General features: G+C 38.8%; 1 protein-coding gene and 1 pseudogene across 1 annotated transcript in view; both read right to left on the reverse strand.

The window, feature by feature from the left end:
- LOC109094047 (cytochrome P450 26B1) overlaps positions 1-9,992 on the reverse strand; it is a 14,555-nt gene extending 4,563 nt beyond the window's left edge. The window contains 2 exon segments of the mRNA XM_019107719.2: positions 1,723-1,947; positions 9,778-9,992. Coding sequence (XP_018963264.2) covers positions 1,723-1,947; positions 9,778-9,981 — 429 coding nt within the window. The 5' untranslated portion in view covers positions 9,982-9,992.
- Positions 9,993-26,853: 16,861 nt separating this feature from the next.
- Positions 26,854-121,512, reverse strand: LOC109054069 (annotated as a pseudogene).
- Between the last annotated feature and the right edge of the window lie 13,592 nt (positions 121,513-135,104).

Consider the following 135,104-nt stretch of genomic DNA (forward strand, 5'->3'; position numbering starts at 1 on the left):
TGTCTGACTTTCTCTCTCCAAGACCTATTTCTTTGTGTCTCCTTTCCGTGCTGTTCTTCTCAGACACACTTCATCTCTAACTCTAAACTAACCCTAAACTAAAACCTTATTTCACACCTATTTACACTTGGTTTTCAGTGTCCTTCTCCATGTATAAAAAAAAACAGTAGATATCTGTCCATTCAACAACATAACTAACATCGGATCCTTTTATGGCACATCCCTTAGCTACTATCCATAATTTAATATATGCAATGCAACACCATATTTATGCTGCTTATTAGTTTGGGATTTTTTTTGAAGGATACTATTTCCTTTTGCGAGTCTTTGCGTACTAGACAGATGTCAGTCAAGCACCACTAATGCCAGTCCCCATTATACAGGATTTGAATACTACTGGAAAAAAAAAACAGCCGCCTGTCTTCATTACAAAACGTGACTTCTTTTACTGCACTTTCCACACACATACACACAGCCTTTTAAAACTCCCCCACCCTAATAATTTCCATATGTCTTAAATTATATAAAACTGCTCAAAGCTGCTGGTTTGACCAGAATGTAAAGACCTCTTTATTCTCTCCCCCAAACCATTCACTTTCTTTACACTTCTCTCTACTTTTCCCAATCGCTCTCTCTCTCTTCTCTCTCTCCCCCGCTGACTAAAACAAAATCCCTCATTCACAGCCAGAACACTTTGTGTAGGCAGGTGAGTGCAGAATTAAGATCCTGTGCCCTCTACTGGCCAACCTAATAAATTCAACACCTCACCAAATGCACAGTTTGATAGGCCCTTCTGCTCTATAGCTACATGAACAAGTGTGATGTAGTTGCTTTTAATATTACTCTGTGAGCTGTTGTGCATCCTGTTAGTGACCAGCACACAGATAAAGATAAAAATTGCATAATTTATATAGCTACATCCCAAGCTCACATCGCCATTTGGATCTAATGCTTGCATTCAGCGTCTCTCCAGTACATATATATATATGTAGTAATTGTCTTCGAAGAGACATTTACAGGGAATTCTTTTCTTTCCCAAATGTCGTCCCAGAGAGCTTAGAGGCTCTAACAGGTCCTGTTGACGAACATACATTTCCAGTATGTATGCCTCCAGAGAGGTTGAAGAACAAATGAAAATATATTTATGAAATTTGTGCGCAGAGCAGGACATTGAAACCTGGCTGAAGGGGGTCCATAAGGCGGTCTTTGTCCGTCTGAGGCTGGCTGACTAATTAGCAGTCATTAGGGGGTTTGCGTGAGGCCCTGGACCTGGAGGATTAACCAGACTGATTACACCCCGCTGACCCCTCAATGGAACAGGTGTGTGGGGTGAAACTCAAGCCTCCAAGGGACTGAAGAACCAGAGAAAAGCTATTTTGTCCCCGAACAATGGGTTGGATTTTTGGAGAATCTAGTTATGAGCATAATCCTCCATTGTGAGCAGACTGTTATGTGGAACAATAGTGAGCAGGGGAGCAAGGCATTGTGGGTATCTGTCTCCAAATCTGGACCTGCACAGCCTTTTCCATTTGACCTACTATCTTGCTTCTTTCACTGCATCTCTCGTTCTTACTCTATTTTGTCCTTTCACAAATTCAAAAAATTTTTCATTGGCAAGGCAGGGAAATGGTGCACACAAAAACCATCCATTAGGAGATAAGGATGGTTCCCACACATAACAAGACTACATTTGAGTGTTAAACAACCGTATATGGACCTTACCTTTCTCCTTTTGCGGTGGATGACTCCTATAGAGTTGGCCAGACTGTTGGGACCCAGTAGAGTGCTGGTGCTTTGGGGCCAGTCCACAGTGACCAGACTGTGCTCTCCCATCAGAACCTTTCGCACATTCTCTGCCCCTGTGACCCGGATGAGCGGCCGTCCCAGCAGGTGTGTCTTGAATACGTTCCCATACTTCTGCCTCCTTGATGCATGGAAACCTGCACCCTGAAAAAGAGAAGTGGATGCAAGAAGAAGAAAATACATTAGTTGCAGATTAAACAGTGGAATAGATTAATAAATCAAATAAGTATATGCATTTGACGTTACACTGTAAAAAAATGGCAAACTGCTACAGTAAATAAAAATTTATTGATTGACTGTGAGAAAAAAAATATATATTATATTATTAATCTTAAAATTATATATTTTTAAAATTACATATATTATAAAGTATAAATTACCTTTTAATTTATTTTAGGATATTTTATTTTCACAAAGCCATTGCACCGCGCTCTTTTGTCACTTAATATTTTATTTTACATTAATCACCAGCATGACAAAACACAAAGGTTTCAGCTCAAGGCCTTTATCAGTGCAATATTTTATTTTAAAATAATACTGTACAGTATTGTTAATATTATGATTTTAATAAGTCACCAACTTGCCTGAAACATGGTCACTGTGCTTTTTTTATGAAAATTTTTTGCCAACAACAACATTTTTGTTGGTTTCAAACCTTAAATTAAACAGAATTATTACCTTTGTAGTTTCAGTGACATTATTAGCCTTTAGCCTAGCAATAACCCATTAAATTGTGTGTGTTGGGGGGGCCTCTGCAGGTGTGTCCCCCTCAGTAGAAAAATTGTGTTCACAGCATTCTTTATGCAATTGGGTTAGCTTTAGCTAGAAGGGGCTCAGGCTTAGCCTTCAGGATCATGCTGAGAGAAGTGATCTAATGAGTATGAGCACAGCAATTAGCTCTAAGAAGTCGGTGTGTTGTGTGAAAGATTGGCTGAAAGTGCTAATCAGCAAGGAATCCAGTACATCCTGCAAATTTTCACCTTTGACCCCTTAACCTCTACAATTTAAGAACAAGCAGAATGATTACCCCAAACATCTAAAAGGGACGTTTAAGGGTTACAGAAACACATTTCAGGCTTTCTCAGGCCAGGAGACATGAACCTGATTCTGCCTGACTGTGTTAAAACTGTATGTATTTTGAGCATAAAGAAATACATTGTAAATAAATGCATTATTTTGCACAATACTAAAGTAAAACTAATTTTTAGTCATCATGCACATCCAAGTCTAGTTGAGTAACATTATGAACATGAAAAAAGACTCTTAGCTCTGGAGTGAGTTGCCCTGTATAACACATAGTAATTGCCTCTGGCCCTTGAGACCTCTGCTGAGCACATAAAGACAGCCTGTAACCTCTCAGCCTCACACACACATACTGACCCCATGGCAGGAAGTGGTATTAGAGCTGTTTGCTCCCCTTGCCACCCTCCCCCCTCCCTTACCAAAAAAATTGTGACCAGTTTCATCGAGCACACTCCAACACTCACACTCTTATTTGCAAGGATAAATTTAGCAGCATGCAAGGTTTTTTTTTCCTGTTTGGCTGAGAGAAACTAGTCTGAATACACTTCAGCATGCATGCTTCAGCTCAGCATGCTATATGCTTGGTTCTGTGTGTTAATGTCAAGCAAAATTGTTTTTGCAAGTAACATAAATCATGAATTAAAGTATTTTATTATATTATAGATTGTTTTACCCTTGACAGATTTCTTTTTGGAGTGCTTTTATGGCATTTATGGCTTAGGTAACTGGCTTAATATCACTTATGTTCAGAATTGAGAACCCACAAGCAAAGGTGGCAGAATTCAAACTGCATACTTCTGGAACATTTTATAGTCTCTTCAAAATATGTGTATGGACAAAGTAGCTCTTGTCACATTCACTTTCACACCATCTCCTGGTCTCAAATATGAGGGACAGATCCTGAGCATATTGTTGCTTTAACTATGATGGCAAGTACTTCCCAGCGCCCTTCCTGTCTGCCCTTAGTCCAGCAACCAGTCTCTTTGGAGATGGGCAAATAAGCGTTCCACCTCTCTTTTTTGTACTTGTGGCCAAAAGCTGGGTATCTCACCTCTATATATAAACAAGTGAACGGATTAGTTAATGAATGATGTCTTGCCGTTGAAATTTTATAACATACAGTACGTCGGCCAACATTAAAGAGCGTAAACGTATGGGCATAATCTGAAGTGCATCGCATTTTAATTTTTGACATAAAACTGTCTGTCAGTGAAATCTTAACTTCACTTTGTTTTTTTGTTTTTTTGTTGTTTTTTTGATCTTACTCATGCTTCCTCTGACCTTTTCCCTTCTCTCTTCTGACCTTTGTCCTTGGCTGACTGACATATCCAACACCTCAATGATATCAGAGACAATAAATGCCAATCTTAGCTCATGACTGGCTGAGATTTCTGAAGACTTAGCAAATGTCTTATGACCCGCATGGCACCTTGGCCCCTAAAATCCTATAACAAATTATCGGCTTAATTAAATTGTGAGATTATAAGATCAAACTAACGAGATATATGCACACCGAGGGTAGACAAGGTCAGACAAAAGGGGATTACGTCTCACTTTCACAACAGCCAAAGTTTAACCAGAACTAGCTGAACATGTGGGAGAAAGTATGGCTGTAAAATCTGCAGTGGTGGACAATTTAAACCATATTTCACACTTTCACACTTTTCTTTCTCAGTTTTCACAACTTTTCCAGCAAAAGCCTGTTTTGGGTTTTATAGTTTTGGGGGGATTATGTCATATTCAAACATTTATGGTTCTTTGTGGGAAGCTGGAATCAGAACTCCTGATTCTAGAATCATAACCGACCAGTTTCTACTTCAGAAAACAAGGTTAATCAGTAAGAAACACTTTTAGACATTGTTCTAAAACAGTATGACCGAAGATTCCCCCAGAGGAACACTGTCCATGGCCAAACAGACACATGACGTCCCAGGACCTCGCCAGGTGTTAGACAGGGGGCACAGCCACTGCATGGACAGTGTGTGGGGTGAGAGAAATGTTCACTGGCCAACTCACAGCCAGTCTATCCTTAAAGACACTGAGGATTTCACATATCAGGTGAGTGTGAGGGCAAGAGGTAATGCTGACATGAACAACCACATGCACACACACACACATCCAAAAGCAATGCAGGGGAAGCGGGGGAAAATAAATGTAGTATCTTTCACCACATGGTGAGAACTGAGTGTGTGTGATGATGGATGATTTTGTGTGTGCATGCTCACCTCCCAGCAGTGGGACCAGTCAGTATGAGAGAGAAAGGAGCTGTTTTCAACCTGACAGACCCAGAACAAGGCCGTCTTTCACACATGCCCGACATAAGGACACTCTCTAACTTTCTCTCTGTTGATTTCAATGTATAAACACATTTACACAAAAGTGAACTTGTAATTTGTATTATATTATGTTTGTTTATGGTCTTTGATCTGTCATATTTCCCCTTCAGATGTTTCTATTTTGACGTCAAGTGTAACCTGCGTGAACTTGGTGTGTTTGATAATTATGGGAACAAGGACATCCATTTTAAATACCACATGCTGTCATCCTTACAAGGCCGGGGCCTTTTTTCCACCCCTCCATGAGTACTGAAAGTATGCAATGTATGGTCACACACTACATCACCAAAAACACATATACATTTCTCACATCTACATGTGTGTATTTACACATGTAGGGGCCAGTCCCTCTGAAACAAGTGTACACAGAAGGGCAGCCAGAGAGGATCCATTTGTGTAGTACAAAGGGGAAAAAAGTGCAAAATGTGTGCTGGAAGATGGTTTTCCTGCTTGGAAGTGACTGACAGTGAGGTGAGCATAAGAAAATGTGATTAGGATGGTTTAATGATCAGTCTGCTTCGTAGAAAAGTGACTCGGCGTGCTGGAAATAGCAGAACAGGTTGTGAGGCAAAATGGGGAGACAAACGCGCTGGGCTTGGCCACGCAGATGTTATTTGGCTAGAAGGTGAGAAATGTCCTTCCTTATTTCACAAGGCCACAGAAGCTCAGACGTGCAGAGAACCAAATAAAACAAAAAACCCAAAAGGGTCACTGACGCACAAAAGCTCCACACACTGGAAAAGCTATGAGGTAATAATCTGCAGCTTACTCGCACTGTCAAACAAACACACATGTATGCGGCCGGTGCGTCCGTTCACTTTTGCATGCATGTATGGTCATGGTGACTTTGTTGCTCCAAGCGCGTTTTCTTAAAAAAACCAAGTGAAATCGGCTGTCACTCAAATAACAGCCTGTTTATTTTGAGCGAAGGCAGACTGGGTTCAAGAACTCCGTTAGAGGTTGAGGTTAGATGATCTTCAGCGATAAGACGAAAAAGCTTTCCACATTCATTTGGACCGCAAAACACATGTCAGACGTTGCTTGAAGACAATAAACTGCACAGGGCTCTCGGGAGAAGAACGTCTGTGTCAGAAGCTCGTGCAGCTGCATAGTTTTTGTCACTTTTCTCCTTGACGTATTTAAAGCCTTAGAATCAGAAGAAAATAGATATGACGATAAATAGGCAAAATGAATAATAGATTCTTGTATTTTAAAACAGCTTAACAGGTCAGATGTATTTTACATTCCGTGTGTGTTCAGTTTTATGCTCTCCGACCTCACACAAAACATGCCTGTTCTCTGCCTCTGGAGGTGAAAGGGTTAACTCGCCACATTCAATAGTTTCTTTTATTTTAAAAAAGAATTTATCAGATATTTTACAAGGGGGCGCAAAAAAGAGGACCACTTTTTTTTCCACTGGCCCATTCCACACAGAGTGCACAGGACTAAAAATACAAATTTCTGTGTAAATTGGACACCAGGCGAGCCTCCCACTACATAAATGTAGCCTTTGTGTGCCAGTGGAAATGTTATACAAATGACCCCTTTATTAAGATCACAAAAAAACCCTTTAATTATATTTATTCAGATCAGCTACAGTTGACCTGAACACAGGGGTGCTACGTGAGGGACTGGGGGGGGTGCAATTTCATATGCAATTTCAATCACTTCAATGTGTTTCTTCAGTATACGAGTGCCATGAAGAAAGGCGAGAAGAAAAGAAAAATGGATGGAGTGGCGGGAATTGAAAAGTGTACAGCAAGTTTTCCTTGGCACATCGTTCTGCTCCGTGCTCTTTATTTGTATCACTCATTATTCTGACCCTTGTCCTCAGGTCCTTCTGTATATATCCATGTGTGTGTACAGTATGTGTCTGCATGGCTTAGTCTGGGGGCTGCTGTGTTTATTGGTTCAGAGTGGCAGGTAATGGCACGGGAGGAGCTCTCCGTATGCTGACCCACAGTCTCAGCGTAAATAAAGATAATATGTCCATTTACTGAAATAGCCCGTTGGAATCTCTCAGGATGTGTGCGTTGGCCCGTCTCCATTGGGGTATAGACAGAATTTCTGCAAAGAGAGAGGGGGAAAGCAAGAAGAGGCAGTGGGACTTGAGGTCCCAATTATTTGGCCATCAGTCACCCTTGGGTGTACCCGCCAAAGAGGGTGTTCTTGGAGGCACATGGCTCTGCATAAATGAAAGGAGATATGGGAATTTCGGACAACACAGTATCAGCAATAATAGAATCAGCAATCGCCATCAGAGAGAAATGGTTTCGATTAATACTGAGCAAACACCAAAGCCCACGAGACAAGCGGAAAGAACCTTAATGTGGACGAGCTGAGAGAATAGGCTCCCCTTTGACCTGGAAACACTTTGTGGAGAGAGATTATGGTTGTTCAGTGCAGTGTGAGCGCTCACCCCCGGGGACCCCCTTTCTTCTCTTTTCTATCCCCCTACCTTTCTCCTCCTCCCACTACTGCTGCCAAGCCCCCTTCGCTTTCACCCCCCCGTCCCCTGTTCCTAAAGACAAGAGGCTGTTTGAGGGGTTGGTGGTGCGTTCCAGAGGTGAAAAAGGGGCCACACCGCACTGGTGCCAGTCATGTCCGTTTCATGCTCACTAATCCCGACAAGCTCCAGGAGAAAGCCAGAAAGCAAGAGAGAGGGGTTGCAGGAAGACTGTTCCTAAATCCCCCAGGTCTCTACAGGCCATGCTCTCTGGAATTCTGATCAGAGCCCCAAGCCATTTAGTCTTTGTCCCAGGGTGTGGGTGTGTTTGTTTTGACCCCCTGGTGGGCAACTTTATTGCCACCCAGACTGGAGTGATTTAGGTCAAGGTGGAGACGTGGGGAAGAGGTAAGGGAGAGTTGCCCACTGGGTGAACTGCAAAGGAATTTGTGCTTATATAAGGATCATTATTAATGTTAAGTCTGAACTGACCATAAATGATCAGCACACAATTAAAAAGTAATGGCCCTGGCATAGTCACTGTTAATTTTATGCTCCATATATGGTTATTTCAGCAAAATTTGGAGCACCCGTTGAGAAGAGGACAAAAAAAAAAGTTCTGACCAGATATTTTTTTGTGGTCTGTTGAAAATTCATACACAGACAAAATATAAAATCATTTCATAATTCAAGACAACAGACACCGCAAGAGAGCAAAAAATAAATAAAAAAATTACACTCCTCTGAGTCCATAAATTTTTGTCAATCATAGATTCGACCCACTTTTGGATTCAACTGCTGCTCTGCTGAGGCTTACAGACAGAGATGTGGACCACAAAAGGGGCTAACCAACTAATATAAGGGATTGTCTTAAATGTATCGGAATACACAGACTGTTAAAAAGCAATGCACGTTTTCAGAAGCACAAGAAGGAGAGAGATCAACATTTGAGAGATCAACATTTCAAACTGCATGTTTTGCACAGTAGCTCTCAGTCACCTTGCAGTCATGCCTTGCGCTATAGAAATGACACAAGTTTGGCACAAATGAACCGGACCAAATCCTATTGATTTTAAATATATAACTCTGCAGACAAGCCTGTTTGTTTTTGTAGAGAGTCTGCCAGCTGCATGGAAATTCTCTCCTGGATTTCCAGAATCTTTGGAGAATCTATTCCTGACCAGAGAATTTGATCTGTACACCACTCAGACCAGGACATTCCTCCTTACTGAATCTCAGCAAATCTCAGTTAAAAGCAACCCACTCCAGCTGCTGTAAGCCAATGTCCAGGTACATCCTAATGCGCACCATGGATTTAATATGGAAAGAATTCCTAAGGCATTTATTCACGATTTTTACTCTATGGAATGTTTTTTTTTTTTTTTTTTTTTTTTTACATCTTAGGTTCGTGTAATAACCTACTTTTAATTTTTTTAACCACATTATGGCCGCTGTGCTGATTTTTATTCGTTTCATGTACTACCTTATTTTCTATGTTCTAATACCAGCCGTGTGAGCGTTCACAAACTTCCCTGATGTATTAAGGAACATGTCACAGAGACTCCCTGAAAGTACTCTATGCGCACCATGCGCGATCGTCTAAAGTACCCGACGCGCGTAATTACACAGAAGCTCAATGAGAGCGCGAAACACTACCTGCCCTAGCGATCAAGCCCAGCCCGCGCGCCAAGAGTAGTTTATGCGCGCTTTGACAAGCAGTGCTCAGTGGCTGTGTTCTAGCGCGCATCGGAAGCCAAAGACTACAATATTTCTGGAACGGAGCGCGCCTTTCTTGGCAGACGCAAACAGGTTGTTCCACGTGGATTGAGAACTGGCTGTATGAAGAACAAAAACTGTTGGCTATCTAAAACAGACAGCTTATTAACACCATGGAAATATGGCACGGATGATATTGCACACGTGGGAACAACTAACCTGCAGGCAGTTCACTTTTTAAAGCGCAATATTGCGTTTCGAGCGCACACTTGCGAAAAACATTAGTGGACGTTATCCTACTCTTGATGTGTCTTTAACAACCCAGTTACCTACAGGGAGACTATACACTTGTGAGCGCACGAATCCGCGGTGCCTGGCGCGCACCGGAGCGGTGTGCGTCCGACAGCAAGGCGAATGGAAATTTGGAAAGACACACGGAGATGGAGCACTTACCTGAAAGAACCAGTGGCATGTTTCTCCAATGATGGGGAACCCCATGGAGCCCTTGGGCATAGGCAGCTTGCAGCTCTTGTCCCGTGTTGCGGTCCATCTCAGCTGCCAGAGTTGCTGGGACACGGCCAGAAGAAGTGCCATGGACACTAAACACGCAGCCAGCGTCGCCAGCGCCGAGACAAGGTCAAAACTCTCGAAGAGCATGGCTGTGAACGTCCGGGACTTGTATCAAATATATGGAGTGATGAGCACTACAGTGGTTAAAGCCTTCTCGGGAGTATTTGAGTGACTTATTGTGTTTATATATGATTTGCTGCTACAATTATTCTGAAAAGCAAAAATAGCTTAGAAGAATCTCTCACCAAAAGGCAGCGCAAAGTTTTCTAATGAAGAGTAAATGAATAAATTGAAGTGTTTAATTAACACAATGCTGGATATTACAAATCGATCTTAAATGTTTGTATATCATTTTAAATTTCTGCAAATCGTTTTCAAATATTCCCGTGACTTTTAAGTTGATTTTTCTTTTTTCTTTTTTTTTTTTTTTTTTTTTTGTCAATTTGGCGTGAACCTGTCAAACTTTAAACTTCATTTAGAAATTTTGTTCTAAATTCCAAACTTGTTTCAAAGTTAGCTTTGAGTTACTTTTTGAAAAAAAAAAAGGTTTTACTTATTGTTTTTAAAAATATCTTACAGGAAAGCTCGATATAATCTCTTTAAATGCACTGAAATCATAAGTAATGGTCATAAGGAAGACGCAGAAATAAATGAAAGAAATAATCCTCCGAAGTTTGATGCCTATGGAGCAGTAAAAATCTTCAGATGACTGTAGTGCGTCTCGCTAGCCCGTTTTCTGATGCGGTTTTCACTCTCTACCTCTCTCTTGCGCTCTAGCTCTCTCTCTCTTCACATACAGTTTCTCATGTGAGTTCAAGTCGCACAGCGAGCTTCCAATGTGTGTTTATATAGCGGAGGCAGTGAGGCGGCATTCGGCCAGGGTGCAAGCGGCTCCCCCCTTACCCCCACCCCACCGAACTGAGGCGGGGTGAAAGTGAACGGGCCGGGCGCTGGAGCGTGCGGGACCTGGAGATGAGCCCAAAGAGAGGGGGGGGGGGACTTTCAGTACTTTAAATCTCATAAGTTGGAGAACTTATCACCTGCCACTCGCAGAATATGCATATGGTTAAATCATATGGGCTTAATGACGCTGTCACACTGAGCTACCTTGATTACTCAGCATGAATTTAAACCCTTGGTTAAAAAAAAAACACAAGAAAAAAGGAGACGTGATGTTATAACAGTGTTACATTGTCTTATACGGACTCAGTAACACACCATAGACAGCTGGTCAGTATCAGTTTAAAATTTAATCAAATGCCATGACTGTTCAGATGCGCATCTGTTTGCCACACAGTAGTGCGCGCCGTTAGTCCTCTGAATATTCACTGTCACACTGATTAATTCATTGACTCATTCATTCGTTTTTTGTTTTATTTTGGTTTCTGTCTATCCATAATTTTCAGGGGTCAACATTTTTAAAAGAATTTCAATAAAAACTCGGGGCGCAAAATCTGTTAAAATGTGTCTTGCGCAACCCTAGCGACCACAGGTTACTTAAACATTTGAAAAAACTATTAAAACATCCACCTGACTATTACAATATCTCAATAACTATTAAAAATCTATATATCTATCTATCTATCTATCTATCTATCGTGTAAAAGGAGTCCTCTTGTGTTGAGCAGACACTGCTGAGAGTGTCGATGAGAGTGACTGATTCGTGCTGGTGTCATCTGTTACAGATGGCACGTGGTTTCAATTACGATCACCTTATGATCACAATTACTCAACGACAGTTATGTAATAGTTCTCAGCATACGAGACGACCACTGCAGACCAGAACTCCAGAACTCCAGCTGTTTCGTTTCGCCCACTCTCTTCACGCCTGCTACCCGAGGCGTAGGATGCGCAGGATGAGAGAGGCGTAGAGAGGAGAGGTAGTGATGCGCGTCATTTTCTGTTTACTTGTTTGAAACTCAACAATTCTCATAATATTAGAAAGAACACATTTATTTTCTCTTTTCGCTTAAAAATGATGATGCGAAGAGCTCTCGAGCGCGTGCCTATAAGTTAAAATCCTCCATTCATTTCTTCAATCTGTTTGAAATAGTGCAACTTCTGCAAGCTTACGCATTCTCTCCCTATTAATGTTGCTTTTCTATCTGTTATAAGCCAAAGTAAACCTGTCCTGAGTTTTTTGCACTGTGAAATGCAAGGAATTCTGTATTTTTATGATATTTTCCTAAGACATTCTTTCGCTCACGCAGTCTGTCCCTGGCTCTCTGGCCGCTGTCAACCTGGATGCGTCCCTCAACGTCATACTGCCGCCTAGCGGAGACCGAGGGACCTTCTCAATCTCTCATTCCAGCGCACGCATCCGGTCATGCATCTAGCATATGTACATATTATTTAACGTTTTCCAACGTGGGATAGAAAAAATATAAGACTGAAATAATAATTTATTGAATAGCGCATTAACACATTAAATAATTATTTTCCCGTTACTGTAAAAATAAAAAGAAGAAGAAGTTTTTCTTCACACAAGTTTAAGCAATTTAATTTAGAAACGAGGTGTAGTTGTTCTGTACAAAAATTATTTGGATATAAAACATAAATCTAATGCTTAATTAATCTTTTCTTATTATTTTTGTTTTCTCTCTCTCATAACGCTGTTTCCCCCCCCGCAAATGCACAGACTTACAGCTTAGAGAGTAAGCAAGTTCACATTTTAATGAAGTCTTGTTTGATGTGAGAGAATTAGCAGTGACTCAAGTCCTGAGGGGCCTGGAATTACCATATTTATTACAGAACCTATTAAAGTGGATGGGTTGAAGGTGGCTGGTTGATTCATGAAATGTTGCAATGGGATTTGTGCACTGCATACATTTTACACAACGCACACAGCATCCAAATTCTGAACTGTTACTGAAAAGTAATTTCATAATGAAGAGCAAGTTACTACATTTTTATTAAACCTTACAAAAACAACCTATTTGTTCCTGTGGAATAACATCTACCAATGAATCCTAATAAGTTTAAAATAAGATCAGGATGGGCTTTAACAAAGCAAATACAGAAAATGTTGGACTTCAAAGGCATAGCTCAGCAAAAAATGGAAATTTGCTGAAAATCACGTTGCTAACCAGTGGGTCCTCTGCAGTGAATGGGTGCCGTCAGAATAAGAGTTCAAACACGCTAGAAAAAAAACAGCACAGTAATCCACAAGTAATCCAAGACTCAAATTCACCATTAACACCTTGTGTGTAAGAAACAACCCTTTATTAAGGCATTTTAACTTTAAGCCACCAATTCTAGACAAAGTCTAATCCATAATGCTTTCCCTCTAGTGAAAAAGTCCATCAACTGTTGTCCCCCCTCACATCAAAATCTACCAACATATTTCTTTATAACTGTTTTGGATTGTTTCCACTTATAAACAGTGCTCAATCTATGCATATTTCTCTCCTGATTCAGATGATAAACGATTTTTTACTGAAGAAGTCAAGTCACATTTATTTATATAGCGCTTTATAGAATACAGATCATGTCAAAGCAGCTTTACAGTATTCAAGTTGACATGGTCTCCCGCTGACATTCAGGGCTGTAGAGCTCATCTCTAAGTGCTGATACACCATCTGTACTGGATTCGGAATAGATCTTGGTGATTGCAGTGACCATCTGATCTGGATACAGACCGGATCTGGGTGGCTATGGTGACCTCAGAATAAGAATGAAACAGACTAATATTAGCATAGATTGCTATTCTTCTTACGATGTAATAAGTACATCAGGGTTATGGGTGTTCCCAGTTCCGGTTGCCTTAATTAATTAATACCTCCTGGTTCTAGGTAAGAACTCTAGCTGCTGCATTTTGGACTAGCTGGAGTTTTGTTTATTATGCGCACAGAACAACCACCCAATAAAGCATTACAATAATCTAATCTTAAAGTCATGAATGGCATGAATTAATATTTCTGCATTTGATATTGAGAGCCATAGGTTGTAATTTTAGAGATATTTTTAAGATGGAAATGTACAGTTTTACAAATGCTAAAAACATGGCTTTCCAAGAAAAGATTGCTATCCAGTAGCACACCTACTGTAGGTTTCCTAACTGATGAAGAAGAATGAATTGAGCAGCCATCAAGTGTTAGACAGTGTTCCAGATTATTACATGTGAGGTTTTTGGTCCGATAATTATACCTTTTTTTTTTTTTTTTTTTTGTTTTCCAGAATTTAGCAGTAGGAAATTACTAGTCATCCAGTTTTTTATATCAACTATGCATTCCATTAGTTTTGCAAAATGATATGCTTCTTCTAGCTGTGAAGAAATATAGAGCTGAGTATCATCAGCATAACAGTGAAAGCTAAAATCAATCATGTTTCCTGATGGTATCTCCCAAGGGTAACACGTAAAGTGTGAAAAGCAATGGTCCTTGTACTAAAACTTGTGTAATTATGATCGATATGATACCTCATCATTCACTGCTATGAACTGATTTATGGTCAGATAAGAAATTGGCTTGAACCATGCCAATGCAATTCCACTATTGCCAACTAAATTTTTCTAGAAAACAATGTTATGGACAAAGGACTCATTTTTTAGCTGGAAGTAACTGTTTGAAGTTAAAACACTTTTTTTAATTTCACAAGTTGTTAATTGATGGACTGGAGTCATGTGGATTACTTGTGGATTTGTTGTGATGCTTTTATCATGGCACCCATTAACTGCAGAGAAATCCATTGATGGGCAAGTGATGTTAAGCTTCAATTCTCCAATCTGTTCTGGATGAAGAAACAAATTCACCTAAATCTTGGATGGCCTGAGGCTGAGTACATTTTCAGCACAATTTTCACTTTTGGCTAAACAGATTCTTTAAGTTCGAAACTAAACTTTCACAGTTGAGATGTGAAGGCACACCTATAAACTAATTGCTGTGTTTTTTGGGGGGGGTTTTGGCTTACAATTTAAACACCAGCTTTATAAACATGAATCGAGATATGCAGTGACCCTGAGACCTTGTGACACAGCCGTTTATGCCCTTGTATAAGCATTACATAATTCAAAGTAGGCTTACATACAGACATACACACCATCGCTAATGTTGGACCAAAGCTCTTAATAAGACAATCAACGCTAACAACCTTTTCAAAACTGATGTCAATGGGAAAAGAACGAGGGCTGAGACTGCAATTAATATACACATATGGTATTATAAGTGTCTCACACACACACACCTGTACTTACTAGAGATTCAATATTATACAACTTTCACATCCTGTTGAGGACACACTAAGGAGCACGTTCTGTGAGTGTAACATCACTCACCAGTGATAGTCATACACAAATGAATCCATTCTACGTTGGATCACAGTAATAAAGCTGAAGGAAAATGACAGTGGAAAAAAGGTACAGTGACTATCACCATTAGGGAACACCACACAATTAAGGATAAATCAAACCCACATGTTTTCAAATCATATATAAATAAACCGTTAAAGGAAATGTTTTGCGCAGACACATAACCCAGAAATAATCACTAATGATCCACCTTTTTTCCATAAAATTATTATACATTGCTCACATATTTACCATACATAAACAAGACTTTCAGTTCCTGAGAAAACAAGCTCTGATGAATCATTTGCTGTTGGTTTCTTTTGGACAAATCTAACTTTAGACGCTGAGAGACACAGCATTATCAGCTTGTCATACTGTGGTGCTCATGCATCCTCAAATTGAGTTATATATGACCGATTACTAAATGGTAGGTAGTTGTTATCTTAAAATCATCAGCATATCCCAATTCACTTTGGTTACACAGAACACGCCAGAATCATAAGGGTCATCGGGAGGGTCTGATGGTTTGTCATCTGCTAATCTGGTTTTGCATTACAGCTAGTGTTACGTAGTTTAGCCACAACAGTTTACAGTACATTACCTAACAATAGAGCCTGAATCATTGTGTTTTTGCCTAAAAAAAAAATCAAGCCAGGTCATTTCCAGTGTTTCCAAAACCCATTTTAAGACCTTGCAGTATGTATAAATGGTAACCAAGCTTCATCAAACTGTTCACCCTGGAGCCATAGAACATTAGCACTGGCTTATAAAGAGACCAGGTGAATCAGAGTGTAAGAGCACCCATCAAGCTTCCCTGGTGTTGTCACTCAGTGAAGTGTTTTTAATTCCTGTTCTTTCCCTTCCCATTACGTAAAAATAGACACATGGCATCTCTCCTTTATGGACCGAGAGGTCCTCATCAATGACAAATATGCAAAATAATATTTGCAATACTGAATTGCAAATTTAGTTTTTCTGATTTCTGGACTTCTGCTTATGATTTATGACCGGAATCATTATTTACTGTCCACTAGCAGTGGCCCTATCAGAAGTAACTAGGGTTGGTGATAACACCCTACATGAATTTTGGGAAAAATTTGTACTACTCCAGTGCAACTGCCCATATGTAAGAAGTTGGAAATATGGTGCATCACATGTATGACACTTGTCTTTAAAATATCCTGCGGTGTGTAGCCTGTGTAGAGCCTGTCACAATCTATCAGTGAATTCAGTACAGAGGTTAATGATTTATTTCAGTGTCTCCTGGTGTCAAACTTGAATCAAAACAATTAGTCACAAATGCCACGACATGACAGACCCATACAGACCCAGAATTATTACGCTGACATAACAGGAACTACACATAAATATCTTAAAAAATCAAAACTCGCCTGGGACAAAAAAAATAAAATTTTAATATATTGGAACATGTTTGCAACACAATACTGCCAGCCTCACAAAGTCACAAGCACGTTCAACAGGACCATGTGTGTGTCCACACTAACTCAAAAAACCAGGGTTGCCTTCTAGGTCCATCCTGGGGGTCTATTCAACAACAAAATGCAGCACATGTGTGTTCACATGAACACTGTCAAGTTGTTTCTCATGTCCTCCTGTCACCCTGAGCCTGTTTTGTGGATATTGAAGGAATTTGTTCATTCGCCTCTTGAAAAGGACAATTTTAATGTATAATTAAAAAATGTATAATTTGAGCTAGCGCTTGTTTGGTTACGTTTGCTTTGGGGAGTACCTGGTAAAATAAAAACCTAAAATAAAAACATGACAAGTAAATCTTAAGTGCGGTGGTGGGATTTGTGACTGAGGCTCAAATAAAGAATTGGGAAAAAAATTGTTTGGTAAATATGTTAATTATATTGTCAAACACAAAAAAAAAGATTCCAAAATAGGATTTGGGGTCAGGGTGAAATCTGAGCAATAAGCTCTATGTTAATCTTATTTATATCTTTATTTTATTTATTTATTTTGTTTATTTTGTTCTCTTATATGAGATCAAATCTAAAAGCAGAATACTGCATTATTTTCAGTGTAGGATGGGCTCTTGTCGGCATGACTGTTTCCAGGCAGAAACCGAAAATATCCAGCGTAGTAGATGTGTAGATGCTGCAATGAGTTCATGGAGAAAGCAGTGGAAAAAAGCTGAGGTCAAACAGAGGTGGGAGAGACAGACAATCGAAATCAGGTGAGTATGCCGTAGGCATACATGAGAAAGAGAAATTTGACCAGAAATTCACTGTAAAAAAAATACTGTGACAATGTGTCTGGTATTAGAAGACGTCATAGTGGTACATTTTAAAACTTATAACTATATTATATAGTGGTAACATCCCAAGCTACTTGGATATACTATATATATATATATATATATATATATATATATATATATATATATATATATATATTTTTTTTTTTAATACTTTAAATATATTGCTAACCATCATAATAATACAGGGGGCAACACAGAAAAATTAAATGATGACTCAGAGTTTCATAAAACAATTCAAACAAAAAAAAAAAAAAAAAAAAAAAAAAAAAAAAAAAAAAAAAAAACCAATTACTGATATATAGACGTTACCGGTCCTACACCAACTGACAAAATGGCATCAGTGAAACACACCACACATCACTAAAATAATGCCTAAATATCAACTAAAATAACAGAAAAATGTAAAACCAAAACACCCTAATGTACATTACTGATAACAAAATATATTAATTTCATATGTGCTGTGTCCCATGCAGGGTCTTCTTGAATGTCCTTTAAAACTGTGTTTTCTCTCTGTATTATATGTAATTCATAGTTTTATGTTGCAAAACAAAAAAAACAGTATTTAGAATTACATGCAAGCCACATTAAAATATTGTACAGTTTTTTTCACTGTATGTGGTATAAGATAAATTTGAAGTTAACCAATGGTAAAAACAATTGTTACAGTGGTTTTTTCTGGGATAGAGTGGATGATAAATTTGACAAAAGTAAAAACGAAAAATAAAGCAATGAACTTTCACAATTGAGAGACTGCTAACTAACACATTTTACAGTAGTTCACAATTCATTTCCATAAAGAAAATGAGAGAAGATATCAACTCTCAACTGGGTGATTTGATAAAAGACCCAACAGACCTACAAGTTGTTATTGAAAATTGTTTGACTGTTGATCAACAGCACCGCGACCGATTTCAACCATGTGTAAACTTCACATTTTTGTGACAGTGTGAAATCCAACATACCCTGCTAAACTGGAAAACGTTCTCTTGAGAACTCTATCGAAAAATGCGATAGTTTATAATTTACTTATAAAAACTCAGCGAATCAGGTGAGATCATTTACAGTATTTCTGGGAAAACCCTGCTCCAGACTGTTTATATACGTCGGTTCCTGCTGAAGGCACACGTATCGGCTTGTGTCATGGTAAATGAGAATTACGCATTGATATATTTTATATTTTTTTTATTGTGGTGAAATCCATAAATTCGACACTCGCCTCAACTTTGGCGAAACCAAGAACATTTGCGACATGCAAAATGAATGACAGACACATTCCTGTAGATTCCAAACCAGATTGAGGAGCGAAGAAAAGAAGATGAGGAAGATGACTATATTCTTGTGGATCCCTGTAAGACTGAGATATTCAGTAGTAAGATATCTAAGACAGGAACAAATGAACTAAAATCCTTCTCAGGGTTTATGCTAATCAAATTAGTATTAGCATTTTAGTATCATAGAAATAATTACTTATTATAACTACTTTTATAATTTATCATATAAATATACATTATTAGAAAATAATTATAATAAATGTCCCAAACTCTACTGTCCAATAATAAAAGACCTCCAACAATAAAATAATATCTAATAGCTGAGTAACAACACAAGTAAATATTTAATATTGTCAGGATGCCAGAACACAACATGTTTGAAACATGTATCATCATTGTTTGCTTCTCTTAATTTAGCCAGCATATGCTCTTGTTTTGTTCCCTGCCTTACAACATCTGTTGAGTGAAATCGAAAGGCGTAACTGAAGTGACTCTGAAGTGGGCAAGCATAAGGAGAGCACAATTTCCACAGAAGAGTCAATGCCTCAGAACACTCTAAAACACACTCAGTGACTCAAAATCTCACAGCTATTTTGAGACGAACAACGCAAAACCTAATGTCCCTCTAAAAATCAGAGAGAATTGTTGCTGAAATGATGTTCCAGGAATCAACAAAGATACTGATCCAGGAACAATGCCTATTTGGGCAAATAAGTTTTTAAATGTTGTGTCTACACACAGCACTGAGGCCATATTGTTAACCAAAGAGAACAATTCTCTTCTCAAACGGTATATCTTGTGCCAGACATTCTCCTGGTAGGGCCACTTTTCTGCAGACTTTCCGCTCTAACCCTAATTTAACACATCTGAACCTGAGCTATTCAAGGTTTTTCAGACTCACTAGAAAACATTCTCCAGGACGTTTTGGCACTTTAGGAGGAACACCTTGGTCTGAGAACTTCAACTTGAGGTCAAAAAAATTCAACCTTGATAAACTTGATACACCTGTTTTTTTTGCAATAAATTGTTTATTTATGATTGAATTAAACAGCTTTTCTATTTTGAATACATTTTAAAATGTACTTTCTTCCCTGTGATGTTAAAAAGCTGAAACATTCAAGATGTTTTACTATGATCGGTGTTGAAAACTTTTTTTTTTTTTAGGATTTTTTGTATGAACATGAGTAATTTTGGTATAAATAAGCAGTTTAAAGAGGAAACAAAGAACCCTTTTTTTTTGACATAATCTTCAGCTTTGCAATGAAATCTCTGAATCAAAATTGCTATTGAAACCCTAAATCACATTATTTTTTAAGAGGAGAGGTTTAGATTTTCAGGTCAAGCATCTAAAAATAGAGATATCAGCATTTGGACAGTAACAGGAACCAAAAGAATCTGACAACGTAAGAGGAGTTCCAAATCTAATCTAACCTAAATTCTAGCAACTTACATTCCAACGCAGTCATTCAATCCAATTTTGTCTAAAAGAGGGAGGTAATCAAAATGCCAGGTCCTTTGTCTCTAGTATGAGACTGGTTCAACTGTAATGGATAATAATGCGGTTTAGGTTTTGCAGTACATTTTTATTATATGTTTCAGAACTAAACAGGTTGCTATTTAGCCCCTGCTTTAAGTCCTAAAAGTAAATCAACCTAGGTAAACTGTTAAACATGACAAGAGAAGTCTGTGAAGGAAATGAGCATCCCCTGAACAAAATACGGCAGCACAAGCATTTGGATCCCTGGAGCCCTGGCCATATGTGAAGATGCTGGAGAACAGACCTTGTGTGAGAGCCTCAATATAATAGTCGTCTTTTGATTCTCAGAATCTTAAACAAAATGGGTATGGTCCAATACAAGTTGATGCTAAAGCAATTCAGAGTAGACAAGTATTATTTATGACCATATTGTCGAAGACTGGTGGAGATTTACACACAACACAGTGTTAACTAAGAGTTAACTTGTGGAGTGACGTGAGCGGACTAAGTGGAGATGATGGATCAATGATAACCCCCACTGCCCACTTGCTTGTGGGGGCCAGTGCTATTAACCCATGTCCATGTAAACAATAAACTTGCCAATCCCACACACGCACACCCTCAGTGCTTCACAAGCAATGATAGATGGGCCCCTTCAGGCCTGTGTTGGAACCTTGGTGTGTGTCGTTGTCAGTGTTCAATTACAAACCCGAGCCCCTCCCAAACACCTTGACTGAAGGGAGGACACACAGAGCGCACACAGTGAGAAGCCAGTTTTGTTTCTGTAACCTTTGCTCCCGGAGCCCATCAATACCCTTCCAGCAGCACTGAGAGAGGGGAGGGTGGGCTGCCATCCATCTTCATTGGCGGAGAGGAGAACATTGTGCGCTCGCTGTCTCTCCTCTCTTTGTTTCCCTTATCACTCTATCTTCTCCACACTCGTACTTCACTTGCACTCACAACCTTTCGCCTTTGGTCAGTTCTCTCTCTTTTAACAATCGGGGGTTGTCTCCTGTGACTCTCGATGTTGATTACAGGAAATCAAATATACAAATTGTCAGGTTGAGATTTTTCCCCTCAACTAAAATTAACGCGAAGCACTGAGTGCATCCAAGTTTCAGCAGCCATTATTCCAGATTTCATTCATATATGGCGAGTGTACTTCATTAAAATCTGATACTCAAGAAACATTTTTAGTGTTAAAAACAGACTATGGCATTTTTCCAGGATTCTTTAATGAAAAGAAGGTTCAAAAGAACAGCCGTTTCGAAATTGAAATCTTTTGTAGCATTTTAAAAACATCTTTAGAATGTCAGTTTTTTGGTTTTAAACCGCATCGCTTGCTGAATTAAAGTATTAAATTCTTTAAAAAAAATTATGATAATAAGTTCTTATTGACCCAAAACCTTTTGACTGTGTGTATATACAATGTTACATCGCAATTATATTATATCTAGTATAAAGATGTTTTTCCTCCAATCTTGGTGTCATTACACCCAAACCATGGGACATGGGCAACAAAGGGGGGGGTTTTTGTTTTTGATGTACATAAACCCACTTTACAATCTCCCCTAATTAAAAAGTGTTGCTGTTTCGATGACACAATGCTTATTTCTTACACATAATGATTGGCCTGCTTTTTTACACTGTAAGGTTCAGCAATCCGACTGCAAAACGATCGGTCCACCATCCAATACGGCTTTGAATCAATTTGCCCAGGGAGTGTTTGGTCACTGTTTCTGTTATCCGAACAGATACACTGTGGCATAAATTAGAAAGATACAGTACTGAGATTAGTTCACAGATCACCAGATTTCCATAATCAGTCGGATATGACGCCGTGGGCAGACCACTATGCAAACATCCCACCACTGTTCTTTCTTTTCCCTCGTCTTCTTTTTCATCTGACCCATTTGCAACACAACACAACACAGATTTAACAATACCCTCCATAAAGGCATATAAACAATGCAGGTTATTTTTAACTATCTTCCATAAGAGACAAAGATACGAGATGGGTGCCAATAGTGCGGGATATCGGCTGTGTCTTCTACCGTCATCGCTGAGAACGCGGTAGCAGTTTTTAGCATAAATCGGTTTTCAGTGTCTCCTTATTTATGTCTGTTTCGCTGGGCAAATGTTAGTTCTATCTGTCCTCTGCACATGGCAGTTATGTTGGCTTTCTGATTATTGAGGACAGGAGGAAGAAAAGAGGGGTGAACGCGAGTCGCTCGTCTACTGTGACGGCAGGTGAACCCGGCAACTATTGAATAGATACCTATAGCTGTCGTCTTTGGGCGAGTGGAGGCTTTAGTAAACAGCATATTTTACAAATGCGTGCAAAGCGGAGCATCTGTTCCTAGAAGTGAATTCACTATCACATCGCACAAATGCTGAACCGTCTTTCCCTCGTGGGTTGATATCAGAGTTGTGTAACATTTGTGACCACAGTCTAAGGAGCGATACTGGAGGTGGGGCAGCGTGGTAGTTGTTAAACACTCAGTCGGCCTCTAAATGTTTGATCCTAAGCGAGACCCGCATATACAGGATGATATGCCCACAGTTTCTGAAGAGAAATATCTACTGATCTCGTACACGTCCGGACAAAGAAATATATACTAAATGGGGGACTAATTGTTGTATGGGGGAAACAAAATTATGTGCAACAAGGACGTTAGGAGTGTCTATTTTACATCAAACAAGCAAAAAGCAAACATATGTAAAAACCTGGACCTCTCAGCATCTGAATATACTAGTTATATAGTTATACAGCACTAACAACATTCCATGTTATAATTAGTAAAGTAACATTTGTAGTTCATTACTTGTTTCCCAGTACTTGCATAAAAATTAAAAAATGTGATTAAAAAAACTATTTCTAATAATTATTTTAATAATTTGACTGTACACTGCCAATTATTCCTTAATTGTGCATGCAGAAGAGCATGATCTGTAATGAAGACGTTTTCTCAGTGTCGGTTTCATCCTGATGTGTTTTTGTAGCACTACAGGGGGATCACAACATCTGTTTCTGGCAGATCATCCGTCGTCTTCTTTGTAATAGCCCATTAGAGGACACAGGACAATCTTTTTATTCTGCTAAAAACAGCATGCAAATGTGAAGCCTGATCTTGATCTCTGTCGTCTCTTTCCTTTTCTCTAACACGTGCACAAAACTCAAATCTTCAACCAAACATAAGTGGATGAACATGCACTGTAATAAGTGATGCATACCTGTTTTGGGAAAAAATCTTACGGTCCCTCAATTTTGAGAGGTGAGGGCTGTATTTTGTACATAAAGCATGTTAGTTTCTTTTGTCAGGCTTAAAATGCTATACTCACTTTATAAAAGATGGAGTCCCATTCCTTTCTGTTTCCTTTGAGTGGCCCCGACTGGGAAGGGTGTAAATAACAGTAATCACCAGTGAAAGTGTGACTTTGCACCTTGAATCGGTGGAACGTCTAGCATAAAATTAAAGCCGATAGTGTTACGAAACTTTCAAGAGACTGCTCACCAATTCCCGCCCATGGTGTTATGAGCAAAGTATCGTGCAGCAGGCCTTTGTGAAATCGTGGGCCAGTTAGAAGAAACAATTAATCTTTAGTTTTACATGTGGCTCAACAGGGCGTTAACGGCCAGAAACTTCCCGAACTTCGCCATCGATTCCCAGGGCGTGGGGGAGGGAGACCGGCAATGAGATGGTCAGTAGGAGGGCCAGGCTTAATCATACGGTTATAAGCTGGCACTTGCTCCGGTTCCTGAACCCCAACAAAAAGCCGGTGTCGCGCGTCCAATGTTAGGCCCCAAAAGATTTGTTGGCCCTGACTCTCCCCAAAACATGTGGGAGACCCAACATATCACCGAGTGCCACGGTGTCTCGTCTGAGAGAATGAAGAAGCGGAAAGGAAAACGTGTTGTGGTGTGGTCCAGCTCATAACGTTCTCCACACACAGACATAAATGGTGGTTGGTAGGGGGCATCTCTCAATGCATGTAGGGGACAGTGATGCACAAAATGGAAAAGGCAGGTTTTGTGTCACAATGGAACAGGCGGAAGATGGAGTAAGACAGAGTGGAGGAAAGAGGAGATGTGTTACATCAATGGTCTAGGTCATCTAAGGTCTCCTCAAAAAGTAATTGATGCCATTAATGCCTCCACCGCACTGCTTCTATTTCATATAAAAGCCACACTATGTATTATTTGACTGAAGAATGATTTCATTCAATAACTGAAAAAATGGTAAGAGGTAAGTACAAATAATAGTCCAAAGTATCTACAAAATGGTTTATATTCATTACTGTACTTGACTGCAAACAGTTGCCATCTCATGTTAAGTCAAAAATAACTGACTCAAGGACAGGTTTTATAAACGGTTTTTAGGGCCATCAGAGTCACTTACCGGTGGTTGGTGGCAATCTGGACAAGTGTACATTCTTGTTAACTAACACCACACACAAAACAAAGTTAGACTTAGAAATAGTCATAGCTGTGACAGAGAGCGGTCAACACATTAAAATATTACCTCAAAGCTGCCCTTGGCAACTAACCTTAAACAACAAATTAAGTTGAAGTTAAAGTTCCTAATAATCACTAAAAGTGTGTAATCGACGCGATATGAATATTAAAGCTTAAACAGGAAATATATATATAAAAATAAAAAAATACCTAAAAATTGAAAATGGGACAACATTAAAAAAAAAGAATAAAATTAAAATGGTTAAAACTATTAATGTATGACTGGGATATAGCATCCCCAAAGCAATACCTAAAAAGAAAATAAAAGAAAATCTCATAATGACACGAGTTCCCAAAAGACTGAAAGTCATAAATGCTAGTTGAAAATTACAGATTGACAAAAAAAAATAGACACATTCTTGATTGATTACTTATTTGTTGGCATTTGCTGAATTTAGGTGGAGGGTATTGGTAATATTCATTAGTGGTTTAATATACACAATACATGTACGCAGAATGTTGATTCCGACTCTCCGAGTTATTATGTTTCTACCATTGGAGCAGTATGGGACAAGTTCTCATTCGCGCTCGCTTTGTACACGCTAACCTCTGATCATATTCCTGATCATATGTCCAAGAAACAGGTGCTGGCAGGGGGGACAAAAAAATGTTAAGTATTGCATGAAAAAGTAAAGGCAGCAGAACAGAAAGAGCTGAATCAGGGAAAACAGCTCGAAATAATTGGACATGGCACTGGTTCATGCCCTAAAAATTATGATTCCCTTTATAGTTTTAATGGTTTTGTATCCATTGTAAGGACAGGCTTCAAACAGTACATCTTTTGTGCCAGTAAAAATAGAAATGAAAAAATGAAAAACTCCCTTTAAAACAACAATCTCTGTTCCTTAACTCTCAAAAAAGAAAAATAAAAAAACGTAATATTGAACCATCATTCCAATCAGGAGAAAATATCAAAGGTTATGGGAGAAGACAACACTGCTTAAATACTCTAAAAGGATGTGTACAGTCGTGTACATAAATCCAACATGACTGTATAAATGTGCTGACATTAGCCCGCTCTTGTAATTCGCTTTATACTCTCATGCCATTATAATAGCTAGGTTCCCTTCCTAACAAATCCTAACGTCAGTTTTGGCATTGAATGCTGGCTGATATATTTGCAATTAATGAATACAAGAGACACAAAAAAGCCTCTATTTTGCATATGTTGAATTCCAATCAAAAAAAACACGAGAAAAACAAAAAAAAAAAAAACACACCTTAATCTTAACCTGGTCCATTCTGTCATGACAAATAGTTAAAATAATCTTCTCCAACAAAACAGCCCACCACAGCTGTTGTTCTTTAAGATATTAAGCATATGATCTAGGTCTTGGCTGTTAAACAGACTAAAGCTGAAATATGTCTACGTATGAGAATTACTACACATAAAAGATTTTTAACATGAGCAGTATACTAGAATTCCCTGTATTGAGAACTCTGTAAAAACTTCACACAAATTATTCGAATCAGCACTTCAAATGAACCCTTGACACATCTGTGAGAATTTTTTAAAGTTTTTTTTTTCCCATAGTATATTCTCAAGACACATATTAAAGAGATAGTTCATCATAATCATCATTCTGTCATTATTTATCCACATGTTGCTGCAAACCTGTATGAACGTTTTTCTTTCTGTAGAACACAAAAGAAAAATACTATAAAAAAAGAAAAATGTTTCTTGATTCCATTGTTATGGACAAAAAGAACATACAGAGAATTTTCTTCAAATATCAATGAGTTTGTGTTCCACAGAAGAAATAAAGTCATACAGGTTTGGAATGAAAGGTGGGGAAGGGGGGTGAGTAAAATTATGATTTAAGGGGGAACTATCCCTTAAAAATTTGATATAGTAGCAAGTATGACCAGCAATATTTTCAAGGTCTAGTTAGTGTTCCAATTTCCTTAACTTTGACGGCAATTGAAGTATAAGCCAACATTACAGTGTTAAATGTAAGTTGTAAATTCAAGAAAGTGCAAGAAATAATACTTTTGAATTAGTTGTAAAGGCCATTCAAAAAAAGGATAACAGTCTTTTTACACTCAATACAAGCCAAAATAAAAGGCCAACCCGACACTTGTTTGTAAAGAGAAATTAGTCGATGTGTGTGTCCCTTTAATGTGTTACATAGGAAGACCTGGATTACCATAATCACACAGGCACGGGTGGTTTAGCAGGTGCTGTCCCCTTTCAGAGATGTTGGTCCAGATCTGGATCTGATAGTGCAAAGTGTTTCTCATGTGTGAGAAAGAACAATTACGTCTCCAAATAATGGAGGGGTGCAAGCGAAGTTCCCGGCATGTGGCAAACTCATCCGGGCCCGTGGGGCCGTGTGCTGATGCGATGGCTTTCCTACGGCACTGGTTAGGTGCCGATGAGAATTTCTCAGCTGCCTTGACGACAGTGTCTGATGAGGGCTTTTGCTTGTCCCGTTCATTGTTTTACGGAGAACTGAAGCAAACATGTTGTTCTGCGGCTGGTTGTACTTCATACCTGCACACAAGGAATGAGAGCAGATGAGATCATTAGATTACAAAAAACAGAAAAAAAATGGATGGTTTCTTCCCCACATGTACAGTCTAGAACTTTCATGTATCCTCAGAATGAAAATGCTTGTAACAGGAACGCAGAAAAAAAAGAGACCAAACAGAATAGATTTGCTTCACTAACGCCTAACCAATCCAAAACTCAGTCATTTTAAAGACTTAAACACAATATGAAAACAATTATGAGGGGGCACTTAACCTAATGTCATGACGGTCCACAGGGTGCTGCACTCACTAAAGAAGCTTGGAGGAAGAGCACAGACTTTAACTGAGACTACAACTGTGTGGTTAAGAAAGGTGCGCTCCATATGGTGTGCAATGCAGGGGGGGAGCCTTGGAGCGGTCCCGCATGGAGGTTCTAATGAACTTGCTCACTTTCCTGCCACTTGTGCCAAATGCTTCTTTCTCAGTAGCCTGGAGATCACTGAGCCAATGCCTGCACATTCCTCTCATTCACAACCAGACAAAATCGTGGCCAAGCTCTCGGAGTCTGACAAAATACTGAAGTGACCCCATCATCAAGGCAACACACACACACAACACACACACACACACATTAGATGCTGCAGTCCTCAGCCTGAAAATTGAAAGGGGCATATAATGGAAAAATAGTATTTTCCTTGCTCTTTTCAAACTCTGAAAAAGTTTTAATCGTGAGATTTTAAGCTAATTGTCAAGAAAACACTAACTATCGTTTGAAAGTATGGGTTTTTTATTTTTTTTTTTTGTTTTTTTTTTAAACGATCCGAAAGAAAGTGTCTTATACTTACTAATGCTTCCTTTATTTGTTATCACTGCAAAATGGTAATATTGCCAAAATACTTATTCTTTAATATTGCTCAAAATAAAATCGTTAAAAGTGTAACTAATCTTTCATAATTACTAAATCTTATGTACATTTAAAATTGGTGTACGGCCCTGTACCATAACTTTGGTGATCAAAAATTAAATGTTGTTCTTTAGGAAATAAAAGTTATTAATTTCACCTTTTTTAAAAAAATACCTTCCTGATCCTAAGACTGGACCATACTATAATTTTTTAAAGGATACAATAGCAAAATAAACAACCGGCTGTGAGGAAGACCGGAGGGTGGCAAAAAACTAAACTTTGTTGCCAAGAAACCATTTAATTAAAATATCAACAAATTCAGGGACAACCATAAAGGATATTCGAATATGAGTCCTTATGAATCACAATTCAATTGTTACAAATTATTGTAAAAAAGAGAGAGTTAATTCTGTTACGGAAGCAATTTCATTATCACCACAAGGGGACCAATCCACTCTCACTAGATTTAATGTTCAAACTCTTCCTAGTGATGTCTTAGTCGCTAGAACCGTATATAGACAAAGAATGTAAGCATCGCTCCAACGGATGACATGACCTGTTACGTGATATAAGTGATATGCATTACTGCTATATTACAGAGAAAGCGCACTTGTGATTACCCTGGTGATAAGAACCACCACCACATAGTGCGGAAATTTTGGCTATTGTTTGGTCGAAAGAGCAGGGAAGCATAGAAGCGTTTGTGACTGACACCTACAGTAGGACGAAGGACGCATCAACAAACACAGACGGGGAGCGGAGATTGCGGTGGGACAGAGAGTAGTATTAGAACGTTGAGATTGCTCACCTGGTTCTCGCTGATCAGGCAAAGAGATTTTCATACGCGAGATTGGAAAAGGAGCCTCAAGAACCGCGGTGAACAACCGGAACACAAGACAACAGAAGCAAACGGTTTTACTGTAAAACTCAAGTTATGAAACACAACCCACGACCTGTCTTGTATAGTTATAGTGTTATGGGTTAGAAATGTTTTTGAACCTTATTGATGAGATATGTAAAACAGGTGCATACACATTGGGTTGGCGATAATTCGTTGCACAGACAAGAAACATACTGTGGTCGGCACCAAACCATGTTTATTCTCGCTGCAAGTGGATTTTTCGATTTTGGCTTACGCGTGTGTAGATGAGGACACAGGCCTAAAAGTGATGGCCAGATGAACAGGGAACTGCGGGAGTGCCATTAAAAATAAACAACGCGCACAAACAATTATCAGGTATATTAATGTAATGTAATCACTTTTTTTGAAATTTGACAAATAAATTGACACTCACACCAGTCATTAAGTTTGTTGTAAACAATAATAAAAGTTATTAAACAAACAATGATTTCAATTAATTAAAATGCAACAGTTTAATTGTATTGTTTATGAAAGCCCATTTAGGCAATAAACTATAATCCAAAGATAACAAATTCGGTGTTCCCCTCACAACCGAAATCAAACATGCATTTGTTGTTAAAACATCTTAGCATTTTCTCACCCGGCAACATGTATTTACATCTTGAAACTGAATTAAAAGGTTTGTTATGACAGGTCAGGAGTATTGGTGCATTTCTTATACCAATATACTTTTTCTTACTCTACATTTTTTCTTGCTTCTGAATGTTAGAAAAATTGGATATGCAACAGTACCCTTGAAAGATATTGGATATCCTGCAATGAGGTGATACACAATCACATCACTGCTGGTCCGACCGTTAACAATCCTCAGTTTGGATGCTTACTCCACTTAGAAACAATCAAGATTTTACTGGATGAGTTTTTTGTAAAACAAACTAAAACTCATGTTCTTACATTTAATCTTCCTTTCCCCCCTCTAAGCAACTAAAAATCCCCCTGTCTTTTCAAGTACACTCCAATAAACGGAAAGCTTTTCTCCTCACTCGAGCCAGTCGTGCTCTGATTCCAGACACACACCAACACACCACATACATAGTATTCATGTTAAGTGGCTGTGCTAACCCTTGCCAGGCTAAATACTACAGATAATTTTCACCGAGACGAGGGGCAAGAGGGTAAGGCTGAAGTAAGTGCAGCTCTAAAGGGATCAGACGGGTGTGTGTGTGTGTGTGTGTGTGTGTGTGTGTGTGGTTGTCTAATGCCAATCCTCTGCTGCTTTATATCACAGATTCAAGAGGACAGCCAGGGAATGGAAGGGAGGGAGGGAAAGAAAAAGAGAGTGACAGAAGAAAGCAGAAGTGATCGAAGGGTCCAACAAATGCACACATACCAACACTGAGGAATGCATACATTCTGCAAACATGTAAGGAGTTTGAATGGCAGCAATGCAAAATCACTGACATTAACACTCACTCTTGTATATAATGTACAGCAGAAGTCATAATGTGAACCAAACCCCTTACACACTTAACAGCACACTAAACATGTGAGTGAATATAAAAAAAAATGTTAAGAAAGGTCCTGGTTGTATTTCACTCCAAAAAACCTAAGTAATATATTATTATTATTTGTCGGTGTGTGTGTGTGTGTGTGTGTGTATTATGTATTTATACATACACACACAAACAATGGATTGATAAATATGTTATCATTTAATATACACTGGACAAATATAGATTTTTTTTTTAAATGCAAAAGTACATTAGTAAAGAACATTGTAATTGTAATTATCAGTATTGTCATTTTATCATCATGGTGGCATTATTGTACTTAATCTTGTAGTATTAAAAATGACTACGATTTTATATTTCATTTACAAAAATTAGATTTGAATTCTAGAAGAATATGATAATTGAAATCTGGACGGAATGTTTTCATTACTGTATTACAAGAGTGAGATTTTTTTAGTTATAATAATGAAAATTTAGGTATATGCTGCCATAAACTGCCATAAAAATAATGTCACAATACTAAACCATAAAAGGGTTAAACTTTCCTCTAATTAAAATATTGTTTCTTATCCATCATTTCAGGTGTGAAATACTACTTGGACATTTAATGAAAATTACCCATGTAAAGAGCAGTGCTCATCACATAAAAACCAAATGCAGAGTACTTACGACCGAGAAATCCTGCTCATGAGTAACAGATGAGAGATGAGAGAAAACAAAAAATGGTTTGCATCTATTATTGATGTCTTAATGTAAGTGCATGTGGTTTGCATGAGTGAGGAGAAGAGCGAAAGGAACCAGTGGGAGACTCACTTCTCTAGGAGGGCAAGAGCAGAGCAACGTGTGAGGATTGACTCTCAGGTACTTGCAGGTGGGTCGGGTCCCGTAGTCAGCCAGATACGTGGACCAATCCCACTGAGTGAAGAGGATCCAGTAACTAAAACAGAGGACAGTGGTGGTGCAGGGAAGAAAAGACAAAGAGATGATCATAAAGTTCACTAAAACACCATCACTGGCCCTTGTTAGATCAGGCCAGTTTCACTTCTCCCAATGTTACATAAGTGAGCAGGGCCCCTTAAATGAGATTATAGAGGAGACACAGGGGAATATGCAACATGACAAAGCAGGGGATTAGAGGAGAATGGAGGGAGGTTAAAGAGAGAACAGCCATTTACACTCTTTCACCCCGGACCTGACCTGATAATGGGCCGTAATGACCCGTGATTGGCTTTGCTCCCGGCCAGACTACTGACTGCTTGCTGGAGCCTGGCCAAAAAATGCAACCTCAGCACAGGCTCAATAAATACAACAGAACACATTCCTCCCTCCCAAACAAAAACCTACTTGCACAAACACCATCACATTGTTAGACGCATATCCAGTGCTGGGAATGCAAACAAACACAATCAAACATGTCATCAAACTTTCAAACAGAAAATTGGAAAAATACTTCACAAAAGTCAAAAGTCATAAAGGCACATCAAGGGATGCAAAAAAAAAAAAAAAAAAAAAAACATGCCAATGTGTGCATGAGTAAAATACATCCATGCCAACAAGACATGGTTATAAATATGTGAAATTCACTGTTATATTTGAGCTACAGCAGTTTTTTTGTGTAGTCAAACAGTCTTCAGCTGTCTTTCCAAATACATACTGAAAATTCTAGGAATAAATACATATCGCCTCTGTCTTTCAGCAAAACCACACAAAGCTGAGGACAACTGAAGTTTGTACTTGAATTTTATACATCCAAGACGAAGCCAAGCTCAAAATTGTATTATCTAGGTCTGTTAAGTGAAATAGCAAAATTTCAAGGCCTGCTAAACTGCGATCACAAAATGGTCCATTACCAATACTGTATCAATGTATGAAGCACAGCTCATACAAAAGTCACTTCCAAACTAAGGAGCTTTCTGTTGGTCATTATGAAATCTGTGGGAAATGCTTTCGCTTTAATGGGAAATTCCAGATCGTGTGGATTCCTATTGAAATGCCCGGATTTCGCCCCCATGAAAACAATTGTAAATTTGACCAAATAACCATTAAGTGAACTCAACTTCAGTTAATAATAAAAAATAATGGACTGGTAACAATTTCAGACTAAAGCATTTAAATAAGTACTTATTATTTAGGTCCATCTGAAATAAAACTTTTATCTAAACAAGTTTAACCACCTGCTGTTCAAACCATGTGCACACACCCTGTGCGATGGCAGATAAGCACCTGCGTAAGATAAGTGATTTTTGGATTTGCATTCATATCTTGTTTGTTCCTTTCTTCTCTCTTCTTCTATCCTACTGGCAAGGTCTATACAGACCCACCAAGGGAGGAAGGCTGAGGAGGACAGAAAGAAAGAAACTCATTTGCGTCTGTCATTTTGTAATATGAATGTACTTGAATTCCACATAGCGCAAGCTAGTGTGTCAAACTCGTCCATGACCCAGGTTTCACCTTTCCGCCCTCTGCCTCTCCCACCCCGCCTTCACCTCCCAATGAACTTCCACTCGGTCTCTCTCTTTGACCTCAGCGTGACCCCCGATAGTGTTATCGGACCCTCTCTGAACAAACAGAGGGCCATGCTAGAGAGGAGCCGGGGCATGGGGGCAGGCGGGCGCTGGATTATCACTTCCTCTCATTCTTCTCAAAGAAAAATGATGGAGAGAAAGGGAGGGAGAAAAGAAAACATGATGTTGCACATTGATGTGTTTGCTCTGGGTTCCCTCACAGCCTCAGTTGTCACTGCTGGTTCTCAGTCCGCTTTGGGTGGCCATTTGGATAAGGGTTTATAACAGTTATTCTGACGGGTCGTACTTGTTTGTTTGGAACGCGGCAGGAATAGCCCATTCTCGTTAATAGCCTTGGGGTGTTGGGAATTGACTGCAGTGTTATTCTTTTTTCCCCTTAGGCTTGTTTGCTCTTTCTGGCAGTGTTCTGGAAAAACAAGGTTTGATTTGCAATTTTACTGGTGCAATAATCTAAAAATGCTCCGGTGGGGAGCTTGTTATGTAATGATCACCTATGCCCGATAACCTAGTAGCCACCTACAACGGCTTGTGAATAACCAGCAGATGAAGTACATTATTCATTACGACTTAATGAGGTCAATGGAATGAGGTGCTATTAAAAGAGGGAAACTAAGATGAGAGGATAACATTATTAACCTCAAAGTCAATTAGTTTTTGTGTTCTGTAGTCAACTAATGCTAGTGTTTTGTTCTCTTTGTGCCATGACTGCCACTTATCACTTCATCAATGCCTTCTCCCTCTCACTCCTTTTCCTCGTTAGTTCTCCTCTCACCTCTGGGCTGCCCTCTGGCTCCCTGCATTGTTTAGTGCATTCTAGAACTGGGCCGACAGCCCCAAAGGCTCACACAAGCCAAAGTCAGTTGAGCTTGAGCACTTCACTTCCTGTTTTGTTGCTGCCATGTGTTTTGAGTTTGAGCTCTGTCCATGTTAATTCTTTATCGCCTATTTTTTTATCTTAAAAATAATCATTTTAGTAAACCATAATTTTTGTTTCTATAACATGTGAATATATCCTCTATCATATTCTACAACAAAGAACAATCAGAGCACCTTATCACTAATTTTATTTTGATTTCCCTTCCCGAGTCCACTATTAGCTTATAGCACATTAGCGTCGCCAGCGTGGTTGGCCGCTAATCTCGCGTGACATTGCTAATACTCTATTCACACACATTACCATTGTTTTACTCTCGCTGTTACTTGCTTTAAATGGCAGATGTATGTCTACCTTTGAGTGCAGGTGAGGACACGTTCGAGCTGCATTTGGTGCAGGCTTGACCTGGGAGGCCATGGAGAAGGAGATTTGTCCTCCTGGAGGACTCCATTGTCCGACACATCCTTGCTACGTTAGCCGAAGGTAAAAGTGCACACTCGCTGTTTCCCTGGTGCTCGTGTTCTCGATGTTTTCTGCGCAGATACCCGCGATCCTGAAGGGCGACGAGAGCCCCCAGCTGTCGTGCTTTACACCAGGGTAACGACACCACGCTGCGACAGACGGAGACACTGAAGAGGGACTTCAGGAGCCTGATCGAGACGGTGCGCAGCACATCACCCGTGGCGACGATCATCGTGTCAGGACCGCTTCCCACGTATCGACGAGAACAAGAAAGGTTCAGTAGACTTTTTGCTTTACAAGAATGGTTATTGTTGTGATGTAAAGAACAGAAATTGCTCTGTTAATAATCTTTTCTGGGAGCGTCCTAGGCTTTTTCACGCTGATGGCCTGCACCCCCAGCAGAGTCGAAGCAAAACTCCTGTCGGCCACAACATCTCCAGGACGCTACGCTCCATAAGACTAGTAATCTAATTCTCAAATAACTTGCTATTTTTTCTTATGGCTTTTTGTTCTACCCGCTTAAATGATAGACGTACATGTGCTGTCCAATCTATTAAGACGGTGTCTGTTCCCCTTTAAAAAAAAAAAAATCTGATCGTGATTAAACCAGAAAAATGTCAAATAAATGAACAAAAAACATTTTTTAAAGTTTGGGCTCATAAACATTAGATCACGTACACACACCAAAAGCATTTATTGTAAATGAAATGTTCACACCAAGATAAATACGTTTTGATGTTCTCTGCTTGACTGAAACCTGGCTCAAACCAAATGATTTATTGGTCTAAATAATGTCTATATCCACCAAACTAACTGTTATAAGCATGAATCCCCGTCAGACTGGTCGTGGGGGAGGTGTTGCAACGATATATAGTGATATTCCAAATGTTACCCAGAAAACTGGATACAGGTTTAACTCATTCAAAATACTTCTGCTTAATGTTACACTGTTGTAGGGTTAGTACAATCTATTGTATCTCTTTCTCTGGCTACTGTGTATAGACCACCAGGGCCATATACAGAATTCCTAAAAGTATTTGCAGATTTCCCTCTCAGACCTATTGGTTCCATTGATAAAGCTCTAATTGTCTGGAGATTTTAACATTCACATTTATAACACAAATGATGCATTAGGACCTTGCGTTTACTGACCTAATAACTCTTTTGGTTCAAGCAAAATGTCACCGGACCCACTCATCGTTTTAAACATCATACGCTAGATTTAATTATATCGCATGGAATTGATCTTACTGATATAAGATATCGTACCTCAAAGTGATGATGTTACTGACAACTTCCTTGTATCGTGCATTATGCGTATTACTGATATTAACTATACGGCTCCGTGTTATCGTCCGGAGCAGAACTATTGTTCCAGCCACCAAAGACAGATTCACAAATAACCTGCCTGATTTATCTCAACTGCTCTGTGTAAATTTTTTGTGAAAAATAAAAAGGGATTTTAAAGTTAAAAAAGCTATTCAATCAAGAGCAGTGAGTGATTTCTTTGTTGTTGCTGTTTGATTAATATTAAGAAAGTGCTGTACACTTTAAGAGAATGCACTGTTCCAGTGCACTGATCCAGTACATTCATGCCGTGGGGTCTTCTCACTGCATGCACGAGCACTGTTTAAACTGGTTTAACATGATTTAGCTTAAACACAGATATCAACATGTGCAGTTCAGGTCTCACCTATGCGTGGACTATCAGCACCTGGGTGATGACGGAATAAATGACTGCTCATATTCCACCATACGGCATTCACATTGAACAAGAGTGTTTGTTTTACGTGTCATTTATAGCAAACCATATTACAGATGCATTGTCAGATTGAAGCTAAACTGAGGTCCCAGCGCGTGCCGAACCGTGTATGAAGAACCGTACAGTTTGATTATTTTCCGCGAACCGTTCCATCCCTATCCCTATATCTCAACGAAACCAGATAAAACTTCTAAATTGTCTAAGCTAACAGAGTGTGATAGAAAAAAAACTGTAAAAGATTGGATGACCAATAATTTTCTCCTATTAATTTCGGATAACACATAAAAACAACAAACAGAATCTCGCAGATTACAATTGCAACTATACGGATGTACTGTTACTTCCTCTACAGTCAAAAATCTGGGTGTTATATTATACAGCAACTTGTCTTTTGAAAAACCCATATTTCCCATGTTACAAAAAAACCATTCTTCCCATCTTAGAAAAACTGCCAAAGCAACGAAACGTTTACCTGTTTCTGATGCAGAAAAGCTAGTTCATGCATTTATGACCTTAAAACTGGACTATTGTAATGCACTGCAAGGTGGTTGTCCTGGATCTTCAATAAACAAGCTACAGGTAGTCCAAAATGCAGCGGCTAGAGTCCTTACCAGGTCAAGAAAATATGATCATATTACCCCAATTTTACAGTCAGGCTCTTTTTCACTGGCTACCTATTAAGTTCCGTATGAGTAACAAAATATTACTACTTTCCTATAAGGCCCCTTAATGGTTTAGCTCCTCCTGCGTACCTAACTAGTCTTCTACCATGCTACAATACATCATGCTCCCAAAGGTCACAAAACTATGGACTTTGGTAGTACCTAGGATAGCAAAATCCCCTAAAGGAGGTAGAGTTTTTTTCGCATTTGGCTCCCAGACTCTGGAATAGCCTTCCTGATAATGTTTGGGGTTTCAGACACACTATCTCTGTTTAATCTAGATTAAAAAACACATCTCTTTGGAAAAGCATTCAAATAATGCATCCTCATCTTGGACTGCAGTTCAAACTGATCAAATGAACATTATTATTCTTTAGCTTGGGTAAACAAATTAATTTTAACTTGGTTGGAACAAGCAGCTACGCTAATATAGGACTCTCATTTGTTTCTCTGTTTTTGCCCCGGGTAACTAGGATTTACAACAAGCTTTAGTCCTGGATCCAGAACACCTGAGAAGAGATGATGCCCACTCCTCCTCAGAGGACCTTCAGAATGATTGCCAACCCTGAAAAACAACATACAGAAACTACTAAATTTTTGCTATAAGGTTTGATTAGCATCATAGAATAATTGCTGTATATAGTGTTATCGTCTGTTTGATTATGTCTTTAATTGATTTGTCTGTACACTTTCTGCCATATGTACATAAAATGACAGTCACCACTGATAAGCTACTACTAAATATGGTAGAAACTTATTTTTCCTGTAAAGTTGATGTGCAACGATTTGTATCATAAAAAGCGCTACACAACTAAACTTGAATTAAATTAATTTGAAATAATGATAACATTGAATAATATCCAGCACAGAAAGAGATATCAGCTTTAGTAAGAGAAAGCAATAACAAATACCCTCACCTCAAAACACCCAGAAAAAAAGGGCCAAAGTAAACTTGTCCTAGCAGTATGATTCAGAAGGACCTACTCAGTTATCTGTCAGAGGAAGCTTTCAGAATATGTCTTAATAAAATTGTCTTTTAAAAATGACTACTAAACCATGGGCTGAGTCCCAATGGGCTGAGTATGCAAGTTGTGATTTTGAACCACAGCAAATGGAGCTGAAGTGCATGGTCATAAATGTGATGACAAGCAAAAATCCCATACGATACAGCAGCAGTAGAATGTCCTGCTGGGAAGCAAAATATAAGCATATGAGATCCGAGAGAAAATGCTGCCAGCCAAAAAAAAAAAAAAAAAACTGAAATCAAGAGGATAATCAAAGAGGATAGCAAGTATCTTTGTTGGCCACTTCAAATTACAGTGTAAAGTTTTTCTCTGATGGTAAATCAGCAAAAAGAATAAGAATTCTCCTAGTTTAAAAGGCCTAGCTCACCCAAAATGAAAATTCTGTTCATCAAAGAATACTGTGTGTCATTTTCCTCCTAACCCATAAAACTTTCATTCATCTTGAAGCGCAAATGAAGATATTTTGAATGAAACCTGCTGAGAGATTTTGTCCTCTATTGAAGTCAATTCCTCCAAAACTTTGATGCTTAAAAAACAAATTTTGATCAATGCACATACAGAGAGCAAAGGAAATGGAAGTGAAAAATGGAACAGTACATGCTTAATTCACAATAACAAACTTCATTGGTGTTCTTGCGGAAAGCTCAAAGTGCTTATGTAGCAGACAAGAACAAACCTAATTGGTTCTCGCATGTCAAACCTGTTTGAGATTCCTTTAATCACATTTGATGTTCCTCCATGTATGTGCATTAAACAATTTTATAGGTGACTAAAGGCATAAATATGTTTCATCATATAAAGCAATATTTTCCTTTTTTTGGGGGAACTATCCCTTTTATGTGTTCAATTTATACGTCGCTAACATTTATCACTGATTCCCTGTCAAAGTGTTTCAATACCTAATTTTCTTCCAAATCAACATTGTGTTGCAGCATTTTTCAACAGGAGTAAAAAAAGAGATGCAAGAAAGCGTTGCAAAAAAGTTTGTTGACGAGCCAAATTTGTTGGGTCTATGGCTAATAAAACATGGTGGAAAAAAGGGGGCTAATCATCCTGTCCCCCCCCGAGTCAATTAACTAGGGGGTTTCAAACTCACAACTTTTAAGGTGCCTAGTTAACATCCATGCATTCTGATACGATCAGCGCTTATGGTAATTTCTTTCTAGAGGTTTCCGTGGGAAATCTGCTAACGTTACTGACAGCAAAAGGTCAGGAAAAGTGTCTTATCTTAAAATTGACCTGCACAGATAATGCACAGAGAAGTCTGAAAATCAAAAACACTTCGCGCTCAGCTATCTATGGTTCCTGGGATCATGTGTGAAAGCAGAGAGAGCAGTGGAAGAAAAAAAAACGGTTTGGGGGAAGGAGCAACAACTAAAAGCATCATTCAACATCAGTCAAAGTCCACTCGGGAGGAAAATTTAATAAGCGGTAATCTGGGTACTGGGGAGAAAAAAAAAAAAAAAAAAGGAAAAAAAAAGGTGATCCTGTTTTCCAAAAAACCATATTGTTTCAGTCCGCACAGTAGTAGCACACAGAGGTCAGAGGTTTTATCCAAAGAGGTTATCTTGGCTTTAGGCTCCATCTACGCTAAAGCATCCAGCAAACAGCAAGCATAGAGACACTCAAACACAAATCTCTCGTCTATTGCAAACATACTTGCTCTTAACTGCTGGGAGAAGGATCCTCATGTCAATCATCAAGGATTAACAATGTTGAACATGTGCTTTCTTTCTGTTTCTGTCAAAAACACTTTCAAATGACAAAGTCCTAGTGCTGGAGATAACAAGCAACTGTCAATCAAACAGAAGGAAAGAGGATAGAGAGAGGAATATAGAGACAAAACAAAAAATAAAAATCTTGCCAACAATCTTAAAGGCAAATGGTGTTATCGCTCATATTCAAAAATGAAAAATTCTGTTATCATGTACTTATCCTCATGTCACTCCAAATTTATGAAGGAATAATTCCCTCTGTCGAAAGCAAATAAGATATTTTGGAAACATATTTTCCTTTTTTTTTTTTAGCTTTCGTTTGTCTGCAGAAGGCCAGCAAGGTCCCTATAAAAATAACACAAAGTTGAGTTAAACCATGGACAGAATTTTCATTTTTGGATTAGCTAAACTCTGATAGGATCGCTGGTAGCGCTGTGCCACAACTGAGTGTATCATAATTAATTAGTGAGAAGCTAGCAATTGACAGGGGGGGGGGGGGGGGAATGGGGCACCCAACATGGACCTCAGGACTCATTACTACCACTCCATGCCGCAGGGTGTTCCACCTCGTGTCCCTACTCCACTACCTGCCCTCAGCCCGTCACATGTACGAACGACCACGAAGTCGCAAAGAGGGCTTCGAAGATGATTCAGAACCCAGAGCAGAAGCTCCAGGCCGACTTAGTCTTTTGACAGCCAGTACATCAACGTCTAGATTAAAACAAACCCAGACAGCAAGATTACCCAAAGAGTTCATGAGATTAAAGGTTAGAGGCACTTTCAAATATTGTGACAATCCTGAATTGATAAAGAGTTCTTCTATGGTGTGTTGTGTCGAGAACACGTCAATCCACAAGACACCTCGATAGATCTTTTTTGTCTATATGCCCAGTGAACTTTTGCTGATGGAACGCCCCTAAGGCAATGATCGCAAAAAGAATGATGGAAGGCTGGGGTCAGTTGGTATGGTCAAGGATGGCGAATGGTTGCAGTGGCAACTACGACTATGGCCTATAAGCTGACACTCCACTCGGGTCATTGTTCTGTTATCAGTCCTTTTGCTCGTGTTAGCAAGCCACATCCGGGGACCAGTGAAAACAAGCCCTATCCTGAAGGGCTAGCAACGTCCTGAGGAAGCCATAGTCTTGGGAAGACGTTGGCCTCAAATTTACCTTCCTGTCTTTTTCAGACAAGGAGAGTTTAGCTCTTGGGTTAATCTGGTAGTGGTTGAAGCGTCATAGAGACCTGAGGAAAGTAGCTAAAATCACACAGATTACAAAAAAAACTCTGACAGAAGTCTTACATAAAAAAGTTAAGCTCAAAAAAATTCAAACCTTAAATAAAAATAATATATAATACATTTCATAAGGAACTATATAACACACTATAAATAAATATACAAGAACACATAGAATAAATAATATACCTTATTATTAATGAATTATGCTATATATAAAGTCATTTTTTACATAAAATACATATATAAGCCTGTTTCTTTGGTCACAGAACCACTTGATATGGCACGTCCCTCTGTATACTGCTCTGTGGACCTTCTAGTTGGACTTGTTTTGACATTTATTTAATAGAGTTGCAAAACTGTAATTCATGGACATTTGACAGCGTTTACGTTAGCCTCGGGGAAGAGGTGCGCACTTCACTTTCAACTTCCTGTCCATTCAGAAAACTGGGAGTTCATATGCTCAGGTCAAAGTGACAACAAAACAGTCACAAAGCCTCTTTCGCGGTCCAATGCAGGGACAGATCAACCTAAGCAACGAGTGTTAATAAATGAAATGAGCAATATTTATAGGACAAACAATAACATCTTTGCAGGTGGATATGATGAGCTTAATCCACACAAACCGTTTCAAGAGGTGAAAAACCGTTGAAAAAGAGTTCGGTGGTATAATAAACTGTTAGACTGAAAAACTTTGCAACTGGCCCCTGGGGAAAGACCGTGGACCTCCACCTTTTACCTTCCTGTGGATTCCGACAGGTAAAAGTAATTGAGGGGGACAACAGTGTGACAGAAACGAGGCAGAGTAGTAGCAAAACAAAGGAAAGGTCTGCAAACAGTCTGCAATGTGCAAGGAGCGCTGAGAGGAACAAAGAACAGAACAATAAAGAATGAGGCTGAACTAATTTACTGTAGAGTTTTAAAACATTCTTAAATACATCCAGTCCAAATAATATCTACTGTGTCCTGGACCTATTAACATTTAATGTCATCTTAAATGTACTCACACTGACAAAACTTACAGTTAGTCATGAGGTAAATATATATAAGTAAAAGGAATCTTAAGATGTATACAAAAAGATTTGTGCCTTCACACGTTACCAGGAAGAAAAATCAAATAATGGACCACATGATCAAAAGGTGACAGTAAAGACTTTTTTACATTGATTCCAAAGATTTAAATTTTAAAATGCTTCTTTGGAACAAGCCTATGAAATATAGGATCAATGAATCTTCAGTACACAGTATTAAGATTACAACCTTTTTTTTCAACACTTTGTTCCGCTTTGATGATAAGAAACTGTGAAGCACCAACTAAGCATTGGTTTACGCTATGTTACTTAGGTTTTGAATAAAATAACTGCAGACTTAGTGTCACAGGAAACTTTTTACCGAGACCAAAGAACCATTTAAACTTAAACAAGATCGTGTATATGCATACACCACCACAACACACAAACACCCACCCCACACACACACACACACCAACCACAAACACACACACACACACACACCACCCATATTAGTTGAAATAACTATTTTAAAGGTTCTGTCTTCAATAGAGTTTTGTTTAAGTCATTGTCAAGAAACTCACTTTTGCATATGGAGAAAACCTTGGATTTTTACTAACTTCGGAACTTGAATATTGTGCTCTATTCCAAAATGCGCTAAAATGGGTTGGATTCTGTGGACTATTCAAAGAAGGAAATGAGACGATTCAAAACAGCTTTATTACCAAGTATGACACAACTAGTCTGTCTGACGGGCGGTTTTCCAGCCAATCATATTTGTCTCAAGGGGTGTCTCACCGTCATAAAGAGGGGGGGGGGGGGGGGGAGGGGGGGGGAAGGGGGTGGGGTGGGGGGGGGGGTGGTGGGGGGGGGGGCTTTTGAGGGGGGGGGGGGGCGGGGGAGAGATCCTTTATGAAGCAACTTTCAGGAAATGGACAAAGCAATCACAAAAGGGCTCGCTTTAGGAAAATGGAAGTGGAATGTGGATACTTCGAGTGTTTGTGAGTGGGTGTCTGGTGACAGACAAGTCAACCAGATTAAAGTAACTCCTAAACCCGTTCACAGGGCACATGAATAACGCATACCACAAAATCTGATACAAGGTCTTTTTTGTGATGGAGCTGGGGATGTCTCTATGGACGTGAACTACCTGCAGCCCTATGATAGGGTCAACACAAGAGGATTACAGATGGATACTGCTTACTCATGACCACCACAGCATGAAAGGGGCCTATGACACATTGAAGCTCTCGGGTGAAGGTGATAAGGGTTGAGATGGAGGTTATTAAAGAGGCAAGACCGGTAAACGCCATCTCCACAAGCCTTAAGTAGAAATTCACAGAAGGAGGAGGAAAACGGTACTAAGGAAAGAAAAATAGAGGAGGGGGGGGGCCTTCATAAATGCAAAACACACCAGGCTCTTTTTTCTGTACCACCTTGCCTCCCCCAGAGGCATAGCCTTCTGGCGTGGAATTGATCTGAATAGAAGGTGAAGTGGCACGTGGGGGTGAGGGGGCCCAGACTTTAGATCCTGCCTCGGGACTCCCCTGACTGGACCAAAGCCAAGGTTACTGGAGGGCTCAGCTCTCCCCTTCTCTCTCTCTCCCAGCTCCCTTCCAGCATGAATAACATACGGGCACACACATACAGACCCTACTGCTTTACTCACATACAAAACCTCCCCTCAGCCAGCCACAGCCACGAACTGAGCCTGTGGAGAGATCGGACAGGAGGAAAAGAGCGAGATGGATAGCACGCCTGCTTACTATCGGGTCATTGGCTCTGAGAGGGAATGAAAGCAGGGTCGGCCGAGGCCACTGGGACTCGGCTCACTTTCCTCGCTTTACTCTCTCCCTTGGACGGAAAGATTGGCGGAAGTTGGCTGAGAGAAAGTGATTACAACTGGCCCTGGCTCCCAATGTTAATCAGAGGAAGGTCAGCCAGCCGCATACCAGGGCCAGGATGAGTTCCACTGTCCAAAAACATCACATCTATGTATCTTCCCATTTCAGCTTCCCCCTGCTCTCTTTCCTCATCACTTAGAGTTGTTGGCTACGTGCTCTGAATAATACAGCACATTGAGTGTAGCTCTGTAGATTAGCTATCTGTGCACATTAAAAAGATGAATATGCACAACAATAAGCTGCTATGTGCATGAAAGTAGTGTTAAAAAAAAGGAAGATTCCAAGTGCATCTAAGAAAAGAAAAAGATGATTTGGCTTTTTTTTTTTCCAGAAATGTTTTCTCTAAAAGTTTAAGAAAGTACGTTCTATTGATCTGTGATATGTAGAAGCGATCCATCATGGACTGCTGTATTTCTCTTAAGATGTTCCTAAATGTGCGTAAGTTGTAATTCCATTCCATCTATTGGAAACACAACCTCCAAATAGCTGCACTGTATCATACCAATTACTTAACATTTACTTTAACCTGGGTGATGTATCAGTACAATAAATAAAAATAATAATAATCATTAAAAAAAAAATAATTATCACTAAAAACAAAAATCTACTTTGTTCCCCACTCTGCAGCTAATAATTAAAAACTTAGTATGGCATTTGTTCTCCAACTATTGTCTCCCTTTACAAAGCCACAGATGTTCCAAGCACAGTGGTACACACAAAATGGTGGAACAGGACAAGCAATCCAACTCAAACAGACTAAAACAGGGTTCCCAGAGGGCAAGTTACCAGAACCAAGGGTCAGAACTGAGGGAAACCACAGATATGTGGGTCCCACAAATGACCCCTGTATCCACACACACAAATACATTCTATTCTATGCACATGAAAAGTGCTGGAGCTCCAGTCCAGCTGCTGGACAACAGTAGTCTGTTTTGATCTGGAGTCAAGCATAAGTATTTTTAAAGCAGTGTTTTAGCGGATAGTCATTTACTCTCACACTCATGCCATTCCAAACTGGTATGACTTTCCATGGAACACAATGGAATAGATATTTTGAAGAATTAAAACTTTGAATACCGCTACAACCTGGGAAGTCACTGTTTACTCATGTTCATATAAAAGCATTGATAAACACATGCATCACAATCAAATATGGCAACACAAACCTTAACCAGCCAACTATTATTGTCAAATCTCGCTTATTACCGTATATCAAGTTCACCCCTTCACAGTTGTCATGAAGGGCAAACAAATAGACTATATCCTGCTTATATATCAAATCCACATCTTTTGGTGTACCAGGCTGCAAAAAAAAAAAAATATTACAAATGCTGCAAAGTTGGGCATTTTAATATGGGGGTGTCTATGGGATTGACTCCATTTTGGACCCAGTATCTAGCTTAATTAGTCGATGAATTGCAGTTTAAGTCACTTCCATGTTGGTTTCAAGAGAGAGACTGAAAGGTTGCTTGGATCCGGTCAACTTTCCTAATATACTGAAACACTCTTCAAAATTATCTTCTGTGTTCCGCAGGAGAAAGTAAGTCATACAGGTTTAAACGCCCATGAGGGGAGAGTGGTAGAATGAAGGGTGAACTATACTTTTAAGATTCCTTGATCTTCACTCATCACATCCACTGTGTTTTTTATATACAAGAGAGAATTCCAGAAAAGGGTAAGTGCTTCTATGGAAGCAGGAATCAGTTGACAGTTCGGGTGTTCATCGCTGGAGCGAGAGAGAAATCAGTACACATCAGCGTCATCCATCATAGGGCTGAATAGGACACTGCTGCAAAGAGAGAAGATGTCAACAACCCCTGCTCAGAGAATATGTAGTTCCCTCACTGACTCCCATTAGTTAAGCGGGGCAGCTCATCCTGTCTCACAGCCCCTGGAGACCAGTAGAAAGAGCCCCAAACAGGCCTACACTGACACACACCAGCATGCCGGGCTGAGAGGGAGCATGGGGAGTGGATTTGGGCGTGAAGGCACACTCACCGGGCATTGAGAGGAAGAAAAACGTGGGGACGATTAGGCACGACACCTGTCACTGGCTTGACTTAGACCCAGACTATGGAGAAATGGTCACAGGAGAGAGCACTGCCTGTATCATTTCCTTTTTTCTTTCTCCCTTCCTACATTTCCACTCCTCCTCATTTCGTTTTTTACTTATTTTCCATAAGCAAAGACAGGAACATCTAGGAGAGTTGGTTTTGCTTGTACCATGTGAAGTTCTGTGGCAGTCTTCGTTCTTTCAAACTTTCTAGCTCTCCCTGAAGGGAACCAGCCACAAAGAGCTGATCTGTGGGAGGCTGTAGCTGAACTCGGCGGGTGAGGAGAAGAACATGGCCCCACATTCGTTTCCATCACTCCATCTCTCTTTCCTGCGCACCTTCACTGCCGTCTTTCTGACCTTACTTACTGAACCAGGCAGATGAGGGTTCAGAGAGAACCCGCGACTGACCGAAGGCTCCATTAAACACACAACACACCCCTCAGGCTCTGGTTCATCTACTGCTAGATGCATCACTTAAAGAGAATGTGGGACAGAGGTGGTCTTAAAATCTACCCCCACCCCATGAAGGTGGAAAAAAAACCTTTGCAGAATCAGTTCTATGTTTCAACACATCTTAGTAGATAACAGAAATTTTGAGGTGAAATCTTATAACGTGAATGGAAAGTCTTCACTGATCAAATGATTTTACTTCTTATCTTAATTGGGCCTTTCTGTCTCTGTTTATGTGGAAAGAGGTACGGAATTGGATTTGCAATCAGCTACAATGAGCACCAGATCCTAATTGTTTGATCACGTCACAAAATATGTCAGAAGCTCCACAATTTACGGCAACGTTTAAAAGGGACAGTTCCCGACAATAAATGAAATGTCTGTCATCATTTATTCCCCCACAATGTTTTGTTCTAAACTTGAATGAACTTACTTTCCTCTTTGGATTAGAAGATTTGTTTAAAATGCTTGTTTTTGTTTTTTCTTTCTTTCCATCAAATGAAAGTCAGTGTGGTCCAAACAGTGGTTTGAATTCTTCATCTTTAACCTACATAAACATTAGCACAAACACAACCAGTGTTTGACTGCATTAATATTATGTTTGTACAGTTGCAATCACACAGAGAGCAGCCTGACACTTTACTGCAGTGATTCACTCTCACAAACGCACATGCTTGACAGGGAAATACCAAACAGCAATTTTGGAAACAGCTGGAAATCCCAACATCTAGCTAGATTTCAGTTTTCATTTTCCAAAGCAACTGTGTTTGCTCCGCAAGCTCACTCATCTCTTAGCCAGTATTTCCACTTCTTCAATAATGTTCACATTATGCCTTGACATTAATCAGTGTTCAGTAGTGTTTAGTATTTTGTTTTGACTTTTCAAGCTGCAGGGTCACAACCTTTCGCTTTTACTTAACTAGAAACTGTTAGTTGAAAATCATGTCCATGTATAGATCAATTTTTCCCCCAAAGCCTGCATGTTGGTACATGCTGAGCAGCAACTGCCTGAAACTAAATGACATATGATGACATATTGATACTGTAAGTGTAAATGTTCCTTGAATGGGACACTCCCATTAATAATTTCTCTGAACCTGCTCTGAACTTCCTCCAATACCCCCCAAAAAAATGAGGATTAATTAGTTACAAAATCAGAAAGAAAAAAAAATGATGAGAATTTACAAAAACTTATATTACAAACTACAACAGGGAAGATACATTACAAAAATCTGGGGTCAGTATGTTTTTTCTTTTTTTTTAAAGAAATTAATACTTTTATTCAGCAAGTTTGCTTTACATTAATCAAAAGTGACAGCAAATACTTTCACATTGTTATAACAGATTTCTATTTTTTTTTTTAAAAAAGCTGTTTTTAAACTTTCTATTCATCAAAGAATTCTGAGGAAATTTATCACTTTCAACAATATTAAGAAACACAACTGCTTTAAATATTTGTAATAATAACTTGTTTCAAGAGCAGCAAATCAGCTTATAACAATGATTTTCAAAGGATAATGTGACACTGAAGACTGGAGTAATGACTGCTTTGCCATCACAGGAATAAATTACATTTTAAAATACATTAAAAGAAGAAACAGTTATTTTGAATTGAACTGATTTAGATTTTTTTTTTTATCTTTCCGACTCCAAACTTTTGAAGTGTATGTACTTAACACACACACACTCTGGACAATATTCAAACCTCAACAGTACTTTAGACCCTGCAATATTTAAATTTATATTATATATATTTTTATGTTCTTAAGAAAACTGGCTATCAGCTACATGAATAAGGGCTTCATCTTGAGGTTTGGAAAGGAGAACAAAATTGCTCATTTTGTTAAGAGAAGTCTTTATTACTGAGGGGAAATTCTCCAGATTCCCTGACTCTCCAGAGGAGGATGCTGACTGAGAACTGGGAGCAAGCAACAAATTTCCTTAAACCGCAGTGAACTCCTTTCAGAGGGTGCCTTTAACTTTCTGGCCCGCCAACATGTCCCCGCGCCTTGCACCCTGCTGCCGGAACAAACATATTTTCACTATGGGTCACGATCGGACTCTGAGTTTGTTTAGCGATTACCAAACACACACACACACACAAATGAAGAAATATAAAAAGACTCCAAAATCATCCTGAGAGTATTAAATCATTGGATGGTTGCCAGAAACATTATAAGGATCACATTTCAATCATTCGTTTCTGTAAAACAATCAAACCACGCTTAAACCAACATAACCAACCCTGACAGCAAAATTTCACCTCAGAGCAAAGAGTTATCACAATCACTAGAGAACAGTGATGACAGAAAAAGAGAGGAAATAAAGATTAAAAACAATATAAGACTGAGAGGTGAGGAAATCAGACACAGCTGCAGTTGGACATCTAGTTAGAATCATATGGTCCCTAAGAAGTTGCCCAGAGAATTCAGAAGGACGCAAGCATAAGCCTCTAGTGGTGTCACTGGTGTTATGCTTTTACCGCCAAAAACTAAGAGAAAGGAATGGAAGGGGTTAGAGAGGGGAAAAGCATTTTACATTGAATCCTTTTAACAACGTTCCAGGAATTCTAGGATAATGCCTGTGGACAGGCCACAGGAATGCATAGCAGCCTCATGGTTCCCAAATTCACGGGACTAGGAAAATGCTCCCCCACCCCCTGCCCCTCTGCTCTTCTATGCAGTGCCCCAGAATGGGACATGAAGGGTGGGGAGGAGAGATACCACCGTAAGGGATGTAAATAAATGTCTCTCATTCCTTCAACCAAACAAGGGTATAACCATCTTAACTTCAGAAATGTCCTGTGGCTTTTATGCACCTGTACCAGAGCACAAAATTACAATGAACCCTGCAGGGTCACGAACCAATCAGAACTGACATGAGAATGCCTTTAAAGATTCCAATTCAATAAAAGAATTTATAATGAATATGAATGCAATTGCAATTTGAATTTGAATCTAAGACAGCACAATTAGAATTAATCTAAATTTATATAACTAATTTAAACATCCTTTAAGTTAGAAGGTTCTACAGATGGAATGCGATAGATAGACAGACAGATAGATAGATAACCGAACCATAGATAGAACAATAGAATGATAAAAATGATTTAAAAAAATAGATAGATCCATCAAAACTATCAAATCTAACAAAACTCTATTTAAATCACCTCTTCATAACAAATAACACTTCTTTGAGTCCATGAGGGCCTCTGCATCAACCGAGGTCTGGCTGCTGGTTCTTTCCACCCTCATCCCTTGAAACTGAGAGGAATTTGGGAAAGCAGAATATCCAGAGCAAGAGTTGAGGCATGCGGCAGCCCCGAGAACGTGCACTGCTGGGGGGCAAGCCTCACCACAGAGGCCAGCAGGCCTCCCACACCAAGGCCAGCCAAGGGTTCCCATCACCACAAACCTTCCTAATATAATCTACTAATATAAGACTCCTAAATTTATAACTGCAGCATGCCATTTTCCAACTTCTGATTCCTCAGTCTATTTATCATCTGTTGTTTTTTTCTTGTAAATTCACTCTTCGTATCTTTCTAAAATAAACTTTGTCCTCCACATTCTTCACATTTTGAAATTGCATGGTTTGGGAATGACACTCAATTATGTCTTTAAGGATGTCTTTTATATTCTATAGTGCTTCAAGCAACTCCTGCTGATTTCACGTTTCTCAAGTCCAGTTCTTATGTCATACTTTTTCCTGTATGACATCTTGCTTCCTGACTACAAAATACACCTACTTCCATTTGTATAATAATATGTATGAAGGTAGCCAGGCATTCTTCATGTGCTTATACTACACATATGTTAATTTCGCTATGACAGATGAACCCACTCTTTCAAACCCCAGCCATGACATCTGAAAATTTCAAGTAGGCATTTTGGTTGAAGAATCAACTCTACTTGATAACCAAACTCAAACGTATTTAGCACTCTAAACAACAGTATCCCCCTGCTGTGTGAACATGGCTCACAAATTAAGTCGTTCATCACGTCAGTCCTCCATCCATCCTTTTACACTTCACCATGTAAAGAGCTTTGAAGCGGAGTCTGGACGTTCTTCTTTTCTTTTTGTATTCTTGTCTTTTCAGATAGGAGAGTGAATCCAGGTTCCAGCCTCTCACCATATCCCCTCCCAGAGCTTCCGGATCTTTTCGTTGTCTATCTCCATAAGGATTGACCCGCAGCCCCATCCCAGGACCTGGGAGACCGGGACACAAACGGGCCCTTCAGGTTGATTTATCGGGCGTATTCAGGGCCAGGCACGCAGGGCGACAGAACGGTTCTGACGTCTCTGATCACCAGAACAACTCCTTGAAAAAGCCACCTCTTGAGAGAAGACTGCACCTCTACCGACTTCCATCGGATGCTATTGAAATTATAATAACAATAACAGTATTAATAATGAAAGATATCTTTGTAGAAAGTCATGCATCATGACATCTCAAAAGCAAAACGTGACATTAAAAAAAGCAAAATGGCTATTTTGTTCAGCATCCTCTTTTTCTCTTCTCTTTAAAAAAAAAAATACACAACAAAGCAAAACCACACAAGCGCCTTCATGGTGAAGTAATGCAAAAAAAAAAAACTAAATGGAAAACAAGTGGCACTGCATCATGATGGCAGGCGGGACAAAACAGAATTGTTTTAGTGGAAGAAAGAGCTATCCGTCACTGTCTGTCAGCTCATTCATCCAGTACTCCCTGAGCATCCAGTCCATCCGTCATCCCCTCTCAGTCTCTGACACCCGCCCAGGTTGGCCACTTCGGCAACGAGGGAGGGGGTCCCAAATATGGACCCTTATAACCCCTCTATTATTGTTTCCCATTCTCTCTAGATCTCAGAATTCACAAACACACACTGCAGTCTTCTTACCGGCCTTTTTTCAGATTTTCATTTGATGAAACACATTCCACCGGAAGAAAATATTAAGCAAACAGTGTGAGAAGTGGGATCGTAATCAAACTTGCATCTCCCACACGTGCATCACTGCTTTTCTAGAACTGGGGAACAAACTGATATATCAATGTATTGCAATAGTTTCTTTAACAATTCTGAATTGATTCACCAAATTTAAGAACTGATTTAGATAAGTTCAGTGAGATGCAAAAACACTAACTCGATCACTTAGCTGTTTTTTGGAGTATGCGAGACGTGAGCAGCCAAGCAGGACTGTACATGAAAGCCACAATGTCGCAAAAGAACAACTGTTCAGTATAAAGAATATTCTAAGATTTTGTTTGAAACTCATTCATTCTGAAGTTAAAGGGCCAAATAATATGTTATTAAAATAAAACCAATGGGATAAAGTTTCCAATTTTTTATGATGACAATACTGCCCTACAAAGGCAAAAGCAATAACTAAACCAAACCAAAAAAAAATGGTTTTAAGTGTAGGTTTTGTAGTTGCTGTTGTCTCTAAATCAGAGCATGGTTGATCCAAACCTAGGAGATCTGTGTTACCAAGATAAGTGCTGACAAAATGTCCTCTAAACATAAATAATGGGATGAGAGAATAATGTCTTGGGCCTTTCTGGTTGCAACATCACCTTAATGTTCTTCTCAGTGTGTTTCAATTTGTGTTTTTCAAGCCAGAGCACAGGCCAACATTTCCTATAAAGGCTCCAACTCTGCAGTGTTCAAGAGTGCAGAGGTGCAAATGGGATATGATGACCCATTTAGAACCATTTAAAAAAATTCTTACCTTAAACAGAACAGGAGGAGGTCTTGAGGCCACCTCCGCACCACAATGGTAAATACAAAACCACTAAGGTGAGTATCAGGCCAGGCCTTGGGACCACAGATATGAATACAAACACACACAGGCTCACACATTGAGGAAAGAAACCTTGAAACAAAACTAAGGCTAGCGTGGAGGTTTAGGGGGTTGGGTTTGGCGGTAGAGGGGAAAATAAGAGAAAGAAGGGGGGGATGTTAAGGGGTAAACAGGGGAAAACAGAAGAAAGGGGAAAGAAGAATGAAAGAAAAAAAAAGGAGTGGAAAAAAAACAAAGACCTACTTGTCTCAAGTCGATGAAGGCGAGCAGCAGAGTGTCCCCCTGGAAGCCAGGCACCGGGCCGGCCCTGGCAAACCCTGTGAAAGAGAGAGGGATAAAGAGAGCATGGAATTCGCCATGGAGCGGGAGATTGGCAGACGGATGACAGCCGGGACAAGGGGAGGACAGGGGGAGGTTCAGTGGGGGCGGGGGAGGTAAAATGGAAGGGGGCTTTGAAGGTTTTGAGGGTACTGGCAGAGGGGGTGGAGGGTTAGTTGGGTGGTTCAGGGCAGAGTCATGTCTCTTGGTCTGCCACCGGCTTTGTGTGGCCCATTCGAAAAAAATCATCATCAAACTCTCATTAATTCTCCCCCAACATTGATCTGACAAGCCAGATAGAGGGGATGTGTGGAGACGAGGGGGCTGCCTTTACCCCATAACCCAAAACCTGACGCCGTTTCCCATGAGGCCGCTCTCCCAGACCAGTGGCATGGTTCTGAGCAAAGGGGCCGACAAAATTGTGAAAAGCCAATGGGCTGGGGGTGTGTGGGGAGCGCATGAGTTGTAGAGGTTTCTGATGGCCATTGGACCTTTCTGTCCCTTTGGACAGGAACCCGTAAACAAGCGGCTTCGCCATTCTGAAAAACGGAACATTTGACACGCGGGGACAAAACAAGCCGGGGCCAGGAGAAATCCCTTTCACCTCGTGATGCTGCTTGCCTTTCTTGCCTCTCACGCAAATTACACGCCTGCCATCTTTATTTCTGACCCCCGCAAATGCTGAGCCAGCGACTACTTACCCTTGCGCTTTTGTTGCCACGACTCGGTCAGAGACTGTGTCGATATTGCAAACCACCCCACTCGCCTTTTTACAGGAGAGAGACCTGCAGCAATAGCAGCATGGTTCACGTGACGCGTGTCAGAGCACATCTCATCAAGATTCAAGAACAGGGACCTCTAGGCTTTCACCTAACTGCCACATATCAGCATAAAGCCCTGTTAGTGACTACGCTAAGAAACCTCTCGAGGGATAAGCAGGAACAAGCTGTCAAGACCTTTATGCTCCCGAAACCAGCTGAACTGAACAGGAAGCAACTCATGATGCTCTCTCCCTTTGAATGTTCCATCGCCCGCTTGTGGTACCATACAGGTCAAAGAGGCACAGCAGACATGTGAGAGGCCAATCTCAGTTTAACAGAGCCTCTTATGGGCTCTAGATAAAACTGCAGCGGTAAGATGACTGACAACATTACTGATAGTCCATTTTAAACAAAGAGATTATGAATTGCGGTAACACTTTACGATAAAGTCCACTTCCTTAGTTGATGCACTGGGTATAATTAACAAAATCATAAACAATAGTTTAATTAAACCCTACTAAGACTGAAGTAATGCTTGCTGAACCACAAACTCTTTATATTCTTGTTAGACTCCTTGAGGGGTACAACAGCTTGTGGCAGTACCCTCAAAGGGACATCTTTGTACTTATTCAGCCCCAAAAGATTCATAATTAATGTGCACCTTTTAGGGGTACAAAGTTGGGTACTGTCCCAGTAACAAACTGTTGCACCCCTAAATATACAATTTTTGCACATTTATTTCCAGACATTGCTACCATCAAGATGATTGTCCACACCTTCAACTTTACACATGTAGACTGTTTATGCCCTTCTTTCTTCTAAAACAGTTTTTAGACTTCAATACATTCAAAATGCAGAAATCAGAATACCTGCACTTCATGGTTTTACCCATATTCAAGATAAGTTGGGCCTGCTTATGATCAAGCTTTATACAAAGATCCTAATCGTTTCTTGACTTCATTGGGTCTGCATATCCCCCCTTCCCCCAACAGCACAGACACGTCCAACTGTTGATAGATTTAACCCCAGACATATCATCTGTGCATTCAAGTGGTTATGTTATTTTAGTTCTGTATTATTTTCTAAGACCCAACCCTGAAACCGTTAACACAGTGACCTCATTCATTAAGACTGTGAATACTGAGTATGAAGGGAGGGGCCTTTCTTTTTACTTGAGTGGCATTTTGATTAAAGCTCAGTTTTGTGGTTTGAGGCATACAAATACAAGTGGGACATCCAAATCAACAGGACATGGGTCTCTAAAAATTAAAGCAATCACTGATATGGTACTTATCAGGCTGCTTGGTAAATGAAAAAAAAAAAACACACCAAAAGGTGGCATACGGTGTGACTGACATAACATTCTCTCTCTGTCTGTGACCTCATGGTAAATCTATTATCCAGCTGGTGTAAGGCAGTTTTAGCTGTGGTCACATGCAAAACTGTGAGGAGACATAATCCAAGCAGGGTTACCAGGTTTTCACAACAAAACCTGCCCAATTGTTACTTACAACTAGCCCAAAAATAGCCCAATCGTGTATTAGGGGGTTCCACCGGTACAAAGGCTGTTCCAGGGGGTAAATATCATGTTATTGGGGTCACTTCATCCCGCGGAAATAAAAAACAACCCGCGGCAACAGTGTTAAAGTAGCCCAATTCCACTGGAAAACAGCGGACCTGACAAAACTGGATACAAGCAAAAAATCTCAAGCTCTAGCTAAAAATGCATACTCACCTTTTTCTCTAACTTTCACCTCAATCTCTAAGAAAGCGGTGTCAAATGAAAGGTGGTTACAGCAGACACAGCATTGTGGTGTAATTAGTCTCCAGTACAAATTAGGATTTTTTTAACTGGGCCACAACAGAATGAAACACAATCATGCAGTCAGGTTTAAGGAGGCTTATGAATGGTCATTCAGCTTTTGCTCCAGGTCAAACTTACTCTCGCACTCTTTGACATCCACGTTGAACTGCTGCAGGGCTCCCATAGACACTTGCCTGACATCAGCCTCCAACAGCAGCTGCAGCAGGGAGGTTGAAAGGTGTTTACAAGCTGACATACATGCTGTCTGAGCCACCTTCCCCTACAGAGAAAGAAGGAAAGGGGAGGGAGAAAACAAAGATATGTGAGGTTCACATATGGGGTATCTTTCACATACAGCATGACCCTATACAGCAAGTGGTAAAACTTTGGACATTAATTTGAATTAAGTTTCTCCCCTCATTTTTATCTGTCAAACTGAAACTTGTGTGATACTCCTTTCTTTCAATCAATAGGCAGAATCTGCTGCATTCTGGTCTCTTATGTAGTCTCCATAAGCACACACACACACATACACACACACGATACTGTATTTACAACCAAACAAATCCATGAATACATGCAATTTCACAAACATAAAAAGTGGAGCTTAGCAGCACTCTGGTGGACATTTAACCGGGAGAACTGCAGTGCTGTTTAAACATCAACACACATTCACCATCACACATGCAGATACACACACAAATTAAGATCCAAGCCGAAAACCTCAAATATGCCCTAGGAGAAATAAAAGGGAGAAATATGCCATCCAGCGCCTTCCTGACAATCAGGGTAACACTTTAGGGGAGATCCAAAGCTATTAATATGACACTAAACCAGGAAGAAAACAGCAGACTGGAGGGCCAAGAGTCTATGCGGGATTTTTATCTTATGGAGGTCAAAAAATAAAAACAAAAGACCATTATACAAGAGGACTTCCTGCACACTGAAAACACTTGGGCAATAAATCTAGTGAAAGGAGGGATGAATACACAGTAAATCCATAAGAGAGAGAGGGTCAGGTCTTTTTTTATCCCTTTTTGTCTATGTTAGATGGGTAGAGAATGGAAGGAAAAACAGAAATCAAGACAATGCCCTCTTTGCTCCGAAGTCATCTCATCCTTTCCTCCTCTTCCTCTGTCTCTCTCCATCTACCATGGAAAATCCACTGTAGTCATTTCTTAAATGGAAGCCACTAGCATTGAACTAACTAACCAATGCTCAGATAAAATAAAATAAAATAAAAAATAAAAAATAAAATAAAATAATAAAATAAAATAAAATAAAATAAAATAAAATAAAATAAAATAAAATAAAATAAAATAAAATAAAATAAAATAAATAAAGATAAAAAAAAATAAAAATTTCACTGCATTTGAAAACAAAATATCAAACCAGGTGGCATCAGAAACACAAGTGATGTGTGAGACCGATTCTCAACTAACTTTTCTTTTCTGAGCCAAATCTAACCAGCTACTCCAAAGTTTTTCACCACATTCACTACGGACATGGTTTGCACTCGCAGCCATCTTTACAATTAATTCCACTTGGCTATATATAAAGATATCTAATGCAATGAACCTCATTCGGTTTTAAAAATGTTTACAAATACTTTTCAGGGTCACTTCACATTGTGAGCACATGTTGAAGCACAGCCACAAAATAAGGTTGTTCTTACAGAATCAGAGGGTGAGAACTGGGGAGGATCATCAGTTGGCCATATGGCTTTGAACTTCACGTAGCCAAAAGGTTTTTTGTACACAGTCGTATAAAGTACACCGTACACACACCTGACCGACAAAGACCTGAAAGGAGGTCAGATGGGGTTGAAAGGAAAAGCTCTCCCTTCCTCTCTCACTCCAAAAAGAGGAGGATGGAGGAGTGTGATTGTGTCCTGTGTGGGGTCAGGTCCCATGTGTAACTGCTCTAATCCATCTCCAGCAGCTTCTGATAAACCTACGGCCTGTGTTAATCTACAGATGACATGGATCTAATGAGTAGAAAACGGTTTAGCGTGTTGGACATGAACGGAGCATAACATAGCTTAACAAATACCACAGAACAGTCAGCACAGCTACGCATATGTACACACATTGCAGTAGTATTCAGCCAGCCACTAATCAGGATGAAGCACTAACTAGGCGATTATAGATGATTAAGAGTGCATGCTATGCGCTGCAGTGATTAAAAAATAAACACACTTGTTTTCCGGTCTACCGTCTGTTTATGTGTAATAGCCGTAATAAATCACAGAGGCCAAAGTAGTAAGGGGTTTGTTGTTTCTGGTCCTCATGGTGGAATGAAGACACACACGGATACCTGTCTCCTACTGGGGACATTCTAATCACTCATGAGTCATTTGGTCTGATTGGAGGCGTTTGTAAACTCAATGTGGTAAGCTTTGATTTTTTGAAACAAATAAGAGTCATTAATGATGATTGCACATCTTGGAGGGGGTGAACAGATATTCAATTTCCTTGTATTGATCTTTAATTTATATGTGCATTTATGTGTGCATTAATATTTTCTGCTGTCCAATTAATTTAGAAACGAAAACATTTCAAGCCCTAAATTCTTACTGAACAAAAGGAAGGAAAATTACATGAGCGCAACTGAGACTAATTCATTTACATTTGTAATTTATTCTATATCCGAAGCAAGTTGTTTTTAAATGAGTTCTAATGACTACAGTAATTCAAAATGTGGAAAACTAGATGTGTCTAAACTCTTGAAGTGCAGTGCATGTATCACACTGTATCAGAATGTAAAGAAGTTTGATATGAACTGAAAACTTGGTAAAGAACCTAGATAGCATTTCGCACATCACAGGCGAATCAACTAGGGATTAATCTCAGGTGCATCCATTTACCGGCTTCAACCAGCCATGTTTAAATCGGATCAGATTAGCTACTGTCAACACTAACACAGGAGCCTTCGTTCAAAGATATGTGTGTTTAGGGTCTGATTTAAACAGTTCTGCTTCATATGGCACACCCCTCTCACAGTAGCACATTTGTTTTACAGTTCAGGGCAGGGGGATGTTAACAATTAGCTCAGGGGCTCGAAAGAGGGAGTGAAATTAAAAAAAAAAAAAAAAAAAGAAAGTAGGAAAGGGTGAAATGAGTGAACAGTTAGAGGAGGCTTGCACTCCTCCTCTCCAGCCCCTTAATTGAACAAAGGCTCATCAAAGCCCTCATTAAAAACTACTCAACAGCAATTGGCTGTCAAAATAAACAGAACACACAGTACAGTGAGACAGAAAGAGAAACAATAATAAAGTAAGAAAGAGGGATAAAGAGGAGGAGGAATACTAGAACAAAAGGTTCTGAACAGTGGGCCAATGGTAGACTTCTTAATAATAATAATAATAATAATATGTTTGAAAAATTACAACAATTCTACAAACAACCCCAACACACACCACACGTCAGCCCTGGAAAAAACTCAGCAGAGAGGCTCTCTCAACGGACTCATATTTCAAACACTTCCGCTTATTTATGCAACACACACCGATCCCTGTTTGTAAAAACAATGTATGTACACTCACGACATCCCTAATGAGAAGCAGAGACTATTGCTCGAGGATAACCGATGCCTGTCTGTGCTGATTACGCTCTGGTCAGAGGAAGGGAGATAATATGTGTTGAACTTCCCGACACCATGCTGAACCGTTCCAGCATTTCACAAACACAAAGGGAAAACAGAGACGGCAGCCAATGAGTTTGGAGCTCAAATCAGATTTGAAGTAAATAATGACAAATAGTGTTCCTCTTACAAGGTGCTTGATGATATTGATATGGAAGGCCTCTCTGTTACCTCTGGGTTTCCACAGCTACAGTACAGTAGGCCAAGAAGCAAATCAGAAATCCAACACACATTTTGACACCTTGCTTTGGAAATGAATAAAAGAGCTGTTTTAAAGGTTTTAACAAAAAAAAATTGTGAAGCGGAAAGGCTGCTTAATTGTTTTTGCAATGTTTTAAATTCAATTCAATTCAGAATCAAACTTGGATGGATAAATAACTAATGAAAGTTATTTACAGCAACAAAGCAATCATATTCTACTGTTAAAAAGTTTGGGATCGGTAAGATATTTTTATGCTTTTGAAAGAAAAAAAAGTCTCTTATTCTCACCAATGCTGCATTTACTTGATCAATACATTAAAACAGTAATATTGTGAAATATTACAATTTAAAATAACTTTTAATTTAATATTGGTGTATTTATTTCTTTAAAAAATAAATCTTACTGACCACAAACATTTGAACGGCAGTGTAAGTTGCTGACATTAAATGTTTATGATTTAGGCAACACCAGAAATGACAACCATTGGTGATGCAATGAAGCTGAGCAGAGTTCAACTTCAGGCAAATGTACAGTGTGACGTAAATGCCAACTACAAATGGGAGAGCAGACAGGGGAGCTCACGTGATCCACCTCATAAATTTAATAAGTAACAATCAAGATTTTGAAACAAACCACTTTCAAATTAAATAAGAAACACAAAGCTGAAAACATTCTTCTAGCAGACAGAGTGGACATCTATTTTGTGTCTGCGTAAGACACTACAATATAAAGCTCCCCATATAAGCCGCCACATTTTCAGAGCATCTTGCCAGCATCAGCTCAGTAATGACAAGAAACACTGCATGTTGAGATTGCACACAAAAGGTTTTATGGATCAGACAGCAAAAACACTCACAAAATGTTTGCTGAAGCATATCAGTCTATGAACAGACCACCACGTAGAAACAGCATGTTATGGCACAAAAAAGGCTCCCCAACCCTAAGTGCCCTGCCAATCATTCAGTTCCATCAAGAAAAATACTGTTTTTCCAAAAAATGTCAGGAAAAGGAGTTGACAACCTGAGAATTTTTTTCTCTCAAACCACAGTGTACAGCCACAAATTTAAATCCTGACTGTTACCTGTCGTTCTCTCTATTCTTGAGCATACATGAGTGGGCCTTGTGTGTTTATGTTTAATACAGGCCTTAACACACTTTCCACAGTAAAATCACCATCATATGATGCTTTATGTTGTCAGTAGTACATGGATTTAAGCAAAAATCCATTTTCACATTGTTTACTCTGCATATAAGCCTATGCAAAGTAACATTATTGGTGCAGGGCACACAAAAATCCACACCATTAGCTGAATTTTACAGTAAAGATCTACAAACAAATTCTAGAAACCAAAGGCACAAAGCAGCACTACTGTCACCTCATTTGTGTTCCATAACCAGCATTAAAAATGCATTTCAAAATCTATGAATGGGTCAGATGAAACACCAGGCAGCATGCGGAAGTACTGTGACGAGAAAATGGCCAAGGTTATGCCTGAAGTTAGACCACAACTGTAACCATACTCACCGGTAGCGTGGCGTGCTCTATAGCATTGCCCTACAGAAGATAGACAGAGACAAAAATGTAGGTCAAAAGGACACATTTATGACTCCCCCTGGGTTCAAATGAAGTCGGTCAACCGCACTGTCCCATATCAATTTGGCCAAACTGTTTACGATCGATACAGAAAGTCCCTCTGAGTGTCAAAGATGGTTTGTGGTCAGGTGGGAGAGGCCGAGCAGGGGAGCGTGACTGATGGACCTGTGGCTTTGGAGTCATTATCAGAGTTTTTGGCTGTGAACTTGACTGCAGGGTCACTTTCACACACACAAACAGACAGTTCTTGACCTTTCCTGAAAACCATCAGGAGTGTGAACTGGGGACATGGATGGGGCTGACTGAAACAGGATGCACTATGTTCACATGCAGAGCTGGAATGTGCAAACACAATAATATAAGCAGCGTATCTGGAAGAGTACATGATCGTTTGACCGTACGTGTGTGGTTTGGTGTTTTGTGTGGGTTTGCGTCGACGGAGAATGTGGAGACATTCAGCCTGACTTTCAACCCAACCTGGGGTCGTACAAACATTGCCCCCTGTTGGTCAAATCCAGCCAAGAACGTGAGGGGCTGTTTTGCAGTGGGCTGAAAGGGTCGTATTTCTCTGTTACTGAAAGCTTAGAAAAAGGGCAGTTCAGGATTTAAGAGATTACAGGAGCGCAGCAAGCAGCATTACTGCCACCAACCCTGGATCAGAGACAATTCCAGCCAGTCATGCAAACCACGGGAAGGTGTTTGGTTAAGGCCCGTAGGAAGGAAAACTCTTAAATTCTTTAATTATCAGAACTCCCTCATGACAGGGGTCAGGGCCGGGCTGTGAAAAGCTGAAACCTAAGGTCACACAACATGGATCTTTTTAACTCCATATCAGCTGAGCCACACTGGGGCTTGCAAGCCCAGAACACTGCAATACTCTTACTTGCTATGACCATACTTAGCTTTCCATCAAAGTTCAAGTGTACTGTGAGTAAAATTTTCTTTAAAGCAATGTGGTCAAATAGAAGAGACCACAGTTTCAGGCAGAGCATGTTGAGCCTGTGCAGCAGGAACCACGAGGTGAAAGACAAATAGCATGACAAAAATAATAAAAAAAAATAATAATTTAAAATTTGTATGGAAATAATTAATTACCTGTATTATTGTTATTATTATTAGTAATTATAATAATAATATAATAATTTATTAACATACACAAACTAATTAAAATTTGGAGTCAGTATGATTTTTTTTTAAATAAATTAAATTAAATATTTTATTCAGCTAGGATGCATACAATTGATCAAAAGTGACAGTACATACACAAATTTACAATTTTGCAAAATATTTCTTTCAAATAAACGCTGTTCTTTTGAACCTCATAAAAGAATCACCAAAGAATCCTGGAAAAAATGTATCACTGCTTCCAAAAAACAGTTTTTAATAATGATATTAATGTAAATGTTTCCTGAGCAGTGAAATCAGCATATAAGAATGATTTCATGAAGGATCATGTGACACTGAAGACTGGAGAAATAATGCTGAAAATGTAGTTTATCAGTCATCACATTGATAAATTACATTTTTAAATACATTAAAAAATTATTTTAAATTGTAATACCATTTCACAATATTGCTGTTTTTTGATCAAATAAATTCAGCTTTAGTAAAGCATTGGACATCTTACCAGTCCCAAACTTTTGAACGGTAGTGTGTATAAAACTGATGTAAATGAGCAAAAGAGAAGCAAAGTGTGTGCCACCCTAGACGGTTGCCTCTGTCGCCACTGCAAAATATCTTACTTTAGTCCAACCTCAGTTCTATTTTTAAGGAGCAAATTTTGTTTTTGCAAAATATAAAAGGCACTATGCAATATCAGGAAGGATAGAAAGTCAAAAATTCAGACTAAAGTGAAATTTGGAGGTGCAAAGGAACATAACCTTTTCTTGGCTGTGTCCAAAAACTGTAATTATTTTAAGTAATCACATAGTCAGAGTGCAAAAATGGCTTTTACACAAAAGGAGCAAAATCTTCATGCGTGTGTGGATGAAATACTCACAGGCAGGTGAGTGAACACTGCAAAAGTGCTACAGAGGAAAGCGATGAGGTCACCAGGTAGTCACTGGCCTGCGCACCTCCCTGTGCTGCCGTCCAATCATAATCAGCCAGCTGCAGAAACTGGTCAATCTTTTGATTCAGGTTAGTGTAGATCTCCTCTTCAGCGGCATGCCTTGCATCCTATACAGAAAAGAAAGAGAAGAGAATCCTAAAACAGGCACAAAATGTATTGTAAAAATACTGAATAGTAATCCACACAATCCGTGTGTGTGTGTGGGGTGGATGGGTAGGTGGGTGGGTTGTATATTGACATCTTAGCTGCAGGCTCCTACCTTGAAGGTGGAGGTTCCATAGAGTTTGGTAGCATTAATGGTGTCAGGAGGCACGTTGGTTATATTGGAGATGAACTCTTCTAGGTAGTGACAGGACTGCTCCAGGTGAGTGGTGTTGATGATGATCTGAACCAACTTTGGGAATCAAAAGTGATTTCAAATTATGACTGATCCATTTTTTGTCCAAATCAGTTTTTACTGACAAAGCGCAATTACAGTACATAAATGAAAAGGTGTAGAAATGTAGGTTTGTGACACTGAAGACTGGGGTAATGGCTGCTTCAGCTTTGCCATTACAGGAATAAATTAAATTTTACAATATATTGGAATAGGAAACAATTATTTACAATTGTAATAATTTCACAATATTACTGTTTTTACTGTATTTTTGTTAAAAAAAAATACTGTCTTGGTGAGCATAAAACTTCTTTACATAAAAAAATTACCAACCACAAACTTTTAAAGGGGTCATAGGATGTTGCTAAAAAGAACATTATTTTGTGTATTTGGTGTAATGAAATGTGAAAATGCGTTTTAAGGTTAAAAACACAAATTATTTTCCACATATTGTACATTATTTGTTTGTCATCTATGCCCAGCCTTTCTGAAACGCATCGATTTTTACAAAGCTCATCGTTCTGAAAAGCGAGGTGTGCTCTGATTGGCCAGCTATCCAGTGAGTTGTGATTGGCCGAATACCTCAAGCGTGTGACGGAAATGTTACGCCCCTTACCATACTGTGATGCCGTGTCTGCACTGCACATGCCTGAGTATTTGTGTTGATTTCTAGTTGTGTCCTCTTTTGGAAGGCCAAACAAAGTAGTCGTTTAAAACGAGGCGTTTTAGGAGGGTGTGGACGAGTCTTAATTTTTATAAAGAATATCTCTTTGGGTTTGAGACTTTAGTCTTTGCAACTTCAAGGATCTTATCTATTCACGAACAGCTTGTAACACTCCAAATAGAAAGGAAAACTTGAAATCGCATCATATGACCCCTTTATGTAGTAGTGCATATTACTTTGCTAAACTTAATTTACACAGTTATGTTGCTGGATCAGCATAGTTTACTGGTACAGGTACACATCTAATAGAGCTTGTCTTTCAATAGTAATGCATCACATTTTCAACCAACTTTAGTAAAACTGCATAGGTAGTACAGGGCATCACAGAGAGAAAAGCAGTGCTTTGGGGAAAAGATTCTGGAGGTATGCGTAATAACAACCAGCAAAAGCCCCAAGTGGGAGTAATTCCAAAGGGGGAAAGGGCATAGAGAGGAAGTCAAGGGTTACATTTAAAGGGACAGAGAGAATCTGTCTGTGGGAAAACAGACAGGAGCTGCTCTAGGTTCAGTTTTAGCTGTTCTGTGGTGTAGAGTTTGAGGTCCACAGGCAGGGCAGGCTGTCAGCAGCAAGGCGCTGAGGCACATTGGTGCTAATTGAGGCCAGACGACATTTAACTTGGACCCGTTTTTCCCTCCCTCTCGCTCTCCAGTCATGGTGGCACCATGCAGCGGAGGGAAGCCCGATGCAGAGCCAGGGTCACACTTCCGCACCTCTGCCAGATCCGGGGCAAGACAGGGGGAGGAAGGAGCTTGATATCTGATCTGGTGTGTGTCAGTGTGTGTGTGTGTGTGTGTGTGAGTGTGAAGGTAGTAGTAAGACTAGACTTTGCTGTGCAAACTACCTGAAACCAACAATAAAGCTTTTGCTTTTTTAAAATACAATACTGAATGTCTTTCTTTCTTTCTCTGCTATTCTTTCATCATTTTCTCACTCAGCGGCACCCGACTGAACCAAACACATCTGGATTCGAGGGGTTATAAACAGGCCAGACTGCAAGCAGAAATCAGCAGAGCGGAGAAGAAAAGACTAACCACATTTGAGTGAGAAAAAACACGGGCAGAGTAAAGCAGGGATGGAGTGAGAGCAGGGTGGGAAAAATTACACGTCACCAGCCAGTGGCAGGTCAACTTGCCATATCTGCCTGCCACTGTTGTGGACAGTCCATTTCAGATTGGCCTTTGACATTAAATGCTGTTGTTTAGATACAGCAATGCACTTTTTTTGAAGTAACACATTTTGAAGAGTCTGATCATTATTTGTCAAGATCAAAAGTCTTATTTGATCAAATGTCTAAAGGCTGATTTACTACTTCTCTGTCAGTTTTCATTTATAATTCTGCATTGTTGTCCTCATCGACATGCAAATACACATGCAGACCTCTAGTATGAAGTGTCCACGAGCATGTTGATGGTGTAACCCACAGCATCAAGGCAAAAGCCAAAGAAGAATTGATTGCAGCAAATAGAAAGCGACTTCTTTTGCAGCTTGAGTTGTTAAATATGAACAGATAATTTGTTCATATTTGTTCATAAAGAAGAACATATAATTTATTTAAAACGAAAAAAACAGGAGATGCCTATGAGGAAATGCACCGCTATGGCAGATTTTTGTAGGGGTTGTAGCTAGAGGTCTGCAAGCCCATCGGGTGCCAAGTCAAGGAAATCTAATCATGTAATCAAAATCATGAATCAAATCTAATCAAATCATGAGTTGAGTGAATCGTTACATCTCTAGTTGACCAATCACAGACCAGCAGACCAATCACAGCACTTGTGGTCTGTGTAGAATTGACACGTTGTTACATTTCTGTGCCATAGGCTATACGTGCTACGCCCAACCTATGGCGTAGTTTCGACGCAGAAGTATAAATCAGCTTTTATTTGTGAGCACTTCAAAAGAACTCGCTTAAAAGAAACCAACTGTTTACTTGATTTTTAATTTGCATGTAGTCATACTCTCCAATAAGAGGATAACATGCTATAGTGTAAGTGTAATTGAATGCTAAAATATAACATGCATAGAGAGTTGTTCTGTATATTTAAATAAAAAATAGCTGGTAAATAACAAAAATAAAAAATAAAAAAATGGTTCCCATCCTTGGTGAGAAAGGCTACTAGAGTTTTAAGGTGGTCTATCTACAAGATATGTGGAGAGGAGTGGTGTCAACTTTAACACGTTAATGCTTGTGATTAATTTTACAATCCTTAACATGTTAAAATAATTTAATGCTATTAATGCAAAATTGCTGAAGCACAATTTCTATTCTAACCCTTTAACCCAATTTTGCTTCTCTGCTTGCAATCAGATCATTTTAATCAGCTAAACTCTGGGAAAGTTTCCAGTCCAATGATCCAGTAAGTGAATGCATTCAAACAATCCGGCCACAAAAGCGCTAATATAAAGGAAATTAGACTGATTACTTCAGAGATTGCAGGGAGAACAGAGACTTGCATTGCGTTTTCAGTGAATGATTCATTCCAGTGTGTTCGCTTTAAAAACACGAGCTCTGTCATATTTTGTGATAATCTCTAAAGAGCGCGAACCCTTACACCTCACACGTGCTGTGTGAAGTACAAACGGAACGGATTGTCAACACATCCCACTGCTGTATGGCCAGATGAGACGCAAACTACTTTTTCTCGATTGGATAACCAGTCTCTCTAGTAAAGTTTTGATGGATGAAGACTGCAATCAAGGTAAAGACGATTGTGGTGGCGTACAGGAGTCATACAGTAAACACGCGTGAGTCCGTTATAATAATGTGTGTATAAGTGCTCTTGACGCACTGATCACACATTGTATTTATGCACAGGCACAGACATTTCCGTACATTCATGTTGTTAACGTTGTTTTTGATTTGTCACTTTTATATGTTGCTTTGTTTAGTTATACTGAATGGATCCCGGTACTATAGTAAATATATGCAGTCAGCAGGCGGTTGGTTTAGGTTTTTTTTTTTTGCATCTCCATGAGGTCCTGTTCATTATTCAGATTTTTTTTCCTTTCATATGTGTTTATATGGGTTATTTGGTTTTTGGTTTCCTTCTTCTGATTTTTGAGAATCACCCTTCAATCCTTTGGTTTACTTTGACTGGATATAGCAAATGATGACAAAATGAACATTTGAAACACTCATAAATGGTCTCTATGCTTAATTTCATGAAGTGTGCGATTAATCACGATTAATCACAGAAAAAGGGTGTGATTAATTAGAATGAAAATTTTAATCGATTGACAGCCCTAGTGGAGAGTGAAATAATCGTATTATTTAAGACCAGGTTTCCAGCGCAGAAAACTAGAAGACAGTGGACTGATACAACATCAAAGAGGAGCAACATGGATGTGGGAATATAAAAACAGAAACAGATGGAAGAAAATAAAAAGATCCTCACCTCTGCCAGTCCTACGTTTTTTCTTCTTTATGGCATACTGTAGGCAGTGGCTAAGGGTTCGTGTTGTGAGAAGGAGGTTTGTAGACTTGCGGATCATGTCATCAATTTCTGTAGAGCTGAACATGAAAAATCATCTAATTCAGGAATATAGTTATAAGTATGTGTTTATCTATAAAGCAAATACATAACCACATATGAGGATTGGAGGGACAAAACTGTACCCGCAGAGGACTGCGTCCTGCCCCACACACAACAAGAAATATATTCAGTTATTTCCTCTTTTTTTTAATAAGAAGGAATCTGTATTAGCTTACCCCCCCCCCCCCCAACAATAAATAAGAAGATGCTCAATGTCCAAGTTGCTTAGAGCCCTTTAAATTAAATACACTACTGTTAAAAAAATTGGGGTCAGCATTTTTTTTTTTTTATAAATGAATACATTTTTTTTTGCAAGAATGCATTACATTGATTAAAAGTGTTAGTAAAGATATTATTACAAAAAAATATTTAAAATAAACACTATTCTTTTTAACTCCCAAAACACAAACACACACAAAATCAAAAAGGCAAGGTCAGATTTTTTATAGCACCCTTAAAAGCCAACATAAGTGCTGCACAACAAGACAAAACATAACATATCACTCTTCAATAAAAAGGCTTTCTTCTATCCTAAAAAAAGTCTCACAGTTGCTACAAAAATGCTAAGCAGCACAACATTTTTCAACATTAATAATAAGAAAAAATTATCAAATAAATAAAGCATTGGTGAGCGTAAGAGACTCCAGGTCTCATTGAACACTTCTATAAATACTTGGTGCAAATGATTTTATTTCAGACCCAACTTTTGGAGAGCAGAATCGTAAGCAAGATGTTTTTGTGGTCCAGATGTTACATAAGCATCGTTCTGACTCACAGAGCGTCCAATGTGCTCTAATCACAGCCTTAATACTCCACCTCCTCTGAGAGAAAAACTGGCCCAAACTGGAACCAAAAAGATGTAGGACTAAGATGGAGAGAGGCCTACACACATGAACACTCACAGACTATGGGTGGGATTTAAAACCACTCATCAGGGCCCAATAACACCGTCTGGATTTCACAGTAACGCATGTTCCAAAAACCAGAGAACAACCACACACAGAAATACTGTTTAAATCAAACATGAGGGAAAGAGGTGGATATCCCTTTTCTTTACTCTTCTCTTCTGTTTTATTGAAGACCGATGGGGGAGGGGAGGAGCAAAGCGGGCTAGTGCGCGTTAGTACAGCTGCATCTTTATCTACTTCCAAACCACACGGACTGACTCACAAATAATTAAAAGAGAGTTAAAGAGAAAGGAAAGGGACAATATGTCTTAAGCGTGTCTGTAAATGTGAGCCAATGCCCAGGCATGCAAAGAGTTTTCCCCCTCAATCTGAGAGCAACAACGAAGCATTTCCTACTCGCAAATTACTAAATCGTCTCTCATTGTTTCGAGCGGAAAAGCAGAGGAGGAATTTGAAAAAACGTTCCTCTCCTCAGCAGGGGGGAAAAATCTCTGAGCTCCCTCCACTGACTTGGCAAGAGGAGAGCCGAATGGAGCAGAGCGATGGAGGACATAAAGGGAGAAAAGGAGGTGCCAATCGATCACAAGATGATGGAACGTTGCTTACAGACCAATACTCAAGATTAAAATATTAACATCTACTGTCCTGCTGCAAAACTCTAGGTGAACCGTGAGACATTTTCTGTGTTACTTCGTTTAAAGCTTTGTTCAAATTTTAGCAAAAATGCCATGTTGGGTTATGGTCCACTGGCTTACAGATGTTCATTACCATAACATAGCTCTGATTTTGTACATTACAATTTGGAAAAATGTTCCCAGTATAGAAGTAGGGTGAAAAAGAAAGGCCTGGCTTTATAGTGCGAACTTAAAGTGAGGCATTGTTCTTTTTGTGATTATCTGGGAAACTGACAGTGTCTGGATAAATCCAAAGGCCTCTGGCTATTCCTCATCTAAAGAGGGAGGGAGCTGCGAAACAGAAAGAGAAATTTGTAGTCTGATTAAACCACAGACGTTTTACATTTGATTTATTCATCCATTTAACTCTCTCACTTTTCAGTGAAAATTAGGGTAGGGATCAGTCTGATAAACAATGATCTGAGAGAGAAACAGATGATCAGGGAAACCAACGGAGGACTGAAAATGTCCAAAAAACTTAATTGGAAAAAAAAAAAAACTAAACAGAAGCAGCAAGCGAGACAGATACGGCTCACATCAGTTAGCAACAGAACGTATGTTCATTAGCTATTCAACCATCACAAAGAGTAACGTTACAGCTAGAAACAAATCAAGTTGTAACTCCAGGTTAATATGGTTAATATGGCTCTCGTGAAGGTCTAAACGTTCGCTGGACATGCATTGGTTGGGGGGGGGGGGGGTCACATACATTCCTAAAATCTGTTCTCCAGGCACCTGCATGGGATTGAACCCCCTTCCTTCCCCCCTCTGACTGCCTCTCATCTCAGTATTAGTGGAGAGTGACCACAAAGACTAATTGCCTCCAGTGGACTAGTCTGGGTAGTATGCAGAGCTGTTCCTTTGCTCTTTGGTGTGCCAGTCATAAGTTTTCCGTTTCTAATATCAACAGGTTTTTTTTCTCTTACACCCTTCCACACATACCCAGAATCCTGACCCCATTATCTTAGACCTCTGGGCTGAAGTGCCATCTGGCTGCCTCTTGCCCTCCAATATTCAATCACACTTGTGCTAATAGGGAGTCATTTTTACAAATATGTCAAATACGAAAAGATCCAGCAAGTCGAGACATTATTTGATAGCATCTTAATTAGCTGTGTTGTATGGGGGATTTCAGCTAGATCTGCGAGCCCTGGACCTCACAACGCTGAGGCCAAAAGAGGTCAAATGTTTATTGTTGAATTTTAATAACTGACATTGAGCATGGGGATCAGCCACGTTCTAAAAACCAAATAAGAACATGAACGGTGAATGTGAGGAGGGCAGTGAGTAGCAAACGACTTGGTAGGGGTTCCCCAATCCATAAAGTGAGACAAAACGTTCCTCCCCCAACATACATACAAGATTATATATGGCATGGACACCTTTAAAAACACACAATACAAGTGTAAAATATTAAATGGCTTCTTTTTGAGTACTATTCCCACAGAGTTTTAAAAGCCAATGTTATGATTTTACCACTGTGTATAGGATAAGGTTTAGTGATGACTATTCAAAAAACTTTGACTGCAGAAACGCCACACAATGAATAATGTTCTTTCCATCTACCCTTAGGGTGTCTCATTTATAATCGAGGATCAGATTGACCAAAATTGGTCAAGCAAATAGAACTCACCAGTGTGAATGCTGTAGATTAAATAATTATGCAAACTTAGTAATTAGGGAGATTTAACCAAAACAATCAACCCATTCACAAGAAAAACAGAAACAGAGACACCACTGTTCTTGGCTGAATAACTTTAAACATATTTTCTAATTATTAAAAGACAAATCAGACATTTAAAAAAATTATAATAAATATACAGTGCATTTTAGTCCCAGTTTTAATTAGGGTTCTGCCTTCTCAGTTACACTTCAACAGCATCAAATCATTTTGTACTAATGTAGGTTTATTACATTTAATAATCATCGCTAGGAGACATGAAAACAATTCACTTCTTACTCCCTAATATTTTACCTAAAGATGTAGATGTAGGACTACATTCAAACATTTGGCAAAGTGTGCAGCTCTGTGATGTTGCACAAAATTAAAAGAAATGTTCTGCTTCTTTCAGATGGCAAGCTATAACAACAAAACAAATTAGGCTTGTCCTAAGAAATAAAAAAACTAAAAATAGAATAATACAAATCAATAGAACAACATGAGAATAATACTCATAATTAATAGTTGTAAATGTTTTTAGCATATTTTTCCCTTAAATATCTTGCAGGCACGACTGGGCTTCCAATACTTTGACACCTCTGATATAAACAAAGCATTTACCCTCAATGTCCAAAGCAGCTACAGAGCAGCTGGACAGTTTAGAAGAATTTAGTACGCACAGACTCTGTCAGACAGGGAAAAGGTATTATTGCTCATTTAAAATCATTCTTGTATTGATTGTAGAATGTATCTCTGAAAACAATACTTGTAGTGCACAGGGTGTCTTTGGACAGGACAATCATTGTTTGAAATTAAGCCAAAATGAGTCAGGAAATACATTCACCTTTTCAAGGACTTTTCTACTGTTATCATGCGGCATCATCACCACTCTACAGGCGACACTGTTCAAGAGTGTCTGGCTGGCTAGACAGTCTCTCAGACACTAATCACTAATGATGATGATAATGGAGTAGTAATTGGGTAGGATGCCGGTTTCTACGTGTTCTCTGTCCTGAATCACATTCCCCCATTCACTCAGTAAACCTCTAAACTGCACCACAAAACCTAAAAACCCTACACAAACATACACACAAGGATTAGCATACACCAACCGGGAGAAATCCGCTTTTAAGGTAACCAGACCTAATGGGGCCAGAGACACAGAACATCAAACGATCACAATCGGGAGGACACTCGTCTTTAGTACATAGCTCAATCAGGAGGAGGCAGACAGAAAATGCCAGCTATGGTTCGACAGACAGTGACCTTTAGCCTCGACCCCATGACCTACTGTTCAGTTTAGGAGATTAGGAGACGCGCGGTGTGAGATCTCAGATCACAACACAACATGACTGGGGTTAAGAGGGTGTTTGGGAGATTAATGGTTAAGAGATTTTAATACAAAAGGGTGAGGGTTTGGTCCCTAAACAGAGGTGACCCAGAATTTTAATCCTGCGTTAGTAAGGTTCTTAGTTTGAGGAAAAACATCCTTGATGAAACTACTGTATTTTTAAGGTGCACTATGGAAAAATGTACTGGAGAAACCATATATGTCCAAATTAAACGTCTAATTAGTGACGCAAAGGATATAGCAAATAAACTGTGTAAGTGCCAATACCAATAGAAGATAATTTATGTTTATTCTAAGTGCACACCACCAGTTACAGTATGTTCTGTCCTGTAAACATACAGTTCAAATATTTGGGGTCAAATAAGTTTATGTTTTTGATTTTTATATTTTTTAATTTAAAATAAATGTTCTCAGTTTGAATCAATTTTAAAATGTAATGTTATTTTTCTGTGAAGGAAAATTTGAAATTTTTAGCTGTCTTCAGTGTCACATTATTCTTTTTTTCATGAATAGAAAGTTCAAATGAACATAATTTTTTTTGTAATAGAAGTCTTTCGTAACAAATTTCTTTACTGTCACATGTGATCAATTAAATATGTCCTTGCTGAAAAAAAGTATTAAGAAAAGAAAAGGTGGACAGTCAGATGGATTATGATTGTTTTTGTCATATTTGTGGACTCCATTAATCTTGGAGTTAAAGCCATTTTTAAAAAGTAATGGTTATGTGTATTGTTCTTAGTGTGAACAGGCTTTAAACCAATAACTGAATAACTAGATTGCAGTGGTGATTTTTTTAAATACAGTATAGATTTAGATTTAAATTTAAATTACGATTGGGATGAGCAAGTCACTTAAAAAGTTAATACACAGGCCATTCTAAGCATGAGCAATAGGAACAGCCATACTTGCCTAAATAATAAAGTTCACTCTATGACTTTATATAACAGGTTGCTAAACAGGTCTTTAGTAAATCACTGAGAAATCTAAAAGTGCGGTTTTCACAACTGTTTGTTTTCTACATTTGTGAAATGGACTTCTCTTCTGAGAAATATCATAAAGGGAGATCATACCGAAGCACCATTTCACAAAGCCCGTTTTATTCTGTCCAACAGTCTGCAGAATGGGAATTTAGGGTAGGCCACACTAAACAGCTCGGCGCATCTGGCAACCTCATCAGTAATTCTAAGAACTCATAAACTGACCAGAGATCAGTCAACACTGGGAGAAATTCCTTGAAAAAACACCCACTAGCACCAAGCATGCAATTAATTAGGAAAAAACACACAGAAACTGTTTGGTGCCGATGGAACTTCCTCTCTGAAGTTCAACGGCTACTCTAGGGATAGCCAAAAGACAATGGCGCAGGTTTAGTGATTTCATAACAAAAGAATGAAAGTTAAAAAAAAGAAAGCAGTTCAAAAACAGGTATGTAACTGGCATTCAGACAGCATGATTTGCTAATGAGAACATTTGGATGGGAGGATTATATATATGCAGGTGTGAAATAGTTTAAAGAGCGTTTGCACGCTCTTACCTAAGGTGCAAGTCCTCCGAATATTCAGACAGGCGTAGATGATTCTTTTGAGTTGCGAGTATACTTTAGGCACAAATTCAGAAAATGGCAGCTTCTTTGGAAAAGAATCTGTTTAGAAAAAATGATAAGAGTAAATAAGTAAAGAAATACATTACAGCACAGGGCAGTGTGTTCAGGAGGGTTTCAAATAAGAAATGGTGATTCTTTTTTATTTTTGTAAAACACATGAACTATTCATTAAAGTTTTTGTGAGCTGTAAAGTTGTCTAAATCATTCTTTTGGTGTGGGACTACCTGTCTAGTGGACACTTCTGGGGTGTATTTTAACAGATGCCTTGCCATGTGTACTTCCATTGTAAGTGCTTTAAATGCAATCAAATTTTTTTGCTCAAAAATTAAAATTATTGACAATCTGTAACAAAATGCTGTTGATAGAGCACAAATGCAGAAAACAAAAAGGCAGCTTAACTGCATGAAAAAGGAAACAGCTGCAGTTATCACCAAAGAAAGGTAGCATCCTTTAATTGCTATAACAGTATTGGGCATTAGTTCTTGTGACGTCAATGCGAGAATTCAAATGTGTATGGTTAAGTTCAAGGTATTTCAGGGGATGCTCATGTTAGTAATCAACTTCTTGGACAGCAAGGAGGACATTTGTGTCTTTGTGGAGACTGGAGGGTGTGTAACTGAGAGAAAATCTGTGGGGATAAAAGCTTTCTTATGTGCCTCATGTTCACCTTGCTCGAGCTCTGGATCCTGGAAGGGGAATTGGCATGCTATTCGTTGGTACTCTTCAGGGGATGCCACGGGAATGGGGCTGTAGTTGTCCTGATCCAAAGATTTGCCTAAATCAACCAGAATCTACGTGTGAGGGGGGAAAAAAGACCCCCGCATTCACAGATAAACTGATCATAAACCTGAGGGCAAGAGCAGGATATTAAAGAGACTAAATAATCTAAAAACCATTTCCTGGACTCAAGAGCCGTGTGTCTGTGTTTATGTAACTCATCATAGCAAACACACACAACACATTTCCTTGAATGCTGATCCCCACAGTAATGACATTCTGGCCATTCAAAGACTCCAAAGCATCATTCTTTATAGAGTGAGTCAAGTTTCTCTGACAGGGGAGGAAAAAAACAACGATTCCAGCAAGGTTACAACAACTTTTTCCATGTCATCTGCTCTTAAGACTTCACATTTTTCCCGAACAAATCGTAACTATCTCCCTCCAAGGAGCTTTTAACATTTTTTTCAACAACAAATTGACATTTTTTTGGATTAATAAATGCTCTTTAAAGGGATCCCAGCACAAAAAGAAAACATTTGTCTTTCAAGCAATTATGATTAATCATATGGGGGTAATTGATCAGTGACTGATTTTAGATGGTTTGGGTCTGACAAAATTTCCCTGTCCTTCTACTGTCCTCCAATACACAACCTCTGCAAAAATAAATCTCTGAGCACACTACAGGTATCAGATTGAGTCAATTTCCTTAACAATGGTAGTTTGATTATTAGAGCATTGAAAGTGGATTATTTCATTTAAAAAATGGATGTGTGGGTTACAGAGTATTGAAATAAAGAACAGAACAAATGACTTATACAGTAAACATAGCAATCTGATTTACATTGGAACAGAACGAAGCCTTACATTTGTGACATAACCCTATTAGTGTAATTACTTCAGCTATGGATTTCTCAAGGGTCATAAGGTGATAACCAAGCCATAAGTTTTCCTTTCTCAAATGAGAAACTGAGGGATAGAGATGCAGAAAAAAACAGAGAGACAGAAAAGGGACAAAAAGGGAGAGAGAAGTCAGAAAGCACCTGAAGGACTGGTTCCACCACTTTTTCCAGCAGGATCTCCCCATACTGATCCCTCATCTCCAGCAACATATCAAACAACTGGTTTACTGAAAACCATAACCCTGCAGTGAGACGGAGGGAGAAGAGGTGGATAATGTCCATCTCAGTTTGAAAACAGACAAGCAAATTAATGCAACTTTTTGCAGAAAACAGGATTAGAAATGGGTTTTTATACATTTGAAACTTGATTATATTATGATTAATTTTTTTGGAAATAAAACAACAAACCACTTTTCAAAATGTCTATTCAATGCTTTATTTGTCTGTCACAATACTGTTTTTTTGTTAAATTATATTCACTTTTCTCAGAAAATATATTGCAGTATGTGATTATTTATATCATGTCAAGTAATCAACATTTGTAATTTGAAAAATCCTATCCAATGACTCCCCAAGTTCTAAAAATGTTATCATCAGGTACTACTCCACTCACCTGCAAGTGTGTCTGCAAACAGCACTATAAGATTCTTCAGATCTAAAATCAGGTCTGGATCAGTGCCAATAAGACTATGGAGACATGAGAGAAAAGAGCTGATGGATTACAGCAGAAGCAGAGGAAGCCACAGCACAGGGCCCCCCCCCCCATTTTAGTATAAATACTGGTATAATAAAAACAAGAAAAGATATCTTTTATGCCAGCATATAACTGTACTAAGGTTTCCCAGATGAGTATCTGACAACAGAGCTGTTCAGTGTAGTCCTAAAACACCGAAGAGCTTAGAGTTCTCTCTCTGAAATTGAATGAATATTGTTTTTAGAATAGTGTTTCTAAATTTTTTAGTAAAATAATGTCTGCAGTTTGTGAACTACATAAAGCACAACAAACTCCACAAAGATGTGTTGTTAGTACGTTACTCTGACAGCTACAAGCAGTACCTTTTGCAGGGAACTGGCAACTTAAATTTTTAATTTTTAACTGTTTCAAACTTTCACATGTGAGGTACATCGTGATAATTTTACACCTAGATGTTTACAAATTTGGGGTCTGTAAATTTTTTTTTTTAAATAATCTCTTTTATGGTAACACTTACAATAAGGTTCATTTATTTAACATTAGTAACTACTTTAACATGAACTAAGCCTATGAACAATACTTCTACAGCATTTCATTAATCTACAGTAGTTAATGCTAATTTCAGCCATTTACTAATGTATTATTAAAACAGCTATTTGGTTGAATTGTAATAATGTTTTACAAAATTACTCATACAACACAATAAAAAACCAAATAAACCCAAACTTCTGAAGCATAATACAATTATAACAGAAACATTTTTAAAAATCTTACCCACCACCAACTTTCGAATGGTAGTGTATGTGTAAATATAATAACATAAAATACAAAATGTGAAATTATCTTCAGTAATGGTAACACACGACACCTTATTGTACTAGAAAAACCGACTATCCTAAAAACCGATCTAGAAACTTAGAGGGAAGCCATTAGCCGTCTAGGGCTGGCCATAAAAATAATGTCTGGTTGAACAGCTGCTACTGCTTGTCTTGACTCAAGTGTGTGTTAGGTGTGTAGCTGTGCAAACATACTGAATGCGTAACTGCAAGGCCCGCAAATGTGTCTTGAAAGGGGGCCAGCACTCCCACAATTCTTCCACGTAAGCCCCTGTTAACCAGGCGCCCTGGTGTGCTAGTGTGCAAGATGCTGGTCCCTCACACTACAAAAAAACTACAGGGACACATACAGGGGAAAGACAAAAACTTAAAGAATGTCGGATAAGGGTATGAAAGACAAACATGCTGAGGAGTACAATTATTTAAAGATCATAGGAGAAGCATTGTACTACATCAATAATAACCCAAATGGGACACAATGAGGCTTTTCTAACACACAAATCAATACAGAAAGTCAATCGCGAACATCCCAAGCAAAGCATTCCTGAAATAAACCCAGACATCCTATCTGTGTGACGTGCCCTATTCTTTTTTCATGATTCCACTTTAAGATGTTTGCGAAAAGCAATAAGCCCTTTTTCCGTTTTTCTTCCCCACGATAATTCCCATCAGACCACTATTCAGAATAACACCCATCTGCCACTCCACATCCCCAGACAACCAGAATATCTAAAACTAAGAGGTGTTTTTCTGCTCAGCACTAGGATGGAGAATCTATGGAGAACAAGCTAGAGGATGGGGAGGGGGAGCGTAAGCAGGACAGTTTGGCTAGAATTAGAGGTTCGAATCCGTCTGACTGAGTGGATGGAATTTTGCCACCAGACAAAAGCTTCGGGCTGTTTTAATTCTCTTATAATAGTAACAATCGTGACATCTTGCTACGACATGATAAAATTGCCATTTCAGATAATTTGGCCATGGCTTGGCACATGTATTATTCACAAACTCAATTGCAACCGCTTGCTCCCCCTCTACGTCGGCTATGTTAAGCAGCCGGGGCTTGGCGGTGAAGGGCAATACGGGCTCGTGACGATACTTGGATTGAAGTAGACGTGAGGTTGTGCCTATGGGCGTAATATCGAGTCGCGTCCCGTCCCAGGTGGAGCATAGATGGCAGGCTAACAAGCAGGACCGTTATCATTGGCTGGGTCCACCACCGTCAGAACTGGTACAATACAGGAAAAGCCACATACAGTTCATTGTTCGAACATCTCAGTTAACATGAGCTATAAGGGGTGTCCACTATTCACAACTAATTTTTTTTAAAGTTGACTCGGTTTCCAACGCGTTCATGGTCCATTTTTTAGGTTCCGATAATACTTTCTGAGTTGGGAGTCTCGCTATATGGGAGTGTAGCGTGATGCATATAACCGAGATGATGCCCACAGGATCGGACGAGAGCGGAGTCCAAAAAACGGACGGCGCGCGATTGAATGTGAGTTTTCTGACAGTCGTCGGGCTCAGCCAATAACAATATGCAGATTTAATATCACCTTTCCATTTCGGTCGGATAGTTGCTCATCATCGTGATTCGTTCGTATTGCACAGTTCAAATGGGGTATGGCAGGGGTCAGTCTTTCGACCCGTTAGGGCGCCGCTTGCGTGAAGCCCTAGCTCTCCTGTGATTGGTTTCACCGTGGGCGTTGCGGGACCCCATAGTCTCTCTGTGAAGAGCCGTGGCGTTGTACATTGTGGCAGTCGATCAGCGTAGGTGAAGGTCGGAAATACGCAATATGCAGCCTGAATATGTCGGACTAACTATAGGCGATCTGTATTTGTTAAGACCGCCAGTTTATCGGTTCAGTAGTGACTACAGCCAAACAGACTCAAGGCTATTATTTTATCATATCCTTACCAGCGTATGCCTGATTCAGTGTTGGAGCGGTACATCTGGTCCAAGATATAACAGGATTACTGGATTCCATCTTGTCAAATCAGCCAGCAAGCCGTGAATAGCCAATATTGAGGATTCTAATTTACTAAAGACGTCTACATCAGTTTCAAGCTGTACAGAGTCATTTCTTTATTTTGGGAGACAATTAACTTTATCTTATCGCCGCATCTTTCAGCTGTTACAACTTTGCAGACTCGTTACATTCACATACATTACAATTACAAACTGCATGAAAAGCAATATTGGAAATGGGTGCATATAATGGGCCGCACTTTAATGCGGGGTTATTTTTTCCTTTACTCAGGAAATAAACTAGATTACATCAAAACAATTTTTTAAATTTGTGCTCAGAATGTAATTATTCTTTGAAAGAAGGTCACTTCTTATTACTAAATATTAATGCCCCCCCCCCCCACGTCATATACTGACCAAATAAAAAATATGTCTTCGACACTTAACATACACTACAGGTCCACAAGTTTTGGTGGCCTGTAATAGCTTTTTAAATATTTAAATATTTTGCAAAGAAAGTCAGTCAAAACAGTTTAAAAACAGTTTTTTTTTTTACAACACTAGAATAACTTTTTACGATTTTAATCATTTTAAAGTAGTTCTTATTATATCAATGCGTTGAAAACAGCTCAGCGATCCCTCCACTTAATATACTAGTGTGAACTAGTTGAAATAGAAGACTTGCGTAAGATTGTAAATTATAACTTTAACTGGTCACTTTTGATAATTTTATTAATTCCTTGCTGAATACAAGTATGATTCTGTAGTATGATTTTTTTTTTTTACTAACCTCAAGCTTATGAATGATACTGTATACATTAAGCATTTTGTAATGAAATTAACTGCACAGATACTAAAAAAAAAACTAGAATGAAATTTTTGAAAAATATGTACAACTTAGCTCTGCTATAAGGAAAACTTATGTTTTCAACAACTGCGTGCTATTCTAACTGGAACTATGTTTCCACATCCTTTTTCAATGGTTGTTCAAGTCAATGAAAACTATATATGAACACCACCACACTAAAAGTCCACATATGAATTTTCAGGCCCTAAATTAACTATACATATCAAGTTCCTTGTATGCATCCATCTCAAAAACTTACGTTATGGAATGATAATGGCTTACCTCATAGTTCCTGGTAATTTATGTGAGGTGATGTTAGTGATTGGGGGTGGTGCAGTGAATATGATTGAAGGTCAGACAGACAGTCAGGACAAAAGCATGTGATGGAGCAGCGTTCCACCATGTTAAGAGTGAGGCTGCAAGCCACTAGTCGGCCTGTTTTCGCCGCTCTGCTTCCTTGTAGTAGTTCTCCAAATGTGTCCCGGCGGCACCCGAGCGATAAAGAAAAAACAAACAGAATACACCATCTAAACACCTAAGTGAGAATAACGGCTATTTACTAAAAGACATGCTCATTTTGCCCTCTGTGACCACTGCAATACCTAGTCATCTAAGGCTTGCATAATTACACAAAAAAACCACACCAAAAAACCCTTAAGATGATTGGAGGAATAAGAGCGCGGAAGGAAATGTGACAGAGAAGCAGTTACACAGAAAAACAAATCTCATGCTTAACTTCAAATGAGAGCATATCGGGTACTCCTACTCATAATACTCATAGTCCATGATAAGAATACAGCCGCAGCAGAGGCTTGGCAGTCTAAAAAACAAAGGGCCTCATTCGACCACTTAAAGACTTGATCCTTTTATCAGAGTGTCACTGTCCACTCTCACTACGGACTGCTATCAAAGTCTATTAAGGGCCATGAACAACAAACACATGCACACATGGTCCTCCTCAGAAACAGCGAGCACAGAAAACAAAAAACAGTAACGCACAGAGTGACAGAGATAAAGACAGAAAACAGACGGATTATCACTACTTCCGGTCAGAGGCCTATGAATTTATCTAGCCAGAGCGGTTGAGGACTTGTAACCTCTTTAAACAAACATAGCCAAAAACAGCAACAAGACTTGACCACACAGAACGAAGTTATCTAAATAAAAAAAGTGCTATACAAGCTATGGTAGAACGATCTATGTCGAGCCTTTTTGCATGTCGTTCTGCAGACTAATAGAGGTAGCTTGTACTTTTCTAAACTGGTGAAACCACAGCTAGATAGAGGCCTCGACTGCTGAGAAGCCAACAGGCAAACATAAACTCGTCTTATGAGTGAGGGTTCCAAATTATCAGTGTTTACATTGCTAAATGCTAGTAGATAACATGCATCGCTATAAACAAATTCATATCACACGAGAAATAAAAAAGATTATAAAAGAATTAAATGCTGCTCAAGCGATAGGAGAGCCCTCACTTCGAGTTTTCTGAATTAGAGCTGTAGTCTATTACAACACTGTCATATTTAGCTGCATGCTTCGTAGGTGCAGTTAATACAGCCATTTTTGTTTTTCATCATCAATCATTTAGGTTACCATACGTCAATATAGCGTTAACCAAGACTCATCCAAAGTGTACATGCTCTTTTCTGTGGCGGAAGAGAATCGGGCTTTGAGGAAATAAGAATGGAAGCGAGAAAAAAAATATGAGGGCACAGCATTGCCGAAACCAGCCATTAATCACATTTTGAAAAAGACCATGAACTTAGACCAACCTTAAAACAGTTAATAACCAGCGAGCGATCGACCCAGAATATAGATTACTGCATTGACCAACAGACACAGAGACTTCCGACACAAGCACAATGAAGCTGATAGAAGGCGAAAACCATTCAGCTGAGGAACATTAAGAAGGAACATGATATAAGATAAGAACGTAACTTGCCTCAAAACAATAGTGCCCGCATTTTTCTCACACAAAAGAGGCAGCTGGGAAGTCGGAGTTCTTTCCTTTGTGTAAGCAAGCTGGTTCGTTCATCAAGCTCTTATTACTTGCGTAGGCGAAGGAAATTCAGAAGCCCACTCCCTTATGGATGATACAAGAAGCCCACTATCTAGGATGCCCCCGAAAGGAATCGCGCCCATAGGTGATGTTCGCATCTTCTGTGGCTTATTCAAGCTCTTCTGGGGATGTAAAAGGAGAAGTAGGGTAGAGGTGGAGTACAGAAAGTAGGTATGGACAGGCCTGTCCAGTTGCGGTGGTCTCGTTTTCCCGGGCGTCTCTGTTGTCAACTGGCCCCATTCACAACCAGTCGTGGTGTCCACTGACCAGAACTGTCAAAGAACCTGAGAAAGCTGTTCAGACCTTATGTTCCCTCAGATAGTTAAAGAGAAGGCGTTTGAGCTAAGAAGGAAGGAGCGCGTACAGAGACAGTCAGTAACAGGGAAAAAGTTAACAGCAACTGAATCCTATACTTAGAAGTTAACCAGCTCCAGATAAATGGGACTGGCTAACGGTGCCTTGCCCCTTGAATGACAGTGATGAAGAAATTAATATAAATGTATCCTGCCGCTTAAATCAAACCACCTAATACATTCCTAATAAAAATGTCCAAACATGGACTATGTGACAGAAAACCAAAAACCAAAAAGTAAGGATATAGAGAAAACCACAGTGGAATTAAGAGAACAAACTGTAGCACCCCTCTGAGATCTCATCAGCTGCCTCTGATTCTCTGATACAGGTAGCGCCATTAAATTCTCAGCGGCTCTTGCACTTGAGGTTCAGACTGTTTCAAAAGGAACATTAAAAGCCCATTTCGTCTGTGCCTGTTTTCCATGGCAAATGCAAAAAACAATAAGCATTTCGATGCCGTAAGTAGCCAAGACCGTTGAGACAGAGGGGCGTTCACACTTTCAACAATCCATGCTTCCTCTTTTCTCTGTTTTCTCATTGATCTTATAATGCCCAATAACACTGTTACTCTTGTTTAATATACCACAACTCCAGATTGCGATAATGTTATTTCCTCTGCTCTCGTCTTGCAACTTTATTATCTTCAAGATTCATAAAAAGCTCAAGTGTTATGATGGACAGATGCTGAAGAAAAAAAGGGTTACACATTGTCTTCAGTTAAGTTATGTCTAGCCAAACTTGCACCAGTAGAATCAGGCTGTAACCTCTAACTGCCGAACCATGACCTCTTCCTCATGACCTGTCCGTTTTCTCTGTTCCTTATTCTTTCCATACCCTTGGCCTTGACTTTATAAAACCCGGAGTATTAACGGTACACTAGCTCTCCCTCCGCTGGAGCCAGCCTCCACACTTAGAGTTCCAGTGTGCCTTCCAGTGTACATCATCCAGCAACACAACGATTTCAACACAAGCGTACAAAAAAGGGATGCAGAGGACACCCGTGCGCCGGCGTCACAAGCCCTCTGAGTATGAAGGAAACCCAAGGGGAAAACCCACTGAGCGTCTCTGCCGAGTTCTCAACTCGGGCCATCTGGGAGTTTGCAGCCAGTTCAGAAGTGCACGAGCTAGACCACAAAAAGGGCACGCTGTACAGTAGTACAAGAAACCAAGGGTCAGGACAACAATTTTTGTATTTGACAGGTCATTGTTTATTGGTCATGGTCTCCCACAGGGAGAAACAAAACGACAGTATCTCCGATTAGAATCATAGTGCAAGAAATAAGGACACATTCTAGCAATAGCAAACAATAATGAAAGCACAGTGCAATAGACATTATCTTTGCAGCGTTTTGTCAAATTAAACTAGCAACAATGAGAGTCGACTGCAGCAAGGATTTGTTGCACATGAGGTAAAGACGCACATGCACAGTGCTAATAATAAACATTAAATAGTAGGTCATTAAAGTAGAGGTAGTGCAGAGTATTTGTTTGGAGGGAGAGTTAATATATTCATTCAATGAGGTCCTTGGTTGGGCCCAACAAGGAGACAAGCGATAAAAAGATGAGGGCAGTTGGCATACAACCACAGCTGTTAAGTAACCTGATCAACCTGAGGAAAAGAAGAAAAACTGTTTCTCAGTCTTGTAGATCGTGCGGCGAACACTTCAGAGATGTTTTCCAGAGGGGAGTATGCAAGAACAGTTCAGCAATTGGCGTGGAGTACTTCTTATTCTTCTTCATAATTCCTGATGTCACCTTGTAAATGTCCCTCCATAGATTGGGAGGAATGGATGGCAATGATGTTCTGAGCAGACCTTTACCACCGCTCTGAAGTGCCCCGCTCTGCTCACGCGGGTCTGAACAACTGCCAAACCAGACTGTGATATTACGAGATCAGGAATGCTCTCCACAAAAGTTGATCATGATGATGTTACCTCATGCCAGCTGTTTTTGTGTTGGACGGAAGTTGAGGCGCTACTCAGAAAGTGTAAACATTTTTGCTATAGCCTTTCCTTTAGGACTTGCAAGGAATGTGATGTTCTTGTGCCATGAGAAATCAATCTGTTATATGAACAACCGTGAAAGCTTCGCAACTATTTCCAATTGACTACTGACTTTCTGTTGGCAATTTGACTCATTTCCCTCCGACTTCCTATAACCGTGTCTATAATCTCTGCCGTCGCACAAAAGTATTTTATTTTTTTTTATTTTTATTTTTATTATACTCTTTAATTACTCTACTTGAAGTTTGTTTAAATTATCAGGAGTGACGTCACACTAAGGCCGATCTCCTTATAACATACACACCTCAATCAACCTCCTTCCTGTGGGGCATTCAGGACAGTGAATATACAGTGAATGCAAAGTAGTATCTGCCATATGTGCATTCAAACATGGGCGTTCATGAGTGTGTCCTCACCATTTAAACAAAGTCCTATTCCGTTGTTTTTGCTACAACTAAACAGTGTGATTTTCCCAGGATCTAAGGTGACTCAAGGGTCACCAAAGAAAGGAAACACAAAATACTTGAACATCCTTCTTAAAAAGAAACACATCAACTCGCTTATACGGGGCTCTTTTCCCATTAGTTTGCTTTTCTTCTTAGTTCATCCTATAACCTCAAAAGTGTTGGGTATATTTGTTCCTTCTATGACTCCCTGGTCACTTTCAAACAACTCTTGTCCTTTTACTTGTACTTTCCTCTGCGTCCTCAGATGGCTCCTAGTACCTGGTCTCCAGAACTGCTCCAGCATGCCATTCTCACAAGTTTTCTATTACAAAGACTATTGTAGTAATGACAGTCCGTCTGCTCACACTTGAATTTACAGGCCTGGGGGTCATAAAGTGGATATTCCATCAACTCAAACCATTTGAGTCTCTTCATGAGGAGCTGTCAGCACGTTACACTCCGAAACACAACCATGTGCATACTCACCTAAAAAAAAAGGACTACGTACCCACTCGAGCACGTAGACCTACAGCCAATTCTTGGTTGGTTATTTTGAGGCATACTACAAAAGCAAACAGTTTAAAGATTCTTGACTCAAATAGCTTGCATGTCTACAAGTTAATAGGTAATAAATGAACATTGATGGCATTTAACAAATGTTTTTCATTACTTGGCGGGCTGCGTCAAATGCAATATTTGTTTGTGTAGGAAAACATCCAGGGTACTTTGGGTGGAGAGAACATGATGGTGGTAAAACTATGGAGTTTTCACTGGCAAATTTCGCCAATAGTCATTGACAACAAATGGTGCTAGCTGCTTAGATCCAAGAGTGACCAGCCGCCCCCGCTGATTAACAGATGTACTTATCAGGCCAAGAGATCCAAATCAATTTAGGGCTGCCATGTTGTTAGCACCAAAAAATCATAAAGCGAGGTTATTTTGTCAAATATTGCCACTTTAATTTTGAAAATACAATATGAAAAATAACCAAAATACACATTTGCTCACCACAAACTTTTCACATTTTCATGAACCTATTTTTGAAAACAGACAAGACATTATTCTCTCTGAGAACCAACACATTGCAACGAGAAGCCTGGGAAAAACAAAGTGCAAGGTTATATGTATAAGTGTAGGAGGGCCAACACAGAGATTCAATATTCTTGATCAGACAAGTCAAACCCGAAATAAAAACAAGATCGGCAAACAAAGAACATACTCACCAATACAGTGTAGATGTGTAAAACAGCGATACACAGGAGGAGAAGTCCACCAAGTCCCTGCGCACCAGGAATCTGTAATACAGTACAGAGTCAATGAGAGACACAGTCACTTGTATGAGCAAGCACTAATGCTGGGAAATCACAAGAAAACCCCCCATAATTAAAAAGTTATTTGTTTCCACCTAGAATCTCATTTTGAATGTCAAGATGTCATCAACAATAAAGCAGTGCAGAATAGCTTTTACCAGATTTCTCTTGTTACAGCCTCTTGACCTGAGCGCACCTTGTAAAACATTAGTCGGTATAGGAAAGACTGCTTTTTCTGAAAGTAAGCCAAATCAAATGGACTTAACCTAAAACAATGCCAGCTTTGATCTGTGTGGCTCCGTCCCTGCTGCGTGTATACGCAACCCGAGAATCAACCAGGGACATACTACAACCTCAACTATGTTGTGAGCATACACCAACAATAACCCAGAGATAATGTGGAAAACAAAAAAACAATTCATTCTGGATGCACCACTGTTTACAAAGATAAGCGCTGGAAATGTCTGTCCGGTTCAGGGACTGCGCATGTTCACATTTAACATGGCTCCCCTAGAAAACAATTTACAGACAGGAAACAGGGGACGTCAAGGGGCCATTGTTTAGGTGGCATGGGGTCATTAAAACGGTTCACCCCGATCCTGCATCTTCCTAGATACAAACCCGTTTCTCAGGAAGGGCCCTGAGACAAACGGAGATTCGAGCAGATTTCAAGCGCTGGGCAAAAGCAGGAGCCAGAAGAGGAAAACATGATGCATTCACAGGCGTTTGAAGCTTGGAGGGAAGGGAAGAGGGTAAAGGTCTCAAACGAGATGGCCAAAAAGCCATTAACCTTACATAGGGTTCCTTAAAGATACAGGTTACCACACTTTTGTGTGGAACTCATTCAAAATCTTGAGAGCGATTTCAAAACAGATATTTCAAAACGGTATTCAGTTAAACACTGTTGCTACATCATGAAAATTTGTAAGGTGTTAGGTAAAGAAGTGGCAACATTAGTCAACAAAGTAAAAGGGTGCATTATTTCAAGTTTTCCTTTTCAAACTTTTGGATGTTTAGAACAGCTCTTTTGAGTCATAAACGAAGATCTGGTAAAGTTGTTGCAAAGACTAAAGACTCAAAACCCAAAGAAGATACTTTATAAACTTGTCACACGCCCTCCTAAAACGCCTCGTTTAAAACACGCCCCCACGTCTACGTCACGATGTGGGAAGATTCGTTGTCCCAAGACGACGCATCCCAAATGTTTTTACATAATTGTCATTTTATTATTTGTTAATTTATTTACAGAGGTATATGATGTAATATGTGTGGAAGATGTTGTGCAGCGCAAATCCGTGAAGAATGTTCCGAAGTAAAGTAAACTTCAACAGCATTTCCCCTGCTCAGGGGCGAGTGGGGGAGCAATGAAACACTGTGTAGGGACCATGTCAAAAATAGGAAACACACTGAGCTTCAATTCTAATGAGCCTGATTATCTTAATCAGGTGTGTTAGAAGAGTGACATGCAAAAATATTGCAGAGCTGGGGGATGCGAGAGGAACTGGAAAATTGATGAAGCTGGTGTGGAGAGTTAGCCACTTCCTTGTTTGTCGTTTGCTCCAATCACAAATGCAGGACATGGTTTTATGTTTACGCAACGTTAAAAACACCAAGTATAAGTCATTATAAATTCCGTATATTATTGTCCCCCACTGGATTTGTGCAAACAAATGGCTCGTTTGTGAAGTGGGTTTTATTGGTTTTTTTGTGCTTGTCACGCCGGTGTTCTGACCGGGACATGCATCACAGTATCGGCCCAAGGGGCCGTAACATTTTAGTTTCACACTGCTGTTTGAGGTATTCGGGCCAATCAAAAACCGCATTGGGATATCTGGCCCCAATCAGAGCACCCCTTGTGGACGCTTTTCAGAAAAGTGGGGCATAGAGGTGAGAAACAATAACTGTACAGTATTGTTGAAAATACTGTGTACAAACACAACAAAGTTGCCAATCTTGTGTTTGCTTCGGTTCGGACCCAAAATGAAAAAACCATGTCAAAAAAAAAGGAAAGAAGAAGAAGCCATACAACACAAAAAACAACAAAAAAACACTTATCTGAAGCACCAACAAGCACGTTCAAAATAAACTTATTGTAAAAACTAAAACAAATAAAAAAGAAAAAAAAAAAAAAACAACCGGGGACTGAGTCATTTCAAGAATTTGTTTTCTCTGAGGAGCTAAGCTCGAAACCAGGGGGGGGAATCACTCTTTTTCACTCTGTTTTGCCCCGGTGCATTGTCCGGCAACCCACAGCTGGGGAGCACGTCTTGCATGCTTACACACCGTCTCACTCATTGGCCGCATCAGAGGAAGCGGGTCAGCCCCTAATGACACTGAACAACTGCAGGGGGCCTGAGAACTCTCCATTAAGAGTGACATGGGAGGGGGGGAAAATCCGCGGGACTGGGGCAGACAGCCCCGAACGGAAGCAAGTCCATGGGGCGTTATTAAAGTAAAAGAGGAGAAAGGGACAGGCTAGAATGAGGGGGACAGAAAGCAGAGACAAGAGGGGACCCCAGGATTGGGTTTATTCATCAATATGTCAACCAAATGGTTCCATGTTGTAAAAAAAAAAAAAAAAAAAAAAAAACCTTGGGATGATTGTGGGGGGGGGGGACATGGATGGGAAAACACCACAGTAATAAAATATTGTGATAGATGCTTTGCAGATCTGTATCGATTTCTTGTCCAGAAGACGATTGATGTATCAGACAGAGCTGAAAATAAAAATAATTACTTGGTGAGTGATTCATTCACATTTAACTCAAAAATTAAACACAGGACCAATTACTGTGTTACTTGAGGATAGTTGTTCATTGACAAGGGGCATGTAGTTAAAGAAAACCATGTTATGAGTTTGGGGGTATTAGAGATACAACCTGTTCATTTCGGGGACCATCAATCGGAACAAAAAGGATAGTTTTTTTTACTCCAAACATGAAAAAAATTCGGCAAAAAAACGCTACCTGGGGCTAGTTTTTTTTACTTTATTCGGGGCAGGCCGATCGCGGATTGGGGGATTTGGATTTGCAACCACAAACAAAGCAAGCATTGCAAATCATTGTCCCAAAAAAAAACGTTAGTTTTTTGAGTGGCAAATATTACAAAGTCTACAAAAAAAAACAAAAAACCAAATGTTAAACAACGGAGATGAGGACACACTAAAGGCAAGGGCAGATAAAAAAAACTGGCAAAAAAAAAAAAAATGGACCAGATCATTTGCAGCATGAATAAAAAATCAGCAAGTAGAACTGGGGCCATGAAAATAGTCATGATTTCAGTTCATGATCATGATCCCATATTGGTATATTGTTAAAAAAAAAAAAAAAATCTCAAAAAAAAAAGGCACTAAACACAAAAAAAAAAGCTCCTCCATTAGTGGAATCAGAAACTCCAAGAAAATACTCGTTTATATTCCTTATGATTCCCCATTTTCTATGAAGAAAAAAAAAAAAGGAAATAAAACACCCAAAATTACACATTTAAAAAAACTTTTTTTTTTTTGTTTTCCTGGTTTGTTCCTAAATAAACCTGCCTGTGGAGACCACAAAACAAAATAGGACTTCTAAAAAAAACTCGGCAGGCTTTAAAAAATCAGTTGTTGAAAACTGTTTTTAATGGTTTTTTATTGTGGGGACTGCAGAGGATTAAGCTTTTAAAGATCTCTCACCTCTCATTTTTCCTCTTCATCCTCCACATTCCCCCATTATGTCCCAGAGGGGATCCTTTTTCTGAAAAAACAGGGTTATGCTTCCATTTCTGTCCACACATTTGTTTGCCCCCCCCCAAGCAACATTTCCTTTCGTATCCTTGGTCCACTCGCCGACCGCTGTGTTTGTGATGGTTCCACGGCATTGTCACGAGCGATCTTCGCACCTGTGGCCTGGAAAACAAAAAACAAAAACCACATAGCGGGGGACCCATGTGAACAGGGAAAACATGTGTTTAAAATATATATAACTTAAAATAATCCCAAAAAAGCTTCATCTGATTTTCACACACAAGTCCTGAAGTTCGACAAAGGAGAAATCCAAATCAATCAAATAAGCACAAAATATATTGTAATTTGTCATTATTTATTCTGGACAATGATCCAATATTGCATATCTGTGAGTGGCAAAAATTATGTGAACTCTCTAGGATAAGCCGTTAATTTGAAGGCGAAATCCAGGAGTCTCACCTGTTTCCGATGTGTTTATTTTTAATTCATTGGGATGACTATCAGGTGTCAGTGCGTGCCCAGTTTTGTTATTTGAAAAGAAACAGGGATCTATCAAAAAGTCCTGATCATGTTTGTGGAAGTGTGAAATCATGGCACAAACAAAGGAAGATCCCATGAGGGACATTCAGAAAAAAAAAAAAAAGAAAAAAAACAAGTATGTGTGTTGCTCATCAGGCTGGAAAAAATGTTAACAAAACCATCTCTAAAGAGTTTAGACAGTCGTAGACATATGTGTACAAATGAAGGAGGAAAATTAGGAACAAATTGTTACCGTTACCCATGAGTGGTTTGACACAAACAAAGTTTTTCAACTCCAAAAGCAAGGACATGTAATAGTCTGAGAAATTGCAAAGGACCCCCCAGGTTCTACGTAAGTAAGACTGTCTAAAGTAAAAACTAAAGGCCTTTCTCACCATTGGCTGATGTTAATGTTTGATCAATGAGTCAATCATCAGGAGAACATTGAAAAAACCCATGGTGTCCATGGGCAAGTCGCAAAGAAGAGGGGGAAAGCCCACAGCTCTCCAAAAAGAAAACCGCTGCAAGTTGCGTAAAGATTCATTGGTGGACCAAGCCAGAGGAGAAATGTTTTGTGGATGCATGAAACCAAAATAGAACCAGAATAGAAGCGATTTGTTTGGAGAAAGAAAAACACTGCATTCCAGCATAAGAAACCTCATACAGCATCCATCTGTGAAACATGGTGGGTGATAGTATAATGATTTGGGAACACTGTTTTGCTGGCATCCTGGGCCGGGGACGGGCTCCTTGCCATCATTGATGGAAAAACAATGAAATTCTGAATTTTTATACCAGCAAAATTCTCAAAGGAAAATGTCAGGGACATCGGTGCTGAAGAATCTGCCATCTGAAATCTCAAGAAAAAAATGGGTCATGCAGCAAGAAACAACACAAAACCAAGCACAGTCATTTCACCAAAGAATAGATTTAAAGAGTAGAACCAAAAACACTAAGTTCATGTTTTGGAATGATTGAGTCAAAATTTCTGAAACCTTAATCCAATTGAAATGTTGTAGAAGGATCTGAAGCAAGCAGTTTCACCAGGAGGAAACCCAAAAAAAACCAGAGTTGAAGTGGTTCTGTACTGAGGAATGGGCATAACCGCTCTTAAAATTCCTACAAATTGCCTACAAGTTGTGCAGGACTGATCAGCAGTTACAAGAAACGTTTAGCCTGCAGAACATTATATGCTGCAAAAGGGTGTCAGAAACCAGATTAATCTGAAAGCAAAGATTAAACTTACTTTTGCCAACTGAACCAGATATGGTAACACTGGATCATTTTTCTCAATAAATAAATGACCAAAGCATATATTTTTGTCTTCATTTGTTTGACTGGGGATTCTCTTTGTCAAAAAAATTTCAGGGCTTGTGTGGAAAAAATGGATCTGGCATGATCTTTTGGGTCCATATGTATGCAGAAATAAAGACAATTCTGAAGGGTGTTCACAAAAACTTTCAAAGCAACACCGAATAAAAAAAACCCAGCTTTTTTCCTCATTATAATACTCAATTTTCTGTAAACAAACTTTGAAAGTGGGAAAAACAAAACATGTAATTAAAAAGAACAAAAGAACAAAGTCTGAGTTTATGTAAATCAATTTTCCTTTTAGTACGACATTCCAAGTCAATAGCTATATTGTGCTACATACTTACAAAGGCATGTCTTTCCCATAGTGGCAAAAAAGGGAAAAAAGGCACCTGTGAATAAGAAAAAACTTTCCCCATATGCAAAACGTGAGAGTTCAAAATGGAGTTTTTCTCTCAACAGAAACACTATTCTTTAATAAATACCGGTCTGACGTCATCATGACTAAAGCAAATGCTCACGCAACTTTCTCCTTAACACAGAGCCCTCAAGTTATTTGGTGAGGAGCAAGATTCGGGGGAGGGCTGGAGGGGCTCTTCGAATCAAAAAAAGGGCCTCTTTAGATAGAAAAAAGTGAATGGGAGAGGGAAAACACGTCAGCACATTGAGAAAAAAAAGAATATAAACAACCAGCAGCATCGACAATAGGAGCAAGGGTGGGATTGTTGTAGACTGCCTCATCAGTTCCAAAGAAAAACAAAAGGAGTCAAGGACAAATACTGGTTATTCTGATTATTTCTTCTTGAGAACAAGAAGGAAGGGTCTTAATTGCCTACTAATTGGGACTACGTAAAGATTGAGTGTGTGTCATTGTATAAATTGTGCTCCATTTCTTTCTTTAGGAACCACGTCTGGAATTCTATAGTTCCTCTTCTAATATCGTCGAACCCCTAGTAGAGGGGCATGTGCGTCATTAGTGAGGGTGTATGGATGGTGGGACCATGAAGGAGAACCTTTGAAACTCAGAAAATTCATTCCCCTTAAGAGCATCAAGAAATTAAAGGGCCCTTCATTACAGGAAGAGTTAGTCAAAAAAAAACTGAAGTCATTTCAATATTGAGACGTTTTTTATTTGTGTTATATTTAGTGGGCGATTTGTTATTGTGTTGTTGCTCGCGCAATATCATTGTGGGTGTTTGTTTTGATGGGGTGTATTTTGTTTTGTGGTGTTGCCCAGAGAAGGTGGTTAATCTGATCTTCTTGTGAAAGGATCACATCCATAACTTTTTTCACTTACACAATAATTTTACACTCTTACTGAATGGCAGCATGTTACCAAGTGGTGTGTGGGTCTATTGTGTGTCCACTGGGCGGCTTGGTTGGTGTGTTCCCCTTGTTTTTGCCATTTGGGTACACTCAAATCTTCAATTAGATTGGCAATTTGGCAGGGGGTCAGAACCGCGGGATGGGGTTATGGTGGGATGATGGCCAAAAAAAAAAACAAAAAAAGAACGGAAAAAAAAACACAAAAAAAAACAACACGCCAGCAAAATTTTTCCTTCAGGCAAAATGTGCCCCCCTCCTTTGGGCCCTCACAGTACTTTTGATCCACTGGGCCTACTTTCCCATCTTTTAAACTCACGATTATTACATTACAAGGTTCCGGGGTTGGTTTGTTTTAGAAGACATAGACAATTCTTCAGGTAGTTGCGTGGAAAAAAACCCTCCTGGTAAATTAAGAATGTATACAGGGATAATTTAATTTACTTTTAAAACACATAGGATGAAGTTAGCTCTATTCTCTTAATGCAGGATGGGGTCACCCACGGGAAGTTCATTCATACATTTAGAACATGTGGGACCAAAAAAAAAATGACGACAAAAAAGAATGTATTTTTTCCATGGAGTCCGCTAATTTAAACGAGTGCACCACGCTCCCACCCCCTCCCACCTCTTGCAGCACTACGCCTCGTGATAGGGCTCTGGTTTAAGTTTACACCGCCATAATACTTGTGCTGTAAAATAAGTAAGGTCACCCCACTGACAAAAACTAAAACACAGTGGATAAGGGCATTATGTGTGAAATGTGATACTTAGAACTAAATATTTGTAAGAATACTAACCGGTTATGTTGGGGTTTTGTGACTCAACTAGTGAATGCTGAAGTGGCAGGAATCCTGTGGGAAAATGCTGCGAAGTGAGAATAACAGAGTAAAGGGAAAGGATCATTTTAACTGATGTGTCCCCAGGACAAAAAAAAAAAAAATACTATGGTGGGAGGGATAAACAAGAGTAAAAATTTACTTAATTATACAATGACGCGGTTGGGAAACCTAATTGAACTAACGCCTTATTTAACTCAATAGAGGACAGTAGCTTCAAGTATATTATCAAAACATATATAGCGTTTCCACTGCTTGGTACCGCATCTCGGAGATCAAGCACGGCTCAGTAACAGTAGGGGTACGGGGCCATTGGATACCGATCCCCTGCTATAAATGATGTAGAAGTGAACGTCATGTCTTCCACAACAGGACAACAAAACTTTTTGGTTTGTTAATAAAAGGTCGCTATCTATTCAAAAACAGTTCGCATTTTGAATCCTTGACTGGCTGTAGAAGGAGATGTTAAATTGAGCGAGGGGGTGAGGCACCGCGGTTCTGTTTTGTGTTTGGTGTCACAAACGTTCAGGTGACCGCAGGTAGTGACTCTTTCCAGCCAGGCAGGATCGTGATCCGCAGAGATTTACACGTACATGTTTTGGTGAACTGGTACGGCTTCACTTGGAAACTTCAACGAAGTGGTTACTAAAAAAAAGTACCAAGTACTCCCCAGGCAGTGGCAAAAAAACAGTGCCATGACCTGCAACTTCAAGTAAGTACAAAAATGTCCCCATATCTAAGGCAAAATCTGGCCTAAAATTAAGTGCAACCATCCTTCTGTGTCCCCTTTCAAAAATTGAATCACCACCCACCCAGAGCTGTTAGATGAATGAAATTTACACCATAGATTTGCTAACGTAATAAACCTTTCAGGACAGACTAGCATAGGAAGCTTTGAAGGATTAAGGTGATGATAAACATGTCTGTAAGAAAACTTCAGTTTCACTCGCTGCAGCAAACTCCAAACCTTCCCATGAAGCATTGCAAAAAAAAGACATACAATCTCATTATAAATTATATATATTGTATTTAATTTTTATTAATGTAAATGTACTGGACATTTGTAATCCATAACTACGTGTGTTTATATGAAAAGACAGGACAAATTCAATATATACTGGGAAAATGAAACGAAGTTTTAACCAATTCCATTAATTAACCTGAACTGCTCGTGACTGCACCAGCGATTTCAGCAACTCTGAAAATATTTGGCTTTTGAAGGTAGGCAAAAATAAAAAAAAACAAAAAAAAAAAAACAAATAAACTTGAAGGCAGCAAAACGCACACATAAAAAAAAAAAACAAAAACCAAAAAATCAAACAACAAAAAAACAACAGCAAAAAAAAAAAAAAAAAAAATAAAAACGAAAAATCAAATTAATCATTCAAAATAAGAATTTATTTTGAAGAATTAGAATTTTAGTTAGTTTTTCAGCCCAAATAGTTTTGGGTAGATGTGGAGGGCTGTTGGCGTTGTTTTGTCTGTAATTGCCTTCTAGGAGGGGTGGCTTGGGTTGTTTTGTTGTTGTTGTTTTATGTTGTTTGGTTGTATTTGTTTTCTGTTTGTTCTGTTAATTCGTTTTCTTTTGAGTTTGTTTTGTAACAATTAGTCCTAACAAGAGGATCAACCATGTTTCAAGTTCATATGTACCCAATTTACCCTATATTAAACCCAAAGTATTTACTCAGCCCAACGTTTATTTGGGGGTGTTTTAAGCGGCTGGGGTTTTCAAGCATGAATGAGATGTCATGGGCTTGGTATTACCGTTCTTACAACACAGTGGTTCTCACACCCGGTGTGCCACACGGGCCGCACTGCGCGCCCCCCCCACCACGTCACATAAAATTCAAATAATCGCGGCCCACCATGCTGGAACCACAATAAAAAAATTAACTTTCAGTTTTACATTCATCTTTAGATCGTGACATTAGTTTTTAATTCTATAATTTAAAAAAAAAATGTACTAAAGACAATATATAAGCGCATAGCCTAATGTTTTTATGTAAAAATTATTTTGTTTTTTCAATATCATATTTTGTCAAGACAGTGAGCAGACCTACTCCACTATAACATATCCGCATTTATTTAACAAACAACATACAAGGCACGCAACAATCTATGCGCAGCACAGATCAATTTTTTCGGCAATAGTCATCAACAGCTCATTAGTTCAGTAAAAAAAATTGAGCATCAGAGATGGACACAGGACAGTGTTGGTTATTTTAAAGGAGGGGGAAAAAAAGAAATGTGCAAAAATGCCAAGCGAATTATACGTGATATTAAATTAAGAAAAATTGTATATTAAACAACATACACAACAAGAATAGTTCGCACAGTATCAGCAGTGAAGGCGAGTGAGTGATGAAAGATGCTGGATTTTCGGTACCATAGCATTTTCGGTCACCTTCACACTCACTTGAAGCAGCTTCAGGGCAAATGGCAATGGACACACCCTAACTACGCGCAGCAATCATCCTTAATTGAAAGCAATTTTTTTTTGTGGCCCAAAACATCTCTGGACCGTATGGTGAGACACGATCATTGTATCTAATTCAAAAGTGCTTTCTCATATTTGGATTCAACAGTAAGGTTACATTTGATGGGAACAAACATTTTTTGCAACTTTTTTTTGTTGCGTGTTCCAAGTACAAAGTAATGCCCGTTTGTGCGGCGTCTTAGCAGGACCTGCGTACTTACAATTGCAAAACTTCATGTACCGGCTGCTGGTATCCTTTCGAGCAGAACATTTCACCAGAAAATTGTGTCAAGACTCCACGACAGCATCAAGTGTTTTATTTAGTGGGAGTTAAGTAGAAATTTATTATATGTCAATGAATTGTAATCGAATTAGATATCATAAATAATTTAGGCTATAATATTATAAATCAAGGTTGGTTTGTATGATGGTGACGTAATATGTAAATGATATGCCCGTGACGGCGGTGCCGCGAGATTCTTGATGCTTCGGACCATAGTGCAACCTGGAGGAAAAAAAGGGGAAAAAAACAGGTTGAGAAACCACTGGTCATAGAAAGAGATGGGCCTAAAGCTGTGTGAGTATCAGTCTTTTAGAGAGAAAAACAATGGTAAGACTCTGATACATGGGTTAGATTTAGCAATACGGTCCCCACTGAACACCGTGCAAAGCTTTGTTAAAATGTTCAATCAAGAACATTTGAATGGAATTTACTAAATTGTCCGGGCCAGTTGTAAAAATAATTACACTATGCTTGGTGTCTGAACAAAGAAAGCCATGTTGTTACAATTGTGGTGGTTGACGATTTCCAAATAAAGCAGATTTACAAACCAGCTTTCAGACCCAACACAGAAGGAGGGAAGCCAATGAAGTGACGTATTTTGTGGAAGCTAGTGGAAACTTTGTCATTTAAATGTTTGGATGTGTTCCTATACAGATGTAACCACACAGAGTAAAATAAACAAATACTGGAATAGACATGGGTCTGAAAGTGTTCTGAAAGAAACAAAATCTGGCCATGGGGAAAAGATTCAAAAGAAAAGGAAGATTCTATAACAATTTTTGACTAACCACACTGTATAATATACTCAGGTCCACACACATACACAGACTCTCTGTGCCCAAGACAGCTTACAATGGAGCCATTATTACGCCAGCACTGGATCTCCCAATATATTTATTTATCAGATCATTCTGTTAGTGGAATTAAAAAAAACAATCAACAAGGTCAGAGACTGGGCCTAATTTCACCAGTGGAATAGGAACCAGTCTGCAAGTCTGGATCACTGAGCCCCTTGAACAAAAAAATCGCCTTCTGTTATTAGTTGTTCGCACTTGCACTACTCGCTCCTATGGAGTTTGAGGGCTGGGAAGAAATGGAGCAGAGGAGGAGGGAAAGGAAAGCCATCCGAAAGCTCAAGAGAAGCCATCTCTGCTGTGGAAAAAGAAATGTGGAGTCCACCTGAGGTGAGGGGTCTTACCCTGAAATAACCGATTTATTGGACCTAAGGTATTTGGTGGTAGTAGTAGGTGATTCCATCTGTCTTGTGACATCAGCCTAAAGACCGTGGAATACTTCAAGTATTTCGCTCACACTACACTAAACAATGTTGTGACCATAATATGTGGTGCAATGAGATGGGCAAAATAAAAAATGATCTAAGAAGTGGACAAAAAGAAAAATGTAAAACCCCTGAACACGAACGAGGAAATATAAATGATGGGGAGGAAAAGGCGCGGGTTGTTTTCTTCATCAGCCACAGCAAAGAGCAACAGATCCCCTTCTTCTTAGCTTCTATAGTCAGAATGCCTCCAAACGTCACTCCACCACAAATCCACTGGAGCAGACAAGAAGAAACCCACAAAAAAAAAGGAAAAAAGAGCACACCGGCACGGCTCCCCTGTATTATTTAAAGCAGAAACATAAGAAAACCACTACTGAAGCTGGCAAATAGGCCACCAATGAGCGAGCCAACATGGTAAGCAGAGCCTAGCCACATCGGTTTGCGAGGAGATAGTGAGAAGTGCAGGTCCAGAACCCGGAGCCAGAGTCTGTGTCAGCAATCAAGTTTAGGAGAGAGAGTGGTTACAGATTGATTCTTAAGAGGTTAACAGAAAGCTTGTGCAAGGTGACATTCAGATCTTGATTTATCTTTCAACTTGGTTGTTTACTTTTGAGGAACAACTCCATAGCTTTGCTCTAATCAGCACGTGGCTGGGTTACAGCCAAAACACACACACACACACACTAACATTATACATCACACACACCACACACGCCACCAACCACACACACACACCACACCGTGAAACGCAAGGCCAAGAGAAGACAAATCTTGGTGACAGGACTTAAACGAACATTTGCATAGGAAACAAACTTAATAGCGAGGACATGTGCTTGGCTTTGGCAGAGTGCCACTTTGTTTCAAAGGTTACTGGCAGTCTGCATTTTTGTTTTAACTCTACACAACACATTCCACTTCAGATGGGAGATATTACAGGAGCAGCAGAGACATTCTGGAATGACTTCTGCTGCCACACCTACTGGATGCCAAATGGGAACTAACAAACATGGAGAGCCTTGGCTGCTGGGAAAAAAAAGATATGAATGATTGAATCAAAATAAAGAGTGCTCTCCTGGTTTTACAAGCCCAAGAAAGACCTGAAGAATGTTAAAAATGCTAGATTACAACCTGGTTTACATTTCGAGAACAGAAAGTGATTTGTAAAACTGGACACAATGCCGAGGGTGTTTGTTTATGTGGTTGTACTTAGAGGTTTATAATTAATATATATATTAATCTTAATATTAAAATGTACGAAAATTACTTTCAGTTTGTAAAAAATAATTTCACAGTTTCTACTGTTATTTAATCAAATATGGTCAGCAATAAGAGATTTTTTATTAAAAAACACAAAAACAAATTCTTACTAGACCCCAAACATTTGAGCTGGAAACTGGAAAAAAAACAACACTCAATTTCTATAGGTTGGGGAATGATAGAAAGAAAAGTAAATTGTAAGAAATACTAAACTAACTAGCTACCTCATTGCATACTGAAACTGGAAGTTCTCAACTAAAGTAGACCAAATTTGAATTCCCACAGAGTTTCCCACCCAAACAACACTTCCTATCTCTGTTTTAATTAGAATAGATTACCTGGGCAAATACAAAAAGTAAATCATCGGCTTCCAATGTAGAGCAGCGAAGTTATCGATTAATTCAAAAACTGTATGTTCGCGACTAATTAAGGGATCGCCGAAGAGTCACCCCAGCCGTGCCCTGGATCCACCAGGCTTATCTCAGGGAGACCTGCTGAGCAGTAGGGTGAAGTCGTCGGCCAAGGCCCTAAGTCATCAAGGACAGTGGATCCCATGCAGCCGGCGATGAGCGAATTTGGGTCAAACTTACTGCTGTAGTCGCGTGACGGGAATAGGATGAAGACACGCTGGGGTGGAGGGAATGAGCAGTTAAGCAACATTTTGAACCCACAACCGCCCGCAGGTTAGGAGGATGATGCTTGAACAACAATAGGGTGTGCATATTTGCCTGGGTGTCTGCGGCACGAACCTGCAATAACTTGTTCAAAAGTTTGAACACCGTTCAGTACAATTATCCTGTTCTATGCCAGAGGCAACTGGAAGGTAGTTTTTTAGGACGTGCACCTTCCGAAAAGACATACCCAAACTCACATGGACACTGAGTTTTTATATCTGTGTGGGCAACTCTCATCCACCTTACATCCACACCAAATATTACACTCGGGGATTAACCATTACAGAATTTATGTTTACAAGTTTTAAATGCCACAAGATTCTTCAGTTGCGCATCTGCGATGGCTCCTGTGGGGTTTTGGTGCTGTCAATATAGAATGTTATTAAAAAATAAACTATTCAACAGATTGTTTTCCCAATTTGAACTCTCTACTTGTGCACTCAATCTACCCTTCACCCCATTACGTGATTCACCTTACTTTTTCTACTCCCTGAATCCCTTCACTATAAATCCACCTTACTGACCCACAGATGAGTCAACTACACCCAGGCGTCCTCAAACTCCAGTCACTTAGAGGCCAATGTGGTGAGGCAGTTTGATAAAATAGCCATAAATAAATACTAAGACGTTTGTACTTCTGAACCTGAACTCGTCATTCACTAAAGTTTTGAAAGTTTGGGGTTGGGGGGTCAGTAAAGATTTTATTCCAGCATGCGCCCATTAATACTGCTCCGAAGTGATCAAGATGCCAGTAAATACGGCTAAAAATAATATTTATTTTCCCATTATAAGTTGAGGACGTGTCTCCGTGTTCTGACCGCATCCCAAATCAGCCCTACTTCCAAATAATTCGCATAAGAAATCATTCGTGACAGCGAAGACAACCTGGCGTAATGCCTGCTGACATAATTACTAGCTTTGGCTGGGAAGGCCATAAATCACATCTTGCACATTTATTTTTACTGTCAATCACTGTTAATTTCGTTGCACTGTGTGCTATTCACTATTCTGTATATATACTGTAGGAGTAAATTATTGTCGGTGACCAGGGTGATTTGAGGACACGCCTACTAATTGATGAACTACGGAGCATGCAATCTAGCCTTTTTGTCCTTCATAGACGTGTACAACTTCTTTTTATATTCCTGCTTTTAGATCTGTTAATAAGGGCAGTGTTGAAAGAATATAAAAATTCAGCTACCCATCCAGATTGGAACCCGGTTGGAAAACTCACCAAGTACTGGAGCTTCGGACGCGAACAGTTTGTTCAAACTTCTGGACCAGGGGGTGCAGGCTGATGAGGGAGAGAGGAAAAAAGGGACAAAGTGGAACGAGAAAGGCCTGGGCGGGGGCGCTGGACTGGACAGACAGCAACAGAACAAACGGGTTATCTGCTGATTCCAAACTCATGTGGTTGTCCACACTGCATTTGCTCATGAATGCGAATTGCTTTAAAACCTCTGGTAGGAAACACGCATCTCACCTCAGTCCTGCCTACCGGATGAATACACCTATTGTTTTATTTATCAACTTGCCCTCAATCTTCAACATCATCAGAGACCTAACAGTAACTTTCCAGAAACCAGTCCTTGGGGAAGTTACTTTGAAACTCTAGCTTTCCACAGCTACACATCCACTCATAATTTAAAGTGATGTAAAGTACAGTGAAGCTTTATTAAGGAAAACAAAAATAAGTTACAAAACTAGTCTCAGAAAGGCGCATACTACATTAACTGACATTACAAGCTGGGGGGAGAACATCTGTCTTTTAAATATAAAACTACGATGATTACATAATGACTTCCTCGCTTCATAGAAGGCAGTTATATATTTTTCACAAACAATGAGGATTCCAATTTGAACAGGAGGATAACTACAACCAAGAACAAAATGGAGTGCATCTTACTTATAGAAATTTAGGCTGGAAACGTAGGCAGAATGTCACTATTCTGACACAGGGAATCATATGGGTGAATCATTCTTCTTGAAATCGTTTCATTTAAACAAACCATCTGAACAAACAGGAGAATGGGTTGAATTTGCAACGCTTTTATATAAGACAGTAAGGTACCGTTTAGAAGGAGCTTCTCAGGCTCTGACTGTAAAGCTCCATGCACATATAAAACATGTAATAAAAACCAGCCATGTAGTTTTTTCATTGCATTACACCTGAAAAAGCTACGCTATCGGGGGGGGAAAAAAAAGAGACCATCTTCAACTACTGAAAAATGTCAGAAGGTATCACCTACTTTTGTGTTCTTGAAAGTACTGGGGTGTAACAACCAAAAGGTTTCACACCGTGAAAAGAGAACATGTTTTAGCAGAGCATCATACGCGCACAACACATTCTGGCTTTGGTCTTTCTCGGGAGGAATATTTGAACTCTTCTGTGACATCTTTTTGGTACTTTTACTCCCCACTGTTTTCAGTAATTAGAATCAGCAACTGATCCATACGGAGAGGAACTGGTAGTGATTGAAGAGCAGAGAATGTGCTGAAGAAAATGTGGACCGTGGGCGACCTGTCTGTGCATAATTAGCATTGATAATGCTAAAGTGTGGCTAAGGTGTCTTCTGAGTGGTTTGCCTATAGCAGTGGTTCTGTACTATCAAATATTCAAAAGTTCTTGTACTATCAATATTTGTGCCCCATTTTAACCACTGCAAAAACCAAAATGATTGCTTAAATGATTAGTCACCTCCTCTCAGTAAACCACAACAGTTTTAAGTATGATTTCATGTCTGTTAGGACAAACAGCACAGGACGAGTTACGTGACAAACTGTAAATACTTATAGATACGGAAATGTCTCTAACTTGTGCAATAGTGTTACCTGCCTTGGAAACCACCACCAATGGAGCTTTCACACAATAACAATCTATAATGATTAGTTTTATTCCTCAGTTGAACGGACAAGGAAGAAAATAAGAGAAAAGATATGTTAGAGTGGAAAAAAGCGAGGGCCAGACTTTTCTATGGTTGGGCTTGGGAGATCCTAATGTCTATTTGGGCGTTCATATTCTAACGCACGTCCTAACCCCATCTGGTCTAATACTGTAAAAGAAAGCAGAGAACTTTTCTGCATTCCAATGAAAAATTCCACTCAATTTTCTCTCATAGGTGCTCCCTGGGTCTTCTCCGTGTCCTCTGTGTACTGTCCTTGAAGTAGCGTCCATACAGTGTTTCCACGATTCCTTTCTGGCATAAACAAAAAACTGACCTGAAACAAAATTTTGATTCAGAACAGATTGGTAGCTCTTTTTCCTCCAGACTAGATGGTCCGAGAGTTAGATGAAAGTAAAAATGGGGGAAAAAAGCATAGTGAATACTGGAGAACAAGGACAGTTGAAACCCAGCTGTGACTGTCAGGTCAGATGTGAGCACTAGGAGGCAGCTTGTCAAAGTAAGTTTCTTATACACCTCAAGGCATTATTCCGACATGCGCACCACACTCTCTCTAACACACAAGCAACACAACACCTTTTTCATGGCAGTCTCTCCGATGCCTTATCCGAATGCCTTGCGGATGTGCTCTCCAGGAAGTCTTTGAGGTCCGACATGGAGACCGTCTCTGATGTGTGTTGGCGAGGCGTGGGATATTCTCATGCCATGATGGTGCAGAAACGATACGGATCCCGCTTGAGGCAAACAAACTCTCCTCCAAATGCTCCAGGGGTTCGTCAGTGCTGGGTAGTATCTGGGGTAGAACACGACAGGCTCAGAAATGATGCATATACCCCCCTCTACTACTTCAGAAACCTTCCCATATTAATGAGCACGCATGCAGGGCTCAACAATAAGGTTTTTCAATGGCCAAAAAAGTAACAACTTTTTTTTGTGTGACAAAAATATTTTAATATTCTGAAGAAATTATTAATTAGTAATATAAATAATATTATTTATGCAGGATTTTGCATACATACATGCATTAAATTATTTTGTAATACTTTTTAAATGTTATTCCATTTTTTATACTTTGTATTTTTATTGTTTTTTCATATAGTCTGTTTCTGAAATATATATATACGTATATTAATAAGATTTTTTCATATTATAATTTTTAATTAAATATTTTTATATTTAAATTTTTATAGTAAAATGTTTTATTTGCTCTACAATGTATTATTAATGCTGAGGTTCCCAAGATCATTCCAATTTACTCTTGCAATTTCTACAAATTTCTTTTTCAGAAATTTATCCTGATAATTTTAACTTTGTGACACTTAAATCAAACTAAATCCACAAGAAAAACAAAGTTAAAATACATACAAATATTCCTATACCACATACTGTAACATGATATAAGACTGCAATGGAGGGCAAATGAAAGTGCATGTAAACTGACCCAAAACTCTCCCCAGGCCCTCATTATTGTGCAGCCTTGCACATGCAATACATGTTTTTAAACCTTTGGTTAAAGACTTAGATCTCAGCATGATAACAATTTAACCTAATCAAAGATGATCTCAGAGATGAGCTATGCTCATCGCACACATGCACACACTACTCAATACGCATCACAGTCACGCATTTTTTTTTACATTACACAGCAGACCCGACACCGGGGAGAGAGTCTCTCCTTGGCCGACCCCTGCCGCTACCGTCAGGCTCATGGCAAAACCAAGCACACGAGAGAGACAGAGAAACCCGGAGATGAGCAGAGATAAATAAAAACCAAACCTGGATGGAAAACGTGGTGCAGGCCAATGCTGATGCCTCAGGGTCACATGGAATAGGACACAACAAGACAGCAAAAATCAATGCTTCAAAAACGTTTGAGTGGGCACTTTCAAAAACAACTACTTTGGTAGACTAGCTTTTTCAGAAGTTGTTTTTTTTTTTTGTGGGACAAAATTGTAAAAATTATTTTTTTTCCTCTCGCACACTATTCACAGATGGCCCCTGAGAGTTGCAACTTGCTTGTATATGAGAGCTGAGTGCTCATAAGGCTTGTAGGTTAAAAATCCTGTATAATCTCCAATCCTGGTTCCCCCTGTCACCTCCCTCAACCCTCCTGTTCAGATGTCTAACTGTCCCTGACCATTAAAAAAAAAAAAATAATAAATAAAAAAAGAGTGAAGATGCTGCCTAATAATGCTTAAGATTTGGGATGGTTTCAAATGTTTGCAGCTGCTGCAGCTAAGGAAAACCCAATCCAAATGTGTCCCTCGTTGTCTCTGACTACTGACCAGCTCCCAACTGGCTGCTTTAGGTACATCAGACTGGATGAGATACTCCAGTGGTCCAGTGATCCTCCTGTCTGTTTAAAATCATCAACACCTTCTCTCGTTCTTTCCCCAGCGGTGAATGTCCCTGCTTTCAAATAGACTTTTTTGTTTTTTAAGTAAAAAGTTGTTAAAATATTTTGGGGCCTTAACACACTGACACTTGTGTGGTTCACGTTCAACATAGACCAGGTTTTATCTCTAGTGCCACCTAGTGGCTCCATCTGCAGCATACAACAAAAAGGGCATGTGCACAGATGTCATACCGTTTGGGCCTCATCTGTCCTTCAGTTTGCTTGTACCTCTTCCAACACTTGCAAAGCAAACAAAAAAATACCCTGTGGAATTATGGGAAAAACAGTCCAAGATGCACAGCATGCGCGCTTGCAAGCAGTTCCAAACCACACACACTCCCGTTCAAAAGTTTGAGGTCAGGAAGGATGTTTTTTAAAGTCTCTTATGCTCAACGAGGCTTTACAATTAGATCATTTTTTGAACAAAAAATGTAATTGATTTCCTGTGCTGGAAAAGACTGAGTTTTCAGCAAGCTAAACTGTTACTTCCAGTCTTCAGTGTCTCACATGATCCTTCAGAATCATTCTAATACGCTTGCTTTTGGTGCTCAAGACATATTTGGTCTTAATAGGGTCATATGATACGATTTTCAAAGTTTTCCTTCCCTCTTTGGAGTGTTACAAGCTCTGGTTGCATGAAAAGACGATCTGTAACGTTGCAAAGACTAAAGTCTCAAATCCAAAGAGATATGGCTTTAGAAAAGTACAGAGTCAACCACGCAGAAACTCTCAGAAAAAAAAAAAAAGGTACAAAAGCTGTCACTGGGGTTGGTACCTTTTAAAATGGTAGACTTTGTTACGCTGCCCAAGAGGTTTCACGGCAAAGAAAGAAGTCAATAACTTCTATTCTCACTGTAATTATTGTTGTGCCGATACGCTTGTGTTTTTCATTGTGAAATGCGAAAAAAACTACTTTGATTGGGTCCTTCCAAAAGAGGACGATATCAGCTTCGTCATGCCTAGAGCTGATCAGTGCCCGGTCGACAAAGGAACTACGATCACCTTCGGCGCTGTGGATCGTCTGTCAACGTGGACGAAAGCAGGAGTCCAGCCCGGGGTCGTTCACATGTGTCCTTGCCTTGAATCGCCAGCAAACGCCGTTCTCTAACCAACAGGGGCGTACCTCACTCAAGCCCACAGTGTTTGATGCTGTGATTCGTTGTGGAAAAGCGAAACTAATTTGTTTGGCCCTTCTAAAAGAGTAAAACGACTAGAAATCAGTGTTTAAGTTGTATTTACACCACTGTTCCAGAACAGTTCAAACCAAATATTCAGATGTGTGCAAGCATATTTTATAGAGGGACTGTTTCCTGAACACTGGGAGAGTAGACTACAATGCCGGCTGTCCTGACTCACAGTCTGTGAGTACGTTTTTTATATTTAAAGAATTTGCCACTGATGATTCAAATTCGAGTTTTGAGCAGAGTACAGCTTGTTGTTTGTCATTTTTCCGATCACAAATGCAGACATGCATTTATGTTTACACAGCCCGATGTAACCCAACGCGTTAAAAGACAGTATAAGTCATTGTAATCAGTATTTATGTCCCCACTGGATGAAACAAATGCCTGCCTCGTTTGTAATGAGTTTTAAGGTTTTTGTCTCTGCGCTCTGGTGTTCTGACCGGGACACGGCATGACAGTATGTTAAGGGCATAACATTTCAATCACACGCTTAGGCATTCAGCCAATCACAACACACTGGATAGCTGGCCAATCAGCGTACACCTCACTTTTCAGACCGATGAGCTTTGTAAAACACTATGCCTATCAGAAAGGCGGGGCATAGAGGAGAAACAATAATGTACAGTATGTGGAAAATAATGTGTTTTTTTGAACCTTAAACCGCATAAACATTTCATTACACCAAATACACAAAATAATGTTCTTTTTAGCAGTATCATATACCTCTTTATACAGTTGTGCTGCTTAATTTTCAGGATTTTTCAATGATGAAAAGCATTGAATGAAAAAACATTATCTAATATTATAAAATCAAGTCTTAACTGGCTCAGAATGATCATCCTCTTCATGATCTTATATATATATACACACACACACACACACACACACACACACACACATACATACATACATACTCCATACATATATATATATATATATATATTTATAGTTATATATTATTATTGTATAATAATATATTAATATATCCCTATATTATAGTAATAGGGATATGATTGGACGAACATTTTATTGTCCTACGCCTTCCACAGACAATATAAAATACATATAGAAACATTTAGACCACTTAACTTAAGTGATTGCTATCGGGATGGGAAGAGACTTTCAGCCAGCATAACCAAAAATATGTTTTAGAAGAAAATCACTTACCCGGCTTTTTAAAATTTCTTTTCAAAAAAATAAAAAAATCTTACTGACCACAAAACTTTTTGAACAGTAGTGGTTAATACAACTTCACAGTACACTAAAGCCTTATTTGGACAGGACTAATTTTCCTAAATGACGTTTGAGTTACAGTTCTTAAGTCACACCGACGTCTGTGATTCCACATATCGATTCGGACAGGACATAACATCTCCGTGTTTATTAGATCTGGGTGATTCAGAGATCAGGTGCTCTGTATGTGTGCATTGCATATAGTCACGCAGATTGTATTAAGAAGTTTAAAGTTAATCTACTTTTCTGCTTAGAAAGTACATCGAAAGATAAAATTACAAGAAAAAACAAATACAAAATACTCACAACAAATATTCAAAACATATTCAATAATACTAAACCAAATAATAAAATTAGATATACATATACATATACATACACAAACATACATCCATGCATACACTCACATACAATAAAAATATAACTTAATGAAACATACAAGTGCAATTACAAAAAGGAACCTAAATATCCACATTATATTCACTGAACAATCTAATAATAACGCCGACCAGTTTTTTCGCCCCTGGTTTGTGGAAAAAAGATCAGGAAAAGGATGATCATTCTGATCCATCCCTTGTATTAATTTGATGGTGGCTTGCTCTCCTCCGACCTTGTAACTCAGGTAGATGTATTGATATGTTAGCAAATCTCTCATTATTCCTTTGTGCTCTCTTTTGCATGCACTTGTACAGATTACCATTAGTATAACCACAGTTTTACTATAAATACCATGGTAAAGCTATGTTTAGTATAGCAAAACCATGGTTAATTTGTAGTTACCTTAGTTCAACCGTTTTTTTTCCCGCTTTTTTTTTTTTTATTTGTAGTAAAACCACATTTAAAAGATACATATGTAATTAAAACTATTTTATTGAGTGTAGAAATAGAGGTGACTAATCTTACCTGACACTGATATTACAATAGCTAATCTTAACAGCTTATGTGATGTGGCTTTTGATTTAGTTTTTTTTGTTGCATGCGCACAGTACTAAGAGTGGTTCACATTGGCCGAAACACACACAAGGAAATGTGTTATGAAAGAAATATTTTTCTCAATCACAGACATTCACATTCAAACGGGATTCGATTTCTCAGAGGATCACTGAGTTTGGCGAAAAACAGTAGGTAATTGCTCTGGAATTATTACAGAGGTTGTGCGAGGAAAAACTGGATTAAAATGCAAAGTATGATGTTTGTACCTGGTAAGCAGTGTGTGAGTTTGTCAATGGTGGTGGCGATATTCCTCTGCTGCAGACGGCACTGTCTCAGCTCATCCATTGATGTCAGGAGCTACAGGAGAGGCAACCACCGATTTTAATAATGCTGAATGTTATTGATATGTTAAAATATTTGCTTTTCTATAAGTTCTGAATCAAAGACTAAACTAAGCAAGCAGGGCACACACACCTCCTTGCCGTCATTTTGGAGCTTCTGATTGGTCTCAGTCACCTGACCACTGAGGGAGACAAAACAAACAATTATGCAGGAGTGATCAAAAAAGAAACAGAATCTGCATAAGTCAGGATTTTTTCAGAAGTATTACACACATGTTCAAATATTTTTTTGTTTTATATCTATAATATTTCTTTTTTCTTCTCTCTGGTTTTATAGGATTTTCTCAAACCCTCATTTCCTCTTTCGGCACCTTGAGTTTCTGGGCTTCTCCGCGCACTTTGAGCAGCTCAGTAATGGAGTCCACAAAGCCCTGGAAGTGATGGTTGCACATCTTCTCAATTTCACGGTCATGATTGCGGATCCGGCCCTCCAGTTTTATCCATGAAGAGTCCATGTTCCTGTCCATCATAAAACAGACCTTCCAGGAAAACAAGGAGAACATAAAATAACAATGTCAAAATTACTATATAATTATCTAATATAATCAGCAACTTCATAAATGAGATGATAGAGTGAGTGAATGCAAATTAAGTCTCTGTTAAACATGGAATCTTTCTCTACTGTCATTGACACTTGTTGTTTACCACTAGATGGCAGCAGAAGATATGAAATAACCACTCAAGAAGCTCAGAGCTTTATATGAATTCAAGAACTTGTAAGTACATATATTTTCTTTTCAGAACAAACCGAAACTGGCAAGTCGTATTTCAAAATATATGTCAAAATACTGCCCCATCTTTTGGTCCATAGCAACCAGTTTCCAGAACAAGTGACGACCAGAAACAAAATTTGATTCGATCTGATTCAACTCAATTCGATTCTATTAGTGTTCTTCTCAATGCAGACTATGCCAAAGCAGTTTTACAGACAACAATGTTTTAATACATCCAGTGAGAAAACCAATGGTGACAATGGACTAAAAATAAATAAATACACATACAATAGTAAGGGAAGCAGGTTCGAGGTGAATCAGGACTTCAGCAGGGGGAGTCCGTCCCTCTCTGTTTGACTTTCGATATTACCCCCTCCTGATAGAGGTTATTATATGAAAATGATCCATGATTAACATACAATGTCATAGTGAGGAGGACTATCAGGGAAGCATGTAATGTCAGTTAAAATACAGACTAATTCAGGACACAAACACACCAGCACATGGCTTCACAGCTTTCCTGTGGCTCAGGAAATGTCCTCCTTCCATTAGCACGGTCTTGATGTCACTGATGGCTTCCTCCACAAACACTCACACACAGCAAACACACCTCAAATCCAGGGCTGCAAGCACTTCCCAACATGAATTGAGCATTTTTATCTAGAGTTAGTTGCTGGAAAGAAATAGGAGTCCTGTACAGTGGGGAAAAAAGAGCACTGGGACAGACAAATGAGCAGACATGCTCCAATTAGTCATGCAATGCCTAAAATAGTCTATACTGACCAAAAAAAACCTATTAAAAGTTGGCATAAAACAAAAACTACGTTCTCAAATGAGAAAAAAAAAAAATCTCTGGCATGACTATTTTTTTCCATTGAGAAAATGTTTGGATTCTTGGATTGCTGTCGATTGCTTATTGAACAACTTTTTTTGGCCAGCTCTTACAATGATGTACACATCATCAATGGGGGGAATATTTATGAGGGCACATTTTTTTAATTTAGACAATTTTTTTTTTATTCTTTCCTCCCACTGCTTCCTGTCTCCTCTGACACCATTCTATCAAGGGCAAAAATGCAAATAAATAAATAAATAAATAAATAACGCCTGTCAATAAACAAAAAATTATTCCAAAAAAAAAAAAAAGAAAGAAAGGAAAGAAAAAAACATTTTGGGTCGTAAGGGTCATCTTCAGTTATCTGTGTTGCACAACTCCCTTAGCAAGTGTCAAGTACAAGAAACAAATAAAGAGATGGGGAGAAAAAGCTGAATAAATCATAAAATAGCCCAGCTGCGGTGGTCAGGCTGTGTAAGATCTGGCTCAAGAACCACTTCTCCGCCCAGTTATTTGAAAAAAATAATAAGCATCAGGCATCATTGTCCAGACTCTTCCTTAAAGATAATCAAATGTAAAAAGTCAAAACAGTTTATTTGCATTAAGAATATCTCCCTATTGACTGTATTAATGTAATGATTTTACCTGTTTCACAGTATGGATAAACTGTAAATCTCCCTTACAAGCACTACTGGGAAACAGGGTGACGTTCCCAAAACTGAAATGTGATACCCTCCTTGAGAAAAACTGGAGCCTGACATTTTCCCAACACTCCCATATTTGAGAGAGAAGACATATGACAGAGAGAGAGAGAGAGAGAGAGCTGTTTCCACTCAACCATGTCACACACATTCTCTAACATTTAAAAAACGGCACTTTTTTATTTGCATATGAGAACATTCAAACATGCCGGTCACCAAACTGAAAGAAAAGCCATCATGTCCAGAAATGTGTTGTACTAAATCAATGGACCATTACTCTGCAATTACTGTGCTATTCTGCTCTAAAATGAACACCAAGGGTGTCATAAAATGAACAACTGAAGGCCATCTGTGTCTCTCCATTCCTTCAAAAACAGAGCTGTAAACTCAGCTTTGCCATCACAGGCATAAAATACATTTTAAATATAAATTAAAATAGAAAAACAGTTTTTTTTTTTAATTTCAATAATATCATCCAATATTACTGTTAGATTATATACTGGATCTATTTGAACAAATACAGCCTAATTCATTCGGTCTAGGAATGCCAACATTGTTCTGTGCTCTGTGTGTGTGTGTGTGTGTGTGTGTGTGTGTGTGTGTGTGTGTGTGTGTGTGTGTGTGTGTGTTTGTACCTACATAACCATATTTTGGGGACAAATTTGTACCCATAATTGAGCAAAACCTGACAAAATCGCCAGAAACCTCCATTTGTGGAAATCCTTACTTGTAAAACTGGTATAAAAATAAACTAAAGTTTTTTGAAATTGTAAAAATGCAGAAAGTTTTCTGTGATGGATAGGGGTGGGTTTAGGTTAAAAAAAAACAAAAAAAATAATTAACACAACAAAAAAAACATTTATTATTTCACATGATTTTTAGTATAATCCTACATAAAACCAAGAATAAAACTATAACTCACCTTTTGTGTTGTGTGTGTGTGTGTGTGTGTGGTGTGTGTGTGTGTGTTACTTTTTTCAAAGCATTCTATTCACAAACATTTCCTCTGGAAACTGTCTTCACCCTCAAATAACTAACTTAAGGAAAACCCTAAGCTTATGTGTGCTATGATGTCATATCCTGTTGGCTGACTGAAATCTAGAGATAGCTCAATGGCCAGCTGGGAAACAGAATGGATCGGATATAGAGCAGAGGATCTAAACTTAGAAGCCCCACAAACACACGTCAGCACATCATACCAACAAAAGCACTGCACTTTTCTGTCTATTGATGTAACAGCACACCCGACCTGTAACTTTTGTCTTTTCAAACTTACTGTACCGGGTAGTTCAACAGCGGTTTAAAATGTAAAAATAAACCACTGCCTAGTCTTCACTGTATGAATTAAGTAGAAAAAAAAACACTAATATAATTTTTTTAAAGAAAGAAAAAAAAACACTAATATAACCATCACAGTAGTTTTTGATATGGTACCAAATCAGGTACCAAGAACTGTAGAATTTTACTGGTATCGGTACCAAGTTAACAACCACTGAAATTTTGGTACTTTGACTACACTAACCACAATAGAAATTATAATCCAAAAAGGGCCAAAAATTAAAATATTTAAAAAAAAAAATTCATCTCTCTCTCTCTCTCTATTCATATCAATTTGGCAGAAAATTCTTATGACCTTAAACATGGACCATACTGCAGCACAATAATTGCTTTTTATAATGTAACTGCTTTAGAGATCGCTTTATTTCATGAGGTTTCTGCTATGCTCATACAGTGAAAGCAAACACTGTCCTGAGACAACGTTTGGGCCCCGTTCGAGCTTTATTGACCCTGGATTAGATCCTTCTCTGCTGGCGAGGGCTGAACTCCATCTGGAGGTTCTAAGGTAACGTCACAAGCTCTAAAAGAGGAAATATTTGTATGCAGTACACTGGCTAAACACTGAAATCTGATCACTGTCTAACACAAGGACGAGTTTCCAGTCACTGCAGGCTCATGGACTCTCAAATCACGGTCTCATCTCTGAGTAACTCAAATAACCTTTCATTTCATTAACCTTCAGGATTTATAAAGTTAACCAACAAAGAGCACCTAATAATACAATTCTGGCATGACCATTTCTAGTGTACTAACACTGTTGTGTTGTTCAAATAGGAGGATAGTGATCGTGTTCACATGTGATTATTGAGCGTAAGGAAGACAGCAATTGCACAAGATACTCAACTTCTCTTCGGACACCCTAGAATAAGCACAAAACAAGTTGATGGTGGCTGTTCAGCCAAGCCAAAGGCAAATGCTATTGCAGCGTGATCAAAGAAGATTGTAATTGATATGATTAAGATTAAATTTTGCTTTGTTGTCACCAAGATAATAAGACTTATTGATCTTGAATTGTCAACAAGATAGCTGGATGACAAATATGAGGTTCTATGCCATGGAAAAAATGACTTTCAACAGTAAGAGCAAATGTAAGGAATGTGTCCAATCAGTTATCATTTCTGCATAATATGAGAATACTTTCAAAAACATCTACTCTGACACCCAAAATTTTGACTGGGTAGTGTATGAAACTATATTGCTTAAAGACTCTTTGATTCTAGCAACAGTGCAGATAAGACAGAACACAGGACGCATGGAAAGTGTAAATGTAACTAATGTACGAATGTAAATTCTAAAACAGAGGCATGTACCAGGAACGGCACGGAACAGAAAAGCCTGAGGGTTTTATGGGAGGATGGCAGGGTGGGATTGAAAAAAAGAAGAGAAAGACGTTAGGTAGCAGCAGCCAGTCACCCTAGACACCTGTAAAAGTCCTCTGTGGGGCCTAAATTGCAGAAATAGTGAGAGCAGAGACAGACCATGGTGCAACAGATGGAGAGGTAAGAAAATAATAAAACCTTCCAAACTAAAACAGACTGATAAATGTAGCAGTGCAATGCCAGAAGTAAAGCACTGACGTGCACAAAAATGTCAATCTTAAAAATAAAAAATTAGAAGCAGTTCTATTTAAAGCGGTCATGAACTGAGAAATCCAAAAATCCTTGATCTTTTGACACATAATGAGGTCATATTGACTATTAAAAACATCTGTTAGTTTCAGAACTCGTTCTTGTTAAGCCGGACTCACACCACAGGAGTTTTAGGCCGATTTATCCCCCATATTGCCCTCCCGAGAATTCTCCTTATGTAAGGCCCTATGATTTCCGCGATTCAGAAAACGCGGACGGAATTGTGGAATCCAGTCATAAAAACGGAATTTACAGTTTAACGCGGAATGTCACAGAATTTGTCAAATTTTGAATGAATTAATCAAAAGTAGGTCATTACACTTAAAATCACATCGCAATATGGACATGGTATCTGTAAATATTAAGCCGGAAAAGTTATAGTTAAATATAGAATACCTGCCATGTTCTGCGTGTTGTCTCTGTATGAATGGCGGCAGAAGCTGTGGTTTTGTTTTACACACATATGGACAGCGGTGCGTGACCAGTCGCGGTGATTCAGCATCTTGCTGACTCTCTCTAAATAAGGACGTGTGAACACATGAACAACATCTCCAGAACTGCTCTGAGAGTCAAAAAACTTCATGAGCACTTGACCGTTTGATTTATGATTAAACTAGTGTCATATCACATAACACAGAACCTGTAAAGGTATTCAAGGCAACCGGTGTCAAAAGAAAAAGTCCGGTTAATTTAAAGAAAACACGGTATCAGTAATGTGCCAGAAATGGTATTACTAATTGTGCAGCAGAATTGTACTACTACTATCTACTAAAAATAAACAAACATTATTGTTAAGAGAATAATTTACAACAACATTTCTTCCATTGTTTTTGTAATTTTAATAGTTATTCGCCTGTGTTTACCAAAAATTACAAGTTTGCTTAATTTTTTCAATAATGTATTAAAGATAAAATTAACTTAACATTTTATGCCTTCATTTGATAACCAGAAATAAAAAATAAAAAAAGTACACAAAGAATGTCTGAAAAAAAAAAAACATTTCATAAGGCTATTTTAGGACCAAATTGAGAATACATTAAGTTGTTTTTTATGCATATTTACATATTTAGACATGCCTAAAACACAGAATTAGGGTAAGGATAATTTAAAACATCTGGTGAAGAAACAGGGATAACCCTCTAAACATGTAATATGTGTTAAACTTTTAATAAATTGATGTGACAATGTATGTTTCATGATTTTAATTAATTAGACATGCTTTTTTGATTAATAAAATTAAATTTAAACCATTAAAAAGTGAGTCGGAGAAAAATTAAACTGAGCCCAGCTTTTGGTCCTAAAAAACAGTTATTATTGAAGCCAATCTGCCAAAATGAACAGGTTATGGAATGGGCCACAATGGACGCAATAGTGTGTACAACTGTTAAGCCAAGCATAATCATTTTACTTCTGATTCTACAATCCACGCACAACCATTTCAAACAGAGAGGTTTCCCATAAGTGGGGTCACAACAGGAGAGAAAATAGCCTTTTAACTTCTACATTCTGATGGGGTGTTTTTTTTTTATGTAAAAAATATTGAAATTACATTCTAAGTGTGGAGCTCCGAGGATAGTAGACAAAATAATAAAACAGCCAGTTTAAGGACGTCTTTAACCAATGACCAAGGGCACCTTTCAAGATAACAAGAATGAAAGATCACAAAGATTAAGATTAGACGGTGCGCACAAAAAAACGTGTCTAAAAATATGACAAATATGTTATAAAATGTTTTTTCAAACATAAATGATATAAACGTCCCCACTTCGCCTATCAATTGCAACAGAGAAAAGCGGCGATGTATTTATTAGGGCCTCTCATGGGCTCAACAGGACAAGTTGCTTTATTAGCAGCCCTCGCTACGTATTCTTAGTTATGGGTCACAGAATGCCGTTTGAGTCGGATCATTTCTAAAATAGCAACAAAAACAAATAAAACTTCTACATAATGCTCCATTCCATGCCAAGCGGAGCTGCAGGATGAACCAAGAAAAAAACTAACAAAAATATTACTTGGAGTACAAAGTAATTCATTTGCCTATACAGGCCTTTTTCTATTTTTAATATTTTTTTAAGTCACAACTAAAAACAACAAGAGGAATTATCTTTAAACGCAATTAAGGAAGCAATTAAGAAGCTTTAGCAAGTCCTAATCTAGTAAACCACCCATTCTACTGTGGAGAGAACAGGAAAAAATCATAGTTTGTAAACACGTTCCGTGGTAAACACCAAAACAGCACAATTTAAAGCAATCAATAGCCCACTGACCACACCTCAACCAAAAGCATCTCAGCGTTTGACAGGCAAGGAATGTAATTAATCTTGGTGGTGCAGCTTTTGGCAAGTGACGCAGCTGGGTGTAGACCTGGCTGCAACCTTGTGGATAAATGGGTCTCTGATCTCTCTGCTTGAGGTTTGTGGCTGCAAAAACATTACACATATGAAACCATAGGCAAAAAACTCTGCTCTGTTTTAGCATCTTTAATGACTGTTTGCTGCTGTCACTGAAACTGAACAGTATTAACGCCATGCATTTTAGAATTGTATTACCAAATGCCTGTCTTCCAAGGCGAGCTTACTGATCAGGAGCCAATTTTGCAAAAATGTCCTAAAGTTGAGAAAACACTGTTATAATACAAAATAGAATACAAGGGAACAAAAAACATAAACTATAGAAATGTGTATTGTTAAACAAAAACAAATAAAAATTATAACTAAAGGGGTTTCTTGCAACTAGCTGCAGACCTCTGTTACCAGTTGTGGGCACCCTGAAGTTTGCGATCCTTAAGTGATATCCGTCATCATCAAGGGTATTGTGTTCAGGGTTAAATGTGGTGGTGATTGCAGCTCTTGTTGTAAAGGTCATAAGTTGCTAGTCTTAAGATCCCCACCCACACCCTGTTTCAGGAATAAATGGAAGGAAATTGAGAAGATGGAAAGGACAACTGATTGATGACTTGTGGAATGAATGCCCATTTTCCAACTGTGGCCCATCATGTGTGCGCTCTATGATGCTTCCAGACAGGTTCAAATGATACTTTTAGTTGTACATCACCGAGTAATATTACTTATATGAGGGGTGAGGAGTTGTCTTCTAAAACCCAAGCCAGAATATCATGCGGACCGACAGACCTACAAGCGCCTAAACCGCTAGCAATGCATAAAATATGAAAATGTAGCTCATCACATGGTTTTATACACCATACATTTTACTTAATACTTTTTTTCATTTTTTTAATTTCTTTTAAATGCAACAAAGCCAATGAAATCCTATGAAACCTTGATACAGTTCTCAGGCCTATGTTCTTTAAAAATAAGCAGGTCCTTGAGAAATTTTCCTACAAAATAATTAGCTGTGAAGTGTTTGTTTGAAATTCCTCAGGTGGATGCGGGAAAGAAGTCCAAAAATAGTTTTACAACATTCCTTTTGCCATAAGTGGAACGAAGAACCGTGTTTCCAAAGCTTCAGCCCTCTCTTCCTTTTGAAGTGGTTAATCACCCTACAGGGGTCAAGAACAACAACTGCCCACACAAAGTTCCAGGAAATCAAGGACACTGAAGATATACAGAAACTTTGAAGGGGTCATATGTGCTACATGAACTGTTACAAGTTGTTTGTGACTGAAATGTGTGGTGGGTATTGTGTTAACCCAACCACCATTAAAATGATCACATCAAACCCAGTGTTTTTTTTTTTATCTGCTAAAATCGTTAACACCCCTTTATCAAATCCCCATGATCGCAGATAGGCTGCCTTTTGTGAGCATTCACCACAGACAGGCCTCCTCCCACAATAGTTTTGATAAACAGTAGCATTTTCAGCAAAGACCTGTCCTGGCATCTTAACCTTAGACCGCAGGAGCAGATGTAGACAAGAATGGACTCTCCTAAGCATTTGAGGTGGTCCTGTTGTTGGATGTAATACTGAACATAGCCGTCGTCATTTACTCCTGCATCTGAGCCGCGCTTGAAGCTGCAGTGGATTATGTTTTTTTTTTGAAGCGAAGGTCCGCCGCAGACATAACCTAAATGCATCTATGTTCAAGCGGAATCATTTGTGATCCAGCTTCACCTACAGAAGAAGTTTAAGGTTTTTTTAATGAATGTTTGCAAATCGCCCATTCCTAATAATGTGCTAATTTAGCAAGTTTTCACGAGTGGAACTTTTAGCGGCTAAAGTAAAACAGGCCCTCAGAGCGCAGCACGGACAAGAGGGGCGGGGTAAACAGAGCTTCTATTACCATTTAAAGGAAAATGCTACAGAACGGTGTTTTTTAGCACTACCATTGCGGAAATTAACCAAACGTCCGTTACAGACTTTTTAATTAAGACCCTTACAAGAATCATTCAATTTGTGGAAAAGGGGAGCCTATGACCCCTTTAAATCTTTTAAAAAACAACACAATAAAAATGGGATGAGAGAGAGAGTTTGTAACAGCTGAGAAGGTATATGCAGACACAAACAGTCCCCCCAGTGTCCAGCCTGCAAGTCACTGTGTGGGCAGAATGTGACAATAAACCTGCTTCCCGGTTCTCCGAGATGCACCACGTACACACAATGAATAAAACTCACAACTGATAGTCAAGAAAGAAGACTAGGTTTTATTACTTCAGATTTTGCTTACATGTGAAGCTATAAGGGCAACATACTCTTTGCAGTTTAATATGGTTGTCACTCTCTTCAGGCTTAATTGGTTTTTTGTTTTTAAATATACTTCTGATAGGCACGAGTTACAGAGTCACATTACTGAAATATACTGCAGAACAAAAACAACAAGAACAACAAAACGTGTACAAAACGGACTAATAAGACACACTGCACAGCCAACAGCAAAAAGTGGATGTACAGACAGATCGGATTAAAAAAACAAGTTGCTAAAAATGAGCTTACAACGTCAAATGGTTGTCCATTTCACACCAGGTACACATACTTGTGGCCTTTGTAGTCGTTATTCCTTCACTCACAACGGATAATATGAAGACCTATAGAAAAAGGCAAGGCGCTGTAAATGTTAAAAGATTTAGCATTATAACTAAATAGTTTTGTTCACGGTTAACCATGCCTGACTGCAATGGTGTTTTAAGTACGCAGGACTCTCCCTCATGCCATCTTAAATTAGAGGTATGAATCAGCAGATCATTTAGGTCTGTATTCTGATAAGAGTTAAACAGGTTTTATCGACAAAAAGACAAAAAACAAATGCGGTGTTTGGACTTGGTTCTAATCCATCAGTTTTGTTGACTGAGATGAAAGGCAGATCTGGAATGCAAGTCTAGCAGGTGATTGAAAGGGGTGGGCCTTAGAGCCAATATGCATACACCACCGCCCCCCTCAGCAAGCTAGTTCTGACATTTCACCAGAACATCAACTTATGACATTTTGAATAAACTTTATGATGTAAACCAAAAGCAATAAATTAGTTCACAATTAGATCAAGAATGCGCCTTTAGAAAACAGATAAGGTGAATTTCCATTTCATAATAAATTAATCACTTCGGAAGACCTTGAGTGGATGAGTGGGACCAAGGAATGGCAAGACTTTTCTTCGGATACGTTGTGCATTATGCTACACTGCTTATAACCAGAGGAATGTAATCACAAGTCCTGACTTGTTGTGACCTTATTAAAACAGTCAACTCAACTTCTTCTACCGAGTGATAACACCGACTTGTACCATACCAGAAGCATCAAGCCATTTCTTAATACTAGCCCATAACCCATTCCATTTATACATGAAAAGACCAAACATAATCAAATAATTATAGTCCCTGAGCTGACGGGGAGCCTTGAGCGGCAAGCCCAGTCTGGGAGAAACCGTGACTTACACAAGGCAGGACCAGGCCCAGGCTTTCTCATGAGTCCTCTCAATCTCACTACAGACACACACAAAATTCAGACCTAAAGCCCCCAAAGTCCTGTTATATGTTGCGTTCTCATATGAGACGCCAAATATAGCTCTGTCAACATTTACGAGTCCGCCGTTAAATAATGTGCGACTTAAAACAAGCTTAGGCCAACACCAACATCAAGTTCCAACACAGACATCTGTAAACATTAAGGACTAAAGGATCAGAAAAAACGAGCCAGGGGAACTGATGATCAGGAGCCAGAGGGGGAGGCAGTTTTAGCCAACCATAAACCAACCAATGCTGTTATCGATTAGTCTAAGTATATTACAGTTTATTGAGCCTTGGTCTGGCAATGTGTTTGTACCATCCATTACAAGGCAGCTAAAATCACAACAGAATGTGCGTGGCCACTCCACTGTCTCCCTAGCGATTAGTACTTCAAGGAAACACAGAGAGAACCACACAGCCAACAATAGATACTGCACAGCCAATTAGCTACAAAAAAAAAAGATTATGTACTCAAACACATTGTTCTATTATTACCAACGAACCCCTTGAACTTACAGTATGATACATGAGAAAGTCTACTGCAGTACACGAGCAGGGCGGTCCTCATCGTATTGCGCCAGCCTCAAGTGAGGTACCAGTGTCCAGGTGCTCATGAGCCAGGATGAGATATACTGTATTGTGCCATGTAATATCGCGGTAACTTGTAAAAAATACAAAATAAAACCTTGTCACCATCCCTGGGGGTAGTTTGAAATGATCCAGGTCTCACTATCGTGATTGCGTACTTATTCTTTATTTCGTTAAGCATTGTAAGCTTTTTTTTTAAAATGTCCTCTTCAATTATGTAGATTCCTTAAACGACTAAATGCATCCCCCTCCTACAAGTGACTACAATCTTATTCTGATGGCAACTGAAAGACCTATGGATGAACCAGTCCCTGCCCTTTTGGGGTGGTTGGTTTGGGTGTTGTGTACATCAAAAATTAAAGAATATCTTTTGATACTGTCATCGAAACTGCAACATTAATCAAGGCTATGGTAGTAAGCCGCTGGTGCTTACAATGTCACTCATTCTGTAAATGAAAGTCCCCATCAGAGGGTGTGAGAACATGAAGCCGTTAGCATGTGCCCCATACACCCTGCTAGCACCAAAATATGCAATCACACAGTTTTCGCTTTCGGACAACATTTAAAACACACTAGTAGTCACCAAGTGAAGAGCTGGGGAGTGCCTTTCAGCTTCTAAATTAGTGATTGTGGTTAGTATCAAAACAACAGAGTCGACAGATACAGGTCAAGTTTCTATGTGGAAAGTAGCAAAAAAGGGCACCCTTAAATGTCCCTGGTGCTGAGGAAGGGTCCACAATTATGCTCTTACATTCTGTCTTAATGCTCAAGCATATTGAGAACCTTATGATTGTTAAGCAGTTCATCATCACAGATCATATTCACTGCAGATCTTCACTGTAAAACAGCTTTAGTCGATCATGCGTGTCTCTTGACACAGATGTTGCTGTCATATGGAAGGTGGCTTTAAAAATAACCGAATGACATGTATACAATAATAAATACAGGCAAAAATGAAAGATACACTAAAGAAAGCTGAACCAGCTAACCTAAAAAAAAAAAAAAATACATTTTTGATTTCCCTCTCATAACATCCTTTTTAGAATGTCAACCATTTCTGACATACTTTCTGACATTTAACTGAAATCTGTGGTTTGCAAAATGTAGCTCAATCTGGTTAAAAAGTTTACACTTTTATTAAATGGTCATTTGGTGACAGCCGAATTTGGTATTCATAGCCAAACTTCTTTGGCTTCTATAACTATCCATGTCCAGTACAAAAACGATTGTGTCATCAAGCTCTGACGCAGAAATACAGTTTTAGGAAAAAGTGCAAAATGCCAATTGTGTTGAGAAGTTAAAAGCCTTGGTTACTTCCTTAAATACAATGGACCGCTAAGCTTAACAGAACACAGCAGTGATTCTGATCACGTTTCTTTTGGTTTGTTTTCAAATAAAGAGCGTTATTCATTATCCCAAATACACATCCGCCCGCTCTCCGGGAGCCGTGCAGGGGCATGTGTGAGAGGAATACTAACTAAACTTTCTCTAAACCGCCTGTGAGCACCTACTTTACCAGAACCACAACTTGAATGGAAGATTTCCTGGCAAGTCTCTAAAGTGAGAAGTTGAGGAACAAGGAGAACAACAGCTCTCCGGGAACCTTTGAACCAAAATGTCACATCACACCCCGAGCCAGGAGCCTCCGGTACGCTCCCTCCCCCCCAGTTAATGAAGACTTACCGGAGTGTTGGCCCGATGCAGCATAGTATCTGTACTCTCAATCTCACGCAGGATTCGCTCACTAGTGCTGCTGCTGTCTCGGCGCTCGCCATCTTCCATAACCACGCGACGCGCTCGCTCGAGAACAAACACAGCGCTCCGGCGTGCAGAGATGTGAGTAGGAGAGAGAGAGAGAGCGGAGAGAAAATACTGGAGCCTTTTTACTTTCCCGGTATTACTGTTGAACCCGACTACTTGATTAATTACAGCAAAATTAGTTTTTGATTGAACAAAAAACCACACTGTGTTTATCTGTAATGCTTATTCAATGAATACATATGGAGGAGGCATTTTATTTAAAAGTCTCTTTTCATAGACAACAATTGTGAACATTTTATATTAGCAAAGTATAAAACGACAAATAAAGTCAGGCGATTGAATGTAAGAAGAAATGTTTTTGTAACCGTCCCTAACGACTTGAATATATTATACTCACATGAAAATATTGATGTTAATTATTACCAACCTCATAAAATGCATTGCTCCAACGACTCCAAACCACAAATCTTTATGCACCAAGACAGGACGACATCTTGTGCTGACGTAGTACCAAACTCCATTTGGTGTTTCTGAGCATCTCGATTTTGAACCAGTATCTTGGACAGTAGATCCGTCTATACTAAAATATAGGCTCAAAGATGCACTATATTGGATGTGATTATACATAACTTATTCTGGACTCATATATGTTAGATAGAGATATATAATATATAAACATATTAGATATATATCTATACTCGATATTGAGTATAGCTTTATGATATATATATATTAATATTTGGTATGATATATATATTATATATATATATTGGGTAGTTAGTATATATGGTATGTTATATATGTATGCATAAGCATATAAATATCTATATAGTGATATAAATACTAGATTATATATTCTACCTGTTCAGTGGGGTACTATAATATAATAAGTCATAATAGGATTAGATAGTATGTTGTGCAACTTTAATGCTACGTCACTAACATTTTTTGATTGCAGAATCACGTAATCACGGGTACTTGTGTACGGGCAATTACAAATCGAATTACACATGGACAGAAAATTAGAAAGTCTTCAGTATAGCAGCTAAATTAAAATAATGTTGGATTTATTTGTGTCCGTGTGGGGGTGTGTGTAATTGCAACACAAGCGGCGAGCTAGAAGAGTACAGATACTTATTCCAAAAATGTATGGATATGTAGGGAGTAAAAGCTGCTAAAATATTTGGAGTACAAAGCTAAAACCACAGAGTATCCAAAAAGATACTCATGTTACAGTAATTAATTACATTTACTCAAATACTTTATGTTACAACTCTAGTAGAAATGGGACATTATTACATGGAAACTAGGACATAATGCTACAAATGTAAAAATAATAATAATAATTTGTATCCAGTAATTTTATTGCATCACATCATAAAGCAAAAGTTTTATAATTGTATTTATTTCAATTCCACAATGCTACTATAGATGTTAAGCAATGCTGAATAGTGGCCACCGTCCATAGCACAAATAAAAAGAATACAATTATTTCAACTCATCTATATTTCATGTATTCCATGTATTTATTTATTTGGTCAAATAAATTAGGCATCATTATAAAAAACTTTTCTATTAATTTCTTTAATGCCAAAACTTTTTAATAAAAACAACAACAATATCAATATCGTTGTTTATTTTTATTATGTAGTTTTTACTTTCTTTATTTTATTGTTAGTAATAATTCTTTAGTTCCATTGTTTAGTGCACAGTCTCCCTGCACTGTGTGTGTGTGTATGTGTGAGAGAGAAATGTGTGGGTGTGTGTGTGTGAGAGAGAGAGAGAGAGAGAGAGAGAGAGAGAGAGAGAGCTGGAAGTGAATTGTAGCTGCGCTGCTACATCCACATCAGCACTGGTGCGTAAGCTTACGACAGCAGCAGGAGTCCAAACAGGGCCAGTCCAAACACCCAGAACACCCTGGAAGACTGTACGTAGGACGCCGACAGATTTAAGAAATCGGTAGGTAACCAGATATCTTGACTCGATAGCTGCAATAGTAGTAATCAAATAATGAACGAAGCTGATGTTGGAAAACACTAGCAAAAGTAGGAGAGAAACTTAGTAACCCGCGGTCGGTCGGAAGATGTAAACCACTTTTTAAGGGTTTGGGGTGGCACTGGCGCCTCTAAGTTGGAAACAGAAGCCTCTCCGTTTATGCCCGTGTTTTATCTTGTGACCATATGAGTAAATACCAACCTCATCTTAAAAATGGCAATCATCATTGCCAGTCATGATAAGACAACCTCGATTTGCCAAATATATATAGTAGTTAGGCATTTTGCATAAACTAAATTCAAAAAAGCCTGCATTAGGTAATAATACTGTTATTGTTATGTTTATTGTTGATTAATGCACATTTTATTTCTCTGAAATCAGCTCTGAGAAAATAGGTCTGTGTGAGTTTACACTATGTACCCTACTATCGCGACGGGATAGTCTGTTCAGACCATAACAGTGTTTGAGGTTTGTTTGGTTTTTGTTGTTGTTATTGCGGTTGGCGGCAAGAGTGAAATGCCTGTGCAACAGTAAGTGCCAGTAGGCGCATTGGTACTGTTTGCGTCTTCTTCCCACCAGTAGCTTCTATATGGTTGATCCTGACTCTGTTTTGAGTTGATGTATTTGAGATTGAGAAATATAACATATAGTCATGTATTATAGACATACCAAGTTAGTACAGAATCAATGTTTCCATTTTATTAAACAGGAAATGTATAAATGTGGCCTAAATAAAAATGGAATTCACCAATTGTTTTTCCCCTTTAATTTGCAGTTTAATCAGTTCGGGCACAATAGAGTTCAGTCATCTCTGACAATGAGTCAGAGTCCGAGACATCGGACGACCTGTGAGGGACTCGGGGGCCTGACATCAAAAAATAACAGTGGATCACTGCAGGAAACAAACCAGCGTCTCGCTTTGCCTCAAAAGCTTAAAGGTGAGTCAGTCTCAAGGGCCTGTTGATGGTTACAAGAACATACGCCATTTCTGTTGTATCCTGGATACCAAAGTCTCAAACATAATTTTTCATTTAAATAAACTCTTTGTTGGCATTGTTTTTAGCTTTTGTAAAGCCTGGCAATAATGAAACTAATTTATTTCACATTAAGAAATACTTTAAATGTATTCTGTATGGATATGTTATGTAAGGTGTGATCAGATCAGTCAAGTGTCATTCAATATCAAATGCCGTTGTAGGCGAACAACTATGGAGACACAGGAATCTTTCAATGAATGATGAGGACCTGCTGAGACTGGGGCAGCAGATGAAGATGATTTGGTTGGAGGTGTTCCGTTTCAGGCTTCTAGATTCTCTGGCCGCTCCTCCTGCATTGTGGGCAGCTAAGAAATATGGCCAACAGCTAAGGAGGAGAATGAGTGATGAGTTTGACGCCCCTCCTTGACAAAGGGGTAAGGAAACAATTATTTGGCATATTAGGAACTGAGGAGGGTTTAGACTGTCAATGAAATATTCACTATAAACCAAAAATCAGTTTAAGCTACTTCTTAAAACAATGGAAATTTAAAGTGTTTTTCTTATCTTAAATCTCCTACAGATGAAGAGGGTGAAGAGTGCGCGGAACAACACGGCCAGATGCGGCAGTCAACCAGCTGGTTCGCTTTTCCTTTGGAGTCACAAAGAGTCTGATGCTTAATCTGATGCTGAGTCGCGCCACACAGAGTGATCGACAGTGAATGACTGATAGAAGAAGAAAGAAAGAGGACTTCTGGGTACATAACAACTGGTGGAGGAAAAAAAGGATGCACTGCTGTGAAGAGAAGGAATAAGTCCACTGACTGGTTTTATACCATTTTCATGAACTTCACTGAGACTCATGACTGTTGAAAAGCATGATCGGTTTCTCACTGGCATATGTGCTTATCCCACAAAGATGACAAAAAATGGAGAATCTCCTTCAGGCTCTGGGAATATTATGCAGTAAATAGCGCTCAAAGCGCAGACTCTTTCTGTCACTCTGCCACATCAGTTTTCAGTATTCAGATGAAATAGTTTTTAACAAAAGCACATCAAAAGAAGTTAAAGGTACTTTACTGTACATGATCTGTTAAATGATTTTTTAACTATATTTTTAGACCGTCAGCTGTACATAAACTGTAAAGGGACTTTGGCCACTTTGAAGAGACATCTTGCTTTATTACCATCTCTGAGTCATAAAAATCTCTTGGAATTGTCTACAACCAATAAGCAAAAGAGTCCAAAAACCAAGAATGGGTCTAAATACCCAAGATAGCAGGGGACATAATCATTACCGATTATTACTTGAAAATGGCAGATTTTCAGTGCCTTGTAATTTTTTTTATTAATTAAAAAAAAAAAAACATTTTATTGTGATGTTATTGTTTATAACCAATATAGATAAATAAATAAAAAACACTTTTAACATAGGTTGTTCTTCCGTCAAAAGCTTAAAATGTAAGTACTGTTATTCATGTAATAGAATTTGCCAATATATATGATACTGCAGTTGTTTAATTGTGCATTAGTCATACTCTACTCCTTTGTTCTATCGGAGGTGCACCAGAAATTGTAAACAGAGTTTGGACATACAGCTTAAAAAAGACTCCTGGCAGTATCTCATAATTCCCTTTAAAATGTTCAAACAAAGACACAATAGCAAGCAAGCTAGCCATGAAATTTGTAAAGCTGAACAACCTTGGACCTTCTGCAAGTGAAAAGTTAGCAATAATAAATGAGTTGTCTTTAAGACACTTGTGTTGGATCCCAGCAGTACTTCCGCCCCCACTCAAGACAGAGAACTTCCCATGTCCTCTCGCTAATCCAAAGTCAGAACAGATTCCTTTCTTCACCAAACCCACGTAGTCGGGCTGACATATATTTGAGCGTAACCGGAAGTTCCATTTTGGCCCACCTAACACACTTGGCTGATGTCCATATGTTTTGACTAAAATCCATAATCACGGAATCACTTAGTCGATAGTAGAAGCCTGTTTCCAAGAGAATGAGTATCGCCTGAAAAACACAACCCCTTTATTCCTTACAAAGTGCCCTCAGGTCCTTTTGAACTCAGCGTTATGTGTAGAAACCGCAACATTAAGACCTGATGGGGTCAGCTGTGTACATGGCTGGCATCGAGCAGCTGGCCCAACATGTGTTTCTATCTTGTGCATTAACTGAAGAGAGAAAGACTATCCTTACAATAAGTGCCAATAGTTTGTCTTATGCTCTAAGATGGGCTCTCACTGTGTCAATCTTGAGCCTGTGTCTCACTAGGGTGTATGTGCCATACAGATATAGATTCAATGTGAGCTCAAAATTCTCCACCCCCCAATCTTGCTCCTACTGAGGCTCGTCCCGACTCAGTTGGCAACCATCCTTCTGGCTTAGTGTATCCCCCTGATCTTTGAGGACACTAGCACGTTTTCACTAGCTAATAGTAAAGCATTCATCGTCGCCGTCAGTCAGAGAGTAGTCTGCATACTTAGGGCCATGCAGGCAACTGACTAGGGGGCGTAGAGCCTAATCTGATGACTTCATATATGAGCATACATGCAGGCAGCTGTCAAAGGCATCGGTAACCACTTTTCCAAAGGCTGCACTACAACAGCTATAAACTTAGGAGTAGCAGCCCATGCCATGTGACTCATGCAAACGAAAAGTGCCAAGCCATAACATCCAACGAGGCTAGGTCAGTGTCCCAGTGTTGAGAAGGTACAGATGTCTGAGGCGAATCGATTGCAATTTGAACGGTGTCGAAGGAGGTCTTACGCAGCTCATAATCTGTAGGATGACTAGATGGAAATAAGCTGTAGAATGGCATTATCTGCTGATGACGTTATGCCGCAGAGTGGCCATTAGTCTATGAATACTATGTTAAACAATGGCTACGTTAGCATATACGGACAAAACCAACTAATGAGTGCAGAGATAGGCATTGTTGATACCCAAAGTTAGGTTCTAACAACCACATAAAATTATGCCGTGAGAATTAGACAGGAAGCTTACCAAATTTTCAGATAGAAAGTATCACAACAAGTGCAGGACCGTAACATAGGATCTACACAGTAGGCGATTTATATTATACAACTAATAGAGTGAATAATGAAAAACAAAACATTCAAAATAATGTCACTATAGTATACAGGTAAATAGAGACAAAAATATAGGGAATGCATAATGTGATTTAGATACGGTGTACGGTCTGGGTGAATCTATAGATAACGGGTTCTACAGATAATGTTATACTATTAAAACAGGTGGCTAGTTCTGAATAACAATACATCAGATAGCGAGTTGGTAAAGACTGTGATAGCTATGATAGCATACTTAGTGAAGTATAATTGTTCGAGTAAAGCCTGCATGGTTAAAAAAACTGGTATTGGGTTGAGTTGCAGTGCACGACATGTCAGCTGCAAAGACAATACAACCAGAATGGAACACACGGTTTCATAGAGAGATGTGCTAAGCTGAGGTGCTGATGCGATCCTAAGGTTGATTTACTTTGATAGCACGCTTCCTAACTCACTCCGCGCTGCAAACACCACTCTGGACGACTGGGCAATGGGGGCACCAATGATTGTTTTCTGTGGGCACGGAGTGTCCGCCATTATCCAATTGATGTCCTAATTTGGTAGCTGAACCAAACTAGACACTTTATGGATGAACACATCCGTACTCACCCTAGTAGTTTTTTGAAAATTAAAAGACAAGGATCCATCTGTTCGAGAGATCTGTTCTGGTAAACGACAATACTTATTTATCTAGTTTCTGGATGTACCATATAGGAATAAACCTTTCCTCAGATATCATAATCCAGTAGGTCACTGCAGCTACGGAACCCCTTTGCACCGACTGGATCATTGACAAACTGGATGATGTCGCATTTGACCGAGATCAAAGTTTAGCACCATGAACCTGTGGGCGGGACGCTGAGATCCTTGATTTTTCAACGGTCTCCAACAGTGGCGTCGAAATACGTGAGGCGTTACGGTAACTTTTTATTACGTTTTTGCCTCTGTTGTTTTTAGATTAACGCATTCGTTTACATCTATACTTCGCGAAACGACTCACTATTGCGTTAATAAAGGACAGACCTCTGTGGCTTGTGGTCATTTGTCCGCTCAAGCTGACCCGGTTAGACTTGCACTATCTGTACAAAAAAAACTGAACGGTATTTACAAAATAGTAATACGCATACTGTTGTTTTTAATATTTTTTCAAGTGAAGGTTCTATTGAATACATGAAATAGTAACAATCTCAGCGCAGGGTTTTCCTGACCTGTACATGAGACTAATGACTTTTGCAGACTGGACTGTTCTTAAAATTCAAGTATAAGAGGAGACGTGAAGCAGCAAGACCATGTAAGCTATATTTTAGGACGTTATATACGCTGGTATATTACTTTGAATACGTTTCCCTATTAATATTGGACACTAAAGAGTTATTTCTCTACTGTATGTTCTATGTGTATTTTCATAACGTTATACCGATTTACATTGTGTCCTGCTTCCATTGTATATGGTATTGCAACAAGCAAAATCGATTCTATATTTGGTTTAGAACTGACGAGAACTCTGTTGAATTGTGTCATATAGTCCTATGCCAAGCACTGGTAGTTCTGACCTATAGAATACAACTACTCTCCTTTTGCTGTATCAAACATACAAAATGTACTTTTTAGCAAATAAGTAATGCACGCATAGGCTTGTTTTTAATGTGTTGTCGCATTTGACCAATCAAAGTTTATTTTCATGACCTGAGGGCGGGACCGCTGACATCACTTGATTTTTCAACGTTCTAAAAACAGTTGGCGCTTAATACTTGAGGCGTTACGGTAACTTTTTTATACTTTTGCCTCTGTTGTTTTTTTTATTAACCTTGTCTTTTCCATTTATAATTAAAAAAAACGATTCTATATTGGTTTTATAAATGACAGAAACTCTGTGAATTTGTCATTTGTCCTAGCAAGCTGGAGTTGTTTAGTAACCTGGATTTCTGTATAAACATAAAACATGTATTTATAAAATAAGTAATACCATACTTATTGTTTAATATTTTTCCAGTGAAGGTTCCATTTATACATGAAAGAGTAACAATGTCAATCCAGGCGTTTTCCTTCCCTGTACCTGAGACCAGATTATTTTCAGGCTGGACAAGTCTTCAAATTCAAGATAAGAAGAGGAGACATGAGCAGGCAAGACCATGCAAGCTTATTTTATCTCTGTAATATAAAGTATGCTATATTATTTTGAATACCTTTACCTTTTAATATTGGACACTAAAAGAGGTTATTTCTCTAGAAATGTCTGATTTGGATATTGTCTTTTATAGTGTTAATGTGGAAGACATGCTGTACTGTATGTGGCGGTAGTCAGTGAGGAGCTGGAGGTTTTTTTAAGATCAGGATTATCATTTTGTATTCGATTTAGTAAACCTTGGGAATATTTCATTCCTAATCTGATTTTGTTTTGCAGAATGCTGTGCGTTCAGTACTTGCAAACCTGGATGGTCTTCATCCCTTCACCACCCAGCATTTCAACATTTTTCCTTTCCTTCCTTCCTATACTTCTCTGAATATAATTTTAAAGGGGTAGTTTACCTAAAAATTAAATTGAGCTGTTATCTTTCTTCTGAAGAACACAGAACAGTTTGAAGAATGTCGGGACCCAAACAGTTCTGGTTACCATTGACTTCCATTGTATGAAGAAAAAAAAACGTATGAAATAGTATTGACTTTTGACTCTTTTTATATAAATATATATATAAATATATATATATACATATTTGTCATTTTAATAAAAACTTAACTCCTGTGAATAAAATGTTGCATTCAGAGTCAGTCAAACAAAAAAAAAGTGATTACTATAATGTATAAAAATGCCATTACTTCTCTTGACAACACACAGACTAAAGTAAATGGGAACAAGTGTCCAAAATGAAGTTCATGAAGGAGGGTGTAAAACTGTCTCCGTACCCCTTCCTTATCACACTCTATGTGGAGTATCGTGAACCAGCCTTTCCATATGCAGGTGGGAGTCCTCTCAATCTCACCCTTTCACCATGACACATGCTTTAAATAAACTTTGTGAATGAATGAATGAATGAATGAATGAGGCATTAATTTCTTTGACTCTTGTTCAACAGTGAAAAATACCAATGCCTGGAACACACCGGTGAGTGTCTCGCTTATGTTAAGTTTTGTTGAAACTGTTGAAATTATTTTTTGTGGTTCATTTCTCATTTGAACCTGTAAAAATTCTATACAATGTTTTGCTTTGGTGCTTGTTCTTGATTCATATCATTGTGATTGTCACAAGCTGAAAAAAGTACATGTAAATGCCCACAGGAGGAAATGTCTATGAAAAAGTCCAAGATGTGCTTGTGAGCCAATGAGGATAGTCCAGACCACTGCAATGGATCATCCAGAAGAGGGCACTATGATCCAACACAGGCATTAATAAGCTAACCACTGAGTGCTTTCAGTAAGTGTGTTGGTGTGCTGCTTTTTAATATGCTGCATGAGGTAATAAAAAATCAGTGTCAAGTCTTGTCCTTCACCTATATGCAAATCTGTCTTTCCCTCAAAAGTGTATTTAGTTATTTTTATTCCAACACTTGTAGTCTCATATCTATCCAGCCCTTGCTGGATGCATAATGTCACAATCAGGGGCGGATTTAGTGAATTGGGGGCCCCAGGCAAATATAGGAATGGGGCCCTATACATTTTTTTGTATTAACCATGTCTTTCCATTCATCATTAACAAAAAAACGATTCTATATGGTTTTATACATGACAGAAACTCTGGAATTTGTCATTTGTCTAGCAAGCTGGAGTTTTTAGTAACTGGATTCTGTATAAACAATAAAACATGTACTTTATAAAATAAAGTAAACCATATGTTGTTTATATTTTCAGTGAAGGTGCCATTTATACAGAAAGGAACAATGTCAATCCAGGCGTTTTCCTTCTGTACCTGAGACCAGATTTTTTTTTCAGCTGGACAAGTCTTCACATCAAGATAAGAAGAGGAGACATGAGCAGGCGAAGACCATTTGCAAGCTTATTTTATCTCTTGTCATATAAAAGTATGCTATAGTATTTTGATACCTTAACCTTTTAATATTGGACACTAAAAGAGGTTATTTCTCTAGAGATGGTGATTTGGATATTGTCTTTATAGTTTAATGTGGAGACATGCTGTATGGTATGTGGCGGTAGCATGAGGAGCTGGAGTTTTTTTAGATAAGGATATCATTTTGTTCGATTTAGTAAAAACCTTGGGAATATTTCATCCTAAATGCTTTTGTTTGCCGATGCTGTGCGTTCAGACTTGCAACCTGGATGGTCTTCATCCCTTCACCACCCAGCATTTCAACATTTTTCCTTTTCCTTCCTTCTATACTTCTGAAATTATTTTTAAAGGGGTAGTTTACTAAAATTAAATGAGCTGTTATCTTTTCTTCTGAAGAAACACAAACAGTTTGAAGAATGCGGGACCCAAACAGTTTGGTTACCGTGACTTCCATTGTATGAAGAAAAAAAAAAGTTATGAAATAGTTATTGACTCTTGGACTCTTGTTAATAAATCTATAGATAAATATATAATATAGAATACATATTGTCATTTTAATAAAAAACTAATACTGTGAATAAAATGGTGGCATTCAGAGTCAGTCAAACAAAAAAAAAAAGTGATTACTATAATGTATAAAAATGCCATTACTTCTCTTGACAACACACAGACTAAAGTACTGGAAACAAGTGTCCCCAAATGAAGTTCATGAGGAGGTTGTAAAACTGTTCAGTACACCTTCATTATCACACTATATGTGGAGTATCGTGAACCAGCCTTTCCATATGCAGTGGGAGTCCTATCAATTATTCACCCTTTTCACATGAACACAGCTTTAAATAAACTTGTTGAAGATGAATGAATGAATGAGGCCTTAATTTCTTGATCTTGTTCAACAGTGAAAAATACCACAAGCTGGACAAACCGGTGAGTGTCTGCTTTATGTTTAAGTTTTGTTGAAACTGTTGAAATTATTTTTGGTGGTTCATTTTCATTTGAACCTGTAAAAAATTCTTACAATGTTTGCTTTGGTGCTTGTTCTTATTCATATAATTGTGATTGTAACAAGCCTGAAACAAATAAATTGTAAATGCCCACGGAGGAAATGTCTAGGAAAAAGTCCAAGATGTGCTTGTGAGCCAATGAGGATAGTCCAGAACTGCAATGGATCATCCGAAGAGGGCACTATGATCCAACACAGGCATTTAATAAGCTAACCACTGAGTGTTTCAGTAAGTGGTTGGTGTGTGGCTTTTTAATATGCGCATGAGGTAATAAAAAAATCACGTGTCAAGTCTTGTCCTTACCCATATGCAAATCTGTCTTTTCCTCAAAAGTGTATTTAGTTATTTTATTCCCCACTTGTAGTTATCATATCTATCAGCCATTGCTGGTGCATTAAATGTCACAATAAAGAAATAAATGGAAATAAAATTAATAGAACAGGCCCAAACTCATCTCATGTGCTCATAACAGTAAATAGTTGCCAATCATTAAAAAGGCCATTCAGAGTGATGATGAAACCAAAATATTCACTTATAGGATGGTTTTATTAATTCTTTTCATGGGACTTTGCTGTCGACAGACACAAGAAGACATTTATGGGATTTTCCACTTAGTTTTTTTCGTGATGATTAATAAACTGATAAGATTGCTGACCCGAGTGATGAGGTGTTGCAGCAGTTATGAAACAGCAGAGCAGAGGAGCCTGAGCATGGGGCGCCATCTCAATGAAGCTGTCACTCAATCAGCAGACAGGACATAATAATTTAGCTGTTAAAATAACATCCCATCTCATCCAATTCCTCCGCATAGAAAGAGATGCAAAAATCAATAAGTCAGCGGAGAACAGAATTTGACATGTACTTTTAATTCTGTCATGTCCTCATTTTGTTTGTGGTGGGCGATGAGAAAATGATGATGTTGGTTCATTCTGGCGAGGACTCCAGTAATTCAGTGGAGTTTACACAACTCACCTACTGCAGTATCGAAATAGATGTCTTTTCACAGGAAATTTGTGTGTATGTGTGCAAGCCCTCAGGCTCATACGCTTGCAGACTTGCTTAAAACAGGTCTTTTGTTTTTATGTTAAATGTCCTGGAAAAGGGAACAGGAATTAGACATGTCAAAAAAAAAAAAGAGAGAACAAATAAATCTTTCTCTCTTTCAGGGAGTCCCCTTCCTCGGCCAATGGTGCAGAAGCGATGGTTTGTGGCAGTGAGGTTGGTGTATGAACGTGTGTGTTTTGGGGAGCCAGTTTTTCTCTCTATCACTTACACTTTTCTCTCTATCACACACTGCCCCAGTTGTTAATCACTTTAATTACCCCCTGCAGGGTGCACACACCTGACATATTAGCTCATTCAGGTGGCATAACTACTCCATTATGTTAATTATAGCAGCTGATAAAAATAAAACCTGTTTAATGTACTCTTTCATTTGTGAGCACATCCATCATTGGTATTGGTCCATCATTCTTCATTTCTCTCTTGTGTTTCTATTCTCTGTTGTAGATTCATGCTGACCTCACACTTGTCTACCAGCACCAGATGTGCATGCTGGTAAATTGCATATCCAAAATATCAGTGTTCCTTTCCTTTAATTCATTTTTCTTTACTCATTTTTAATGATCCAACCCAAAATAATGTAAGAGAATTCGAGCCTTTAGAATCCCACAGTTCTACTCAATAATTTTTTTTTTTCTGTTATTAGTCATCAAAAGACTTATTTTTGAGGTTTAAAGAGATCATTCGCACAGAATGAAATATTGTCATCATTTACTCACCGCAGGTCATTCTAAAAGCTGCACGACTTGATTTTCTCTCTGTTAAGCACAAAAGAAGATATTTTCTTAAGAATGTTGGTAAGAACAGTTGATCTGTAACCACTTACTTCTATAATATGTAAAAAAATAATATAGAAGTCAAAGGCTACCGTCAAATTGTGATGAGTGAGTTAATGATGTAAATGATGACAAAATTTTCATTACTTTTTGAGTGAACTATCCCTTTAACCATCAAATAATCAGATAAATAGTTGTCAACCGACATGGGCTTTCAATGGCTGATGCTAATACCAATAGAAGAATCCAGTGCTAGCAAATGAGATGTACTCAAACTAGCTGAAATGAAACTGAAATTTTACCTCAAATTTCACAAACAAATGACAATCAAGTTTATTATTCATTGACAAAGCCATCAGTAGAATCTGTAAGTGATCTAAGTAGTGGGCAAACATTTAACAAAGTTACTGGGTAATTTCTAAATAGAAATATTGTCCAATATCAGTCTGTCGTGTTGAAATAATAATAAAATAAATATGAATAAACTTATGGGCTTTTTACCATTATTAGTTCTGAAGTCCTGGACCCAAATTCAACAATTGGACAGGGCACTGTCTACATCAGGAAATGGCTAGGTAAGAAATCTCTTGTAGAGATTAAATATGAAGTTAAATCATTTGCAAATCTGGCTATTTAACGAAATGAATTGGAACAAATTACGGAAAAAACAATTCTGCCAAGTGTTTGAATCTTTGCAAGTTCAGGATTGAACCGAATAGACT

This window comes from Cyprinus carpio, chromosome A7 (assembly GCF_018340385.1).
Source record: "Cyprinus carpio isolate SPL01 chromosome A7, ASM1834038v1, whole genome shotgun sequence".
NCBI lineage: Eukaryota > Metazoa > Chordata > Actinopteri > Cypriniformes > Cyprinidae > Cyprinus > Cyprinus carpio.